This window comes from Periophthalmus magnuspinnatus, chromosome 1 (genome assembly GCF_009829125.3).
Source record: "Periophthalmus magnuspinnatus isolate fPerMag1 chromosome 1, fPerMag1.2.pri, whole genome shotgun sequence".
Lineage (NCBI taxonomy): Eukaryota > Metazoa > Chordata > Actinopteri > Gobiiformes > Gobiidae > Periophthalmus > Periophthalmus magnuspinnatus.
In genome coordinates, this window is record NC_047126.1 from 26,670,866 (window position 1) to 26,792,761 (window position 121,896).

At 40.5% G+C, this 121,896-nt stretch overlaps 7 protein-coding genes across 8 annotated transcripts; 5 read left to right on the forward strand and 2 right to left on the reverse strand.

The window, feature by feature from the left end:
- Positions 1–18,310: 18,310 nt before the first annotated feature.
- On the forward strand, positions 18,311–20,118 carry LOC129456235 (persephin). Its single transcript, XM_055221665.1, has 2 exons — positions 18,311–18,416; positions 19,643–20,118. The coding sequence occupies exons 1-2, from the start codon at positions 18,311–18,313 to the stop codon at positions 20,116–20,118; spliced, it is 582 nt and encodes a 193-aa protein (XP_055077640.1).
- A 968-nt stretch (positions 20,119–21,086) lies between these two features.
- LOC117370056 (cytosolic phospholipase A2 beta-like) lies at positions 21,087–43,256 on the forward strand. The gene is made up of 19 exons (XM_055221668.1): positions 21,087–21,156; positions 30,792–30,928; positions 31,345–31,476; positions 31,704–31,744; positions 32,388–32,430; positions 32,509–32,563; positions 33,096–33,220; positions 33,696–33,788; positions 33,923–33,957; positions 34,068–34,206; positions 34,955–35,091; positions 35,619–35,838; positions 36,046–36,163; positions 36,595–36,732; positions 37,936–38,040; positions 39,257–39,436; positions 39,629–39,801; positions 40,803–40,989; positions 43,060–43,256. The coding sequence occupies exons 1-19, from the start codon at positions 21,087–21,089 to the stop codon at positions 43,254–43,256; spliced, it is 2,325 nt and encodes a 774-aa protein (XP_055077643.1).
- Positions 43,257–57,620: 14,364 nt separating this feature from the next.
- Positions 57,621–66,574, reverse strand: wdr83 (WD repeat domain containing 83). Its single transcript, XM_033970020.2, has 10 exons — positions 66,453–66,574; positions 65,311–65,424; positions 64,763–64,883; positions 64,029–64,134; positions 63,904–63,952; positions 62,738–62,864; positions 61,829–61,896; positions 61,249–61,357; positions 61,006–61,120; positions 57,621–58,069 (listed from the first exon to the last, which is right to left on the reverse strand). Exons 2-10 carry the CDS (start codon positions 65,411–65,413, stop codon positions 57,911–57,913), a joined length of 957 nt encoding a protein of 318 aa, XP_033825911.1. The 5' UTR covers positions 65,414–65,424; positions 66,453–66,574; the 3' UTR covers positions 57,621–57,910.
- Positions 66,575–66,681: 107 nt separating this feature from the next.
- wdr83os (WD repeat domain 83 opposite strand) lies at positions 66,682–70,191 on the forward strand. Its single transcript, XM_033970381.2, has 4 exons — positions 66,682–66,828; positions 68,301–68,406; positions 69,090–69,187; positions 69,924–70,191. Exons 1-4 carry the CDS (start codon positions 66,779–66,781, stop codon positions 69,988–69,990), a joined length of 321 nt encoding a protein of 106 aa, XP_033826272.1. The 5' UTR covers positions 66,682–66,778; the 3' UTR covers positions 69,991–70,191.
- A 1,760-nt stretch (positions 70,192–71,951) lies between these two features.
- Positions 71,952–89,493, forward strand: LOC117370067 (E3 ubiquitin/ISG15 ligase TRIM25-like). Of its 2 annotated transcripts, XM_033965428.2 has the most exons (12): positions 71,952–72,828; positions 73,810–73,878; positions 74,875–75,174; positions 75,399–75,494; positions 76,458–76,538; positions 79,049–79,201; positions 80,427–80,586; positions 81,964–81,999; positions 82,768–82,836; positions 82,946–83,023; positions 84,700–84,930; positions 85,877–89,493. In XM_033965428.2, exons 1-12 carry the CDS (start codon positions 72,610–72,612, stop codon positions 86,188–86,190), a joined length of 1,806 nt encoding a protein of 601 aa, XP_033821319.1. In that variant the 5' UTR covers positions 71,952–72,609; the 3' UTR covers positions 86,191–89,493. The 2 variants fall into 2 exon arrangements, with proteins under 2 accessions (XP_033821319.1, XP_055080231.1); XM_055224256.1 differs by lacking the exon at positions 81,964–81,999 and having other exon boundaries at positions 71,963–72,828; positions 85,877–86,356.
- Positions 89,494–90,250: 757 nt separating this feature from the next.
- man2b1 (mannosidase, alpha, class 2B, member 1) lies at positions 90,251–108,278 on the forward strand. Its single transcript, XM_033965439.2, has 23 exons — positions 90,251–90,396; positions 91,366–91,468; positions 92,358–92,531; positions 92,755–92,948; positions 93,936–94,068; positions 94,499–94,644; positions 95,864–96,063; positions 96,875–96,995; positions 97,083–97,161; positions 97,246–97,355; positions 97,525–97,632; positions 98,011–98,127; positions 98,773–98,979; positions 99,267–99,364; positions 100,028–100,148; positions 101,473–101,591; positions 102,163–102,264; positions 102,341–102,428; positions 103,397–103,477; positions 103,621–103,845; positions 104,467–104,616; positions 106,334–106,436; positions 106,926–108,278. The coding sequence occupies exons 1-23, from the start codon at positions 90,271–90,273 to the stop codon at positions 107,024–107,026; spliced, it is 3,006 nt and encodes a 1,001-aa protein (XP_033821330.1). The 5' UTR covers positions 90,251–90,270; the 3' UTR covers positions 107,027–108,278.
- A 2,532-nt stretch (positions 108,279–110,810) lies between these two features.
- On the reverse strand, positions 110,811–121,556 carry trmt1 (tRNA methyltransferase 1). The gene is made up of 16 exons (XM_033967838.2): positions 121,383–121,556; positions 120,267–120,582; positions 118,191–118,443; positions 117,708–117,895; positions 117,508–117,623; positions 117,063–117,175; positions 116,317–116,465; positions 116,028–116,111; positions 115,878–115,947; positions 114,592–114,726; positions 113,614–113,699; positions 113,200–113,308; positions 112,870–112,946; positions 112,027–112,146; positions 111,648–111,756; positions 110,811–111,128 (listed from the first exon to the last, which is right to left on the reverse strand). Exons 2-16 carry the CDS (start codon positions 120,569–120,571, stop codon positions 111,054–111,056), a joined length of 1,989 nt encoding a protein of 662 aa, XP_033823729.1. The 5' UTR covers positions 120,572–120,582; positions 121,383–121,556; the 3' UTR covers positions 110,811–111,053.
- Positions 121,557–121,896: the final 340 nt, after the last annotated feature.

A 121,896-nucleotide genomic window follows, 5' to 3' on the forward strand; every position in this document is an offset into this window, starting at 1 on the left:
TGCAGCTTCAAAGGCGGTGACTGTAACAGCAGAGTGTCCCGAGTGCCACCGCGACTAAGCCAGTCCAACACAGGAGTCACAGATGGACCGTGTGCCATCTGAGTGAGGTGCACGTTTGTCGCGCTGATATATTGTTCCACCGATGATTGGCCATTGCACAGTGTTATTTAAAATGTGTTTAACCATCACAAGTCTAATTTTTCAATGGTGTTTTTGTGTGTCACTATATGAGGATGGCAGGGCACAGCAGGTCCCTCCTGATGTTACAAGGAAGGCAAAGTGAACCAGGAAACATTTGCTCTGCATTTGCTCAAAGGCACCTCAGCAACTTCAAATCTTCAACAGTCTGCTATATTACAGGGTAGTGTTGCTAGGCCCTGTACTACTATTTTTACTATTACTACTGCTACTACCAAATCTCTTCCTGGGTTATGGACACTACTGTTTGTGTAATTTAATGACTAAAGCTAAAACATCTGAGCAAAAATAAAGTTTTTACATAAATATGACAAACAGATGAACTGCTTTAATTTAATGCTTCTCCCGTCTTCAGATTGTATTCATAAGATTATCTTTTTGTATGTAAGTTTAGATGGAAATTATTGTAAGATTAGTGCATTTTTATTATTGAATTATTGTTGATTACAAAGAAAAATGTCACATTTAGATTAATGTAAAGACTGCAGTTATTCAAGCAAGTAACCTCTGCAAACTACACAGTATAAAGTCACATTACATAATAATGTAACCCACTAACCCTGTAGTTTAGACCTCTACAGACATGTCCTGAAATGCCCTTGTGTCAGATGCCCTCCCTGTGTCACCATGGGGTCTTATTCTGTGTAAACGCTGCTAACCCTATAGTTTACATTGTTATAGTTGTGATAGTTTTAGACATGTTAGACAAACATGTTCTGAAATTACTTTAGCAGTTCATATCTTATATCTTCTCTCAAACATTTATGCCATGTTTAAAATGTGAATTTTGGACAAAATCCTATTATTAAAACATACAGTGGGGCAAAAAAAAGTATTTAGTCAGCCACCAATTGTGCAAGTTCTTCCACTTAAAAAGAGAAAAGAGGTGAGTAATTTTCATCATAGGTGCACTTCAACTATGGGAGACAAAATGAGAGAAAAAAAAAATCCAGAAAATCACATTGTCTGATTTATAAATTAAATTTTATTTGGTCAATAACAAAAGTTAATCTCAATACTTTCTTATATCCCTTTTGTTGGCAATGACAAAAAGGTCAAAAGTTTTCTGTAAGTCTCCACAAGGTTTTCACACAATGTTACTGGTAGTTTGGCCCATTCCTCCTGATCTCCTCTACAGCAGTGATGTTTTGGGGCTGTCGCTGGCCAACACTAGTGATGGTTCCAGCAGCACTGACGCGCTGGCGCATGTGTCGTATCGATGCGCGTATCGCTTTAAGATAGTCACATGACCGATACAGCCGCTGTTTCGCTCGACTCTGATGCACCAAACTGTTAAAAAGGTCCCGCTTCTGCATCTGTCAACGGGATGAATCACTGCGTGAAGAAGAAAATTACCCGTCAAAAGATTAAACAACACTTTCTCTTCTACATCAAGAAAATGGAGCCGGAGAGAAAAAGAAAACATTCCGCTGTGTGGGATCATTTTGATCTTTTAACACCAACTAAGGTAACTGTATTTCCTTTTTTCCTCTTGATCTAAAACCCACACAGCAATGTGACTCCCGGTATAAATTATTTATTTCATTTTATGCAGGTTAAATGCCGCATCTGCTCGACAGAGCTGTCAATGAAAATGAGGAGGTGCCAAATACACACAGAATGACCTCAGGTATACAGACATTGAACAGCTTCCCCATGGTTGCTATATTAATATATGTTTTATTATTTTTGAACATCAAGCATCTAGGAAGACTGCTTTAGACCAGGCAGTCCTGAATTTTATTTTAAAGGACTGTCATCCCTCAGCAGTGTGGAGAGTGAGGGGTTCAGGGAGCTGATTCACCTCCTTGACCCATCATACGTTTTGCCAACCAGAAAGGTTTGTCTAGAATATGTAGTTGATGTTATTCATCATGTAATATTTGATTGAAGTACAGTACTTAGCAAACGTATTAGACCATCACCTGATTCAAGGTTTATGCCACAGCAACCATAGGTAAACAGTACTTGTGATCACATAAATAGTTTTTGTTTCTGAAATGGTTAATCCATTAGTATGTGCATATTACTGAACTTTTTCTTTCTTTTTTTTTTTAATAGAAAATACAGTTATTAACTTCCTTAATAGAAAAAAAATGTTTCAATTTTCAAATGAATAATTTCTGTCCAGTGTGTCAGCTCACATTTGGTTATAAAAACTGTGAATTTCAAAATGGTAAAATGCAGAGAACTTCATAATGCTGGATGTTTTCTTGCTTTAATGACAGGTGGTCTATTCAATTTGTTAAGCCCTGTATATTAATTTAATTTTGTTTCATTTTCAGACTGTCAAAGAAATGTTGAGCAAAAAACATGCAGAGGAACTCAAACGAGTGAAAATGGAAGTACAGAAAGCTGTGGCAGTGAGTAGAACAGCTGACATGTGGACCTCTTTGAACATGGAGTCTAACTCGGCTCTTACCTGTCACTACATTAATGCCAATATGCAGGTGTGTACATCTGTGTTGGGAGTGAAACACTTTCCACAAAGTCACACTGCTGACAATTTGGCCCAATTCAAAAGGGGTATAATGGATGACTGGGCCATAACAAGTAAAGTAAGGTGTCTTGTGGCCGACGCAGCTCCAAATATGATTGCAGCAACTAAATTTAATAGTTAAGAAATCCTGTGATCAAATCCCTGAACTTTCATCCATCAGACACAAATCTAGACAAATAGTATCATTTTTCAGATTCAGCTCTACAGCCAAAGAAAGGCTTGCTCAAGTGCAACAACAGATGGGACAGCCTGCCCTGAAACCTATCAACGAGGTACCAACACATTGGAACAGCACATATCAGTTGCTGTCACGGCTACATGATGAGAAAGAACCAGTGTGGGTATCTCTTGCCTCTCTTCAAACAGACTTAACTCCACTTACAGCTGATGAGTTTAACATCTTAAGGGAAGCACTTGTGCTGGCCTTTTTCCATCAGGCCACAGTGGAGTTGTCTGAGGAGAGGAGAATTTCAGGATCAAAGGTCATCCCTATGATGAAAATACTATATTGTGCACTTGAGCGCAACTCTTCACATTTACACACACAAGCAGCCACACATCTCCATGACCAACTTAGGCGTTGTGTCACAGACACTGCTTCTAATCTGGAGACATTAAGTGTGTTCACCCTATCAACACTTCTAGACCCAGATTTAAAGCACTCAGCTTTCGTAGTTCCTCCAAGTGTAGTGAAGCAGTTAAGAGACTGAAAATGGAGTGTGCTGCAATAATTTCCCGCATAACTTCTGAGCCACAGCCTGGACCTTCATCAGAGCAGTCACCCACTTCAGGCCTGTTGTTCAGTGTTATCAGCTTATTTGTGCATTTATTTTGTTGCTAATATATACTAATTTGGAGTAGATGACAAAAACTAAAATTCCAATGAATTTTTTATTATTTCAGATAACCTGGAGCAGCAGTTAGACGATGAGGTTGGCAGACAATCTACCAACGCAACTGCTGACTCCATCATTGAGGTCCAGCGCTACTTAGGAGAGGGAAACCTCGCTAGATCTGAGGATCCATTAGAATATTGGGGAAACCAAAGACAAACATATCCACACCTTTTTGAACCATCATTGGAATTTTTATGTACCCCAGCTTCATCAGTGCCTTGCGAGTGTATTTTTTCAAAAGCTGAGGAAATAACCTCAAAAAACGCAATACTGACTGACTTAACTGATAACTTTTTTTTAAATAAAAATCTTTAATAAAAAAAACTCCCAGAGTGAATGACATTTCAATTGGTAAATTACATTCACAACATTTTCACATAAGATATAAAATAATACAGGAAATACAATAACTTAAATATTCTGTATACAAGTATGGGTAGGTCATTGAATCAGTGTGTCTTACGGGTCTCAACTAAGTTGTCTGCAATGATGTACAACTTAAGATCCAACAGGTGTCAGTATAGTGCAACACTGCAACACTGTACCGGCACAGTATCAATACAGTTTGGGGAATGTGCCGAAGCGCTTCACAAGGCCTCATCTACCCATCACTAGCCAACACGGACTTTCAACTCCCTCCAAAGATTTTATGGGGTTAAGACCTGGAGACTGGCTAGGCCACTCTAGGACCTTACAATGCTTTGCAAGCCACTCCTTCATTGCCCGGGTGGCGTGTTTGGGATCATTGTCATGCTGAAAGACCCAGCAACGTTTCATCAGTGCCCTTGGTGATGGAAGGAGGTTTTCACTCAAAATCTCCAAATGCCCTCTAGCAAACTTCAGACGGGCCTGGACATGTACTGGGTTAAGCAGGGGGACACGTTTGACACTGCAGGATTTGAGTCCCTGGTGGCGTAGTGTGTTACTGATGTTAGCCTTTGTTACTTTGGTTCTAGCTCTCTGCAGGTCACTCACTAGGTCCCCCCGTGTGGTTCTGGGATTTTTGCTCACTGTTCTTGTGATTATTTTGACCCCACCGGGTGAGATCTTGTGTGGAACCCCAGATCAAGGGAGATTATCAGTAGTCTTGTATGTCTTCCATTTTCTAATAGTTGATTTCTTCACACCAAGCTGCTTACCTAGTGCAGATTCAGTCTTCCCAGCTCTTTGGTCTTGGCCATAGTGGAGTTTGGAGTGTGACTGTTTGAGGTTGTGGACAGGTGTCTTTTATACTGATAATGAGTTCAAACAGGTGCCATTAGTACAGGTAATGGGTGGAGGACAGAGGGGCCTTTTAAAGAAGTTACAGATCTGTGAGAGCCAGAAAGCTTGCTTGTTTGTAGGTGACCAAATACTTATTTTACCCAGGAATTTACCAGTTAATTCACAAAAAATCGTACAATGTGATTTTCTGGATTCTTTCCCCACCATTCTGTTTCTCATAGTTGAAATGAACCATCCATCCATTTTCTTCCACTTATCCAGGGCCGGGTCACGAGGGCAGCAGTCTAAGCAGGGACTCCCAGACTTCCTTCACCCCGGACACGTCCTCCAGCTCCTCCGGTGGGACCCCAAGGTGTTTCCAGGCCAGCCGAGAGACATAGTCCCTCCAGCGTGTCCTGGGTCTTTCCCGGGGTCTCCTCCTGGTGGGACATGTCCGGAACACCTCCCTAAGGAGGCGTCCAGGATGAAGTGAATCTTTGATGAAAAGTACAGGCCATTTTCATCTTTTTTAAGTGGGAGAACTTGCAAAATTGGTTAGTGACTAAATACTTTTTTGCCCCACTGTAATTAACAACTCTAATCTCAATGTTTGTCCCATAGATCTGATTTTGTCATGACGCCCGTTTGTCCCTGTCCTCCCGTGCTCTCTACCCCTCCCCGACCTGTCTGCCCGGAGCTGGGCGGAGTTTGAGACTTCTCCGCACGCACCTGGAGCGCATCAGCGTAATCACCGCCACCTGCTGCTGAGTACTTGAGGGCTCGGCAGACTACACTCGGCGCCAGATCGTCCGCGTGTAAACATGAATGTTTCCAGCTCAGTTCTTGCATTGCTGTTACCTGTTTGCTAGCTCTCATTTTGGATTTTGTCTCCCCTTCCAGACTCCTACCTTCGCCCATTTCTGCACCTGCCTCTACGTTCCGACTCCTGCCTCCGCCCGCTCCTGCACCCGCCTCTACGCTCCGGTACTGTCATCTCCCTCCGCTCTGCCTGTCCTGGTCTCTGGTGTTCCGCCTGCCTCTGACTCTGGGTCCCGCTTCTTGGACTACGCTGGCCCTGTTTGTCCTGGTCTCGTCTCCGCCTCCCTCTTCACTCCGGCCCCGGCTTCCCGTTCCCGACCCGCTCTCCGTCCGTCTCGTCTGCCTCCTGCTTCCCGGCTCCTCGTGTTTGTTATCAGACTGTTTAAGACTGTGTTTTTCACTAAAGACTTGTATAATAAACACTGTAACCTTGCCCCGAGTCTGCACCTCTTGGTCCTTCCCGCACCTGTTACGACAGAACGATCTGGCCACGATGGACCAAGCGGACTCGGGTCCGGATCAGGCGCTCCGGCAAGCGCGCTCTCACCATGAGGCGGTGTTGGGGCAGCACGAACAGTCTATCCAGACTCTGCTAGACCTGAATCAGACCTTGACCCAACAAGTGGCGCAGCTTCACCACCAAGTGGCCGCGCTCCGTGTTGCCCCGCCTGCGGCCGCGGGGGGGGGCGCCGCGTCCTCCGGAACCGAGGTGCACGGATCCGGAGCCATATTCGGGCCAGCCTCATCTCTGTCGGGGATTCCTATTCCAGTGCGAATATATTTTCCAACAGTGTCCTACGCGCTTTCACTCGGGGGCCACGAAGATACGCTTTATCTGTGGATTACTTCGAGGAAGGGCTCTCCAGTGGGCTGAGGCACGGCTAACCTGCACCCCGTTGGAAAATTTGGACTATAACGAGTTTATCACTAACTTTAAATTGGTGTTTGACCACCCGCACTACCGGGACAATGCGGCGTCCCGCCTACTGACTCTTAGCCAGGGCTCCAAGACAGTGGCGGACTATACAAATAAAAAACACAAATAACAACCCAGCACCCACCTAGACACTTAGAGCTGACTCACTTTACACCTGTAACTGATAAAACTGTCCAAGAGATTGTCACCAGTCTGAGTTCATCTACATGCTGCCTCGATGTGCTACCCACTAAATTTTTAAAGTCTGTGCTCAACAGTTTGCTGTCACCACTCACTCACATAGTTAATATGTCACTTCAATCTGGAACATTCCCAAGTGCTTTGAAAACTGCGGTTATCAAGCCTCTCCTAAAGAAGAGCAGTCTTGATGCCACAATATTGAACAATTATCGACCAATCTCAAATCTGCCATTTTTAGGCAAAGTCCTTGAAAAAGTTGTTTACCAACAGCTTATTAACTTCCTTGAAATGAACAACTCCTTTGATGATTTCCAGTCAGGTTTTAGACCCCACCACAGCACTGAGACTGCTCTTATCAAGGTGACAAATGACATCCGCCTGAACACTGATGCAGGCAAAGTCTCAGTCTTGATCCTGTTAGATCTGAGTGCTGCTTTTGACACTGTTGATCATGGGATCCTCTTACAGAGACTGGAGGACTGGGTGGGCATCTCTGGTACGGCACTAAACTGGTTCAAGTCCTATTTAGAAAACAGGGAGTACTTTGTTGAAATTGGAAAATGTATATCAGATAAAATGTCCCTGACCTGTGGGGTGCCCCAGGGTTCAATCCTGGGACCCCTGCTGTTCAATCTCTACATGCTGCCATTAGGCCAGTTAATACGCAGCAATAATGTGTCTTACCACAACTATGCAGATGACACTCAGATCTATGTCTCACTAGCAGCAGGTGAATATGGACCAGTGGATTCACTCTGCCACTGCATCCAACAGATCAGTGTGTGGATGCAAAACAACTTTCTTCTGCTAAACTCAGACAAGACTGAAGTTATCATCTTTGGCCCACAGAAACATAGAGAAAGTGTCAGCAGTCACCTCCAGTCTCTCTCTCTAAAACCTTCAAATCAGGCTAGAAATCTAGGGGTAATAATGGACTCAGACTTGAACTTTAACAGCCACATCAAATCAATAACATCTGCAGCTTTTTACCATCTAAAAAACATTGCAAAAATCAAAGGTATACTGTCAAAGCCAGACTTAGAGAGACTTATCCATGCATTTGTCTCCAGTAGGTTAGACTACTGTAACGGCCTGCTCACTGGCCTCTCCAAACGAGCCTTAACACAGCTGCAGTACATCCAGAATGCTGCTGCTCGGGTCCTGACTAGAACCAGGAAGTATGAGCACATAAGTCCTGTGCTCAGGTCTCTGCACTGGCTTCCTGTAGCTCAAAGAATAGACTTTAAAGCAGCTCTGCTTGTGTATAAGTCTCTCCATGGCCTAAGTCCAAAGTATATCTCCGACATGTTAGTGCCATATGAACCATCTCGCAATTTGAGGACTTCAGGGATCGGCCTCCTGCTGGTGCCCAGAGTCAGGACTAAACATGGGGAATCAGCGTTTAAATTTTATGCAGCTAAAACTTGGAACAGTCTTCCTGAAGATGTGAGACAGGCCTCTACTTTGACAATGTTTAAATCCAGACTCAAAACAGTTCTGTTTAGCTGTGCATATGACTGACAGGTTTTTATTCTGCACTCTTCTCTTTTAATGTTGATTTTATGATGATTATTTGTGATTATTTATGTTTGATTTGTGTGATTTTAATGTCTTTCTTATTCTGTAAAGCACTTTGAATTACCTTGTGTACGAATTGTGCTATACAAATAAACTTGCCTTGCCTTGCCTATACCATAGACTTCTGGACGCACGCGGCGGAGGTGGATTGGACTGAGAGCACACTACAAGCCGTTTTCGTGCGGGGGCTGAATGAGCACCTAAAGGATGAGCTGGTGTCTCGGGATGAACCCTCCGATCTACGGTCACTCATCACCCTCACCAACCGAATCGACAACCGGCTCCGGGAACGTCGGAGAGCGAGACGACGCTCACCAGCCCCGCCGGAGCTACGCGCCGCTCCTCTGCCCCCGGAGGAGCCCATGCAGGTTGACCGGACCCTCGTTTCGGCCGAGGAGCGTCAGCAGAGGCGTCGCCTGGCCGGAGCCTGCCTCTACTGCGGCGAGCGCGGGCACTTTATAGCCACTTGCCCGGCTCGGCCAAAAGGGGGCGCCCACCAGTAGCGCTGGGAGTACTGGTAGGTGAGTCACATATCCCGGATACTAATGATAGACTGCGGCTTAGTGCCAACCTGTGCGTACGCTCTGAGACTCTTCCTGTTTCCGCCCTCATTGATTCCGCGTCTGAGAAGGATTTTATCGACGCCCAAGTCGCGGAACAGCTCGGCGTACACCTGGAACCCCTTGAACGCCCCCTACACGCCCAGGGACTTAATGGACGTTTTTTAGGTTGCGTGACCCACGTCACAGAACCCGTCACTGTGGTTTTGTCCGGCAACCACCGTGAGACCTGGCAGTTTCACGTCCTGTCTTCCTCCACCTCCCCGCTGGTTTTAGGCTACCCCTGGCTTCGAACTCATAACCCCATCTTTGATTGGGCCTGGGGTGGGGTTTCTGGGTGGAGCCCCGAGTGCCATGCTCAGTGTCTCCAGTCGGCCCTACCTCCCGCCGGGGGGTCCGGTCCCGCCGTCAGCCCGTCCCAGGATGTTCCTAGCCTGTCCTCGGTTCCGGCGGAGTATCACGATCTCAAGGAGGTCTTTAGCAAGAGTCGGGCGCTCTCCTTACCTCCGCACCGCCCCTACGATTGTGCCATAGACCTCCTCCCGGGTGCTCCGTTACCTTCCAGCCGGCTGTATAACCTCTCAAGGAGAGTCTATGGAGGAATATATCCGGGGTTCCCTGGCCGCTGGAATTATTCGACCTTCTACCTCCCCCGTGGGTGCGGGTTTCTTCTTCATGGCCAAAAAGGACAAGTCACTGCGCCCCTGCATTGACTACCGGGGGTTGAACAGTATCACCGTTAAAAACAAGTACCCGCTCCCCCTTGTGGACTCTGCGTTCACGCCACTCCACGGAGCCACAGTTTTTTCTAAACTGGACTTGCGAAATGCCTACCACCTTGTGCGCATAAGGGAGGGGGACGAGTGGAAGACGGCGTTTAAGACCCCCCTTGGCCACTTCGAATATCTGGTCATGCCCTTTGGCCTTACCAATGTCCCTGCAGTGTTCCAAGCCCTGATTAACGACGTTCTTCGTGACTTTTTGAACCGGTTCGTCTTCGTCTATCTGGACGATATCCTGATCTTTTCCCAGTCCCTCCAGGAGCATCGCCGTCATGTCCACCTGGTTCTGCAGCGTCTCCTAGAGAACAAACTGTTTGTTAAGGCAGAAAAATGCGAGTTCCATGCGGAGGAGGTCGATTTTTTGGGCTTCATTGTGGGGCGGGGCCAAGTGAAAGCCAACCCCGAGAAGATCCAGGCTGTCGCGGATTGGCCCGTTCCGACCAACCGCAAGCAGCTCCAGCGGTTCATCGGCTTCACCAACTTTTATCGACGCTTTATAAGAGACTTCAGTAGGGTTATCTCACCCCTAACTAAACTTACCTCTCCTTCGTTGCAGTTTTCCTGGACCCCCGAGGCGCAATCAGCCTTCGAGAGACTCAAGAAGCTCTTCACCTCTGCTCCCATCCTACATCAGCCCGACCCCCGGCGCCAGTTCATCGTGGAAGTAGACGCCTCCGACTCGGGAGTGGGGGCCGTGCTGTCGCAGAGGTTTGAACCCCACAATCGCCTCTGTCCCTGCGCCTTCTTCTCCCGCCGGTTGTCCTCGGCTGAGGCCAACTACGACGTGGGGGATCGGGAGCTTCTGGCGTCAAACTCGCCCAGGAGGAGTGGCGCCACTGGCTGGAGGGGGCGGAGCAGCCATTCGTGGTCTGGACAGACCACAAGAATTTGGAATATATCCAGTCTGCCAAGCGACTCAACTCTCGTCAGGCTCGTTGGTCCCTGTTTTTCAGTCGCTTTAACTTTCTCCTGACCTACCGTCCCGGGTCCCGGAACATCAAGCCAGACGCACTTTCTCGCCAGTTCACCCTGGAGGACAGCCCGGGTCCCGCGGAAATGATCATTCCCCCTTCATGCATTGTCGCCGCGGTCCATTGGGAGATCGAGGACACCGTTCGTGAGGCCCAGATCAACGACCCTGACCCAGGTAACGGCCCACCTGGTAAACTGTTTGTCCCAGACTCTGTCCGCTCCCAGGTGCTCCAGTGGGTCCACGCCTCCAGGTTCGCCTGCCATCCCGGTGCGAGTCGCTCTCTCTCTCTGCTCAAGAGGCACTTCTGGTGGCCCACCATGGACACGGATACCCGGGCCTTTGTCTCAGCGTGCCAGGTATGTGCTCGGGCCAAGGCCTCCCATTCACCCCCTTCTGGACTCTTGTACCCCCTTACAGTTCCTCGGCGGCCGTGGTCCCACATCACAGTGGACTTTGTGACTGGACTACCTACCTCCCAGGGGAACACGGTCATCCTCACGGTGGTGGACCGGTTCTCCAAGGCCGCCCACTTCATAGCCCTGCCCAAGCTCCCAACGGCCAAGGAGACCGCCGATCAGCTCACCAACCAGGTCTTCCGCCTCCATGGCATCCCGGTGGACATCGTTTCAGACAGGGGGACCCAGTTCACATCCCAGGTGTGGCGAGCCTTTTGCAGCGGTTTGGGGGCGACGGTGAGTCTCACGTCCGGCTTTCACCCGCAATCAAATGGGCAGACGGAGCGGGCTAACCAGGACCTAGAGTCTGCAATGCGATGCACCGTCTCCGCCAACCCCGCAACCTGGAGTTCTTACCTGCCCTGGATAGAGTACGCCCACAACTCTCTCGTGAGCTCGGCCACCGGGATGTCCCCGTTCCAGGCGTCCTTAGGATACCAGCCTCCGCTTTTCCCCGCGGAGGAAAAGGACCTTGCCATTCCGTCAGTCCAGCATCACCTCCGACGCTGCCATCGGGTCTGGAAAAAGACCAGGGCAGCCCTCCTTCGGTCCGGGGCGCGCACCAAGGCCGCGGCCGATCGCCACCGCATCCCGGCGCTCACATACCTGCCCGGTCAAATGGTGTGGCTCTCGTCCAAAACCATCCCGCTGAAGACCGACTCCCGCAAACTTTCTCCCCGTTTCCTAGGACCATTTAAGATCGCCACAATCATCAACCCGTCTGTTGTGCGACTCCAGTTGCCCCCGTCTCTTCGGATCCACCCCACCTTCCACGTTTCGCAAATCAAGCCAGTCCGGACCAGCGACCAGGAGGTGGCCCTTGGGGGGGGGTACTGTCATGACGCCCGTTTGTCCCTGTCCTCCCGTGCTCTCTACCCCTCCCCGACCTGTCTGCCCGGAGCTGGGCGGAGTTCGAGACTTCTCCGCACGCACCTGGAGCGCATCAGCGTAATCACCGCCACCTGCTGCTGAGTACTTGAGGGCTCGGCAGACTACACTCGGCGCCAGATCGTCCGTGTGTAAACGTGAATGTTTCCAGCTCAGTTCTTGCATTGCTGTTACCCGTTTGCTAGCTCTCATTTTGGATTTTGTCTCCCCTTCCAGACTCCTGCCTTCGCCTGCTTCTGCACCTGCCTCTACGTTCCGACTTCTGCCTCCGCCCGCTCCTGCACCCGCCTCTACGCTCCGGTACTGTCATCTCCCTCCGCTCTGCCTGTCCTGGTCTCTGGCGTTCCGCCTGCCTCTGACTCTGGGTCCCGCTTCTTGGACTACGCTGGCCCTGTTCGTCCTGGTCTCGTCTCCGCCTCTGCCTCCCTCTTCACTCCGGCCCCAGCTTCCCGACCCGCTCTCCGTCCGTCTCGTCTGCCTCCTGCTTCCCAGATCCTCGTGTTTGTTATCAGACTGTTTAAGACTGTGTTTTTCACTAAAGACTTGTATAATAAACACTGTAACCTTGCCCCGAGTCTGCACCTCTTGGTCCTTCCCGCACCTGTTACGACAGATTTGATTATTTTCCCAAATCATTCAGCTCTGTACACTTCATTTGCTGTATCCTGAATTAGAATAGAGTTATCAAAACTCTTACCCAGTCAAATATTGGATCTCCGCACATGGAGACTGGCTCTGGGGTCACCTCAATGGGGGGAAGGAGCCTGATCTTTTGCAGGAGGTTGAACATTACCGACCTCACCTCCATGCACAAATTGGGCTCTGGAACCCATCTCCTCGAAAGAGGTTGGACTCCTCATTTCTCTGACGTCCGCGGGGATTGGAGGTGGGCTGATGTGGGCTTATTGCCCCACAGCTCAGTGACCATGTGCTGGAGTTCATCCCAGGGAACATGGGGGTCACATCCCTGTGCCTTCAGGTCAGGGACAGGTCTCTCACTGTCATGTCGTCCTACGGGACAAACAGCAGTGCAGAGTACCCAGCCTTCTTGGAGCCCCTGGGAGGGGTAGACAGTTCACCGACAGGGACTTTGTTGTTCAGTCTCTCTCAGGAGTTTAAATTGTTTAACAATGGTGAGTTCAGGAGAGTGCAGCAGTGCGCAGTGGAGGTGACTCTGGACCCAGACACTGCAGCTCCATGGCTTGTTCCATTTGAAGATCTTCAACAGCTTCATCACACTGATGGGACGAAGCAGCTTCCAGACTCTCCTGAGGTTTGATTATTGTGGTAATGTTTTAGAAAAACATAGGTTTACTATTGAGATTCAGCTCAAAGGGAAAACAAAGTGGAATTTAGGAGTGGCCCAAGAGTCCATCAGCATCAAGGGACAGATCACTGCATATACTTAAGATGGACAATGAAGCACCGCCTTAAGAAACAAAGATCAGTACAGCGCTTGCGTAGGCTCTCCTGGCCCCTCAGAGTGCTCCTCTGAAGGTGGAGGTGTTTGTGAGCTATGGAAAGGGTCTCCTTTTATAATGCAGATATCCTCTACTCCTTCACTGACTGTTGCTTGGACTGAAAAGCACCAAGATCATCTTATAGTTTGGAGTTATTTTAAGGAAAAGAGAAATTCACAGTGTTCTGGTAATGCTGAATCTCTACTAATGCAAATAAACACTTTTATGGCAACTCTGTCTTGCTATATCCCTGCGTGAGATGCCCTCCCATTTTCATATATCCCTGTGTGTCAGATGCCCTCCCATCCTCCCAGTGTGTGTATGTACATTTAGGACACTTCACCTGTACATGTGTGTATGGACATTTTTGGTGTGCATTGTCTCACATTGATTATGTAATCAGATTCCTAGGTAGATGTTTTAAATATTCCTCCACATTCATGGGTCCAATTGAGCCCATATAAGGACTCACTCTGATCCATCATCTACTCTGACCCATATTTTTAGTTCCATCGTTAGTTTAAACTCAGCTGGAGGACAGGTCAGAATTCTGTGGTGCAATTTGCTGTTTAACTGTCAAATTGCAAATTTGTTGACCTGTTTTATGGTTAATATCTCTGTAATTTCTGGGCTTTCAACATTTCCTCCAAGAGGAGCTTGTATAGCTGCTGCTTCTGTTAGGTATTACTGGGAACACCTCAGGATTTCACTGGATGAAGTGTTTGGGGAGCGGGAGGTCTCAAGACCCAGAAGAGTCCAAAATCGTGAATGAACAAATTTTTTCTCCTTGGATTAAAAACAAAGCTTATGAGTTGTCTTCAGTCTCATCTTCCTGAGATGATGAATGTTCTCTGGGAGCAGACGAGGAAATCCCAAATAAACTGGGGGATAAATTCCTGACAGTAAATTTGCAGATTTCGAGCTGATTCCTTTGAACAGTGAATCAGAGTCACTCCCCTCAAACCATACATCTAAATCTACCACTCACGTGAGCACCATCCTGCAGGGGGAGCAGTGACTCAGGCTCACCAGAAGTGAGTATGTCAAATAATGTTTAATGCTCGTGTCTTCTGAGGTGTGATGTGTGAAAATTTGTGTGTGGTGAGGGACCATTTCAAACAGTGGCCAATAAATTATTGGCCACTGTAGCTCAAGGCCAACGAATACTTTGAAAATATATATAGTTACAGAATACTTGAGTACTTGACTTTAGTACTTTACACTGAGTTGCTTTTTATTATGGTGTAAAAAACAAATTCATTACAAAGAGCTTTATTTATGTTTTGTTTGTTATGCATTCATTTATGTTCAATTAGAGATAATACATCACTCATGCCCACACGGCAAAAGCTGTGTCGATTATTTTTCTTACTAACACCGTGCAGTTCAATACCAAAATTGCACTGCCATGTATTTCTTTTAATTTGGAAAACTACTTACTCAAAATTACTATTCATAATACATATTTTCTGTACATATATTCAGTTACTTCCCAACATTGCTTACAGCTGCACCATCAGACACCTTTATAAATAAAGCTGCTTCTTTATTTCTCAAAGGTGTTCTCCCTGACATCTTCATACATCAGTGAAACAGAGTCATCTGTGACTGAGGCAAGTCTCCATGAAAGTCTGAGGTGTTAAGGAACAGCAGTTAAAAAGCTAAACAGTGAAGGGTTAATGGAGTTTAATAGTTAACGTGTTATGTAGAAGTGTAAGTGAGAGACACTTTGACTCCATCCTGTGGTTATAAGTTTATACTGTCGAAGTGTCAAGTAAGGTATCCAGTGGGGGGAGCACTTTACAATTGAAGTCAATGGAAAATCCAATCATTCTATTTAAATAAATTCAAATAATTATCTTATTGTTCAGAAACTATAAGAGTAACATATGTGAAAAGTAATAGGAAAGAGAAAAATCTGATGATTTTGATGATTGTATCAAGTGTAATTTTTGATCAAAGTGTTAAGGAGATGAAATGTGCCAATAAACGTGAAGAAAGGGGACAATAAAAGAACAAATAATGTCATTACACTGTCAGTCAATCATGTAAAAGCTGGACTGGAACCGCTGTTCCTTCACCCAGTGCAGCCGGGCCAGTTCACTGATCAGACCTCTGTTTACTCTGTTCAGCCTCAGTAAACCCCTTTTTGCATAGAGTTTGCACGTTCTCCTTATACTTCTGTCCTTTTAAAGGAGCCTCTGGGGCTAGAAGCTGCACACACAGAAGACAACTACAGTTCTTCTGTTACCTCACACACTTTCCATCTGACCCTTCCCTCGCTCTGGAATACTGGAATACAGTAGTTTCCTCATAAACATAGAACATAGTCCACATATTTGAGATATTCTACATTTTCTACAGCACAGACAAAATCCCTGAATTTATGAATGTTCTGAGTTTAGCCTTTTCAAACTGGGAGGAATGTCTGCTCCTGCGCCGCTGCACTAAATCCACCTGACACAGCCCCTGAGCTGCTCCTCTGGTACAGACCAATGTGGAGTCATCAGACACGTTTAAAGGGCTTATATTATGCTATTTTCTGATCTATGTTATGTTTCCTCATCACAAACAGTTGTGTTTTGTTTCAGTCACACAAATCCTGCATATTTAGGCTGATTTCTTCTCTCAAACGGAAAAGACTCCTTGTCATATTAAGTGTTAATACATGAAGTGCTCCACTGTGTTTTTAAACTCCATACACCTTCATTAGAATCATTTGGATGATTTCAGCCCTAGAATTTCCCATCTCTGCTAAGCAAAAGGTACAAGGAGCTGTTAACTTGAAAACTACTGCTCCATGACATCACAAGGTGGAATAGAGCATGAGCTATAATAATAATAATAATAATGCCTTACACTTGTAATGCGCTTTACAGCCTCTCAAAGCGCTACACTATAGTCATTGTTCATTCATTTCCACACTTGGTGATGGTAAGCTACTATTGTAGCCACAGCTGCCCTGGGGAGACTGACGGAAGCGAGGCTGCCAATCTGCGCCATCGGCCCCTCCGACCACCACCTATCATTCGCGCACACACCACTTTCATACTAGGCAATGTGGGTGAAGTGTCTTGCCTAAGGACACAACGACAGAACTTGGTCCGAGCAGGACTCGATCCTCCAACCTTCGGGTTGGGGGACCAGGAGCTCTGGAGATATAGACAGACTAATAATAAAGGATTACTCAAACATGTGTGAGTGAAACAAAACACAACTCCAGGTCTGTTTTTGTGGCGGTAACAACATTCTAATATGATTTAAACCTCACAACAGTCCATTTTGTGTAATATAGGAACTTTAATTAATAATGTTTTGATGAATTTACTATGATAAGATTTATTCCCAGATTTTCAGACCTCACTGTTACACGTTTACTGACTGGTGCTTATGCAGAGTGATCCTCTGTTTTTTTAAAGTTAAATGTTCTTCACTATGATGAAAGCAGCCCTTTATCGCTAGTTCAGGTTCCCATGCATTTTTATGTAGTTATACAATGTCCTATACCAAAGCGCCTACTGTAGTTTGACACACATATGTAATAATAAATAATTCAATTATTCATAAAATAATAATTCCTGATATAAGAACTTTAAAGGTGTACTATGTAACTTTTCTGGTGTAGGTTGCCTTCATGAAGATGTTTTTGCTTTGCCTGGAGTGTTCCACAGTATGGCATTAAACTTATCTATCATGCATTTATTCAATTTGGGTGTTTTAAATGCACCAAAATGCATGGAAAAACATTCATTCTAGTGGCTTCTCCACAGATCTGACATGTAACATGGCCTGGTGGTGTCACCTGCTTGTGTCCATGGGGATGGGGAAGTTTTAGGCAAAGCACTTACATCTCCATGGAGACAATCAGATGACAGACCTGCCATCTGAAGAGTTACATTTAAGTAATAAAGTTTTAGAGTTTTTAAAAAAATATTTTATAATACATTGCATTTGTCTCTTACAGGACTTTTTAAAGAAGACCTATTAAGCTCGTGCCTGTTATAATCTACCACACCCATGGAATATTATGCTATAATTTGCATATTTTAAATCACAATATTCATCTCAAACGACTTAATAAAAGATACAAGTCCACTGAAAACTGTCATGTACAATGGAAGGTGAAGACACTGTAGATGACATCACAACAAATAGTCGGCACATCTGATGCAGAGCTGTACATCATGCTTGAGTGCAATGGATTTTTTAAAGTACAGAGCAGTGGGCAGGAATGGTAAAAACTGGAAAAAATAAGTGATTAAAGATTGCTCAAATATGCACACATCACTCGAAATATAACTTAGAGAGGGTAAAGGAGAAGGGGAGACAACTATAACATGGTTAAAGGCTCTAAAAAGTTGATTTTGCTTAAAAGATCTGCTTTAAAAACAATTAGAGCCATTAGTAATTTGCTTCAGTCACAGCTGCCCTGGGGCAAAGACATCGCTGCCAATCTGTGGCACTGACTTCACCAACCACTCACTCACACACAACATCCATTTCCATAGTGGATTAAGCATCTTACCCAACGACACAATGACACTGAGTCATTGCAGTTTATTTGTCTAATCACCTCTGAGCCGTTTGCTGCTGGTAACTATTTCTCAGTATTTCCCATCCACGTTTGGCCCGAGTCTGGCTCTGCTCCTGATTCACTGTCGGCTCAGGTCTTCAGAGGAACCATCCAATGAAAAACATCTGCTCCTCTATCTCCTCCGTGATTTACTTGGATAATCCAGGGCCCGCCGGAGTCTGAGCCCGATCTGGAGCTGTAGTGAAGGGGGTAGACGGCCGGGTAGCTCCCCCTCTTGCCCTGGAGGTGAGGGTATAAAACAGGTCCAGATGAAGCAGAGACGAGGAGTGAAATTTGGGAGAAGTACCATGAGGAGGTGCACCACCATGATGAAGGCCCAGCTCGGAGCCCTGTGTGTGCTGCTGTGTGTGGGGATGGGACAGGGACACACTCTCTGGACTCTAATCAGCACAGGTCAGTTATGTTTAAAGTGCATTTGACAGATTCATGTATTTTATAATTGGTGGGATAGTACCTGTGGTAAATATTTATCATAGTTTTACATCAGTTAAATGGCAGTTTGTGAAGAAAACCAGAAAACAAAAAGATAGAAAATACAGGAAGTAGCCATGAGTTCTCAAACAGAAGACCTCTTCCTCTGTCACTGTCATCAATCCCATACAAAATGCAGAGGCAATTTATGGAAGGTATTTTTTTATGTTTAAACATTGATTTAACAAAATAAAGCTGTTTTTTTAAATTGTCAAATCATAACTATTGGCTCATTTAGACAAGTTTTGGCCCTTGTTAACATTATGGTTGCTAGGTAACACCTCTATGTGTGCCATATCTGCTGCCCATGTCCAACTAGGAAGTAAAATGATAACCTTCACCAAAATTATAAAACTAGAAAAGTCTAGGCAAGATTTTTAGCCAAATCTGAAATATAATAATGTTAACTATGTATTAGAGGAATACTTAACGTCTTATTCTTCCCACTCTGAGTCTGTGAGTGACAGAGTAAAGCTTTAGTTTAACATGATCTATTGCATCCTAGCATCCTATTTTCAGATATGGTTCAGTTTTAAAACCTTTTTTTATGAATAGTATTTAATTTGTGAATTAATTAATAGTTTGACATTTTATATGAATTATGGTTTTATGGTATAATGGGGTGGCAGTAGCTCAGTTGGTTGACTACTTGGCAGCTCCCACAGATAAATACTGTTGTTGCGTCCTTGGGCAAGACATTTAACCCACCTCGCCCCCAGTGTCTGTGTACACTGGTGTATGAATGTGTGTGAATGGGTGAGTGGTTCCTTAGACTTTGAGTGCCTTGAAGATGGAAAAGCCCTATATAAATGTGATCATTTAGCATTTTATTTTAATACATGTACAATTGTTTTTCTCTGGTGCCAGGACGGCCCAGGAAGATTCAGAATCTTGTCTGGTTTAATAAATATAAAGAACATTCAACACAATTACTGAAAATGTAATGGTTAAATTCTGTGTATAAATGTTACTGTATTAAGAGAGTCACACTTGACTTTTCTGATGAAATAGTTCATAATGTAACCTGGCAAAGCCCCACTATAGGTTTCTTATTCCCCTGTATTAGGTGGTCTGTGGCTCAGCCTAATTATAAATATAATCATGTTTTTGTTCTTTATAAATGTTAAAATCTGTTGTTGCTGTTTCAGATCAGAGGAGACCTGCCTCTCCACAGCCGGAGCTCCAGAGCCGAGGGGCAGCAGCTGCAGGTGAAGCCCAGTCAGAGAGCTCTGTCCCTGTGGTGCCTGTCCTCGGTTACCCCTCTGTTAACCCTGGACCTTCTGGTCCCCGGTCTCGCCGCTCCCCTCTGGACCCCCCATGTGCTCTGAGGTCTGTTTTGGTCCAGGTCCGGGACTTGGGTTTGGGGTACGATTCCGATGAGACGCTGCTTTTTAAATATTGCAGCGGAGCTTGTCCTCAGCTCAGGTCAAACCACGACCTGGCCCTGAGCTCTCTGCTGCAGAGCACACTGCTGCCTGAGGGAGGTGCTGCTCTGAGCGGGTCCCGGCATTACGCCCCCTGCTGTCGCCCCACACACCATGAGGATATGGCTTTCCTGGACAACAAACATCGTTGGCACAAAGTGGAGGCACTGTCTGCAGCGGGCTGTCACTGTGTGGGATAGGCTTTGGGAGGGACGAAAGACAGAACAGAAACATAAGGGACAGAAACAAAGATTTATTTTTATTTTAATAATTTTGCATATGACAAGAAATAGTACTACTACTACTAGGAATATCCATTTTTGCACACTACTTTTGAATATTATAAAAGTTACAGTACTCTCACTTAAGCTTTGGTGACCAGTGTGAGAGAGAAAAAATGACAAAAGGTAAATTAAAACATGAGGTGTTATAAGTGTTTCCAATACATTAATTACACATTATTTAAACATTTCCTGCTACTTATATGGTCTTTCCTTTTCTTTCACATCGGCTCACATTTCCTGATGTAGACTGGGTTTGGTCCTGTTCCAGACTTAGTTTAGGTCTGGATTAGTCCTGGTCTAGTCCAGGTTTAACTCTAGGTTTGGAGTTATTATTTTCAATTATTTTCTCTTATTTTATGCCTACTTTTTATTTATACTTGACAGTATTGTTACTCAAGTAACTTTTCAGACTTCTCCAACACCTCTGTACTTTTGTACTTCACATTTGAGCAGTAGCCGGTGATCTCATTAGAAGGAGGCTGTGCTTTAGTTAACTCTAAAAATGGTTTGTTGAAATACTATGTAAAAATATATTTTTAAAAAAATTAATATGTAACATGGGAGCCGCATGTGGTCTCAAAAAACTAAACAAAAATGTGACAATGTGCAAAGCGATTTGTTTTATACCTAAAGCTGCAAACTTGATCTGAACATGTACAAGTCCTGTATAAACTGTATTTATCTATTTATTTAACTTATTGAGATATCGCAAATAAACACGAATCAAAAAACATTTACATTGTTTTAATATTCAAAAATACTTACAATGCACCTTTTTTCAAGACTTTTTTTCAAAACAAGATGCAGCCAACAGCCTCTCAGACCTTTGACCAGTGTCTTACCCAAGGACACAACAGTAATATGTAAATGTAGCCGCAAACGCAATGACCGGCCCTCAAGTTCCCATTGCCAACTGTGATCATGCCTTTTCTGCTTCTTTGCTACACAGTGGGGGTATTTTTGCTTAATTTCTAAATTTTGGGCACATTTTGTGGCTGTTGTGCACAAAAATCACAGAGATTAGACACAAGAGATTTGGGTAACTTTTAATGTCCCAGACCTCTAGATCAGCCATTTCCGAAGTCTGCTGTGCCGTGGCCCCCTATATCGATGTGAAGATAACACAGAGCTGCTCTAATGATATTTTTACACTACATGTAAAAGAATATGTAATGTTTTCTTCTTAAATTTATGTTAAAATAATTTATTTCTGTGAGTTTAATACTAATATAAAGATATATAAACAAATATTTTATGCAAAGTTGAACGTTGAAAACTCTGTCATTTACTTGAGCAGGATGTATAAACAGAATTTTGTGCAAAATTTCAGAGATTTTTTGAAAACATTTTTCTCATTATATGAAAGTCTGGAATTGGGTGTTCCCTGTTATTCCACACCCAATTCCATTCGTTCACATGCCAGTGAACTTACAATTTGAGGAAAAACTGTGAATCATCATCCTCCGTCACAGCTTATGTGTGTGAACGGGACGTGCAGAACTTGATCTGTGTCTTGGTTGAGTGTTTGTACCAACCAGGACTAAACTCAGATTAAACCAGAACTGAACCAGGACTAAACCAGGACTAAAGCAGAACTGAACCAGGACTAAATCCAGACTAAACAAGGACTAAACCAGGACTAAACCAGGACTAAACTAAGACTAAACCAGAACTGAACAAGTACTGAACCACAACTAAACCCAGAGTAAAGGAAAACTGAACCAGGGTTAAACTAAGACTAAACCAGGACTGAACCAGGACTACACGGAGCAGTAAAATACAATGATGATAGAAAGCTCAAACAAAAGTCTCAGTGCAGCTCAAAGGGGTAGGGTTATTAGACCTGTGCTGGGGCAGTTTGAGGAATATAGCAGTCCTCAGGACAAAAGTGTCCCTCATTTCTGTCCTGAAACCCAGGGATCACAGAAGTGTGTGAGGGAGCCAGGAGAACTCAGGAAACACAACAGCAAAGCTTCTCCTAAGCCTCACTCTCCACTCTGTGTTTCCTCTTCTTTTGTAGCCTTTTAGAGCTAGATGGCTAGCATAGCTAGCTGCATGCAGGGTTGCCATGACATACAGGAAAAATCACTACAATCAATACAATAGTCCTTAATGTCTGTCCTATGAACTGCAAAAGCTTCACATCGTAGTTGGTCAAAATCCCAAAATGTTAAGTTAATATTTAACATAAACATTTTAAAAGTTTTATACAGCAATATAGTAGTGTATGTTTGGGATGTCCCCAGCCTTGGTATCGGCTTCAAAAGTGTCTGTCCAAACTGTTCTGTAGTTACTTGAAGAATAAATTGCTGTTACCTATGTTTTGGTAAATGCTAGTCTCTCTAGTCGTATCTGGTAATATTGATTATTTGCAAAAATACAAAAATAAAATTATCCTGCCAAATCCATAAATTAAAAATATTTAAATCGTATTGGACGTAAAAATGTTGAATTGGTTCATCCCTAGTATTTACTAGAAGTAGTAGCAGCAGTAGCAGTGGAGTGAGAGTTTCTGGTAGTGACTAATCTTTCCTGCTTCTCCGCTTTAAATGTTAAAGGATGTGAGACTGAGACTGTAGCTTAGGTCTGCTGCATCTCTAAATGTGATCAAAATCACAATCATAAATAAATCTATTGTTTATAGAAGTATTATAGTATTAGTTTTCAGACAGAATGTAGCATTGTCTTTGATGGGGGTAAGAGTTAGCACAGAGACTTGTTTGATGAGAGCGTGCTAATCATCAATAGAGATGCTTTAGCTACAACAATGTAAAAAAGTAAAGAAAAGACCTCTAACAACTTGATAAGATGCTGTGTCACTACTGAAAAATACTTAAGTTTAAGGCCCCATATTACACTTTTTTCTAATCTATGTTATAATGTTATTTCCTCATCATAAACATACATGTGTTTTGTTTCATTCAAACATTTTTAACACACAATTCATGCATATTTAGGAATTCTCTCAAACGGAAAAATACTCCATTATTTGGATGATTTCAGCCCTGGAATTGCCTATGTCTACTGAACAAAAGGTGAACAGTAGCCGTTAACTTGAAAACTACTGCTTCATAAGGTGAAACAGAGTAAGAGGCAATTTTGTGTAATATAGGACCTTTAAGTATTTATCATCTTAAAATCTCCACTGGCTTACTATTGGGCTAAATGAAAACTATGAGGTATGACAACACAACCCCTAGCTCTGGTCTATAATGTATCTCACATGAAAATCCTGCCTTACAGGTTACATGTGTATGGGTGGATTCTCCTCTCCATATGAATCCTCCAGCTAAGTAGTCCTGAGCAGGACCAGGCTCAGATCTGGAGTACGGTCCAGGAGCACTGAGACCCAGTTATGATCAAGTTCTTTGAGTATCCTGGTTTTGTAAGTGTCCAAGTAAACGCAGTATCCTGGTTTCACTATCCAGCAGTAAAAGCAGTATCCAGGTTATGAGAAAACAGGACACTCTCACTGGGACATTTTGATAGTTTTCAGGATACTGTGGCATGTAGATGCAGTATTATGATTTATCATCACTAGTACAGTACTAAGCATGTGCAAAGTGAAGTACCAAATACAGTAGGAGCAGCAGCTTTCCCAAAAGACTTAAACTTATACCGGGACTTTTTAAGTAATAATATTTTATACCTATAAACAAAATAAAGTAATGTACTGTTTAATACAATCATGTTTTAACAACAGGCTAAAATATGTGACTATTTCTGTTGGTCTTGAACTAAACTGATGTGGGTATTTTTAACTGTGAATAATGCCGTTTACTGAAGCTGTGGCAACACTTCACAGCCTTATGTTCTTTTATAAATGCATATCTTCTTTCTTTGTTGTTGTTGAAAACATGCAGAAAAGCCTTACATTAGCAAAGCTGCTAACATGTTATGGTCATTGCTATATCTGTGCCATAGCTGCCGTAGTTACCATTCTAAATATCCATCCTCATGTACAACAGGGATATGAGTATCCTGGAGTGCATGTCAATTTCATATCCAGAATACTGCCATGACTGGGATAAGGCTCATAACCAGGATGTTTTTGCACACGTAAACACACTTGTGGAAGCACATAGACACAGCACAGAGCATATAGACTCAGGAGGTTGACCTTTGACGTCCGGCTGCTCTGGGTGTGTCCAAGAAGTGAGGTCAGTTGAGTGAGTGTTCTCTGCATTTGACCCATCCTTCAGTGTCTCTGGATTGTACCTGTGTTTGACCCATTCTTCAGTGTCTCTGGGTTAAACCTGCATTTGGCCCATCCTTCAGTGTCTGTCAGTTAAACCCCGGGGTCAGGGGATCATTTCCACTACTCCACTGCTTGGAATGGGACAACAAGACACAGCTTCCACAAAACGAGACAATATATGAGTGTGCCTTTTATTGCAGATGGGTTTTGGGCAAGTTTTAGGTGTTTTTGATGAAAACTCTTCAAGGAGATTATGATGAGTGATTTTGATTTTTTTTTCTTTACCTTTACATAATTCCATATATCTTGCGGCATATATTTGGTGTTTTCTGTGTGTATAAAGTGTAGAAAGTAGTACATAAAGAAAAAAACATTGAATGAGAGGGGTATGTCCAAATTGTTAATTAGTCTGTTGTTAGGTGTGTTCTATCAAAATGACGACTGGATTCGATCAGTTCAAATTTCAAAAGTTTATTTCCCTGACAGTTACAATCTAATACAGGACCCGGGGTCAAAATGATCTATCCCTCGAATGTGCAGCAGGCGGTCTGTCTGCCTTTCCCTGGCCCCAAAGACAAAAATGTAACATGCAACATGAATATGCAAATATTATGTTGAGAAGGTAGACACCTTGATCCCTCCTTCCGGCCTCGTTCACTCAAACAACACCGGCCTGTTTTTCCGGCCTTGAGTCTACTCCGGCAGCCTTATCTCTGTAAGGGAGTCTGTGGAAAGCACCCACTGTCTCCCACAATTCACATCTCACAATGTTGCCTTTAAAGTAGGACTGTTATAATGAGTGAATAGTTTCAGTGTTAGAATATAGTGCTTGTTGGGCATACCTCAAAAGGATACAACTTTAAAGAATAGTTTCAGTGTTAGTATATCAAACCCGTGCTCAAACTTTAATATAAAATAGTGCTTGTTAAACAGCCTTCAAAAGGATACAACATTCAAACAATATATGCATTCAGTATAAAAATGGTGGTTACATGACAATATTTAAAGGATATATGAATTATTATGTTTTGATATGGTATATGAATTATATAATGCATCTAAAAAGCTTTATTACTTGACATCCCCTTCACTGTAAACCCACTAGACCTGAAAACTTCTTGTTGTGTTGTTACATCCTCCTCCTTCATTTGTCCTTAAATAGAAGAGGATCAGACAAGACCTCATCTAGATCACACCAGGCTTAGACCAGTTTCAGTCCAGGTTTAGACCAGGTTTACTCCAGGTTTAGACCAGGTTTACTCCAGGTTTAGACCAGGTTTAGTCCAGGTTTTAGACCAGTTTTCATTCCAGATTTTTAAATCTTTCAGCAACATGGAATTTGATCTTATTTCCTGGTAAGTACAAATGTAGCAGTCTCGAGTTCATCTGCAGATTTTGTGCTGTGGTTGGATAAATGCAGAGGGAGAATGGATCTTGTCACTGATAGAAATGATCACGGGGGAAAAAAAAAACATTTGTGGATTTGACTTTTTGGAAATAAAACCAAATTGTTAAAGTATGTTCTTCTATTTTAGGTTAAAAAGGAAGTTGTGGCCTGATTCTTCACAGGTGAGTCTATTTATTGAACTATTTAACCAGAGTAAATAATTTAGAACGTCACCTGTGTCAGTGCATATCACAGGTTTTCATGTTTTACTAATTCTTGGTTGGGTCTCAGTTTAGACCTGGATCATTCCTGGTTTAGTTCCAGTTAGGTTGTTAGTTCAGAAAATGGGGGACGTGTGCTTCTCAGGTGGTTTTGTCTTGTGTTTTTGTGTGAGGAAAGACAAGTTCCGAATCTTAAATAAAAATGAGTGCCTCTGTCACAACTACCAGCAAGAGACTTTAATCCTGCTTTAGTCCTATATTTAATCCACCTTCATTCCCTAGTTCAATCCAGGTTTAGTCCTCTATTAATCCTGGTTTTGTCCTGGTTTAGTCTTACATTAGTCCTGTTTTTAGTCTACTGTCAGTCCCTGGTTCAATCCTGGTTCAGCCCTGGTTCAAACTTGGTTTAGTTCTGGTCCAGTACTGGTTCAGTCTTGGTTTAGTCCTAGTTCAGTCCTGGTTCAGTCCTTGTTCAGTCCTGGTTTAGTCCTGGTTCAGTCCTGGTTTAATCCTGGTTTAGTCCTGGTTTAGTCCTGGTTCAGTCCTGGTTAAGTCTTGGTTTAGTTCTGGTCCAGTACTGGTTCAGTCTTGGTTCAGTTCTGGTTTAGTCCTGGTTTAGTCCTGGTTCAGTCCTGGTTAAGTCTTGGTTTAGTTCTGGTCCAGTACTGGTTCAGTCTTGGTTCAGTTCTGGTTTAGTCCTGGTTCAGTCCTGGTTCAGTCCTGGTTCAGTCCTGGTTCAGTCCTGCTTCAGTTCCGGTTTAGTCCTAGTTCAGTCTTGGTTTAGTCCTGGTTCAGTTCTGGTTTACTCCTGTTTTAATCCTGGTTTAGTCCTGGTTCAGTCTTTGTTTAGTTCTGGTCCAGTACTGGTTCAGTCTTGGTTTAGTCCTAGTTCAGTCCTGGTTCAGTCCTTGTTCAGTCCTGGTTTAGTCCTGGTTCAGTCCTGGTTTAATCCTGGTTCAGTCCTGGTTAAGTCTTGGTTTAGTTCTGGTCCAGTACTGGTTCAGTTCTGGTTCAGTCCTGGTTTAGTCCTGGTTTAGTCCTGGTTCAGTTCTGGTTTACTCCTGTTTTAATCCTGGTTTAGTCCTGGTTCAGTCTTTGTTTAGTTCTGGTTTAGTCCTGGTTCAGTTCTGGTTTAGTCCTAGTTTAGTCCTGGTTCAGTCCTGGTTCAGTCTTGGTTTAGTCCTAGTTTAGTCCTGCTTCAGTCCTGGTTCAGTTCTGGTTTAGTCCTAGTTTAGTCCTGGTTCAGTCCTGGTTCAGTCTTGGTTTAGTCCTAGTTTAGTCCTGGTTCAGTCCTGGTTAAGTCTTGGTTTAGTTCTGGTTCAGTCCTGGTTCAGTCCTGGTTTAATCCTGTTTTAGTCCCAGTTTAATCCTGGTTCAGTCCTGGTTAAGTCTTGGTTTAGTTCTGGTCCAGTACTGGTTCAGTCTTGGTTCAGTCCTGGTTTAGTCCTGGTTTAGTCCTGGTTCAGTCCTGGTTAAGTCTTGGTTTAGTTCTGGTTCAGTCCTGGTTCAGTCCTGGTTAAGTCTTGGTTTAGTCCTGGTTCAGTCCTGGTTCAGTCTTGGTTTAGTTCTGGTTCAGTCCTAGTTCAGTCCTGGTTCAGTCTTGGTTAGTCCTAGTTTAGTCCTGGTTCAGTTCTGGTTTAGTCCTAGTTTAGTCCTGGTTCAGTCCTGGTTCAGTCTTGGTTTAGTCCTAGTTTAGTCCTGGTTCAGTTCTGGTTTAGTTCTAGTTTAGTCCTGGTTCAGTCCTGGTTCAGTTCCGGTTTAGTCCTGGTTTAGTCCTGGTTCAGTCCTGGTTCAGTTCCGGTTTAGTCCTGGTTCAGTCTTGGTTTAGTCCTGGTTCAGTCCTACTTCTGTCCTGGTTCAGTTCCGGTTTAGTCCTAGTTCAGTCTTGGTTTAGTCCTGGTTCAGTTCTGGTTTACTCCTGTTTTAATCCTGGTTTAGTCCTGGTTCAGTCTTTGTTTAGTTCTGGTCCACTACTGGTTCAGTCTTGGTTTAGTCCTAGTTCAGTCCTGGTTTAATCCTGGTTTAGTCCTGGTTTAGTCCTGGTTCAGTCCTGGTTAAGTCTTGGTTTAGTTCTGGTCCAGTACTGGTTCAGTCTTGGTTCAGTTCTGGTTTAGTCCTGGTTTAGTCCTGGTTCAGTTCTGGTTCAGTCCTGGTTCAGTCTTGCTTTAGTCCTGGTTCAGTCCTGGTTCAGTCTTGGTTTAGTCCTAGTTTAGTCCTGCTTCAGTCCTGGTTCAGTTCCGGTTTAGTTCTGGTTCAGTCTTGGTTTGGTTATGGTTCAGTCCTGGTTCAGTCTTGGTTTCTTTCCTGGTTCAGTAGTTGTTCAGTCCTGGTTCAGTTCTGGTTTAGTCCTGGTTCAGTCCTGGTTCAGTTCTGGTTTAGTCCTGGTTCAGTCCTGGTTCAGTTCTGGTTCAGTTCTGGTTTAGTCCTGGTTCAGTCCTATTTGTTTTGTAGGTGGAACATGTCACATTCTGGACTCTGGAGGTCTCTGTGCTGCGAGCAACGACCACAACAAGCCAGGACTTCTGTGAGTGTGGGTCCGGGTCCAGCTCCGGTCTGGTTCTGAATATGTAAAGATTATAAAAGTCAACGTGGCTCATTTCCATCTTCAGTCTAGTGTTGCAGAATTCATCAAAATCACAATCTGAATTGAAACAATTGCCAAGTCATAAAGGTTGCAGTTTTTGAAGTACCGTAAGTACCGTAACCACAAACAACACAATCTTATTCATAAAAAAACGAACCTGCTAACCCTGTGTTTTAGATCTGCATGTTCTGAAATGTAATTCTTTTGTCAGTGTTAGTTTATCAGTTTACATTTTAGTCTTTTTGTCAGTTCTGTAGAGTAGGGCTGGGTAAATTAACACATTTCAACGCATAAAAAATAATCATAATTCATTATTTTGACATATCAATCAAAAAACCTGCATGTTGAGAGAGCACGACATCGAGTCCACCCTCTGTCTGAGTTTTTACACTATCCAAAAAGAGTCAGTGATCACAGAGAAACAGCTCACCAGACTCTTCAAATGGAGAGTGACACAGAATACATGATTAAATACGCGCGCATCACTGCAATTGCAATTAGATTTGTGATTTATGCTTTAATAATAGGATTATTTTCTTTCTTTCTTTCTTTCTTTATTCTTGATTTGATAGGGACCATGTACAAACTCATTAATCTTACAAAAGAAAGGATGATTTGTACCAGATTTAGCTACTGCTACTTTCCATGTGCAGCCCCTGAGCAGGTGAACACACATGAAAATACACATTTCATTACAATTAAATTATAGACAATAAACTATAGACAGCTCATTATTAACATTAGCAGATAAATACAATTAAATGTCCCCATGTCCAATACAGTTTGTTTCCCAACAGTCCAAACCAATATAAAAATATTATTGCAATTATTACATTATGTGCAAGTTTTTATGGTGAATACAGAACAGTACAAATTAACTAGGCTAATGTCAGTACATTTGATTATCTAAAATGTACTTTTTCAAATTTCTAGTAAAATTATTCAAATCCACAGACAATTTCAGACTGTCTAAAAGCCGATCTCACTGTCTGATGGCCTGATGGTCATGTGTGGAATAATCATGGCACTGAAATATGTGAAAGATGCCTCTACTGTCAAGCTGCTCCTCATGTGTCTTAGGGAAGAGATGTATCGGACTGAGTTGTGTACTTTTTTATAGGCTTTTTAAAAGGCAAAGTCTCCAAATGAACCTCTAGGTTTGTCTCTTTTACAATATTTATTTTTACTCCATTAACAAAGATATTGGGCATGTCTTTAATTTTGTTAGTTTTGATAAAATACATACCAACTGTTTTATTAATATTTAGTGTAAGACATTATGTCACAAGATTGGAGCCAATTACCAATTTTGTCCATAGCTGAAGATAATCTAGTGGCCATTGCTGTGCATCCCTCCCATCTGCATAGACAGCATCATCATGTCTACATCTTTGCACATGTTTAGGAGGTCACTGTTATAAATGCTGGACAACTGGGGCCCCATAATTGATCCTTGTGGAACCCCTGTTGTGCAGGGCTCCAAAGAGGACATTGAATTGTTTATTATTACAAACTGAACCCGATTGGAGAGATACGATTTTACCCAATACAATGCATCAATGGAAAGATAGTACTGAGAGAGCTTGGACAGGAGGACAGAGTTGTTTACATACATCTGGAGTTATGTTTCTTTTCACTGACATGTTTAACACACAAATCCTATAAATTTAGTTCTTCTCTCAAACTGAAAACACTCTGTTCCACGCTGATAATACATTTTTATAAAGAATAAGATGGAGGTTTAGTTGTTTGTGGAAAAAGTTATGCTTAAAAAATTCTAGCTTTTGTTATTTGCTGTGTCTATTCAAATTGTGATTTTGATTTGATTCTGAATAATCTTGTAGCCCTTTTTGTTGATGACCATTTGAGCCTTCAGTTTTAGAGCTGTAGAAAATGCTGTCAGTGTTGAGTTTGCCTGAAATGCTCCACAATATGGCATTAATCTCATCTCCATTGAAACAAGGAGGTTTTTCTTAGCAATAAAAAATAACTGAAGCAAGATAAGATACGTTTAATGCCATATTGTGGAACTTTCCAGGCAAAGCAAAGTCTATCAGATGCACTCCCATCCTTCTGTATCCCTGTATGTGAATGGCCAAACCACAAAGCCCATAAACAGCCCTCTCTTTAGTCCTGTTTGGCCCTGGTTTAGTCCTGGTTTAGTTCTGCGTCTAAGTTCTGTTTCTGGGTCTTTCTTAGTGTCCCAGTCGGACCTGTACGTGACTCTGACGTTACCAACAGCAACAGCTGCTACGCGAAGAACCAAAACCATCAACAACAACAACAATCCTGACTGGAATGAGAAATTCAGATTCAGAGTCCCCGTCCAGACCAAAGTGAGTGCAAACCAGACCAGACCAGAGTCAAGACAAAAAAACGAAACAGAGAGCGGACCAGACCAGAGAACGTACCAGTTCAAAGACCAGATCAGAGACCAGAGACTAGACCAGACCCCAGACCAAAGACCAGAGAGCGGACCAGACCAAAGACCAAACCAGAGACCAGACATGATAGGGACCAGAGAGTAGACCAGAGACACCAGACCAGAGACCACACAAGACTAGAGATCAGACCAGAGAACAGATCATAGACCAGACCAGGGACCAGAGACTGGACCAGAGACTGGGCCAGAGACTGGACCAGAGACCAGACCAGAGACCAGACCAAAGACCAGACACAATAGAAACCAAAATATTTGAGTCCTGATTTAGTCCTAGTTTAATCCTGGTTCAAACCTGTGTCTCTCCTGTAGAACGTGTTGGAGATCTGTCTATATGATGAAGACCTGATCACCAAAGATGACCTTGTATCCACAGTCCTGTTGGACCTGGAGACCCTGGAGCTAGACTCGAAGGTCCAAAAATTCTTCAGTCTGGGATCAGAGGTCAGAGGTTACTCACACTTTATCATTGTCTGGATTGTCTGGATTTAAACAGTTTATTTTACACGACACGTTTCCAAGTATTTGTGACTAGTATTGATTAATTTTTTTGTTTTTTTTTATCTGAATTAACTATTTTCTTAATCTATGATCATTTTAAAATATAAATCAAATTAGTAAACCGGGTTAGTGGCATTTTGTGTAAAAATTTGGCCGTGTTTGTGTAACAGACAAAGGATGTGCTGGAGATGGAGTTTGAGCTGTTGAACAGGTGAGATCACTGCATAATGTCTGTGCTGCTCAGTGCCTTTAAAGTCTAGCCCCCCTCATCACTTATTCCATCGCCTCAGAGCTCCAATCAATTCCAATTCTCAAGCTAATTTAAAGATGGGGTATTTTACTTCTATGGGGTATTAACTTCTAACACATAACATATTTAGATCAACATGTTACCTTTTTTAGTGCTTTGAAAATGTTATATTCACCGAAAACAACGTATTAACATGTTTAATAAATTTTACTTTCGTTTATGACACTGAGTCTTCCCTCCCTTTTCTCAGTATGTTAAGTCACTCCCTCTTCAGAGCCCTATCTCAACACAATCAGTGTGCATCCCGCTAATGAAACTAATGCACATCGTATCAGAATTGTCGTGTGTGAGCATGGACGACATAGGCTTGTGTGCTGAGCATTGCACAGAATCTTACAGCTAACTATAAGGAGAGTACGAATAGGCTCCGAGAGAAATCACTAAAATACTCAAACAATACTCAAACATGAATGAGATCTAAAACCTCTTTGTGCTTGTTTTTGATGAGGGAACAACAATACAACACAATAAAAAGCTCAAAAAAACTGTTTTACATAATACTACATCTTTAAAGTTTTCTGAAAATATTGTTTCCTTGTTGCAGCAAAGAAAAGCCTCAAGAGTACATCACCAATGGGATCCTGATGGTGAGCTTCTAACACACAGTTCATATTTCGACCTTGAGTAAAGGTTAAATAAAATAAAATGTTATTATTGTTTTACAGGCACCTCCCCTGACTGTCATGAACGTCAAAGCTAAAAACCTTGCAGACAATAACAGTGAGTACACAGAAGGAGAGCTAGAGAAACAGACAGAGCAGAGCTAGAGGAGCAGATGGGAGCAGAGCCAGAGGAGCAGACGGGAGCAGAGCCAGAGGAGCAGACGGGAGCAGAGCTAGAGGAGCAGACAGGAGCAGAGCTAGAGGAGCAGACAGGATCGGTGCTAGAGGAGCAGACAGGATCGGTGCTAGAGGAGCAGACAGGAACAGAGTCAGAGGAGCAAATGGGAGCAGAGCCAGAGCAGCAACCAGGAGCAGAGTCAGAGGAGCAGACAAGAGCAAAGCCAGATGAGCAGGGCTAGAGGAGCACAGCCAGAGAATCAGACAGGAGCAGTTAGAGGAGCAGAGCCAGAAGAGCAGAGCTGCAGAGCCATAGGAGCAGAGCTAGAGGAGCACAGCCAGAGGAGCCATGGAACAGAAGGACTAGGGGAATGTTGTGAAAGATGACGTCACTTGTTGTGCAGAGCAGAGGATTCATAGGAGAAGCTCAGATGCTTTTATGCATCTCTGAGCTCCTCCTGGTCTCCACACAGGACCTCTGAGCAAAGCCCCAAAGCTAAAGCTGCATGGAGCCTATGAGGGAATCCATACTTTGAAGGAGGAGGAATGGCTCCAGTTCCACGTGAATCGAGAGTTGGAGACAGAGCTGGGCCTCACTGTGAGTATCCTCTAACTAGGTACTCCTGACCAGGATCTGAACCATGGACTGTATAAAGAAGTAGACTGAAGGAGGGTGACATCACTTTCGGCTCCAGCCAAATGAAGCCCATCAAAGTTAGCATTTAGTTATAGAGACGAATATGGAGTTAAGTTCTATATTCGGAAATGTGACTGCGAGTATCATAGCAATGAAAGAGTTAATCTGGAGCAAGGCTGTTGAAGGTAATGCCCCCCGGGGAAAGAAGGCACCTGGCGTGTCTGTTATTAAGGTTCATATCTTGATTTACAAACAAAATAGCAAAAAAACAAATGACAGCAGCAGTTACAAAAAGAGGGGCGTTTTTCAATAGAAAGTGTATTGGAGCCAGATTTGATGAAGCCAAAGCACGCCCATGGTCACTTCCTATTTTGAATGCGCTAGCAGGTTAATTATGTCCATTTAGTCTATGATCTGAAGAGGGTACTTGTTGCAGGAGGAGGACAAACGAGAAGTAGTTCCATCATCTATTCCTCTGAAGTCCCTCCCCTCTCAGCAGTCTGCAAACATCTCTCTCTCTCTGGAGAAGGTATTAATACTACTACTATTACTACAATACTGCTACCACTGCTACTAGTGCCTCTCTACTACTATTACAATGCAATGGACAAAACTGAACTGCAAAAGCAGAAAATAACTTTGCAAATGTATCTGTGTTTTCAGGCCAAAGTGGATCTGCAAGTGAAGACATGGGAGAGGTATGTGGCAGAATGGTTATTCTGTCTCCTCAGTAAGACGGTTGTGGGTTATAGTCTTGCTCTTTCTGAGTGGAAGTTGTGGGTTAGACCGTTGCTTTCTCTTGTCTCAGGAATAAGGAGGATCTGGGAGTGCGTCTCTCTCTGGATGTCCCCTCTCAGGAGAAGGAGTTCCTGCAGAAGAGGAGGAGGACTGTGGCTCTTGCTCTTCAGGCTCTGTTGGGTCTGGATGCTCCGCCCTCAGACAAACGGGTATGTGCACTTAAAACACCAACAGAAAATGCTGTAGAATCACATGGTTTCCTGTATGGACTCCATGTGCAGATGAAATTGCTTAATAGAGGCATTTGATTACTATAATAATACAACATAAATATAATAGTGGAATAGAAGCTACTGATGCTAAAGTTGGATTGCTGAGTAGTGAAGGAAATTTGAGTGTCAAGTCAGAATGAGTCTGGTGAAGGTGAATCAAAAAAACATGGAGAAGTGCTATAGGATTAGTACTGATGATGTCATGAGGTAAACTTGCTCTGATATGTGTGATTTCACAAATATCATGAGCACACCAGTGGTCCAGACCAATCACAGCACAGTATTGTGGTGGAGTGAAAGTGAAGCATCCAAACAAACAGACATACTTCAGCCTACTTTCATATAAACACTGATTATTTATTTTGTGAGAAACATTTGGAGGCTAGAGCTTTGTGCATTTGAGGGGGGAAAGTCTGTGTGTGTTTTTCTCTCAACTGGATATAGCTTTGACCAATCATATTGAATTATTAGTCGTGGCGTCTTGCCTTTCCCAATCACTTTTCGCAAGGGCCATTCCAGATAAATGTGCAGAACTCAAGTAAGAATACAGGGGAGGAAGATCTCTTCATTACAATTCTATTTTGTCATTCTAGATAATAACTAAAACTCAGGTACCCGTACTGAAACCAGGTCAAATATAACATACATTGGTTCTGTTAGTTGCCTTGTTCTTCTGCTCCTCCAGGTGCCGACCGTTGCCTTGGTAGCGTCAGGGGGTGGGTCCAGAGCCTGCACTGGGTTCCTGGGCTCTCTGAAGGGTCTGAAGGAGATCGGAGTCCTGGATGCCGTCACTTATATAACCGCACTGTCTGGGTCCACATGGTCAGAGAGAATTCACATAATACACCATGTCCACTGACCTCCTGTCTGCTCCTGTTTGCTCCTCTGGCTCTCCTTCTCTGGCTCTTCTCCACTGGCCCTGCTCCTCTGGCTCTGCTCCTGTTTGCTCCTGTGGCTCTCCTCCTCTGGCTCTGTTCCTCTGACTCTGTTCCTGTTTGCTCCTGTGGCTCTCCTCCTCTGGCTCTGCTCCTCTGACTCTGCTCCTCTGGCTCTGCTCCTGTTTGCTCCTGTGGCTCTCCTCCTCTGGCTCTGTTCCTCTGACTCTGCTCCTGTTTGCTCCTGTGGCTCTCCTCCTCTGGCTCTGCTTCTCTGGCTCTGTTCCTCTGACTCTGTTCCTGTTTGCTCCTGTGGCTCTCCTCCTCTGGCTCTGCTCCTCTGACTCTGCTCCTGTTTGCTTCTGTGGCTCTCCTCCTCTGGCTCTGCTTCTCTGGCTCTGTTCCTCTGGCTCTGCTCCTGTGTCTCTGCTCCTCTGACTTTGCTTCTGTCTAAATGCCTCCATCTTTCTTTAGGGCGATGTCCACACTCTGCCAGGAGGAGAACTGGTCCCATAACCTGGAGAACATCATCTCCAAAAACAGAAAAGAGTTAACCAAGAAAGCCAACAGTAGCTTCACCCTAGAGATGATGCATTACTACTATGCAGAGATGGAGGAGAAGGAGAAACAGGGTCACCTCGTGTCCTACATTGACATGGCAGGACTCATGCTGGAGCACCTTTTGTTTGGACAGGTCTCACACTCCCCAGACATCTCCTTCAAAATGTTACCACTGCATCTTCTGCTACTCTGACACTCTCCTCTGCTCCCCTAACTCTCACCTCTGCTCCTCTGAGTGTCTCCTCTGACACTCTCCTCTCCTCGATCTGATCCTTTCCTCTGCATCTCCTGACCCTCTTCTCCACACCCTCTGATCCTCTCCACTCTATTCATCTTTCAGAAAAACACCAGTACTCTGTCTGATCAGCGGAAGACAATAAAGAATGGTCAGAACCCTTTCCCCATTTACACTGCGGTCAATGCGAAGGAGGTCTCCCACGGACAACAGCCTGAAAATGGCATGTGTTTTATTTTCTTCTCAGATGTTTCTCCTCAGGTTCTTTATGCTCATTAGGCTGCAACAGTTAAACATGATAACTGCAACCAGTCGACCATTCAATTAATTGTAATAATATTTTCATAATTCTAATCGTTAACTGGACTATTGATACTAGATGTCATGCTCACCTGTTGTAGCTCCAACTAAGTCAATTCTTTTGGGTCAGATTGCGTAAAAATAAAGCTCAGATTAAAGTCTAACAAAACTTCAGACAGAGCATGCCAACAGTTAGCATCACACTACCAGGGAATGTTGATGATACCAGCTGCGAAGTATCAATGTAGTATCAATACAGATGTTTTAAAGTGGTCCTTCATGTCAGATGTTTCAGAGTGATCTTTTATGGCATGCTTAAGAGTGGTCCTTTATGTCAATGTTTCTCCTCCTCAGAGTGGGTGGAGTTCACTCCGTTCGAGGTGGGTATGCAGAAATACGGAGCCTTTGTCAAAACTGAAAACTTTGACTCAGAGTTTTTCCTCGGACATTTGATCAAGAAGCTCCCGGAGATCAGACTGTCTTATCTCCTCGGTAAGAACATGAATTGCAAGAGTAATCACACTCAAATAGAAATTCAGATGGACATTATTAGCAAACCACAAAAGCTGCAATAAAGTATCATAATTTCCTCCACAAAAATATTATTATCTTTTTATTCTGCATAAAATCTACTAACCCTGTACTTTAGATCTCTTCGAACAAGTTCATATTTCAGTCTTTTGACAATTTTGTTAGAAGCGTTTAAAATGTGAACTTTGAACACAATCCTTTTATTACAACATTAATGGCAAATTTATTAGCAAGTACAATGTTTATCAGAAAATTTCCAATCAGCTATTTTTTCCCAAATCATTTCAGCCCTTGTAAAAACTTATGCTGCTGATATACACTTTTGGTTCACCTTTTAAAATAGCTACTTCATCAAGTCATCAAATGGCCGTCGTTTATATGTTTTTTATTTTTACCCAGAGTTTTAAGAGGCAGTATCCAGCTTCCAGCTCCATTCTCTCAAGTTTACTAGTTAATGTAGGACTTGAGGTTCTTGATGAAACAAAACTATAATTTCATTGTCAGACTCATGTCCCACACCGTTATTGGTGCGTACACTTTCTATTCTTTTTAACTCTAGTTAAAGAAGACCTATTGTGCTTGTGTCTGTTATATAGCTATAATCTATGACATCCGTGGATCATTATGTTATAATTTTCACATTTTAAATTTGCAATATTCATCTAAAATTACTTAACAAATGAAACAAGTCCACTGACCTCAGCATTAGAAAACAATTGGAGCTGACGTCACCATAAACATCATCACAACAAAGAGCCGTGAAGTGACCATGTGACGCAGCCAAATCTTAAGCCTATCAAAATTATAGAAAATAAAATTGGAGTGGAAAAGAAGTACAGACCGATGGACATGTAGTGTTGGCGGTGAAAATGAGGGTAGTCCAATCTAAGATATCTTGAAAAAAAGTGATTAAAGATTGCTCAAACATGCACAAATCAGTCCAAATAGAACTTTGGGTGGTTAGCTCTGAAAAGCCGATTTTGCGTAATAGACCCGCTTTAACTCAACTGAATGGCAAACAAAGTCTACAACTGACAGCACTTAACACTTAACTGTTTTTGGTCAGGCTAACAAACTAGCATTATTGACAAAATTTGGCAGATGGCTCAAATTATGGAATGACACCCCTGACTTCTCTCTGATCCCTGACCTCTGTCTCTGCAGGGATCTGGAGCAGTGCTTTCTCGGCATCTCTGCGCGATCTCTGGAAGGCTCTAATTGGAGTGGACCCTGTGAGCTCCAATATGGAGCCAGAAGTGGACGTCATCGGTAACACACTCTCACTGCTACAGCTGCTGCTTTTATTTTTAAATGCATTGGATTATTTTCCATCCATCCATTGTGTCCGCTTATCTGAAAAAACATCATCGAGGAAAACATCATCTGCAAACAGCAGAGATGAGATTCTGTGACCCCAAACCAGACCCCCTCCACCTCTTGACTATGTCTACTAACTATATCCATAAAAACAATGAACAAAACAGGTGACAAAGGGCAGCGCTGCTCCAACATGCCGTGAAGCACTCCTTTCCCCTCTTGAGGTACTGGACAGTGACAGAATGTATTTAAGGCCAACTGACGGTCCTTTATGGCCTCCCCGAACTCCTTCCAACCCTGGGGTTTTGCCTCTGTGGCGGTACGAAATGTGGCACACTTGGCCTGCCAATACATGTCACTGTCTCAGGAGTCCTACAGGGCAACAAGGCTCCATAAGGTTCCTTTTTCAGTCTGACTACATCCGTCACTTTCAATTCAATTTATTTTTGTAAAGCCTAAGATCACAACAGCAGTTGCCTCTTTGGGCAAACATGAGAATCACTTCCGCTGTTCACCACCACATTCGGGTAATGCCACTGTGGCAGCCACAGACCACTACTATCACAACTACGAGCGGTCACATCGATAATGGAGGAGAAGACCACGATCCACTCGGTTTTAGTGTCCAAAGCCTCCCCCTGGATCTTGGAGAAGCTCTGGAGGTGTGAGCTGAAGACCTGCTGACTATGGCTCCATCAGGTGGTGTTCATTAGACCCCAAGTTGTGAGTGGAGGTGAGGCTGACTATCAAAATTGCACCTCTAGTTGAACGCCTTTGCATTTGAGAGCAGGTGCTTAAAACTCATTAACACACGGTGAATTTCGCCAAAAGTTTACTTTTTTTACTCTGTTGTCTGCCGCCTGTGGCATGTGTATGCTTGAAACACACCGTGGCAACATTGAGTTAGCCTAGACTCCCATAAGCTTTGCATGTAAACCAAACACCCCTGACGCTATGGTCTAAATGCAACATTAATCAGCTGAGAAAACACTTCACAGCAATATCACAGGACCCCTATGAGGAAGACTGCGAGTGAATGGTCCAAACTGTATCAAAACAACTAAACTTTGGTCTGAAAAAAATATTCTATTAGAATTAATTATCAGAGACCTAATTAGACCAAACCTTGAGTGAACGAGCTCTAACCTAAGTGTCTCTTGTGTCTCAGAGAAGAACAACCAGGACTCCACTTTGGACACCCTCCGCCTCGGCCCATTTTCCGGCCTTGCTGAGAAAATCACCGGATTCTTCAAAAAACGACCAATCGTCAACAAGACCTTCAACTTCACCAGAGGACTGACTCTGCACCATAACTACAACAAGAACAGCAACTTCCTATCATGGAAAGGTACTATCCATACTCTTATACAGGTGAAGTGTCTCTGTCCACACACACACTCACAGAAACATACACACGTACGGGTGAAGTGTCTCTATCCGCACATGTGCACACACACACACACTCTGTCCACATACACATGTGTAAACGTGAAGTGTCTCTGTCCACACACAAGTTCAGATGAAGTGTCTGTTGTTGCAGAGTCTCACCCGGATGCCTTCCCAAACGAGTTGACCCCGTCTGACTCAGTCCTTCATCTCATTGACTCGGGACATGCCATAAATATTGGCTGTCCCCCAGTGCTTCGTCCTGAGAGACACGCCGATGTCATCATTGTCCTCAGTTACTCCTGGGACCCTGGCAACATTTTTGAGGTGAGCTGCTTTTTCAACTCTGTGACTAATGCTTCTGTCCTTACTCCTCAATCAAACTGCCCAGAGAAGTTGGAAGAATTCAGAATAATTAAAAGTACATTAAACGTACTACACTTAATGTGCATTGCTTCACCATGGGAACTCTTCATAATTCCGCCATATACCACCAGCGTGATGTCAGTGCAAAGTATCAATAGGAAGTGAGCATGGGCACAATTCAGCACAATCAAATCTGGCTCCAATTCACTTTCTACTGAAAAACCTTCACCCCTCTCTCTATAACTACTGCTGTCAGGCTCACCATTCTGACCTTAAAATGTTTGTATTAACATGCTCTACATGATCCTGGTGGTTTATTTCCCTTTTTTTTCATAGACTGTATAAAGAAGTGGACTAATGGAGTGTGATGTCGCTCATAGCATTTGTCTCCAGCCAAATGAAGCTCATCAAAGCTAGCAGTTATAAAGGCGAATTTGCCAAGTTTCATATTCGGAATTCCGACTGCAAATATCATAGTAACCAAAGAGCCAACCAGGAGCCAGGTGGTTGAAGGTAACTTCCCTTCCCGCCTATATCACTGGTTTAGCTGCGAGCGGGTGCTTATCAACGCTGTCAATCAAACCTGTTCCTAACGCTAGTGGGAGTAACCTCAGCAAAAGAGGGCAGCTCATTGGTCTGTTGTAAATGCTCATACCTTGCTTCTCATCTTATGGACAAAAAAGCAAAATAAAACCCCAGGATCATGTAGAGTGGTTGAATATGATCATTGTAAGACCAAAATGATGAGCCTGACAGTAGCAGTTATGACGAGAGGGACGACGATTTTCAATAGAGAGTGACTTAAAACCAGAATTCTTAGTTTCTTCACAACCTCAAATCAAACCAGTGGTGGCAGGAAGGAGCTTTACTTTCTTTGTTCCAACACGGCAGTCGCAGTAGCTCCCCCTGCAGTCTGAGTGCGCCGTTACATTACCCTCACACAGTTCCTCTGCTCTGTCCAGGTGCTACAGAAGACGAGCAAGTTCTGTGAGGAGCACCAAGTGGCCTTCCCCTCTGTAGACTATGCAAAGCTCCAGCAGCAACCAGAGAGAGAAGCGTATGTGTTTGAGGACCCAGAGATGCCTACCACTCCCATCCTAGTGCACCTGCCCCTGGTCAACGCCTCCTATAGGGAGCACAAGGCCCCAGGTGAGACCAGCACCCAGGTGAGAGGGGGTTATCCAATCAGAGAAACACATTGTTCAGGTCAAAATAGACTTGGCACTAAACTCTCATTTATTTCAAGTAAAAGAATTTATATATTTTGTGCTGAATGATACGAGAATTTTCGAGAGGAGAGGTCTGCATTTAAGAGACATGTGATTCAAATTAGCGGCTGCTCACACTCAGATTTCAGACCATTCTGGATTCAAACAGAATATAGAAGGACTGCCTGACTGTCAGGCAACAGGTGAGAGTGGGGCCCAGGTGAGAGCCGATCCATGTCTAAACTCTGCTCTGGCTTCTCCTCCTTTGATCAGCTCACAGCCGTCCTCTACCTCTGCACTTACACAACACAGGATTAAACAGTTTTCAGATTTGGCTCTGCTCTAAAGTATTGCTCCCCTTTTTTTGCCTGAATAGCCAGTCCCTTCTACATTCTGTTTGAATACAGAAGGTCCTAAAACCAGACCATAGAGCATGACATATCTCCATCCTGACTTGGGACAGTGCAGCCACAGCTGCAAATTTTTATCATGTGTGTCTCCTCTCCAGAAGTTTGCATATACTATATAAAAATACATGTACAGTATGCTTTTTTCTCTGTCTGACATGAAATCAGACTTAAGTTTTCCTGTTTTAGGTCAATTAGGATCACCAAAATTATTTCTATTTGCTTTTTAGACAGTTTTTCATCAAAGTCAGTCAGTCACAAGATTAATATGCATTTATACTATTTGGGAAAACCCAGATGATGATGTCATGTCTTTGGAAGTTTCTGATTGGTTTATTGACAACATTTGACTTAATTACATGGCATGTCTCAAGAAATAAATGTCTTTGTCTCTGTGTGCATTTGCTAACTATAATCTGGCTCTTGAAAGTTTCTTTTGGAGTAACGTCATCTCTAAGGCTAAGTGGCCTTTAGTCCATGTTGGTTTCACTGTGAATAATGACACACTGTTACCAGCTTCAGTCAGCATCTTTACAAGGTCTTTGACTTTTGTTCTTGGGTTGATGTGCACATTTTGGTCCAAAGCACATCCATCTCTGGGACACAGAACTCGTCTCCTTCCTGAGCGGTATGATGGCTGGACTTTTCCATGGTGTTTATTCTTGTGTATAATTGTTTCAATAGATGAACATGTCGCCTTCAGGCATCTGGAAATTGCACCCAAGGATGACTCAGACTTGTGCACAATATAGCTTATATCGCAACAATGTCTTGACAGACTTCTTTTGACTTTCCCAGGATATTACACAAAGAAGCAGGCTTTCAGGTGTGGCTTCAAATACATCTGCAGGGGTGTCTCTAATTAAGTCAAATGTTGTCAATAAACCAATCAGAAACTTCCAAAGACATGACATCATCATCTGGGTTTTCCCAAATAGTATACATGCATCTTGTAAACATACCACTTTGAAGAAAGTAAAAAATGTCTTTAAAAAATCTTTCTCTCAATATTCTGGCATTTAGCAAATACAAATAATTTTGGTAATCCTACAAAACAGGAAACGTTTCTCTGATTTCATGTCAGACAGTGAGGGAAAAAAGGTGTATGTGACTTTTCATATAGTGTACTTCTGGTTTCAACTTTAAGTAACAGTTTAGTGCTTTGATTGTTGATGCTGCAGAAATCTGTGCCGGTTTCTTTTTTAATGTAAGTTGAAATGTTTGTTTTTACTGGGCCATGCGTTTCTCTGATTGGCTAATCCACCTGTTAATCTCTGCTTTCTCTTTCCTCTGTCGGGGTCTAAACGCCAAAGTCGTGTCATCATCTTCCCTACGAATTAATTTGCCTCAAGTTTCAAGATTTATTTATTTTTATTGTCATTGTTATAGGAAGCAACGGAATTATGTTTAGTTTTGATGTAACACGCAACATAAAATCAAACAGCTAAAGATGACCATGAATGCTCCTCAAAATCTGTTCTTTAAATCAATTTTGTATTTCTTCATGAGTTTTGGACTATCTTAAAACCTTTTTGACAATATTTCTTTCTTCTGAGTGTGCCCAGATCTAAAGAAGCCGTTTACCTGTGTCTTCTCTGTCTCAGGTGTGAAGCGTGAGACGGAGGAGGAGCTTGCAGCAGGTCAGGTGGATGTGAACTCTCCAGCCTCCCCTTACACCACCTCAAACTTCACATACTCTGAGAAAGACTACGACGCTCTGATTGACCTCACCCACTACAACATCCTCCACAGCAGAGATGCCATTTTGTCTGCCCTCTCCAAAGCTATTAGCCGCAAGTGAAAAACTGAGCCTCACTTTTTCAACGGTTCAGAAATTTCATCACAATTTAAATGGCCCATGTTATGCTATTTTCTGATCTGTTATAATGTTTCCACATCAAAAACATATACAAATTTAACACACAGATCTTGCAAATTTAGGCTGAGTTCACTCTGTTCCACCTTGTGTTCCTACCATGTAGTAGTACAGGAAGTGCTCCACTCTGTTTTTAAAATCCATACACCTACACTAGAATCATATGGATAATTCCAGCCCTGGAATTTCCAATCTCTATGAAACGAAAGGTAAAAGTTAGTTGTTAATTGAAAACTACCACATCATGACATCAAAGGTGAAACTGAGCATTTTGAGCTTTGGAGATATAGACAGAGGGAGTGTGACGTCACCCACAGCGTTCGGCTTCAGTCAAATGAAGCTCATCGAGGCTAGAGCAGTTATTGGAGGGAATTTGGAGCCAAGTTCCATATTTGGGATTCCGACCGCGAGCATTATAGCAACCAAAGTCTAGTAACTCTAGTAAGTTATTAATGTAAGTTATTAATGTATAAATAAAATGACAAGTCTGACGGCAGCAGTTATGGAGAGGGTTGACAGTTTTTCAATAGAAAGTGAACTGGAGCCAATGGAGGAATATTTGCAATATGGCGGCTAGCAGGTTAGCTATGTCCATTTATGTATACAGTCTATGATGTAGACAATACATTCTAATAATAAACACTCAAACATGTATAAATGAAACTAAACACAACTCCAGGTATGTTTTTGATGAAGTTACAAGATTATAACATGTATTAAAGCTCAAAAGAGTCAATTTAGCATAATATAGGACTTTTAAGTTATGCTCATATCTCACAAGAACCACTCTACTAAACTGTGTATATGGTGTTATAGTAGCATTATCTACTGTTCCTAGTCATTTTTTTGGCAATTTAAGTAAAAACTAGGCCAATTTGAAACTTTCTGCTCAAAAAAGTGAGTGTGCTGCTTTCAGTGGCCACTTGTATGTACTTGTGAGATCACACAGGACTTATCTGATTGCAGCCAGTTGTTTCTGATTACAAACAAATAACTGCAGGGGTGGAGTTTGAAGTGTGGATACCTGTTAGACCAGGGTTCGGCAACCCAAAATGTTGAAAGAGCCATATTGGACCAAAAAAACAAAAAACAAATATGTCTGGAGCCGCAAAAAATTAAAAGCCTTATATAAGCCTTATAATGAAGGCAACACATGCTGTATGTATCTATATTAGCTTACTATCAAAATGACTAAGTTGGCTACAAATACATAATGAGCATTCATGATTAAATGTTTATTTTCCCTGCAGCGCATCCTGTAGAGAATGACGCACCACGTGACTACTCTGTTGTACGATGCCGCCTCAAGTTTAACTTCATTACAATATTAATCGTAGCCAATGAAATCAGGTGGTTGGTGTTTATTCCATTGTCATTTAAACACTTCAGCACAGCCTCACATATGTCCCCCCCCCGTGTTTGGCCTTTCAGTGGTATTAACTGGATAATTTCTTCTTGCGGCCCATCGGAGTTCACATACCTGCATAAAAGCGCAGTCTGTTCAATATCGATCACATCACACGACTCATCACAGGCAATTGAGTATGCTGGTGCTGAATTAATGTCCTTGATTTGCTGATCGGTGATGTTGCCTGCCATTTTAATGGCCCTTTCCTTCACTGTCTTAGCGGAGAGAGGCATGTCTTAGATTTTCTGTATTATCTCGGTTTTGTTTTTGAAGACTGCAAATAGGTGTTCTGATATGTTGATGAACGACTCCTTCATGTAGTCACCATCTGTGAACGGTTTTCCACGCTTTATTATTTCCCGGGTTGCAACAAAACTTGCAGCAGTAGTGGAGTTTGGAGATGCAATCCACTTCTTAAATCTATTTTTGCGCTCCTCTAATTTCTCCAGAAGTAATGCAATCGCACTTTTTCTCTCACTCCCAACTGGATACTCGGCTGCAAATGTAGCATGCCTTCCCTGGAAATGTCTTTCCACATTACTCTTTTTGTTATTTGACAACTTCTCGTTACAGAGCAAACATTCAGGCAATCCTTCCGCATTGGCAATGAATGCAAATGATTCGGTCCAAGAAACGTTGAATCCTCTGTTCTCCTCAGTTATTTTTCTCTTTTTCCCTTTGGGATCCATGGCCCATCACACAGCCGCCGGTTTGTTTACAACAGCCACCTGCCTGGCATCCCGCCCTGTGGTACAAACGTGTGTCGCAGGCTATGACCCAAATCTTCGTTGACAGAAATGTTGAAATTTAATATTTATTCTACACATTTTTACAGCATTGGAAAACGTTAAGAATGTTCGTGTCATGTTTGTCCTCCTACAGAAACTATATTAAAACAAAAAATATATTTCCCTCCCCCATCTTTTTCCATTTTCAAACATTTTTGAAAAAGCTCCAGGGAGCCACTAGGCAGCGCTAAAGAGCCGCATGCGGCTCTAGAGCCGCGGGTTGCCGACCCCCGTGTTAGACCAATAACTCTGTTCTCCATACGTCTAGACCCCACCCCTCCTCCCCCCTCACTCTCTCCTTTAGTCCTCCAGGTACTGGCCAGTTTAACAGCTCTATTTGAAATGATAGAACGTGTATTTAAGCCAATTAGTGAAAAATGGTGAGAGCCTTGTGAGTGGAGGAGCATCTTGGTGGAGGTCTGTGGGGTACGGTCCTTTGGGTGGAGCAGAACACAATTATGACAAAATACAATTCATGGCACTCCCTATTTAATTATCTACAAAGCAGAAACCTTAAATGTCTGTGGAGAGTCGTCATTAGTGAGTCCATTCCTTTCATTAGACTAGTCCCAAGACAGCGACCTAAACTAAAAAAGCCCAAGAGACGGGCGGGGATGCGTAATGTGCTTTAAATGCATAAACTATGACCATAAAAATTACAAATTAATCGCCATGAGCATACAACACATATTGCCTGTGTGCTAAGTGCCACCTCCTATGTTCAAGAATTGGTTTCTAGGTTTTATTTCCTTTTTCCTAATTACCATTATTTCTATTACTTTGTATTTGAATCTGTAGCTGATGTTAAACTAAAACTTTCAGCATCTGGCTGTTTGCTTAAATGTTGGAAGTTAATGTTTATTATTATTATCTTTATTGTTTTTACTTATTTCACTTTCAAGTCTGAATTGAATTAAATGGAAATGGTTTCACGATGGTTTATGTTACACTGGTGCCTACATGAACAGGAGTGACCTGTCGGGATGGGGCAGAAGGAAACGCTGGATGAGGTGAAGCTCTACGAAGTCAAGCAAGAAGATGTAAACAGCCAGCCAGAGCAAGTGCACAACCTCATTCACTTTCTCCTTCTCTCTACTGCTCTATGGACGCACACAGGATTATTTTCTAGGTGTTTAAGTCCTGAGTAGTTTTTCTAATTTTCTTCGTGTAGTGTTCAATGTTTGCTCTAAAAGATTTTGCTGTAGATCCACACTGACTCCTTACCTGAAATACCCATTTGATTTATGGTGTTGATTGTTGGTCTTAAAGAAGAGACATTTAGGTCCGATCCTAATACTAATCTTTAACTGTAACTATATTTGTATTGTTTGTATTTACTTTTTGTATCGTACCTCTGTTTTCTTAGTGTACTGACTCATGTAAAATAAAGTTTGACTAAAAATCTTCTAGTGCAGCTTCCTCTAGTTCCCATGCAGCCTTTGCCTTTACTTGGAGACAGAACGAGAAGAGTTTGTAAGAACCTACAGTGAGACAACAGAGGAAGACATGGTGAGTCAAATAATGCCAATAGGAGTCTTAAGGGTTAGGCATGCTGCATTATTGTTGGGCGATATCGCTGAAATAGACTTTTCATATGTGTCATATTCAAAAGTAGTAGTAAACCCAGCCAATGTGTGGCATAGTCATGGGAAAGGAGTAGCTAGGCCACTACAGGATAGGTTCCTAGCAGAGACTGACAGAGGACCTAAGACATAGGAATGAACTAATATGAAATAAGATGATCCCATTGGAGATGTTTCAAGTTACAATGCAACTTGTGGAGTCAGAGCCCGATGGTTGCCATAAGTTATGTTGTACATGTCGCTTGTGCACCAAATAACAAAGATCTGGGTTCCCAGGCATCTGAGCAACTGCAAGTAGAACACCTTAAGAGGGCGTATTTGTGGGGAGCCAGAGCAGCTCCTACCAAAGAGATAGTTAAAAGAGAGATGGTTATTCATTACATGCAGTCTGGGTAAAAGTCTGGTTATAGTGGTATTCACAGTTGAAAGAGCAGGTGATAAAGGCCCTGATTGAGGCATCTAGCCCCAGTGGCCTATTAACCCCTACATCTGCTCCTCAACCTTTGACGCTATAGGTGTAGACAATTGAGTGATTACCACCCTGAAAACAGAACCTATCCTTTGTTAATAAATCGGGTCGGTTCATGCTCAGTGACCTCACCTACAGCAAGAGGAGGAAGCTGAAGAACTTGTGGAAGTCCCTCTGAAGAAAGACAAGGTTGTGGAGCTGCCGGAGCAGTTCCAGGCTCACAATGGCAAAACAGACTCAGAGGAAGAGGAGGAAGAGGAGGAAGAGGAGGAAGAGGAGGAAGAGGAGGAAGACGCTCCCCGGGCTCTCAATGGCAACACAGACTCAAAGGAAGAGCAGGAAGAGGAGGAAGACGCTCCTAAGGTGATAAACACAGGCTATGGCCATGTCCCAATTCGCCAAATTTAAGAGCTTACATAACTTCCAGCGGGACAAGTGCTGTCCCATTTTCATGGGCCTGACCAATGTGGCCAAAAATGTGCCCTGCATTTCCATGGAGATCAACCAGAGCGTGCATCTGTGCACACTTTGTGCACTGCTATATCCCACCATGCACTGCGCCTACGCAAAAAAAGATGAAATTGGAGTAGGCTACGCAATACACATTCAAATGTAAATACTGGTTTATGTAACCTGCAACAGTGCTACATGAAACTGGTAAAATTTGAATAAAGATATGTATGAGGCGACTCAACCTTAGTGAAGTCCTGTTAATTTGGATTTACAGTAATTGATGTGTGTCCGGTTAGCGGAATTATCCCTTACACTTTTATATTAGTGTAGCTATCATTAGCCCTCACCAATCACAAAGTGATGGCGAGGGGTATTGTTCTTCCATGGTTTCTTTTTAGGCCCGAGCCCCTACAGGGCGTAGGGCCTATTGCTTCCGCAACGATGAGTGCACCGCACCTTGCACAGACTCCTGTGGGTTTTCATATTTGTTGTTGCTAGCATGTCAGCGTCAACATCGACTCATTGGCAGGGGCAATGGGGGTGGGCATGTAAGTCTTCAAATGTATTGATTTTGATTAATAAAGATTTGTGCTGAATTTTGTTCAATAAGAACGACTCCATCTAGTTGTTTTTATTTGTATATTTTTGTTTGCTCAAATTATGAACGTGTTAAAAATAAACCCTCAACCTTTTCAGCAGGGCTCAAACAATAGTAAGCATACTTTTACTTTTCAGCTCAGTTCAAAAATGTAGTAGAGTAGAAAGTACAGATACCTGCTCTCAAAGTGAAGTACAGGTAAAAAGTATCTACTTTAAACTTTACTTACTTATTTTCCACCAGTGTATATAACCCAAAGCCTGTTAAATATGATCAATAGCTCCTATTACATGGCATCATAGGCCGACCTGTCTCGATGTCGGGACAGCAGACTCTCTTTGACAATTTGCTGAATGTCCCTCTCTGTTCAAAGTCCACTAGCTTTAAATATCCAGGCTGAAATTAATAAATGTGTCAGATTTCTAATGTGGCCTGTTCATCTTTGTTTCCCAAACTAAAATTATCCAAGTTCCCTGTTAATACTACTGACGGATTGTACTTTGCTCCAGTAGAGGTGACAGCTGTGCAGATACCTGCTCTGATGTCCTCTGTGCTGTGGACACCTGTGCAGATGAACATGTGGACAAAGTTGTTGGTTCCCTTCGATAAGGAAGGTTGTCCAGACTTCTTATATACGTTTATTTTTTAAAATAGTTCTGTTGAAGCATGGCTGAAAAGTAATGTCTGACTTTCATTGCTTAAATTTCATAGAATTTTTATTTATTATTACTTTTGTCAGATTCAAGTTATTTTTGTGACCATTGTGAGTTTTTCCTTCATTAACTGCACCTTTCATTAACTTTCATTTTCATTAGAAAATGACAAAAGACCATTTTAGAAAACAAATACATTTCATTTAAATTTGAGAAAATACACAAAGAAACCATGTACAATCTAGATAGTAGTAGATTTTTATTTTATTTTTTGTTTGTATCAAAATTACTATGTGTATCACTGATTAAGAAAATAAAGGTTGAAGTAAGTACAGAGCAGTGGGTGTAAGCCAGTAGCGGTGAAAATGAGAGTTGATTGGCAAGATGGTGACAATAAATAATGAAAGTAAGAGATTAAAGACATGCACAAACCACTTCAAAAACAAATTTGAGAGGGGAAATGAGAAGGAGAAACAACTATAACATGATTAGAAGCTCTGAAAAAACTATTTTGCAGAATAGGTCTACTTTAAAGAACACTTTATTGTCCCCATAGAGCAATTTGTCCTCTACCTCTAACCCATCCATCTACACCTCTTATGCAAGCTTCCAGGAGCAGTGGGCGCACAGTGCAGCACTTGGTGAGCCATTTCCAGATCTCCAGAGTTAGTTTTCGTCAGGGCCTTAGCTGTGCATGTGTGTGCTCTGTGTTGATAGTGGAAACCAGAATCAAACCCATAACCTTCTTGTTGTGAGGCATGAGTGCGAGCCACTCAGCCACCATGACACTACAGTTTGTCAGGCCGTGCTGTCAGAAACAGTCTATCTACAACAAGGGAATGTTCTGTCACTGGTGCAGATGTTAAAGAGGGGGTATTTTACTTCTGGAGAGTATTAACTGCTAACAGACGACATATTTAGATCACAATGTTACCTTTTATTGTTTTGAAAATGCTATATTCACAGAAAACAATGTATTAACATGTTAAATAAGTTTCAGTTTTGTTTGTGACGCTCAGAGTCTCCCCTCTCTTTGCTCTCTGCGTCAAGTCACTCCCCCTTCAGAGCACTATCACAGCACAATCAGTGTGCACCCCGCTATGAAACTACACATCACATCAGGTTTGTCAAGTTATTGTGTACTGTTTGGTATCATGTTTTTGTATATTTGTGGACGGAGCATTGGACAGAATCGTTCAGCTAACTGTAAGGAGGGTTTGAACGGACTCAAACATGCATGGATGACATTTAAAACCATTTGAGGCATGTTTTTGATGAGGGAACAACATTATAACAAGAAAGCTCCAAAAAAGTCGATTTTGTATAATACCTCTCTTTAAGTAAATACATAATTACACACATAGACATAGATATTCTGATTATTTCAGTGAAATTCTATCATTGAAGAAACAAGGCCTGTTAGTTGTGTAGTTTTGAATCACCATACATTTTACCGTTCCACCATTCACCTGCATTAGTGAAATGAATTCACAAACTAGGAGATTGCTTTGGTGAGGTGCAACATCAACACTATCTGACACTTTTCTAATGATACAGGCTCACAGACCTAAAGGCTGAATGTCACTGATTTTTACTGTCTTAAAAATGTGAAAAAACAAACTAGTTCATTTTAAATGATTTGCAGCAGTCCAAAGTTATTCCTCACTGACTTTAAGCAGAGCATCCTAACTACTCACCACAATGAGTAATGTATGAAGTTTTGCAGTGATGGCAAAGCTAACAACTAGCATTTTTTCTGATTCTCTGACAATAAAACACTATTATTAGAGCTTTTTGACCTCAAAGCCTGCTAAATAAACTTGCTTTTTTCTACTAAATTGTATATAAGGTGTTCTAATAGCATGGTCTACTGTTCTGACTCCTTTTTTCTATCTGACATCATACATCACTGCCCTGATTACAGCCAACAAAGTTTGAAGTGTGGAAGCCTGTTTGATGAATCATAGGCAGTGTCCCAATTCGCCAAATGCACCATTCGAAGTAATCCCCTAAGTACCGATCGAAGTACCCGGCCGAAAATGTGTACTCCTCAGTGTAACCGCCATCTTGTCAAAATGGGACATGCCTACACCACAGACCGTACTTCCACCGGTGTCTTTGCGCGTACGTTACATACATTATGTACATTATTTTTTATTATTTCGTCGCACCCGTTTATTTCTGTTTAGATTGAATATCAATGGGCAAATATAACGTTCAAGGTGATTTTTTCTCAATTGTAGCTACTTCATAACTTTAACAAAATAAAGAAAAACATAATAACAGAGATCATTTTTACATTCATAGTCTATAAACCAGAGAACACTGATTAGTTGTACATAAAGTTGGGACATTAAAGTTTAACGATTCGGTATTTGCGCAGGTTTCATTTGATCTGTGGCTAAACCACTTTAATACCAGTAGGGGGCGCTGTTTACCTTCTATGCCGTGCCAGTTCATTAGGCCCGAGCCTGGGACAACGTCCCGGCGAGGAACTCATTAAAACCGCGTCTGGAGCGTGGAAAATGGCAAAAATCAAGTAGTAAACACGCCCCGACATGGCAGTGAGTGGTGTCAGAAATTAGAACTCGACGAGCTCTAATTGTCACAAAAGACCCCGAGAAAAAATAACGAAACACGACTCGGTAGCGCCACCTCAAACTTTGATTTTCATGGGGCCGATGGGAGCCCGACTCGGAAAAAAGTCAAAGTAAAAATCTGAAACTCACATCAAAGAGAAGGGAACGACAAAAGTGCACACCCTCGCATTCAGGACATTTTCTCACACAGTTTTCATCACAAACACGTCAAATTTGGTCAAATCCCACTAAATCCATGTGTGATTAAAGATTATCAATTATATTTTGATTATGACTTTGGGTGTGGTCAGGGTGAATTTTCAACAAAATCGCAATTTTTGGAATAATTCAAAAAAATATTTCTCTTTCACACATTTTTTGTTGGGAAAACGCTAATACAGCGTTTATGCACATTTGTGAGCTGAACGCAATGATATGCAAATCAAGGCACTCTCTCACAAAATGGCTCTCTAGCGCCCTCTTCAAGTTTCATTTTCAAAAATTCATTGAAGACAATCGATTTGTCGTGCACTTGTAAAAAAAATTCACAGGGGCCTTATTTGTGATGGGGCACAATGTGAGAAAGTCACATGACTGTAGCTGTTATGGTTTAGGAGAAAAATAATGGGTGGAAAAAAAATTTCCATTATTATTATTATTATACGTGCCGGATTGAACTCATTTTTGACCCCCTGAATGTTAACGAAAACTCAATTTTATTGGATCCAAAATTCAAGATTGGCGAAAAATTTAGTTTTTTTAAATTCCTACTGAAAAATATTGAAAAATGACTCTGTAGCGCCCCCTAACAACCCCAATTCATTTGATTTTACAAAGTTTCTCATAGACAATTGAAATTTGGCACATATATCCTTCTTCTCATGTTGATCAAAAAAGCCAATGAGAACATACCTCTATTTTCAACTATGTTACCGTGGTAACATAATAAATGTGTCATTGAAATCAATGGGGTTCAGAGTACTGCACTTTGTTGTAGACTAAATAGATGCTCTACACTCATCAGACTATGGCCTAAAATTCAAGATCAGCAAAAAGTGTTGTATTTTGATGTTCAAAAAAATTAACGTATCAAAATGACTCAATAGCGCCACCTCAAAAATTGAAATACATTACGGCAATGAGAGACCTTTTTCATCGTAGACAAATTAAATTTGGTATAAACATAGAACATGTCAAGACAAGTAAAAAATTATATTATGACCCCACCCTAAACCCTACAGGAAGTCGGCCATTGTGGGCAGAACCCCATTTTTTCAAAATTTTACCTCTCACATTTGGATTTTTTGCGCCGTGGAATTTCATTCAAGAAACTTGCAAAATGGTCACAATTTACTAGACCCATGTGAGATTATAAACTACTCCCTTGGATTTTTTTAAGTTATAAAATGTGGGTGTGGCCAGCCTGCAAATAAAAAAGACGTTTTTTGAAGTATTAAATAGCCTGTAACTCAAACATGCAGTTGCCTATTTCCTGGCATTAATATACGTTTTGTTCAAAATCTTAATCTGAGTGCATAGATATGCAATTCACCTATGTCAAATATTACATTGCTCCACAGCGCCCTGATGGATTCAAAATATATATTCAAGTATATTATGTTATCTCACTGTTCATTTTAAAGGTAATGTTCGCTCTTTATTTAGTCATTATATTCAACTATGTAAACTATGTAATCTGCACTAATGTTTGTTCTTGAGTCTTGCAGAAAATGTCTTTTGAAAGTGCAGGATCCCACGGGAAGAAGGTCACTGTGAAACTGAAACAGAAACATCATGGGATGTTTTGTGCGAAGGGAAAGAGTGACCTTGTGGAAATGCAAAAACAGAATATATTTCTCTCTGAATTTCCTCATATGTTTTTACACTGCTTGCAAAGTATATGCCCCCCCCCCCCCCCCTTCAGATGTGTATGTAACTAGGGTTTCCTAACTTTAATAAAAGAGGTGAAAGACGGTCTGGGCCCCAGAGAGGGTGGTGGTTTGTAACTGGGGGTTTTTGCCTCTCCGCTCTTTCTCCTCAATATTGAGACAAAATAATCTCTCTTGTCTTCTCTTCTCTTTTGAACTGTAATATAGGTTGTGAACCTATCAGCCCCCTTTGACTCTGACTCCAATTTTTATTCAGTTAGAAACGTTGAAATTTAACGAATTGGTGGAATATGGCATCCTTAAAACCATGTACAAAGCTCATCAAAAAGTGTTACCAGAGAAGTTGCAAAATAGATTTCGAAAGAGAGAAAATAGATATCAATTAAGAGGAACTGATGTATTTTCTAAACCAGTGTTCAGAACAAAACCAAAGGAAAGATGTATTTCAATCAAGGGAGTCAGTCTTTGGAACAGCCTAGAAAGTAATATTAAAGAATCCAAATCCATTTATATGTTTAAGAAAAGTTTGAAATTATCATTATTAAGAAGATATATAACTGATATGTGACAGGATGATTTTGTGTTTTTTTTGTTTGTTTTTTGTTGTTGGTTTTTTTTTTCGTAAAGTAGCTGTACATTTATGTTTGACTTTGTATAATGTAGTGAATAAGAGTCAGAGTTGATGAGGGGCAGATATTATAAGCTTTTGCTTCCTTCTGTGCCCTTTCATTCACTTAACAAAAATTGTACAAAAGCCGTAATACTGTATGCAGTTATGCGGATTGTTTTGTTTTAATGAATGAAATAAAATATTAAATTGAAAAATTGAAATTGAAAATTTGAAATACGCAAAAAAATTACTTTGTCACAAACATTTCAAATTTGACATGGACATCCCTATTCCTATACTGAACAAAAAAGTCAATGACACCATACCTCTATTTTCAAAGGCGTTGCCATGGCAACGTCTGACATTTCTAATTGAAATACATGGTTTTGGTTAACTGGGATGAAAAATAATTACTTTGTCATAGACCATTGAAATTTGGTACACATATTCCTCTCATCATACTGAACAAAAAAGCCAATGAAGACATGTCTCTATTTCCAACCGTTCAGGCGTGACAATGTCATAAATGGTCTCATTGGAATGAATAGAGTAGTATTACTGAGACGCTGATTTTGGGGGGAGGGGCGATGTAAGCGGGAACGAAAGGCAGGATCTCGCAAGGGGTGGCGAGGGCCTTTATCACTGCTTGCAGTTTTAATTATGTTTAATATTCGTCCTTATTTAAGAATATTCTTTTGTCTTTAGGTATTAACGAGCAGACAGCGGAATTTATCTGCCTGAGGGGGAGCATGGGCACTGACTCACTGGTGCCAAATTCTCCTCAAGCGCACAGACAGTGGTTGTCCCATTTCTGCACGGAGGTGGCTACATGGAAGAGTACCCTTCGTTGGGCGGGTACTTCAAACGGTACATTGAAGGGTACTGCATTTGCCAAATTGGGACATGGCCTGTGGTGATGTCTTATTCCTGTTCCTATGGTTCCCATAGGAACAGGAATAAGACAGTTAGAGCCTACTGCAGGGGTGTTGATCTTTTGAACACGAAAGTGTGTGAATTACTCAAGGACGGATGTTTGGATCAAGAAAGTGGCATAAGGCCCCACATCAGAAAAAACCCTGTGCAAAGTGGTATAGAGCAGCAGTGTACTTATGTGGTAAAAATTCCCAATCATCAGTACAACCAATTAGCTGCGGCAGAACAACGCCTGCCCCTTCTTCCCTTTTGTCATGCAGGCACAACAGAGGAATGCCGCAATGGTTGCACAAGACAGGGGTATGGAGCTAACTACTGAGCTTTCTCACTGAAAAAGACTGCAGGGTGTGTCTCACACACAGTTAATACAGCTGCAGCACGTCCAACTGACCTACTGGGACCAGGGTGAATGATAGTTGCCTTCCCTATGGAGGTGTTGGCTGAGTTAGCCACTCTGGAAATAATAGAGGCTCTGAAGAAAAAACAAAGCCTGCCAGGTCCCATGCTGGTGACCAGTTTTCAGTACCAGACTATGCTCCTGCACAAAGGTTGCCCAAACCAAAACACAAGAACGTAAAATCAGCTCCCAATGCCGCACTATGATGGCCACCACCTTGAATAGGCCTCACGCAACCTTGCAGGGCAAGCACTCTCCAATGTTCAATGTACTCTCTTGGAGAGTGAAGAAGAGTGCATAGACTGCTATGATCCAGACCTGCTGGAAAAAAGAGCAGTGGAGAACAACGCCTAGGACATACAAGCAGGCTAATGTTGCCCAAGGGTTTGAATTTTTTCTGGAAAGACTGCATAAGAAGAGATAGGTCCATGGAAAGAGAGTTTGCCCAGATACTGGAAGAGACTGAAATAAAAGGAAGCAAAACAAAAGGAGTTAACAGAGCGAGGCAGTGACGGCCTGTAGCAGCCTACATTTGTGTCTTGGGTGCCACTGGCAGTCTATTCAGAGTAGCTGAGAAAGACCAACTCTAAAAGGAACCACATGTAGCTTGGGATCTTCCAGTAAAAAAAAAAGCACAACAGTCACGACTGAACCTGGGTTGCCAGTGCCTTAATTTTTTGTCACAATAAAAAAGTCATATAGAATGTAGAATAGAATGTTTTTAACATTAAGTAACAGTATCTGGGAGAATATCTAGTTTCAATACTTTTGACAACCCTAATTCATAGTGGTAATGTATTAAAATAAATGTATTTATTACATAATGGGCAAAGAATCAAAACTAGAGCCCACTTTGTTTTCTATTTACATTTTTCACCATTAAAGAGGAGATATTTTACTTCTATATAGTATTAACTGCTAACACATAATATATTTTGATCAACATGTTACCTATTATTGTTTTGAAAATGCTATATTTGTCAAAAACAATATATTTAAAAGTTTAGTTTCAATTTTGTTTTTGACGTCCTATATAGGGAAAGCCGAAATGATCGAAAAATGATTCGGCACATAAAAAAACATTCTTTTAATCCCTGGATCTGAGCATAAAACTCACTTGTCGCATTTGAATGCAGGTAATAGACGCTTTTCACTATTTTCAGTTCTGTGCAGAGCCGCTCTTCCTGGCTTATGGAAGGTGGGAATAGTGAGATTTATTACCATGGATCAATGTTTATTAACATTATATTAACCCTGCGGTCTTACATGTCAGCGTGTTGCAAAAGGGAATGGGTGGGGACGCTTTTTAACACGCATTCAAAGATGCAGGGGAAAGAGACGTGGAGAGAACAGAGATGGGACTTTTGGCTCAAATCCGTTCCTTTCAAAGAGCCGTTGAAAAGACTGGCTCTTTTACTATTTATTTACATGACAGAAGCCATATCTCATTTTATCTACAAACTAATTACAAAGAGAAGTGACCAAAACTCAGATCTGTTTAAAATGGTTCAAATTGAGAGTGGGAGAGTGTTTACCCATAATTAAAAAAAATTGTTAACTGTTATTATGATGACAAATCTGTTTTGTGCAGAAAGCTCTCACTCGTGTTGCCAACTCTGCTTCTGAGCTAATATTTGTGTTGGTTCAGGGTTAATCACTATAAAAATGCATAAAAATTAAACAGAAAAACATTTGGTGCTTTAAAAAATTATATCCGGTTCCAACTGTTCAAAATAGCCGACTTGTTCTCGAACATCACATCACTAAGGCTGAGCAGGGAGGTGCCATATAGTGGAAGCATAGGGAGCGCTGCAGAGAGCTTCCTGGTTACGTAGGCTTGTGGGTGGAGCCTTAGACGAGAGGCGTAGTCTTGCACCATAAGAAAATATATATATATGCAGAAAAAAAGTACTAGGAAACAATGAATTTCTATAAAGACAACTCATGAGTTTAATCTGTGTTTTTGCATATAAATACCAAAAAATACCAAATCTTCAGCTAAGTCATATACTTCTCCTTTCTGCTGTTGTCCCATACAGATCTTTATAGACTAAATAAAATGATTAGTCGACTAATACAAATTTTGATCGACTAAAACGCCATCAACCAATTAATCGACTAAATGACTAAATGCCTACAGTTTAGCATAATACCCCCTCTTTAAACATTTCAGAAGGAATCCATGTTGCTTTTGTTGTATCGGAGGTTTGGGATGTGTCCTATGTGTCAGTGTTCATGCTTTCCTCAGTGGATTCTGATTCATTGGCCCAGAGCTGGACATGCCTCTCCATCGCTGTGAGAAGGCGACACTGCGATGGGTGGAATGACATGGACTGCACCACAGCTTTACCCACAGGCAGCTTTAAGGCCAACGAGCCCTGAAAACACAACAGATCAAGATATTATGTCATTTTCTCATCTATGTTATTATGTTGTTTTCTCATCAAAAACAGACCTGGAGTTGTGTTTTGTTTCATTCAAGCATGTTTAATACACAAACACTGGATATTTAGGCTGAGTTCTTCCCTCAAACTGAAAACATTCCTTGTGATGTCATGTGATAATACAGGAGGTGCTCCACTGTGTTTTTAAACTTCATACACTTTCACTAGAATGGATAATTTCAGCTCTGGAATTTCCACTAACTACTGAAGAAAAATTAAAAGGCAGCTGTTGAAAACTACCACTTCATGACATCAGGAACAGAGCGGTTTCAGCGTTGGAGATGTAGACAACCCTAGATATATTTTTAATAAGGAAACAGCCAAATCTTGGGCCTAGTCCAGTAGGATAAAATAAAAGTTCCATAAATTGCTGTGCTATTTTATGCTTCAGTCCTCCTACTCAGAGGTGGCAAACTACTCCTGTAGCCACAGCTGCCCTGACATAGACTGACTGTGGAGTGACAACTGGCCCATAGTTTAGCTCAGGGCCAGCCTAGCCTAAAAGCAGACTAAGCAACTTCTTACTGCCCCAGAGCCACCAGAGGGCCCCCAAGAGCCCATACGTTTATACTGAAAATAATGATTGGAACATTATTTTGGAAACTTAACAGCGCTCAGGTGTTTATTGTGGTCTAATATCCATCTAAAGCGATTAGATGTGTTTTATTTTTAGTGTCTAAACATGTGCTACACTGCTGTCTACATGTGTTTTTGAGTCAGGTATTGGTGTGGAGATACATGTTTACACTGGTTTGAAGACCCCCCCTGTCCTCAAGGCACGCTCTGGGTGGCTGAGGCACTGGAGGTACATTTGACTGGGTGTTGTACAAGCTGGACCAAAAGTTAGTAAAGTTAAGTTTATCTAAAGTACGGCACAATGCATGAAGATCCCCAGAGGAAGATCATTTTGAGGAAAGAGTGACTTTTCAAAGAAGACTTGAAATGTGTCCCCCACTTTACACCATTGAACATGTAGGATAAAACAGTGAAGCTGGAGGATTATAGTTACGCATACAAGATATATATCAGAGCGACACGGAGACAGTAGGTGAGTCCATTTATTACATTGGCTGTTTTTGGTTGTTACCACCTCTGTTGTTAGGTTAACAATGTGGATTATGGCAGAAACCTGTCTTTAATACATCTGCTGGATGAATGACCAACCTATGAAAGACTCTTGAATGTGTTCTATTTGCTCATTAATATGAGCATTTACGAGAAATCTCCGCTTCGTATATAAGTTTCTGTCACGTAACGCAACTCTGCATTCAAAACTTGACAATAGACACTCTTTTTGTGGTCTGTCCTTTGAAGTTACCGGATGTTGTGCATTATTTAATGTTTAGTCCTTCCAATTACACCAACTTCACATCTGATGATTATACATCTGATGTTATTAGAGATTGACCAATGTTTTTTTTCAAGGCTGATGCAGATACAGATTGTTTAGAATCCAGAGAAACTGTTGGCCAATAAGCTCTGCTGACATTTTTGGATGATTTTGTAGTGAATTTAAATTACACAATTTGAGGAAAAGAATCAAACTCACCCACAACCCCTTTTTACCACAGACCTTTAAAAGAGCAGTGTCTCACATTTAGTGCAGTTATCTCTTCGAATTAAAGTGTTGAATTAAAGCTTTGTACATATTTTAGGCAACAAATCGACCAAAACAAAATCTCAGCCTATGCTGGACATTTAAGGCCAGTACACTAAATATCAGCCCGATATATTGGCCAACCGAGTTATTTTTTTTATACATATATATATTTTTTTTACTTTAAGCAAAGGCGTGCTCCAAGACTCAACTTTGGGCCTGCTACTTTTTACTGTATTTATTAATTTGATTGGTTGCAATTTAAGAAAAAGCCTCATACATTTATATGTAGATGATCAGGCACTAAAACTCCAGCAAGATTTTAATGAAATCTAAAATTCCCTCAAAAATCTTAAGTTAGTATTGAATGCAAATAAAACAAGGTATATGATTAAAGTACGTAAGTAAGTAAGTAATGTGCAACCTACAAATGTTGATACACTAAATGGTACATTGACTGAAAAAGTCACCACCAAAAAATATCTTGAGTTTTGGCTTGACAGAAATGTTTCCTTTAAAAAACATATCTCAGAATTATGTAACAGTTCAAAATCAAAATTATCATTTATCATCACACTAAAACAAGTATTATATCCCATCAAATTATAGAAAATAAATTGTTCAAGCGACCTTTCTTTCTGTACTGGAGCATGCAGACTTCAGCCTCTACTTAAAAATATTATCTTATATCTTAGCACGTTGTTTCACAGGTGCTGAATTTATAACCCATCACTGTCAGAAGAGAACAACACTGTATACAATGCATTTATAAGGACTACTTGGTAGACTACTTGAATATCTTGCTTGCTTGTTGAACATTAATACTGGAACTTTTAATACAAGGTTTCATTACTGTATAAATCTAAAAACTGGCCGCACAAAAAACTGAAATGGGGAAAAATCCGTTGGTTATTTTGCTTCTCAAAAAGTGAATATATTTCAAAGGCATGCAAAACTGGATACATTGGTGCCACAAATACAATTTAATAATGTGCTGAGAAAAATGTATAATGACATCTACAATGCCCTGTTTTCAATGTTTTAAATGGACTTATGCACTTATTTGTTTTGTTTGTTTTTTTGTTTGTATTTTTTTGGTATTTAAACAAGACGCCCATGAAAAGGAGAGTCTGAGTGTTCTCTCTTACTGTATAAATAAAGATAAAGACAAAAGAAAAAGTATGTCAAGAAATGAAATCACAAATCTGGTGATAATCTATTTTACTGTGTGAGGTCACTTTTCAGATGGTGAGTGACGTGAACAAAGTCTAACCTCGACCAGATCCCAGCAGTACACATGTCCGTCCTCGGAGCAGCTCAGGACGTGAGTGTCTTTACTGGACAGACAACAGTCCAGCTTATAGCCCTTCATCTGGTGCCCTTTGTATCTGAGGGAAACACAGAGATATAACTTAATTTTAATATATATTGTACAAATGTACCGGTACATTTTGTTGGATTGTTCTTCATTATTTTGCTAAGGCCATCAGAATAAATAATGTAAACGTATCCTCACTCTCCAAGCAGCTCTCCTGTGCTCTTGTCTAACAGCCTCAGAGTGGAGTCCAGACTGGAGCTGAGCGTACACTGACCGTCTGCAGAGAAGCAGACGCACGTAATCGGACCTGGAAAAACAAGAAGAAACAATATGCATATAAATACATGTTTAGAAATAGTGGTGGAAGAAGTACTACACTTTGTAACTTGAAGTGGAACTAAACACTAAATTAATGTTTTTTTGCTACTTAACTGTGAATATGGTGTTTTAATAGTATTGTCTACTGTTCCTAGTCCTTTTTTTTGTGGCAATTTTAGAACTTTCACCCCTAGAATTGCCACTCTCTACTGAACAAAAGGTAAAAGGTAGCCATTAACATGAAAACTACCGCTTCATGGCATCACAAGGTGGAACAGAGAATTTTGAGCTTTGGAGATGTAGACAGACTAATTATAAAGTGTTACTCAAACATGTGTGAATGAAACAAAACACAACTCTAGGTATGTTTTTGATGAGGTAATAACATTTTAAGATGGCTTGAAGCTCACAACAGTCAATTTTGCGTAATATAAGACCTAGAGTTAAAAAATAAACATACTGCTGATAAAGTCCACGTGCAGCTGTCCCATGCGGAGGTCATAGCGCCGCAGTCTCCCATCCACACACCTGCATAAAGGGAGAGGCCTCAGTGCTGTAAGGTCTAAATAAAACTAGAGGAATAATCACCATGGTAACCTATGTGCAAAATATAAACTTAGTTAATTTGACTTTTCTTGTATTTGAGCTATATCTAATGTCCACGTTCTACCACACTGTGAACAATCTTGTTTGTTTTGTTGTAATTTTATTACTAAATTATCAACGGACATACCTAAATAATCTACTGTCATGCAAACTTACTGTAATTCTGTATTAAAGGTGCTATTGATATGTTACAGCTGATGTCATCAACATTCCCTGGGCATGTGAGGCTAATTGTAGGTACTGCTCTGTCTATAGCTGTTACTCAAGTTAGACTTGAGTTAGACTTCTTTCTGACCAGAAAGATCAAGAGTTAGTTAGAACTACAGCAGGTGAGCTGAATTGTGCTGTTAAGAAAGTCTCTCACACATAAAATTACAATCACAAGCTACCTAGAATTAGCCAACTGTTTTTCAGTTAGGTACTCTCACCTTTTTGTTGAAAATCAAACACTTAAACAGGACTGTGAACGGTTATATTGATCACAGGCTCCTGAAAATGTGTAGTTTAAATCCATTTGGTATATTTTGAGTTTTGAGATCTTAATAACTACCATGACCTTAAAACTTTTTTGGCAGTGTTTGCTAACGTGTCCATGGAAACTGCTGAACCTTCCACCACAAACCTACATGTAGAACACCGCTATCGTGATGTCACGGCAATGTATCAATAATCATTGGTATTGGTAGTGCGATGGCCTGTGATCTCTTTGTCTTGCTCTCCACACAGGGTGTTGTGTCTAATGTGTAATACTTGTGTGCATTACCCTGTGAGCAGCTCATGTTGGGCCACCTTTAGGCTGCTGATACTATCACGGGCGTCGTCCAGGATCTGGATGGGCTCCTGTCTGCGTGAGCGGGTGTCCCAACAGCGCACAGAGCCATCGATGGAGCCTATGGGAACAGATGAGTGAGTATCTGACAAAAACAATACTTTATTTGTAATATGTAAGGTTGTCAGAAGTATCACTACTAAAGAGAGTACTGAAACTGGATACTCATTTGAGCAGGTATTAATACTAAAAGAAGTCACATTCACGGGGCAAAAATGAACCTTTCCAGAACAGCTTTAGAATGATCTTGAGCTGTATCAGAACAACTATAAGACACATAGACTAATATATGCCCATGGACCACTATGGAACCTACTTGGACCACTGAGGGATTACACAACTTTAAGACTATGTGGTAATATAAAAGTGCTAAACTGTCTAAAGAAAGAACGTTTTTTATCATCATCATGGTATCAGCGTGCTTTACATTGTTCCATATGGTGGTAAGCTATTTCTCTAGCCACAACTGCCTTGAGATTAACGGAAAGAACAGTGGCTGGCAGCCTGTGCCAATGGCCAATTTGAATCACAGTGTTTTGCCCAAAGGCACAAAGGTAGAATACACTGGTTAGAGCAGGATTTGAACCAGCATAAACCTTCTGATTACCAACCTTTACCCAATGTCATACCTTGTGTTGTTACAATACTACTAAAATTTCTGTCCACAACTGTGTTTCAAATAGAGCTGCTAGACTGGGCTATGCCTGGAGGACTAAAGAGGAGAATGAGGGGGGAGGAGGGGTGGAGTCTGGAAGAATAACGAACAGTGAGATTTGTCTAGCAGGTATCCACACTTTAAACTCCACCCCTGCAGCCAGGTGTTTTTAATCAGAAACACCTGGCTATAATCAAGGCAGCCCTGTGTGATGTCACCAACTACTGCAAACTGCAGAGGTCGTTGAAGAAAGCACAAACTTAGAGGCATTTTTGACAAGAAAGCTGCAAATTTACCAAGTTTGCATTAAAGTTGCCACAAATGACACCATATAGGCAGTTTAGTAACGAAAAAAGTTGATTTAGTGTTTAATCCCACTTTAGGGACTAAAAATTAATTTAATAGTACTTAGTATTTGACCATGATCAAAATGAAAGTATCTCACCTGACAACACGACTGTAGCCTCTTCATTAAACTGGACACAATTCACTTTCTGCAAAAAAAACAACGTTAATTTTACCACAAAATCAAACCTTTAACGTGAGTATTAAAAGTGTGTAGAGACTGACCCCTGCATGACCCCTGAGTTTACGAGTGACCTGTCCAGAGGCAACATCCCACAGAATCACACTTTTATCAGAGCTACAGGAGCAGAGCTGGCTGTTGTCAAATGAACTGCAGACACAAAGATGGAAAAAATAATATAAATAATCCATCTATTCCTCTGCAAAAAGAATTCAGCGAACATTATTTTCAAATAGTCAATGATCAGAGTCTTTTTAATGGTCTACAGCAGGCTTATTCAACTTACAGCCCAGGAGCCAAATGAGGCCCTCAAAACGATCTAATCTTTCCTCTTGTTTAGTGGTTTAGACCTGGTTTTATTCTGGGTTAGTACTAGTTAAGTCCTAGTTTAGTGTTTATTTAAATGTGCTTTAGACAAGGCTTAGTCCTGGTGGCATTCTGGGTTAGTCCTGGTTCAGACCCAGTTGGCACTAGTCTAGTCCTAATTTAATACTGGACTGGCAGTTTCACAGAGCAATGTTGGAAAATCCAGATTACACAGTTAAATGATAGGTGACCAATGAGCTCCTTTGTTTCACATGCATCACTGAAAAAACCAGACTGACCAGACTGATATCACTGTGTATTGGTTTCAAGCACTCTTCAGAGCAGGGAAAAAACACAATTTTTGTGTTAAATGGCACTCATTAAATGTTTTCTTACTCATCTCTATCTTATTGTTTGTGAAATTAAAAATGTAGATGAAAGGTCGGTCATGTTTAGTTTCACTTTGACTAACCTGTCTGCGTCCAGCACCTCGTATCCATGCCCACTGTATGTCTTCAGTAAAGTCCCTCTGTTCACACTCCACAGTTTCAGAGATTTGTCCGCGCCACACGACAAAAAGTAGTTCCCATCCACTGTAGAAAAACACAGACATATAACATTGAAGGTGCACTATGTAACTTTCCCTTTTGTTTGAATGTTCTACAGTATGGCATTAACACTATCTACTGTCTCATGGTCAGCTTTTCTACCTTCAAGGCGCTCGCAGCGTTTTTCATCAAGGAACCACTCACCCATTCACACATATTCATACCAGTGTATGCAGACATTGGGGGCCCTTGTGTCTTGCCCAATGATACAACAGCATCTGTAAGAGTGGGGTTTGAACTGCCAACCTTCAGAACAGAGGATGACTACCAACTGAACTACTACCACCCCTGGTGACACCAACCAGTGACACCAACAAAGTTACAGGTCAAAGCTATGGTGAGGCAACCCCACCCACAGTAAGAATGCATGGTTTTCCTCAGATTTTGTTGGAGGGCTTGATTATTTATTTACCATTGAATCGCACTGCTCTTACTGGCCCCTGGAGACAATCTACAGTCCGAAGCAGGACCTGAGGCAGCTGAGGACCCTCGGGTCTGGGGGCAGGGAAGGCCATGGAACTATTCCCTGGGAAGAGAGGAGGAAGTACAGGGTTATTATCCTATATCCTATATTATCCTATATATATGATCCTATATTTTTTCAGGGGAAACAGTGTTTTCCATAGATTTTGGTGAAATTATGGTCAGTATATTTATTTATTTTATTAAAATAATATAATGAGCAACACAGTGTGATCGACCGATATGGATTAAAATCCAGACAACCCAATGGCTGATATGTAGGGCCGATTTAGACAATTTTCCCCAAATTTTGTATTCTAAATTTGCTACAACCGCACCCACACCTCTTTTTAAAATCACAAACCTTTAAAAGAGCTGTGTAGTTATGTTTTGTACAGTTATTGTTTCGTGTTAAAATGGAGCTTTATGTGTATTCTTGCAGCAGAAGTTTAGCCAAAACAAAATATTGGCCTTTGCTGGAGAGTTAAGGCTGATGGCTGATATAGTGCAAAGAGCAAATATCAGCCTGATATATCGGGCAACCAATATCAGTCTATCTCTACTTGCGCATACTCCAGGTGATTTTCAGATTATTGATGGAAACCACTGTCACACGAAATAATTATAATATGATTTTACAATATAAGACAAGAAATCTCTTCTGGATAGTGAGTACCAGTTAAACTAATACACACATAATTAAAACAAAAAAAACAATATTTAAGTTAAGATTGTAAATATTTAACACACCTCTAAAAGAAAATAAAAGTCACCTTCCTATATATATATAATCTTATAACTCCAGAAATGAAATTATAAGATTGTCAGATAATTATATTGTGTGCATGCATAGGAAACATCTTAGTTTTGCCTGAGATTTTAATTAATTTGTGGTTTCAAAATTAATAGCAGTAGCAGTAGTCGCTGTAAAAGTAGTAGTAGTAGTAGTAGTAGTAGTAGTAGTAGTAGCAGTAGCAGCAGCAGTAGTAGTAGTAGTAGCAATAGCAATAGCAGTAGCAGTAGCAGCAGAAGCAGCAGCAGCAGTAGTAGTAGTAAAACTGTAATAATAATAGCAGTAATTGTAGTAGTTACCTTATAATAAATAGACGGGGTGATTTAGTAATTTATGATCTAACCACTTTTTCTGTTCATAAAAAGCATCTCTCCTTCAAAAAACACAACAACATTTAGCACGCTTTAGCTACACGCTGCACAGGGAACAGGTGGGGGTTTCAAAATAAAAGCACTTCTGCGTTTTCTCTGCTTTAATCTCCGCTTACTTAGACAAGAATGTCTTTATTGTGAAATGCAGTACCCGGAAGCACCGCTCCCTTCTCCATTCATCCTCGGAGTGATCAGCTGTGGTCGCCCACTTTTGCGAATTAAACTCCCTAAAAGAGGACGTTTTTAAACGTATTATGTCCTCGAACAACATGTCGGACCCGCGCAGGCAGAACAAAATTTTGAGGTAAGTTATTTTATCCAGAAATGTATGAATTTAATGGTGAGATTTGTGGATGCTAACAAACAAGCTAATGACTAGTACTTACCCTTTTAAAGACTGAGGAGATTATCACTGAGATGATTAAGTGGTTCATTCATAAAATAGTTGAATTATTAGGATTTATTAGGGTTTTTGGATATTTTAAATGTATAGTGTGGTAACGCGATTGGTAAGATTTTTATTTTTTTAATAGGTGAAAATGACATATAAAGTAGTTGTAGAAGTTCTAATAAAAGAGATCTGAAAAGACTTTCATCTCTTTACTTGAACTTTTAACAAGATAATCAAGTAAGCAGAATTCATAACATAACAACCGCCACATTGTTACAGAATAGACATGTGTCCTGCATGAAGTCCTAGAGGGGTAAGAAAGGTCACGACCCCCGTCACTTGGACTGGCCCAGTTAAAGATTGTTATAAGCATGTCACTGATAAATAATGTTCTATCAAAATGGTACTGTACTATATAATTTAACTGTTAGAACCTAAATTAAATTCAAAACAATAATGACAATAATGACCTAAGTTAAGGGTTATCAAACTTTTCAGAGAGGATTTCCCATAATAACAATGCCACATGTCCAGACCCCCTCTGTGAAATAAAGTGACTAATATAAAGTGACAAGTAATAATATAAAAAGTTTAATAATAGTCATCTGTGTTATTTAATTGAGCTATCTTGCAAAACAAATGTTTAAAAAGTAAAGGCATAATTAACTTGTTGGTTGAAATCAAATTATGCCCTAAACTAAATCATAACTACTTGCTTCATGTTCAATCACAATGGACCAATGAGTATCACGAGATCTTTGAAAATATTTGATATACTCCTGAGTGCTATTTTAAAGTGGAACTATTCTTCAAAATTGACTTGTCAGAGCATTTAACCATTTAATAGTTGTTTCCCTTCTCATTCACCCTCTGAAGCTGTATTTAGAGTGATTCGTGCATGTTTGAGTAATATTTATTCCCCTGTATTTAAGATGTCATTGTTCCGATTTACTCCTGTTTTCACTGCCACCAGTACATGCCAACTGCTCTAAACTTACTTATTTCTCCAATATTATTAATTGGTGAGACACGTAGGATTCGGCAGCATTACGTACCCATTTTGGTACAAATGAAAAAAATGCAACTCGCTTGTGTGGTCTCCAGCTATCCATAGGAGCGGCCGACAGCATGCAGTGCTTTGTTGTGATGAGGTTTACAGTGACATCAGCTCCCATTGGTTTCTGCACATGGGAGTCCTCATACTTTTTTTTTTTTATTATGTTGTTTTAGATTAATATTGTGATTTAAAATATCCAGATTATGACATAATGATCCAAGGGCGTTATTTGACTATAACTATAGTAGACACAAGCACAACATATCTTTAAAACAATACCTGTTTTTGTTGTGTTTTTAGACGTAATGTAGTTTTGAATACTCCCCAGGTACAAACCTCCGAGCACTGAAACCAACCCGACGCTGGAGGACCCCACCCCAGACTACATGAACTTGCTGGGGATGATCTTTAGCATGTGTGGCCTCATGCTCAAGGTGACGCATTATAATGCCGGTATACATAAATCAAATTTAGGGTTGGGCTCCATTCTATTTATTTTATTTTATTTAATCTTTATTTTACCAGGCAAAACATTAAGAACAAATTCTTATTTACAATGTTGGCCTGGGCATACCTTATATTAACCCAGCATTCAGAGGGAGATTACACTGTTGTTTTTATTCAAACAGTAAAAGATAAAATCAACACACCAAACAGAAACAATGGTAAGATTTGTATCAACCACAGTCACAGTTTAGGTCCATTTACAGTGGTGATATCATCACTTTGTGCTTTGTGAAGGAGGAATGTGACATGTGTGAGTAAACATACTGATCTGGTTAAATAATATATTTTATACCATTTACTACTATAATCAGTGGTCTCCTCACAATATCGGTATGTTATAAAAATAATATTAAGATGATGATGCATTTGTTTTATTCAGGGCTCTTCCAAATTGTTAAAGTTACATTACAATTTTTGTGCATTATCCAGTCAATCCACTCTCCTCTGTAGCTACCACGTTCATACTCCGCAATGTAGGTAAAGTCAAGAGTCGGAGACTGTAATATGTGGTTAATGCTTAGATGGAATGATAAATCGAGTAGAAGCTTTTGTCCAGCTCTGCTTCAGTAGCTGTTGTCTTCTGCATTAACCATGTCTCCTCTGTGTTCAGTTAAAGTGGTGTGCCTGGATCGCCGTCTACTGCTCCTTCATCAGCTTTGCAAACTCCAGAAGCTCCGAGGACACCAAGCAGATGATGAGCAGCTTCATGTGAGTTTAACCTAGTATCCATGTGACATCACAACATCCTAGAATCCCTATTGATATTTGCAGTGATGACATGCTGGGAGTGTTCTACATGTATGTCTATAGTGGAATGTTCAGCAGTTACTATGGTAACACATTAGCAAACGCTGTCAAAAATAATTCTAAGATAAGAAAACTCAAGAAAAAATACAAAACTGATTACTAATTTTCAGGAGTCTGTGATCAGATCAAGCAGCGATGGTCCTGTTTAGATGTTAGAGTGATTAATGGAAACAAATGTTGACTTATGCAGGTCGTGGTCTTGTTTAACAGCACAAATCATCTCACCTGTTGTAGTTCAAGATAAGGCAACTCTATCTGGTAAGGTTGTGTTAAAATAAAGCTCAGGTTAAAGTCTAACAAAGCTTCAGAGAGAGCAGAGCCTATAGTTAGCTTCACACTTCCAGGGAATGTTGATTGCATCAGCAGCAGTATAAATAAACACACATAATTGTTTCAAAAAGTGGTGCCATTATCCAACCCCAAAAACATATTTTAAAGTCAACTGACAACAATCACAAAATGAATATGCCCAAACAAGCAGTTATAAGGTTCAGCATTTGTGGATAATACATTTGGTTATTTCTTTCAAAAACAGTGAATCCCCCATACAGTTATATAGGCCCCTGCCATCTGTAATTATGACATCATCAAATCCAGAGATTCAGAAATGTATAATATTTTTGTGTTTGTTTTTCAGGTTGTCCATCTCCGCAGTTGTCATGTCTTACCTCCAAAACCCACAGCCAATGTCTCCACCTTGGTAACACGCGTGGATCAATCGGAACGTCACAGATCAACTGAACAGCCAAGCAGCAAGTGAACAGGACTATGCCAGAAGAATGAGGAATTATTCAAATGGACTCTTAAGTTAAAAGTGATCTTTTTAAATGCTTTTATTGTTGAAGAAACTTTATACAGTTTAACGATTTACAGTGAGATCTTACAAATAAAGTTTTCAAATAAAATTAGGGCTTTTTTGTTTCTGTCCTTTTTAGATAAATCATCGCTGTAATAACTTAACCAATAAGTCTATATTTAGCATCTTGGTTTAATATTATGCTAACTGAAAATATTATGTGGTGTGACGTATGGTTGTCAAAGGTATCAAAAATGGATATTAATTGATACCAGTGGCAGGCCATCAGGGCCAGCAAGACCTTCTGTGCTAGCCTTAACATGCTCAGAAAAGTGAATTCATTTTATTTTCATAAATATGTAAACAAAAATATTCTCTGTTCTCTTTGTCATACTATATCCACTTAGTTGAGTGACTTCCAATGTTGTGGTAGAGTTTTTATCCAATTATATTTCAGATAGCTTGTGTTATCAGGCAGATTACATTTTCCTGGGGCCTTCAGAATGAACAGAGCAGACCCCGTCCACTGTAAGTAGACACAGTCAGTTTCAATAGCCAATCAGTTCTCGATTCTGCATATTAGGCCCAGCTAGAAGGTTTTACGCTGAACTGGACATGGATCAATACTAAACATAATATCTAAACAAGATACTAATTTTTAGCAGGTATCAATATTTTAAAAGTCACATTCACGGGACAATGAGCCTTTCCTGAATAGCTTCAGAATGATATGGACAGGACAGGGCCCAGACCAGCCCAGACTGGCAGCCTTCAGGCATCCCAAGCAAGTCTCTCCTAGTCTCCCCCTGAGAGAATTACAATTACCAGAATTACATACTACATACATTACAAAAGCAAGGTCACATCTGTACAGTCATGTGATAATGAACTTTTACACCTGAGGACAAGACTGCAAAGGTTACAGAGCCTTCACACGTGTTAATGTTGGGTCTGGGTCTCTAACAGACTGACAGATCAAATGCATTTGCACAAAGGCATATAATATTTTCTTTATAATATGAATACACATACATTTTCATCACAGGACCTACCTGGACCACTGAGGGATTACACAGATATAAGGCCACGTGGTAATATAAAAGAAGGTAGCACGGTTTAATGTTGAAAATCACATTCTACTGTCTAAAGAACTTTCTTAGTATCTTAGTACTTTTCAGAATACTTTTCTAGCATACTATTACTCCTACTTGAGTAACATCTTCATTGAAATAACACTACTTGAGTAAATGTTTTGGTTACTCTTCATACTGAGAAGCTTTATGTTGACAATACCAGTTATTCAGATATGATTTAGTTTGTCTCTTTTTTTGTGTGTCCTTTGAAAATACCAAATTTTGCGCATTATTTAATATTTTCCCTTCCAGTTACATTAACTCTTATTATAAATATTATAGGTAAGTTATTCTTGAGTAGTTTTCCCAAATACTTTTTTATTTTAATTTATTGTAAGTTTACTGTAATTTCTTAGACCACTGCTTTGTTCTTCTACTTGACTAAAATTATTTTTGAAGTGACGTTACTCTTACTTGAGTACAATTTTGGGCTACTCTCTGATGGTGCCAAGCTTCTTTTGGACCACAGCTGTCTTGGGGCTGATTGACAAGTGTGGCTATCATTCTCTGCCAAAGGCCTCTCTGCCCACTCCCCCTCTCAATATTTAATCACAAATACAAATATGTAATATAAAAATTAAAGTAATCCATGTGCTGATTCTGACAGTTTTTAGTAAGTCGATGCACTGATCCAGTCCAGTGGTTGTTGCGGTACACAGCTGTTGGAAACCGGCCCGCGCATGCGCACAGCTCTTGTGCTGCAAATCGGGCAGTGACCGCCCCTCCTGTTCTAAACAACAACACCGGGCACCGGAGTCACCGGAGCGAGCAGGAAAAGCTGCTTCATCTTCTTTCCGGAAGATGAAAAGCGAGCGCAGGTCACTGCGTTCAAAACGGGGCTTAGCCGGGAAACAGATTTAAACAAAAAACTGGACCAGGAGCAAATCAGGGAAGCAGGAAAGGTCGGAGGAGACTCAACACCGGTTACGGCTTTTTACACACTATTACCGGGGCCAAGGCGCACGGGAACGTCGTTTCCGAGAATCAGGGGCTAAATCAGGACTGAACCAGGACTAACTCGGGATTAAACAAAGGTTAAACTAAACTCGGCAAAACTAGACTAATTAAAGCAAGTTTGATCTCGGAACCAGTAAAGAACTAAGACTAAACCAGGGCTAAATCAAGAAAGAAAGAGACTAAACTAAACCAGGGCTGAAATTGGACTAAAGTAGGGTCAAACCACGTCTAATCTAGAGCTAAATCAGGGCTAAACCAGAACTAAACCAGGTCTGATCTTGGAATAAACCAGGCAATAACTAGGATTGAAATAGAAATAAACTAAGAAAGGGCTAAAATTGAACTAGGCCAGGTCAAACCAAGTCTAATCTGGGTCTAAAACAGGGCTAAATCAGGACTAAACCAGAACAAACCCTGATCTGATCTTGGACTAAACCATGGCGCAGGCGAACATCTCCGTTACCGAGCGGCAGTTCCGGTGTCCTATCTGCTTGGACGTGCTGAAGGACCCGGTGTCGATCCCGTGCGGTCACACTTACTGCATGAGCTGTATCTCTGTCTACTGGGACCAGGCGGAGTCCGGCTTCTGCTGTCCCCAGTGCCGCGAGGAGTTTAACCCGAGGCCCGTGCTGCGGAGGAACACGGTCCTGGCGGAGGTACCATCTGAAATCTTGTAAAATATGTCCATGTTTGTAGGGTCGTTTAGTCGTTTAAATCAGTCGATGATGTCTTAGTGGATCAAACTTTTAATTAGTTGACAAATCAAAGGAGAAGGAAGTGAGTGAGTTAGCTGAAGATTTGGTATGTTTTGGTATTTGTTTTTTATATTTTCATACATTGTTTCCTAATACTTATTTTCTGCATAAATAGTTGCTTTTGCATGAAGTCCTGTGCAGATGTAGTTTTTATGAGTGCAGTTTGGGTCAGATAAGTAGAAAGAGGTAAGATTTTTCAGAGCTTTTGCCAACCTCTCTTTTTAGTCGACTAATTGATAGGCAGGACATGTTTTTAGTCGACCAAGAACTAACCTAATTCTGTAAACTGTAAAAGTGAGGACTAAATGCTAATAAAGGACTTGAACTTTTCAGCTCAACTTCCAAAAGCCATAACAAGCAAAACCTGATCACCCACCTTAAAATAATAAATTCACCCATTATAAATATTACACAGATATATGGACACATGGTAATATAGAAGAAAGCACTACAAAGTTTGGTAATCAGAAGGTTGATGGTGGTTCAAATCCTGCTCTAATAAGTGTATTCTGCCATTGTGTTTTTGAGCAAACACTTAATTTACCTTGTGTAAGTGTGATTTGAATAGTCCGTTGGCACAGATTGCCGGCCACTGTCAGTCTCAGGGCAGTTGTGGCTGGAGAAATGGCTTACCACAGCATGGAACAATGTAAAGCACTTGAACACTCTAGTAGTTATTCTGATATCGAGATGAAAATAAAAACAGACTTTCTTTTCTTTTCTATTCCCATGTGGCCTTATATCTGTGTAATCCCTCAGTCATCCAGTTGATAGTGGTCCATGGGCATGTACTAGTCTGTTTCTTATACTTCTTAAAGCTATTCAGGAAATGTAAAAAAAAAAAAAAGTAAAATAATAAAGATAATTTGTTTTTCCGTGGAGGTTGTGGACAAACTGCGGCTGAGTGAGACCTTGTCAGAGCCAGAGCTCTTCCTGGGAGGAGTTGGAGAGGTAACACTTTATTTATTATTTTATTAAAGAAAATGAATTACTTAAAGTTTGACTGTATGTGTAACTTTTCCATTGGGAGGTCTATTAGCTGCTTGCTCCTCTGTACATGATATTGCTTCACCTGCAGTGCACCACAGTATAATATTCAGTTTATTTGTTGCATGTGTTAATTAATTATGTTTTTATTTCTCAAAAATACATTAAAAACACGCACTCTTTCTGTGAGCGAGGTCGCCTCTCCACAGCTCTGATATGTGATGCCGTTGCCTGCTTGTCTCCACAGAAATGTATAACTTAAATGCAGAGGAAGTAACTAATTACAAAAGTTACTGCAATTTAGTAGATTTGTTTGGGGGTAATTTTATTATTTGAGTAGATTTCTAAACTTGTACTTGAGTATAATTCTAATCATGTAATTGAAATAATATGAGTATAGCACATAAACTGTGTATTAATGGACATAGCTAATGTGCTTGCCGACTTGTTCCAAATAGGAAATAATCATGGGCATGCTTCTGCTTCCATTGACTCTGGCTCCAATTCACTTTACACTGAAAAACTGTCATCCCTCTACACCGCTCTACGTGATCCTGGTGTTTTTATTTTGCTATTTTGTCCATAAATCAAGATATGACCATTAATAACAGACAAACCAGGTACCTTTTTTTTCTTGTGGTTGCTCCTGCTAGCATTAGCAACAGGACAGTGTTGCTAAGCACCCGCTCCCTGCTAAACCAGCGGATGTTACCTTTAACAGTCTCGCTCTGGATTGGCTCTTTGGTTGATATGATACTCTTGGTCGGAATTCCAAATATGGAGCTCCGCTCCAAATTTGTTATTATAACTGCTTGCGTCAATGAGCTTTATTTGATTGGAGCCAAATGGCATGTTTATCGTCACATTCACTTATTCCAATTCTTTATACAGTCTATGGAACAAGGCCCAATTGTCCTAATCCATCCTTTAACTTCTCATTACCTCTCTTTCCTCCTGTAGGTGCCTTGTGACTTCTGTCCCACCGAGAGTCGTCTGAGGGCAGTGAAGTCATGTTTGGTGTGCTTGGCCTCTTTTTGTGAGCTTCATGGCCTCCCCCACCGTGACGTGGGCACCCTACGGCGACATAAGCTCGTGGAAGCCGTGGAGAGCCTATTCGAGCGCCTCTGCGCCCAGCACCGACTGGGGCTGGAGCCTGGAGCAGCTGAGGGGCCAGAACAACCAGGATGGAGCGGGGATTGTCTGCTCTGTGAAGCCGACCAAGAGGAGGGCAGTGCGGAGAGCCAGAGAGCCAGGAGACGGGTAAGGAACCAGGACTGGACCGGGACTGGACCGGGACTGGACCTGGGACTGGACCGGGACTGGACCTGGGACTGGACCGGGACTGGACCGGGACTGGACCGGGACTGGACCGGGACTGGACCTGGGACTGGACCGGGACTGGACCGGGCTGAACTGGGGGTTTTTGATTATGCACTTCTGATTTTACTTTATTAACTAATTATTTCATGCTATGTACACACCAGGTGCAGTTGCAGGAGAGCCAGAGGACAGTCCAGAGCAGGATCCAGGCTGCAGAGGGGGACTTGGACGAGTTCCAACATAATGTTGAGTCTCTCAAGGTGACAAAGCACTCACCTCATATCAGAAGATGTCACAATGTCAAATTTTGGTATTACAATGATTGTGAGAAAAAAACACAACGATTTAATGAGTATTTGTGATTATTAACCCCATGACCAAACAGAGAAATCCCGGATTTTCTTTCATTTATGTAACATTACAGTACATGAACTGGTTTATGAAATCAAACTGAAGGATAAAGTACATTTGAAGTGACATAAACAGTCAAGATAAATAAAATACCGTTTACATGAATTGTAAACTGTATTTCGTGCTCCCACATGGGAATTCTCCATAAACATACAAAAATATAATACCAAACTATACACCACGACTTCAAAAACCTAATGCCATGTACAGTAGTTTCATCAGCGTGATCTGCGCTAATTATGTTGATATAGCTGACTGTGACTAGGCACAGAGAGCAAAGGGAGGGAGAACTCAAAGCATCAAAAGTGAAAATGAAACTCATTATACCTTTTAATACTTTCTTCGGTTAATATAGCATTTTCAAAACAATAAAAGGTAACATGGTGATCTAAATCTGTTATGTGTTAGCAGTTAATGCCCCATAGAAGTAAAATACAAGTTGAAAGTTTATTTGTATAGCACAGTTCATGCACAAAGTATTAAGAGGCTAGGGGTATGGGTTAGCAGATACTAAAAAGCCTTTCCTGAATGTCTTTAGAATGATTTTGAGCTGTATCTTTCACAAGTATAAGACACATAGACTAGTGTACACCCATGGACCACTATGGAACCACTATGGATGACTGAGGGATTACACAGATATAAGGGAATATAAAAGAAAGAACTACGATTTAATGTTGAAAATCACATTCTATTGTCTAAAGAGAGTTTTGAGTTTTGTGGGGTAGAAGTGGTAGTACTGTGACAACACGACTGCGTTGCTGAGTTGATAACTGCAGTTTTATTTGAGGTTCTTTTTGTGTTTGTGGCAGGTTTCGGCGTCTGCTGTGCTGGAGGACAGTGAGGCTGTGTTTGCAGATATGGCTCAGAGACTGGACAAGACCAAAGCAGAGGTCAGGCTAAAATAAGCTAATGATGTACCTAGGTCTGTAGTCCTTTAGGTGGATTAAACAGTCGACTGAATCTTAGTCTGAGTCGACCAAAATGTGTATTAATCGACTAATCAGTCAGTTTAGTTTTATATGGGACAACAGCAGAAAGGAGAAGATGTAAAGTGAGTTTCCTAAAAAAGTGGGAGCAAATCCTAATAATAATCGACCTTTTTACATATAAATCCATTGTTTCCTAGTACATTTTTTGGTATAAATAGTTTGTGTATCTGACCCAAACTGCACTCACAAGACAGATATAAGATATTGATGTATTGATGAAAAACAAAGCTGTGAAGTTTCTGATTGGACCTAGAAATGGCATCATCACTTAACTGCTCTATAGTTTGGAGCACTTTTGCCTTATTAATCGACTAATTGTTTCAGCGAGACCAAGAAATTCTTTAGTGGACTACAGCCCTAGTTGCAGCTAATAATATAGGCTATTACAAACAAATAAATCACCAAGACAGTCAAGGAATTTTATCAGAATACAAAAAAACAGCTAGGAACGCACCGATCCAGTACTGGTGTCGAATATTGGTGCTGATACTGAAGATTTAACTGGATGGGATATCGCCCTCAAAATATTGGCCAGCCATTATCTTGGTTTGATATATAAATTGATGTAATAAGACTATTTTACTGGTCATACTTGGCCCAGAAAGTCTCAAGTTTGAAGTTTTATTTACACAAAGTGGTTCTGTCATTACTTGAGATATAAATAACATCTACACACATTTGGAATGGTTTAGTCTTTTTTAGTTTAAAGGGGGAAAAAAGCATGGTCACAACTTGGCTACTGGAACTGGAGTTCAATTAGGTTATGTTATTCCACCTCTAAAATAAGGTATTCTAATGTACTTAACACCATTAACAGTTACCGAGGTTTGATTTATATCAGTGCATTTCTAACCACAAAATGCACAAAGTACCTTAACTCCAGACTAGAGCGAAGGAGATATCACCCTTTAATGGAGTTTTAATGTGTTTCTCTGGGTTATTATAACCACATCAGCGCATCAGCTTTTTAAAGGGTGAGTATTTTATGGCTATTTTATGGTCACTCCCCTTTCAGAACGCTGTCACAACACAGTCAGCGTGCATCCCACTATTGAAACAACACATTGCATTATGTTTGTCAGGTTGCTGTGTACACTTTTGTATATATATTTTTGTATATTTATGGAAAATTGTCATGTGGGAGCATGGATGATATAGGCTTGTAGACTGACCATTGAACAGAATCTTACAGCTAACTGTAAGGAGGGTTTGAATAGGGGCCGGGAGAGATTGCTAAAATACTCAATTATGCATGAATGTCATCTAAAACCTCTTCAGGCATGTTTTTGATGAGGGAACAACGTTATAGCATAGTTGAAAGCTCAAAAAAACTATTTTGCATAATACCCCCACTTAAATAGAACAGAATGGAGACATAACATTGTCTTATTTTTATTGATACTATTGCAATATGTTAAATGCCTGGCAAATCCAGACTTATGACTTATGCAATGGAGGACTTATGTCCTCCGTTGCGTCTCGAGTCCAACCAACCGTCATCATCCAGTGAGATTTGTTTATTTCAGTGATGCATGTGAAATGAAGGAGCTCATCAGTCACCCATTATTTACAAACAAAATCACAATTTTCTCACCTCAGATTAACTTTTAGTGTTTAGAGTTTAGAACCTACTGGTACTTGGACAATGGAGGGATTACACAGATATAAGGCCACATGGTAATATTAAAGAAAGTACTATGATTTAATGTTGAAAATTACATTGTCTAAAGAAAGCATGTTTTTTTTTTATCATCGTGGTATTGGAATCAGCATTGAGTTTATTCCTTAGTATCAAAATCAAGTTTGAAATGTTAGTATCGTGACAACACTACACCTGACATTACAGTTATCCATGCAGACACCTCCAGGCTAAGTTCACATCTGTGGAGACACCAATTTAGTTTTGTCTTCCAAAATCTGTTCTGAACAAAATACTTTTACTGCCACAAGATTCTCACTGGAGATTAAAGCAGACCTATTCTACAAAATAGACTTTTTAGAGCTTTTAACTATGTTATATTTGTATTTATTTACCATCTGAGGTTGTACCTTGAGTGATTTATGCATGTTTGTGTAATCTTTATTTTCCTGTATTTAAGTCATCATTGCTCTGATCTACTTTCGTTTTCACTGCCACCAATATACGCCCACTGATCTGTACTCGGTTCTCCAATTTTATTTTCTTAACCGGTGATACATGTAGAACTTGTAGCGTAGTCATTTTGATACAAATGAAACAAATTCGAGTATGGTCTGCAGCTACTGTAACATAATAATCCACGGGTGTCATAGATTATAACTAAAGCAGACACAAGCACAAAATGTCTTCTTTAAAAAAAATAATAACGTAGATCTATATTAGTGTTTTTGTTTTTTTTGTTTTTTTTACCATCATGCCCGTTGTGTTGTAGGTGCGCTCCCGTCTTGAGGCCAAGGAGCGGTCAGTGGTGACCAGAGCTGAGAGAGAACTTGAGTTGATGGAGAAAAATCTAGAAGAACTCAGAAAAAGAGACAAAGAAATCACCCAACTCCTGCAGACAGAAGACAGCGATCATTTTATACAGGTACTGTGGCAGAGTGGTTATTCTCTCTCCTCTCATTAAGGGGGTTGTGGGTTGGACTCCGGATCCCTCTGAGTGCTTCTTGGAAATCATTTCCTGTCTTCCCTGAGGGAAGCGTTAGAGCCCAGGGGAAAACCACTGTAGTAAAAACTGTAAATGATGTGTTCTAGGAATTTGAGGTGATGTGTTGTTAATATGAATTTTCCATAGCTGCATTATATCTAAGGCTTCTCCACTAGGCCAGACTAAGATAGGCCTGGTTTAGTCCTAGTTAAGTATTGTTTCAACAGGATAAAAATTAGATGCCAATTTAATTTGGTTTAGCCTTTTCTAGTACAGGTTTAGTCTCTGTTTAGTCCTGCCTGGTTTAGTTCTTGTTTAGTCCTGCCTGGTTTAGTTCTTGTTTAGTCCTGGTTTAGTCCAGGTTTAGTCCAGGTTTAGTCCAGGTTTAGTCCAGGTTTAGTCCAGGTTTAGTCCAGGTTTAGTCCAGGTTTAGTCCTGGTTTAGTCCTGGTTTAGTCCTGGTTTAGTCCTGGTTTAGTCCTGGTTTAGTCCTGGTTTAGTCCTGGTTCGGTTCTGGTCTAGTCGTGCTGGTGATAAGGATTTGCAGGGATAATTGACGCTTGGAAATTTAAATAAAGGAGATTTTCCTTTATTATGTCTTCTTTCCACTGACGACCTAGTCCGGATCTAGTCCTATTGTAGTCCTGGTTTAGGGAGGGTACGTAGAATTTGTATTTTACATTTCATAAACTTGACCAATCTGTGTCTCCAGATACAAGAGTTATTCTTAGTTACAAAAACATCGGACATGATGGCCAAGTTATTTATGTTGTAATTTGGTGTGTTGGTTCTCAAGACGATTATCCAATCAGAAAGCAGAATGAGCCTCACATGAGTTTCACATTTGGGCTGCCAGCTTCAATGCTGAAATCCAGTTGGTTTAAACCTAAAAAGGACTCTCTCTGATCTGAATCCTCACTGCCTAAACCCCAGCACCTGCAGCCAATCATTAATCACTGCTAGTGCAGCCTCTGCAGCTCAGAGTAAATTCTGAGCTTTCACATGAGGCCTGTCCATATACTGAGAATGAGAAAATTTGTATGTGTCTTCTGTCAGCAGGTTACGGCACTGGCAACCCAGGTTCAGTTGTGAATACCTTTTTTAAACAGTAAGAGCACAGGATACCTATACTTCTTTTAAGTGAATTTTTTAATGTTTTCTCACAGGCGGCCCCACTGCTGCTGCTGCCTGTCTCCACTAGTGCTCCCCCTCGTTCCCCCTCCCTCTCTGCAGACGTGTTCAGTGCTGCACGGCGTTCTTTGTGTCACCTGCGCAGTCGAATGGAGGAGCTGTGCCGAGAGGAGGTGGACGTCATCAACAAGACAGGTGCAGACGGATGCAGAGACTGGGGTTTAGACGGGTGCAGAGACCTGGGGTTTTGATTCAGTTTGATTTTGTTGTATTAGAAACTAGTGTTAAGTGTGATGTCACTTCCGGGTCCATCAGCTGAAATATGCTGAATATAATCAACATCATTACAATTTTCTCTTTTTTAGTGACCACACATTGCAATCGTTTAAAGCTAAAGTTAGAAGCATGACTCTATGGTTATAACTATGACAAAAAGTGTACAAGGGAAGTTGAGGTAAGAAGCTGGTAATCCTATGCTATGTTTGCTCTAAACCACATGCTTTTACTGACAGAGGATTGGCTGTAGACCTCTCCATTCAAAAGACCCAACCTAATCACTGACCATTAGAGATGACTCTAAATGTCTCCAAAAAATGTCTAAGGACGGCATCTCAGAGTCCCCAGTGGAAAACATTGGTTGTTTGAATTCCTGATGCCTGGTGGACAGGAGGGATAAAATGGAGCCATTAGTTTAGAAAAGCTTTGATTACAGAGGCTTTAATTAATTAATTAAGAAGAAACATTAGTTTTGTACAGTGGTTTTCCAGATTCTCAAATTTCTCAACTTTATACTTTCATGTAGTATTCATTTGCTCCACACTCAGTGGTGGTAAACTACTATTGTAGCCACAACTGCACCAAAACCATTATCTCTAAATGTCTTCTCAGAAAACTGTGTAAGGAGGGAATTGTCAGAATTCCCCTTGGAAAACGAGAGTTGCGTCTGTAAATACGGTTCTCTGAATCTCTGACGCCTGGAGGTCTGGAGTGATGAAATAGAGCCATCAAAGCTTTTCTAAACAAATTGCTCCAAGAATTCGTTCATTCATTAAGAAATAAATATTAGTCTTATATAGAGCTTTTCCAGATGCTCAAAATCACTTTACAGTTTTATGCATTATTCTTTTGCCCCACACTTGGTGGTGGCAAACTACTATTGTAGCCACAGCTGCACTGGGACAGACTGACAGAAGCGAGGCTGCCAACCTGCACCAGTGGCTCCTCTGACCACACTCACACGCCACATTCATACTAGGCATTGTGTGTGAAGTGTTTTGCTTAAGGACACAACGACTGCCCCTCTGTGGCACCTGATATTCCCAGCGTTTTCTCATCCACTGCTAACCAGACCCAGCCCTGCTTTGCTTCTGAGAACAGTTAATTAGTTGTGGTTAACGCTAATGCCCAGAGCAACTTGAACAGTAACTACGGAGACTCTGCAGAGGCTTAAAACTCTTAAGTATGAAACAGAGAAGACGTGAGGAGTGGAAGCTCAGTTTATAGATATAACTTGAATTGCCCAAACCTAAGTACAAATAAATGATCGTGATGATGGTGTTGTTGTCGTTTTAGTGAATGAGAATCATGCGGCGGCTGAGAGCACTAAAGGTGAGAACATTTTATGCAAATAATTCAATGAGAGAGAGGGAGGGACAGCGAGAAAGAGAGAGGGGGAGGGAGGAAAAGGGGAGAGAAAAAGAGATAGAGGAGTGATGTAGGGAGAGAAGGGAAGGAGAGAGACGGAGAGAGAAAAGAGAGATAAAGAGGAAGCTGTGTGAAAGGGGGAGAAAGAAGAGAAAAGAAAAGGGGAGAGTGAAAGAAAGGCAGAGAGAGAGGAGAAGTGAGAGTAACTGGCTTCAGTCTAGCTAAAGCGTTGTGATCACCAGTCTGCTGAGCTGAGGAGAAGAGTCTGATACATGACTTTATTTACCATTAGGACAAATCATGCATTTAACACGACAGAGCATCTAGGATAAGGCATTTTAAGTCTGCATCATAATACAATGTTTGTTATTGAGGTTATTACGATAGAATGACTTACATTTGTTTGTTTTTATTATGGACAATTATCTTTTTAGAGGTTAAGAGGTAGGGTTGGGGGTGGAAGGGTTTAGGGTCAGGTAGTGGACAGGGAGCTGCAGATGAATGTCACTGACAACATGTTAAACACTTTACAAATGAGGAGAAAACTTCACAAGAGGACACTTAGATGTAACTTTTTTCAGTCTGTGGCTTTATTTAAGTATTAAGCACAGAAATTAGCATTAGCACTGACACATAAAGACTTTAACCACAGTGTCCTCCAGTGAAGTTTTTATTCTCTAATGTACGCTGTGTCACAGATCTCTAAATGCTAAATAAATATATTTTTTGCAGTTGGCAGAAATTTCAGTCCAGTGAACTGTAAACCTCGACAAACTCTGTCGGCTTCCCTATATTCAAGAGGTGAGTCAAATACTGCACTCAGGGAGTAATAAATACATACATGTGTTTAATAATAACAGTAAAGTACACATATGTATTATAATAACAATAAAAGTACATGTGTTTGCAGTGGTTCCAGTGTCCTTCCCCCTGTCCTGTCTGTCTCTGGCACCAGCCGACCACAGGATGAGAGCAGCTTTTCTCAGATGTGAGTTTTTTATTATTGAATACTACTACTGCTACTGTTACTACTGCTGCTACTACTCCTGCTACTACTCCTGCTACTACTATTACTACTACAGTCCGTCCAAACTGACCCACTCCACAGCTGTGACCCAGTGCCCTCCCTGTTCCTCCTGAATCTTTAATATGTGGTTCTTGGTGCTTCCTGTTTACTATAGTTCACACTGCAGGTCTGTGTTATAAACGCGCCTCAAATGTCTATAATAATGAACTCAAACACAGCTCAGGTTACAGGAGGTGGCTTTAGTGCTGAGTGAAGAGGAGGAACAGATCAGGGCAGTCAAGAGTGAACCAGGTAGGACAAAAACGGAGATTAGCTCTTAAAGAAGACATTGTGCTTGAGTTTGCTGTATAGTGATAATCTATGACCACCGTGGATCATGATGTTTTAATTTGTGCATTTTAAATAATATTCATCTAAAATGACTGAATAAATGAAACAAGTCCACTGACTTCTGCGTTACAAGACTGGTTACCAATGGGAGCTGATGTCGACATAAACATCATCTTAACAAAGCGCCACCTGCTGTCGGCCGCTCCTATGGATAGCGGCACATCACACTAGCAAGTAGATTTTTAAAAACATTTTTACCAAAAAAGGGGGAATTTTTGAGAGAAGAAGTCCTAAATATGCAGGATTTGTGTGTTAAACATGTGTGAATGAAACAAAACATCAATGACTTTTATGAGCAAACAACTTTATAACATAGATCAGAAAATAGCATAATATTTACCGTTTAAGGTGTTCCTTTTTAACAGAATATCCTTCCATTGCTATGCTCATGATACTCGGCTCTGTGTCAGGTTGGACTCCACCTCCTTTACATTCTCCATCAATACTCTGGCTGCCTGCCTGGAGGAGACAAGGGCATGGGCACTGAACAGCTCAAAAACTGAAGCCCTTCTAATTGGTACCCCACACCAACGCAAATCCTCCCCCTTTACAGTCTTTTATTTTGCACGCTACAATGTTTCCATCTCATCCTCTGTCACAAACCTGGAAATCTGCAGCTTCTGATAGTACAATGTGCAACAAAGTCAATTATTTATTTTTTAAATTTGTATAGGCCAGATTGATTTTAAACCAACTGTCACTGAGATTTGTTTTCAAATCTAAAGTGCAATATAAATAAAATCTATTATTATTAATATTATTATTATTATTATCAGCTGGAGGGTTTGACCGTGCATGTTTGAGTAATCTGGCGATCTCTCCTGGGCCCTATTCAACCCCTCCTTCCGGTTAACTCTGAGATTTTGTCCAATGCTCATCCTACAAGCCTATGACTCCCCTGGTTCCACATGACAATTCTCCATAAATATATAAAATCATAATACAAAACTTTACACTACAACTTCACAAACCTGATGTGACATGCAGTAGTTTCATTAGTGAGATGCACAGTGGTTGTGTTGTAATGTCACTCTGAAGGGGGTGTGACGGTGCAGAGAGCAAAGGGAGGAGAGACTCAGAGCGTCAAAAATAAAAGCGAAACTTCTAAAACATGTTAATTGTAAACTGCTTTCTGTGAATATAACATTTTCAAGACAATAAGGTCAATAAAAGGCGATATAAATATGTTATGTGTTAACAGAAGTATAATACCCCCACTTTAAGTCCCTTCTATCTCTCTTCCCCAGTCTCATGCAGCCTGACCCTGGATGCGGACACGGCTCACTCGACATTGGTTCTGCTGGACGGCCTGCAGGGGGCACACTGTGGGGAGGAGCCTCAGCCTTACCCACCCCACCCACTGCGCTTCGACTCAGTGGCTCAGGTGCTGTGTCGAGAGGGTCAGTTCGGAGGAGCCTCGTACTGGGAGGTGGAGTGGAGAGGAGGGGGCTGGGTGGACATCGGGGTCACATACAGAGGTAATGCAGTGGGAATTTCATCAACTAAAATATTATTGTCATAGTGTTCATTAGAGGTGATACAGTAGCCAAAATTGTACTCACGTAAGAGCAAAATTACTTCAAAATAATATTACTCAAAGTACAAAATAGTGGTCCAAGAAGTTACTCAAGTAAGAGTAAAACAATATTTGGGAAAGCCACTACTCAAGTAAGAGTAACTTAAAGAGTAACTGTCGGGAAGTATCTGATTTATAATTTGAAGTAAAAGTAATTTCAAAGACATAACATTAAATAATGCACAAAATATAGCATTATATAGAGTATATTTCAAGGGCACAAAAATGAGACAAACTAAATGATATCTGAAGGAGCGCTGCAAGAAACACAAATGTTCAAATCTTTTCATATTGTCAACTTAAAGCTTTTGTCACTTGTAGAAGTACTCACACTGGGAAGAGTAACAACCTTTACTCAAATAAGAGTAATTTTACTTCAATAAAATATTATTCAAGGAGTAAAAGTATGCTGCTAGAAAAGTACTATGAAAAGTACAATTTCTTTTAAAAGTTACTCAAGTAAATGTAACTGAGTATCACCTACCTCTGCCAAAGTGCTGTGCATAATAGCAATATAAAACAACTAAAAGTCAACAGAATCAAGTTCTGGACAAATGGAACTAATGACTGAAAGAAAAGTTACACAGTACACCAGTAAAGGGCCCATATTACATTTTTTTCTGATGTTTCCTCGTCAAAAATGTAACTGGAGTTATATTTTGTTTCATTCACACATGTTTAACACACAAACCCTGCATATTTATGGTGACTTCTTCTCTTAAACACTAAACGCACTGTTTCACCTTGTGATGTCATGTGATAAAGAAGTAATGAACACCTTTTAAATTACAGCGTATTCAAAGTAACTCTGTCTGTTCCTCACTGCTGCACCCTGCTGTCTGTCTCAGGTATTGGCCGCAAAGGTGGAGGAAAGCCGTGTCTGCTCGGGCGTAATGAGAACTCGTGGCGTCTCCGCTGTACTCATGCTGGATATGCCGCCTGGCATGACAATCGGAAAACCACTGTTGCCGCACCGCCCTGCCCTCGCATTGGTGTGTTCCTGGAGAGACAGAAGGGAGCGCTCTCCTTCTACAGTGTGTCGGACTCTGTGGTGCTACTGCATACGTTCAGATGCCCATTCGCTCAGCCTCTTTACCCCGCATTTCGGCTTGATCTGGACTCAACTCTGAGAATATGTCCTCCTGAGATGCCTGGGACATAGTAGTACAAGTCCTTGGCCTCACGTACCCAGATATTTTTTTATAAACTGATATATTCTTCATGTGATTTTAAAAATGTCTCAGCGTTAATTCTGTTCAGTGATGACAGAATCATTATATTTTTCGCCGTGTTACCAGTATTCATTCATTGATTATTTTAGCCTATTTAATCAGTAATAACTACATTTAACAGGAAGAGGAGAAATTGTAAAGGACTGTAGACTGCATGCATAGCATAAAGATTTCTGGCAATAGCCTAAACTAAAGTGAGTTTCTGAAGTCATGACACTGCCTCTTATCAATTCCCTGGGGACAGCGCTGGTTTTATCATTTATAACTAACAGAACTGAGACTGAGTGTACATGGAAACCAGACAGCAGATGGCAACAAGACAAAGTTGAACTATATCAGCGGACACAGGATGTCTGCGCTAAAACACCAAACGTCAAGTGTAATGGCACACAGCCTGTGTCTGCGCACTCTGCGAGCTCTAACATTATATATATGTGTCCAAAACAACTCTTGGAGGTATCCTGCGGTTTTAAAAATCTTCACTTTAGAGACCATTTATAAAACACTTTTTATAAAGGTAACATTTTTTGAAGTAAAAATCTGTATGTGTGGACAGACGATTTTAAGAAGACTCCGGCACACTGACTCTTGATTCACTTTTATTAGTACATAGAGCGTATGTAGTAGAATGTTTCAGTCCCTCTGACCTGAAGGTCAGTATGCAGGAGTTTTCTTAAAACCTTAAAACCTTTCAGCCAACTGCCTCTTCTCCAACATACCTGTTGCTTAGTCAGGTGTGCAGGTCTACACAGAAACGATGTGTGGACAGAAGGCTGAAACACAGGAAAACATGGAGGAGTTTATGAAAATATCTGGGTACGTGTAGCCAGGGCCTAAGACTATTTGAATGTTTAGAAGTTATCCTGGTGACACCATTGTGACTTTACCTCATTGAACTACTGCTATATTATATACCACTACTATCACTTCTGTTACTGCTACGGCTGCTGCTACCACCACAGGCCTTTATAACCACCTAGCTGTTTAAAGTGCGCTTATCCCAAAGCTTAGCAATAGTTTTATACCCACTCCTCATTATTGATACTGTGCTTCCTCAAATTTGTTTTGGTTTGATGATATAAAAGCCACTAACCTCTTAAACATGCCCTGTAGCCTGGTACTCCTGTCATTGCCCGATTTGGCACCGTTTTTCAAACTGAGCATGTCCAGATAAAGTGATGCAAACGCTGAAGTTGCTATAGTAACTTGCACGCCAAATCTAATTTGAGATTTTGATTGACTTGAGATTTGTTCTATCATATTTACTCTTGGAATATAAACAGTTTTACTGATAAATACTTGCTCAAAGTCCAAGAAAATTATGAACTTAAATTATTAATAAATGTTAGAAAACAGCAGAGCTGAGTAAAGTCTGACTTTAGTAAAACAGAGAACTTTGAGAATTCTGATAAAATACGATTGTTTTGTTTCTATTTGTGCAAATAACCTCTGTGGAATAATCAAACATTGATATGAATACAGTTAAAATGATCCATATGTGTGTCTACAGCAGACTGAATACATAATAAACAGAGTTAAAAGAGTTAAATGACTTAAATTACAAAGGTGCCAAATCTGGGAATAACAACTACGCCCACCACTGCCAACCCATGGGTTTCAGGCAAATCTTTCCTTCCTGATTTGAAGGATTTTGTGAGGATGTTTCCCCTTAAAAAAAATAATATTTTTATCTGAATTGTTTTATTGCTATAACAACAGAGGGTCGTTGCCATGCCAGATCTTTTAAATCAGGAGGGAATCCTCATGCCTCAAACCCATGAATACCACAAATACAGGGAGCACTGTGGATGAAGTGTTCTGCCCAAAGACACAATGGCACATGGTCTGTTAGTGCTGTCTACTATTAGTAAACCTCAGTGATTAACCTGCTCTTACTGTTGCCTGCTCTTCACTTATAAAATCTGTGTTTTTATTTATCCAGGGGTGTGGTTGCTCAGTACCACCAAAGAAAAGATTTGGCGTTGCGAATATGACCAGGTCCATAGCACGACTCTCTAGGGACTATCTTTTGACCTCCTTTGGACATTATCCAAAGGAGGCCAAAAGTGGGCCAATGATTTCTAAATTAGTCAAACCCACAAACTGAAGATCTGTCCAAGTACTACCTGAAGGAGCTTGTTTACCACCACACAGCACAGTTTGAGAAACAATGGTTTAAACTACACTGTGCCACTTCAGCCTTGGTCAGGCTGTATAGTTTTATATTTTTTCTTATGGATAATGACTAAAGACCATACTGCCTTGGTTTTTGTTTTATGTGGTTTCACATCCAACTGTCAAGATACAGTTAAATAATGTAATAACTTGTTTTTAATGTCTGCGCACCAGTCTCTCTGTCTCTCTGTCTCTCTGTCTCTCTATCCATCCATACAGTATAGAGTTGTCAAAAAAAATTGAGACTTTATGCAGAATTAAATGACCAAGTACTGTGGGTTGCCTTACTATTATACCCAAATAATAGGTGCATTTAATACTCACCACTGCCTTATAAAGCATGCTATAAAATACATATTTAAATAACTAAACTTTATCACATCAAATCTGTAACAACTGTATAAAACCACATAATACATTACTAATATAAAGGGTTACTGTCTTTCGTTACTGTCTTTCACTACATCCATACATGTCATCTTTGGTCTTCCTCTAGGCTTCCTCTACCTCTGTACCATATATTCACTCTTCCTCCTCTGTACCATATATTCATTGACTTTTGCCAAATTCACCATAGCTCAACTCGAAGACACTGCTTTGCCATTAAGTGCTTTATTCACAACTTTTTGCACTAAAACTAAGCAGATTTATAGAATCTGTTGTAATTATCTGTAAACTACATGTGTTTTGTCTGAAATATGAAAATTGTAGAAAAGATATACATTTTTATGCAGCTTAATTCTAAAAGCAATTCCACAATAATCAGATTTGTAACTTTTCTGGGGGTTTCTATGTCTACGCTTTGACTGGAATGTTCCACACAATGGCATTAAACTTATTTATCATGCCTCTATTCAATTCCAGTTGTTTTGTTCCTAAGAAATACCTGGAAAAGCATGCATTTTTACTGTGAGTGTGGTCGCCTCTTCACAGATCTGACCTGTAATTTGCCTGAGCAGTCACCTACTTGTCTCCATGGAGACAGATAAGCCCAATGCCATACTGTGAAACATTCTAGACAAAACGGTAACATCTCCATGGAGACAAGCAAGTGGCAGCCTTTCCAATTACATAGTGCAATTTTAAGTTTGTAAATGTGTTTGGGTTTTTTTATTTTTCAATGCACTGTTTTGACTTTGACAATAAACTTCACAGAAAAAAATGTTTATAGTGGTTTTCATCTTGGTTCTTTTGATTGAAACCCATCCTTGAACTGAGACAAGCTTAATTCTGGTTTAGACCTGAGTTAGACCTGGGTTAGACCTGGTTTAGAACTGGTTTAAATTTGTTTTAGACCTGGTTTAGACCTGGATTAGTTCTGGTTTAGACTTGTCCTTCTCTCCAGCACTCATTGGTTCTGAATTAGAATTGAAACCTGTCTCAAGCAGGTGCACAAGCAGGTGGCACCACAAGGCCAAATTATAAGTCAAATAATAATAATAATAATAATAATAATAATAAAACTAAAAGACAATGCTGAATTCTGCATGTGTCACTGATTAAGAAAAAAAAAAAGGAGTATATAAGTACAGAGCAGTGGGCCTATATCGGTGGAGGTGAAAACGGGGGTGGATCGGAGCAATGGTGTCTTCAAATCAGGAGACTAAAGACTACTCAAACATGCACGAATTACTCTAAGTACTTCAGCGAAGTAAATGCTCAGGAGAAACAACTATAACATGGTTAAAGCTTTACAAAACAAAACATTTGCAGAATAGGTCCGCTTTAAAAATGTAAAACCCTGACAGTCAAAACTGAGGGCTGTGACCCTGTTCTTGTCGCACGTGCCCAGTGAAACATAAGCAGTGGTCATGTGATTCATGTGAAGATCCAACATGGCGGCCAGAAGCGAACATCTGCACACTGCCGCTGCTTTCTGCGCCTTTTCACTTTTATTCTGCGCAGTTTCCAGTTTTCCTCTGGCTCCCGAAGGAAAACGACAGACTAAATGTGGATACGAGGTGAGATACGAGGAGTTTTATTAAATTTGAGCTATTTTTTGATCGCATTTTAAGATAAAGTGAAAGAGATCGTATCATTTTCGAGCTTTCACTTTATGACAGTCGTGATGCCGTTGTCATTTTGTCACATTCATTTGTTAAATTATTTCATATACTGTTGTTAAAATAAATAATGGAAAATAGACACTGTAGTCTCATTAGGAGGATGGAAACTAACTAACAGAGGTAGGTAGTACTCAGTTACATTTACTTGAGTAAGAGATTATAATTTTCAGAGTACTTTTCTAGCTGCATACTTTCACTTCTGAGTAACAGGTTCGTTTACTCTACACACTGTGAGTCTATAAGTGACAAAAGTGTTATGTTGACAATATGACATGACTTGAGTAAATGTATCCAGTTTCTGTATAGGGTGATATAAACTGTGCTTGAATATTGTAATATACACGACCTCTTGTCTGTGTCCCTCCTCTTATCTCCCTGTAGTGTTAGACTGAGATGGGACAGGTCAAATGTCCCCAGTTAATCTGCAGATGTTTTGGTGTGGTTGGATAAATGTAGCGGGAGAATGGACCATGTCACTTGGATTGAATATTGGTGTTGGTACTAACTTGGCAATAATTGTATATGGCACAGCACTTCACCCGTCTTACCTAATATGAAAAGTGGTGTGTGTGAGTGATGGTGGTGGGTCGATGACCGAGATTGGCAGCCTCACTTCCGTCAGTCTGTCCCAGGGCATCTGTGGCTACAATAGTAACTTTCCACCACCGTATGGAGTGAATGAGAAATACACTGTATAGTGTCTTTGAGTGTCCGAAAAGAGCTACATAAATCTGATGGAAATCTGATATTATACCAGGAGAGAGACATTACCACATCGTGCAGTCAGTCTGTTAGACCATATTAGTTGTTCTCCTGCGCTTATGACTATATTGTTGTATTGATAGTTCTTCTTCCTATTTCCAGTCATGTCCTGTGACCAAACCAGGCCTGTTGAACGTGCACCTGGTTCCTCACACTCATGACGATGTGGGCTGGCTCAAGACCGTAGACCAATACTTCTACGGAGGTAAAACTTTAATATATTATTATATTTAATGAGATAATGACATACTGCTTTTATACATTTTTAGGTAACTGCAGTTTGTAGTGCTCAGTTTTGTCATTCACAGATCACATGTCTTTTATGAGGGTTTTGACCTTTTACACTTTGCATGTCCCTGACTACAACTGAAAAATAAAATCTTTCAAACAGTTACTTGTATGACGGCTGTTACTGCTTATAGCTGCAGCTTATGGTGAATTTGGACATGAACTTGTATCTTTACCATGAAATGAGAGGTAAATGAGATGTTATTTATAAAATGTCTAGATAAGATAAACTATAATAAATACCTCAAGCTGATCATTTGATTATTTGCATAGCATAACTAAACATAGTTACAAAGTTGTGCTCCATAATAATTACTACATAAGTGTGCCAAAATCCCTATGTACTCTTGCAAGATTGATATGCATATAGCCCTCTAAACTGAGTTCTACACATTTACTTGGAACGGCTCTCGCTGAAAGATCGGAACCAGTAATCTGAACATTCAAATGAATACTCCAAACTGATTAATCACAACAGCGGAACAAGATAAGAAATCTAACTTAACAATGTAATTGAGAGAAAAGCACAGACATCTTTCCCTCCACAAATGCATAAAGTACTTCCCTCTGCACATTTGTCACATACTAAATAGTCTGTATTTCTGATCAAGTCTTTGACGTCTGTCAGCGTTGCCATGTTTATTTTGGTTCGTTTGGCTCTGGCTACCGCCCAAGCCACAATACCACTCTGTGATTGGTCAGACTCCAACACAAATGAACGATTCAGCCATCGTACGATTCAACCATCCTGGCAAGGTTGTATGTAAACAACCTTTTTCCCTCCTTATCATCCCCTGTGTCTTCAGACCGCAATGACATTCAGCACGCGGGGGTCCAGTACATCCTGGACTCTGTGGTGGATCAGCTCCTGAAGAACCCAGACCGCAGGTTCATCTATGTGGAGACGTCATTCTTCTTCAGATGGTGGAAACAACAAGGAGAAGAAATGAGGAATACAGTCAGAATGCTTGTGAACCAAGGTGAGGTTTAGTCCAGGCGTGGTCCAGGCGTGGTCCAGGCGTGGTCCAGGCGTGGTCCAGGCGTGGTCCAGGCGTGGTCCAGGCGTGGTCCAGGCGTGGTCCAGGCGTGGTCCAGGCGTGGTCCAGGCGTGGTCCAGGCGTGGTCCAGGCGTGGTCCAGGCGTGGTCCAGGCCTAGTCCAGACCTGGTTCAGTCCTGACATAGTCCTGGTTTCTCTCTTGCAGGTCGTCTGGAGTTTGTGAATGGGGGCTGGTGTATGAGTGATGAAGCTGCCACACACTACAGTTCAGTGATCGACCAGATGACTTTGGGGCTGCGTTTTTTGAATGAGACGTTTGGGGAGTGTGGAAGACCGCGCGTGGCCTGGCACATCGACCCCTTCGGACATGCCCGAGAGCACGCCTCTATGTTCGCACAGGTCTGGACATTTAAGGAGATGTAAATTCATTCAGAAATTTCGATATATTCAGCAAAATTGACATTTATGAGCTTTTAATCATATTTTTCTAAAGGAATGTAGGCCTTTTGTCGCTTGTTTGAATTTGTTGCTTGAGTGCTCAGATTTCTTATTTTCTTATTTTATTTATTTGTAAAGGGATAGCACATATTAATGAACATTTCAAAAAGGAAATATGTAAAGATTATAGCCAATGCGGCTAATTTCCTTCTTCAGTCCCATGGCAGATTGATGTAAAACAGTTTACAGGACAGAGAAAAGCAACAATCACACAAAAGCAAATATAATACATAAGAAAACTCACTATACACACAACACACTCATTATACACACAACAGAGGGTGCAAACTCAACGTCCAAAATTGTAAATGTATAAATAAACTCTTTCATTAGTTATAGCATTTTTATTTTTTACTTAAAGCTGATCTATTCTGCAAAATTGACTTTATGGAGCTTTATCCATGTTATAGTGGTTTCCCCTCAGCATTTACCCTCTCGTATTTGTAGTTGTATTTAGAGTGATTGGTGCATGTTTGAGCAATTTTTAATAACTCATTTCCAAGATGCCATATTGTGGATCAAACCCCCTTTTCAATGCCACAGGCATACACCCGCTGCTCTGTACTTACTTCATTCTCCAATTTTATTTTCTTTATTGGTGATACATGTAGGATTTGGCAGCTTTGTGTAGTCATTTTGGTACAAATGAAAAAAATCTGCAGCTCACTAGTGAGATCTGCCTGCTGCTATCCATTGGAGCCACTTTGTTGCGATGACATTTACGGCGACATCCACTCCCATTGGGCACCGCAGTTTTCTAACATGGAAGTCATCTTTTCTTTTGTTAAATAGTTTTTGATAAATATTGCGATTTAAATGTCCAAAATTATATAGATTACACACCATAACAATAAATTTGGTAAAAAGGGCTGATTTGTTTGTCTTCAGATGGGATATGACGGGCTTTTCTTCGGGCGTGTGGATTATCAGGACCGAGACCAGAGACAGAAGAGCCTGGACCAGGAGCTGCTCTGGAGGGCATCAGACAGCCTCACGCCCCCTATGGCCGATCTGTTCACTGGTACTGTGTACTACTAATACTACTGCTACTGCTACTAATAATGCTACTATTGCTGCTGCTGCTACTGCTGCTGATACTGTTACTACTACTACTAGTTCTACAACTGCTACAACTGCTACAATTATTGCTGCTACTACTGATACAGTCACTACTACTGCTGCTACTTCTACTGCTGCTACCTCTGCTGCTACTGCTACAACTACTCTTACTACTGCTACTGCTACTACGGCTACATCTACTGCTGCTTCTACTACTGCTCACGCTACCCCTGTGGCTGATCTATTTACTTGTATTACTAATCGTGCTATTGCTACCACTACTACAAACTTCACGCTCACCAGTACTACATATTACTAATGCTACTTATACATTTCAGTGAGAGTGATCAGGAGTCTAACCCACAACTTCCTTTCTTTCTCTCTGTCCTTAGGGATCCTCCCAAATGGTTATAACCCTCCTGAGGGCTTCTGTTGGGATCAGTCGTGTGACGATGCTCCCATCAGAGATGACCCTGATTTGGAGGACTACAACGTGGACGATGTGGTGCAGCGTTTCCTCGCCATCGCACATGCTCAGGTACAAACAGATGTGCAGATAATCTAGTATTGCACTTTTGTTTATTTACGCACTCAAACCAACCCACCTCTGAACATAGTCCATCTGTAGATGCAATAGTACATCTTTACTTATTAAACCGCAGCAGCTGAAATTTGTTTTCAGTGTGCGATATGAGTACTGAAAAAAAAATCTAAAATCTATTCCCAATGGTAATGGGTTTTTTTCAATGAGAAGGACCAATATATGGGTTGGACTGATAAACAGGTTGGGTCCAGTATTTGCACTTTTTTCATATCGTCTTTGAGCCTCGTCTGGAACCATTAAGAATAATTTCTATTAGTGACTAGACCTCACTGTGTTGCAAAAAAATCTGTATTTTAACAATATTCATTTTACCTGCTCCCATCTGTATTAAATAATATTGGTCTATAGATGTCATCTGAAACACACCAATTATATCTTTCTGAAGCTTAAAGAGTCATTCATCAAATTGTCACTTATAAACAGGAACCTGAAAGCCAGGAATAGATGGTTACTTTGTTAATATTAATTTCAAATCATGTAATGTAGTTATATAGCAGGGGTGTCAAACACATTTTCACTGAGGGCCAGATCAGCAAAATGGTTGCTCTCAAACGGCCTGATGTAAAATAAATCTAACTACTTTTTAAAATTGTTAATTAACTATTTCTGTATTTATTACTTATTCAAGTTGCAAATATTGTATATGCATTTTCCTAGATGTAAAAATATTGCTGTGTAACTGTGCATCTCCTGATAAAATGACATTTTAAGACCATACCTTTTAATTTACTCTGTCGAGGGCCACATAAAATGATGTGGAGGGCCACATTTGGCCCGCGGGCCTTGAGTTTGACACATGTGTTATATAGGATAAAAAATCCTCAAAATTGGGGATGCACAGATACAGATACTGTATTATATTGATCTGATAACAGCGCTGATACTGAAAAATATGCTGGATCGGATATTGGCTGAACTGATATTTGGAAACCTGGTGGGACTTATTTCCTGGTCATAGTTGGCCCAGGAAATCCCATAATGTTTAAATGTTTAAACTTTTATTTATACAAAGCTGTTCTGTTGTCACTTGAGAGATAAACAACAGCTACATAACAATACAACCAACATCGAATACATTTGGAGCAGTTTTATCTTATTTTAGTTGTCAGTCTCTGCACTAGTATCGGTTGATATTGGGTATGTTTCTCTTCAGGCGAATGTGTACAAGACGAACCACATCATCATGACCATGGGCTCAGACTTCCAGTACGAAAACGCAAATCTATGGTACAAAAACTTGGACAAACTGATCCTTTATGTGAACCGGAGACAGAGCAACGGGAGCAACGTGAACCTGCTGTACTCCACACCCTCCTGTTACCTACAGGAACTGCACCGGGCCAACCAAACCTGGTGAGGACGAGGGTTATCAAAAGAACTGAAAATCTTATACTGTCTGATAATACTAAACAAGACTAAAACTAGTATTGAAACTAGATACTTATTTGAATAGGTATTGATACAAAAAAAGTCACTTTCACAGGACAGAAATGAACCTTTCCTGAATAGCTTTAGATTGATCTTGAGCTGTATCAGAAGAAGTATAGGACACACAGACTAGTATACACCCATGGACCACTATGAACCTACTGGACGACTGAGGGATTACACAGATATAAGGCGCCAATATTAACAAGGGCACATGGACAAGGACACATTCAGCCATGTTGGTTTTGACTTAGTACAAAAGTAAAAGTACTTTTGTAAAATTTTAAGACATCTATACTTTACTTTTTTGAGCTTTTAACCATGGTACATCCCCTCTTCAAAGACATTCCTGGAGTTGTATTGTTGCTGCATTCACACTTTCATTAATCCGTTCATTCAAAGTCATCTTTTCAGAAATGCATTTTACCCAGGTTGTTGTGTCACAGTAAAACTCCAGACTTCTACTATGCAGTTTTTAAGCTCATAAACCATCACTGGACTCATTCTGCTGTAAAAATGTTTTGACAACAAATCCATGGCTCTGTTAGAGCATTCACAGTGCCTAATCTTCACTTGTTATTTATGTTTACTTTTTAATGGCATTTTAGCATGTCAAAGGTGTTGAGCAAACAAAGATGTAGTCCCATTAATAAAAATGGCTACTAAAGTTATCAATTCAAGCTCAATTCTTTATGGAGATTACAGCATTTTGAACCCCTCCCCTCTCTGTTTTCAGGGCATTAAAGACTGACGACTTCTTCCCATACGCCGATGACGCTCACGACTTCTGGACAGGATACTTCACCAGTCGCCCCGCGCTCAAACGCTACGAGAGGTTCAGCAATGCACTGCTCCAGGTCAGATACAGCACTATCATGTGTGTGTATACATATATATGTGTATATGTTACATATTACACATTACACATGCTGTTGGTGTTACAGACGTGTAACCAGCTGGAGGTTCTGGGGGGACCTGTCTCCAGGAACGGTCCATTTGGGAAAGGAGACACTCTCACTATGAGTATGTTTTGTCTTTACTGCAGAGAAACTAAATATATTTTTGTTTAGTTTAAATTTCTTATTTAAAATGAGTTTTTTTGTTTAGGGAAATCTATGGCTGTGGCTCAGCACCACGACGCAGTGTCAGGGACCTCCAAACAACATGTGGCCAATGACTATGCTCGAAGACTGGCTACCGGCTGGAACACCTGCCAGGTAAGAGACCTGAACACATGCCAGGTCAGAGAGAGACCTGAACACCTGTCAGGTCAGAGTTGGTACAGAAAACTTAAGACAGTAGACTGTAATGATCCTCACCAAAGCAATGGAAACACAGCTTTAATGCCTCTCTCTCTTTCTCTTTCTTTCTTTGTCTTTCTTTCAGGTGGTGGTGAGCAACAGTCTCTCAGCTCTGAGTGGATCCGCTGCTCCCAGAGTTTACTGTGACCTCCTGAACATCAGCGTGTGCAGCTTCACTGAGGCCAGCCCTGAGGTACAGACCAAGGCTTATGTTTGTTTATGTCGGTCTAAATCTCACGTTTATATGTGGTCCTTCTCATGTTTTACATTGATAATAATGGGCGGCAGTAGCTCAGTTGGTATAGCGCTCATCCTCTGACTCTTCGCTCCAGTGTCACGTACACCGGTGTGTGAATGTGTGTGGGGTTTCTTGATGTAAAGCGATTTGAGTGCCCTGAAGGTAGAAAAGTACTACATGAATGTGACATTTTATATGACTATTTAATAATAATAGTGTTACGTTTTTCACTGAGCTCAGTCCCGAGGTACAGACCGGGGCCTTGTTTGTGTCAGTCTGATCCTCCTCAGGTTTTACACTGGTAATATCAGTTTTACATTTGTGCTCCTTTAGTTCACAGTGACGATCTTTAACCCTCTGGGCCGCCCCGTGCTGTGGCCAGTCCGACTTCCTGTGAATGGCACCCAATATTCAGTCTCTGGTCCAGATGGGAACCATGTGGACAGCCAGGTCAGAGATCAACTTTTACACTTTTTTTTAAATATTTATTTATTTATTTATTTATTTATTTTTTCTTCTTTGTATATGCCCATCAAAAGGGGATCTTTAGGAAAACAGGTATAAGGTGTGGGGTTTAAAAAGGGGAAAAAATGTAAGGAAACTAACTTGTATACCTGCAGATGACATAACACTTGATTAAAAAAAATTATCACAAAAAACTTTTACACTGAAAACATATTGCAGATTTTCATGTTGTAATATTGTATACAAAAATACAGGTAACAGCGAGTTCTAAAACGCAAAACACTAAAACACTGCTTTAACAAAATAAAGATGTTGTAATTGACTTTTATTAGTCAAGTCATAACTATTGTGTAATTTTTTGTTTTTTTGCAAGTTTTGGTCCTTGTTTAGATTATGGTTTCTAGGTAAGTTATGGAATTACCTCTTTGTATGTCATATCTGCTGCCCATGTCCAACCAGCAAGTAAGATTAGAAACTTCACCAAAATTTAAAAAAAGCAAATTATTAAATTATTCATTAGTGGGATGCACGCTGATTGTGTGGTGATAGCGCTCTGAAGGAGGAGTGACTTGGAGTATTAGGGCATTGACTGTGTTACTGACCTCTTTACGTTATGCTCCTGTCCTCTAGGTGGTGCCAGTTTCCGGCTCCACGCACGATGTGAGGAGGGGGCGTGGCTTCGCTGTGAACGAGCTCGTGTTTGAGGTCCAGGCTCCGCCCCTCGGGTTCAGCTCCTACTATGTGTCCCAGAGCCAGGAACGGACTGGGACCAAGACCGGACCAGAGAGCAGACCAAAGACCGGACTGACCCAAGGATCATTGCAGATAGAGAACAAGGTACGCAGAGTGTCTATGTGATCCCTCAGTCGTCCAGGTAGGTTCCATCGCAAAAGAAAATCTAATTTATTTAACTGGACAAAAGTTTAAGAGTGAGCGGCAATGAGCAGCGATATGTATTCACTCCTAAAAACTCCTGTCCAGTTGTTGTTAGTTTGACTATGAAGGTATTCCATCAAAGTGTCTAAACCCAGTCTAAACCCGGTCTGAACCATGTCTTAACCTGATATTAACCCAGTCTAAACTCCACCTAAACCCGGTCTAAACCCTGTTCTTTTCTGTTATAGTTTCTCAGAGCCACGTTTGACCCGGACACTGGTCTGTTGACTGGACTCATGAACCTGGAGACCAAACAGAAAATTGACTTGACTCAGAACTTCTACTGGTGAGTGTTTTGGTTCATCATTCGCCAACTCACTGGAACGTTCACAGTTCAATAACCCCTCTTCCACTCCACCCCTTTGTCATCTCTTTGGGCAAGGCAATCCTTCAAGTACCCTTCTTGTGTATGAATATTTGTAAATGATTAAAATACATAGGACAGTTATGATTATGAGTTATGATTAGATGAATTGTTTTTGGTAAATATATGTATAAACTATCCCTTCATTTTGGATGGAGTTTTCCTTACCTGTCCAGCAAGAATCTCATCTTTTACAAAACTTTACAAGTGGGTCTGTAGCCTTATCCTGTCTCAGATATTGAAGCACCAAACTCTTATTTATCTCAGGCAAAAAAGTTATATATTTTGTTCTGAATGACACAAGAAATTTTGGGAGGATTCAAACAGAATGTAGAATGGACTGGCTTCTGTTTCAGGACTCACTGCTACTTCCTGTTTTTTTGTGCTTCTTTGCAATTATTTACCACAAACTGACACTTAACTGATGTAAAACTATGATAAACATTTACCACAGGCACTACCCACCAAACCAAGCCAGAATTACAAAAAAACATGAAAACCTGTCATATGCCGTTAAAGCGAGTTTTGTGATTATTTGACCTTTTTTTTTTTTGAGGTATTATTATTTAAAGACTTTTATTGTAGGTACAATGCGAGTGACGGAAACAGCAGTGACAGTAACCAACCATCAGGAGCCTACATCTTCAGGCCAAACTCCTCCACTCCCTTTGTCATCAGTAAAACCGCCAAGACTCAACTTATACAGGCAAGACTATTACTGTCAAATAAATATGACAATAAAAGCTCCTAGGGTTGTCAAAAAAATTAAAACCAGATATTAATCAATACAAAAAAAATCAACACTAGATTCTTATTCGTACTGAAAAAAAAATATTAATAGGACAAAGTTGGATCTTTCCTGAGTAGTTTTAGAATGGTCTTCATCCAAACTAGTTTAAGACCACTTGGTAATACTTATGGTCTTATATTGCGTAAAATTGATTCTTGTCAGCTTTTAGCCATGTTAGAATGTTGTTACCTTACCAAAAACAGACCTGGAGTTGTGTTTCATTTCGTTTACACATGTCTGAGTGACCCTTTATAATGTCTGTCTACATCTCCAAAGCTCAAAATGCTGTGTTCCACCTTGTGATGTCATGTATTAGTAGTAGTTTTAAGGTTACAGAGCTACTTTTACCTTTAGTTCAGTAGAGATGGGCAATTTTTCTGAGGTAAAATTGCCCAAATGATTCTAGTGAAGTTGTATGGAGTTTAAACACAAAGTGGAGTAATTCTTATATTACCACATGACATAACAAAGTGTTAATTTTGCATTTGAAAGAAGAGCTCAGCTTAAATATGCAGGGTTTGTGTGTTAAACATGTGTGATTGAAACAAAACACAACTCTGGGTATGTTTTTGATGAGGATATAATATAACATAGATCAGAAACCGCGTAATATGGGCTCTGTAAAGAAACTTGTATCTCATTGTATTGTGTTGTAAATGCCATTGTGTTGGTATAAAATCAGAATTAGATTTCTTTTAGTATAGAGTTTTAAATCAAAAAGCTCCCTTAAGCTACTTCTTTAGCAGTCATGTTGTATTGTTCACTTAGAAATGCAAGATTAATCACTATCAAATTTAAATTACACTTTGAATGGTCACAATTATCACATCACAAAGACTGCAATTATTCAAGTCCTCTGCATTATTGCTTACTATCTAACAAAAGCAGCTTACCCTGTAGTTTAGACCTCTTTAAACATGTTCTGAAATGTTCCTGTGTGTGTCAGGTGCCCTCCCTGGGGTCCATGGGGTCTTATTCTGTGTAAAATCTGCTCACCCTGTAGTTTAGATCTCTACAAACGTGTTCTGAAAGGCATGGGATTCTGGCATTAGTTTATTTAGCCCTATTTCATATCCTCGTCACAAAAACATCTTGAATTGTGTTTAATTTTGTTTGAATGATTTTAGGTATTACAATTTTTTTGGTCTATGTAGTAGGGATTTCCAGTTATCAGGATTATTCAGTGGTTTGTTTAAAATTCTCCCTCTTACTTACCTGTCTCTTTCTCTCTTGCTCTCAGACCTCTGTGATGCAGGAGCTGCGTCAGGTCTTCTCTCCCTGGGTCTCTCAGGTGGTGCGGCTGTACTCTGGTAGCCGAGCTTTGGAGCTGGAGTGGACCATTGGACCTGTGCCCATAGAGTGAGTGCATGAATATCTACTCACCTGACATCAGTATATCCCTATAGTTCACACAGAGCTGGAGGACAGGTCAGAATACTATGACAGCATATACTGTTTAACTGTCAGATTGCAGATTTGCTGACCTGGTTTATGGCTACTGGGCCTATCCACAGGAAACTAAAACTGGCACAACGTTCAACTTCTCTATCAATTTTTTTTTTTTTTTTTACAATAGTTTCAGAAAGTGGTGCCATTATTAAAAAAAACACAGCATATAGCACCAGGGAAGTGAGTGTGTGTGCGCGTATTCACGGGGTTCTGTTCACGTGACACTCATTATCATGGAAATAAGTTTGGCGACCAGCAGATCCCTCTCACCTGGCTCCTGGTGTTTGAGGTGAATGATGTGTGGTGTATGTGAAGACCAACCCAAAAGTAAAATAAATTAAACTAAACCTAGTGCACACTGGGGTCGGTCCACAGAGCACAGTGACATGTGTGAAAACAACCTAAGTCATAAGATTAATATGGCTTGTAGTTAATTCAGTGCTGTGGTTTCCTCTGACAGTGCTGTCTTGTGTGTTTTCAGTGATGATTTGGGTAAAGAGGTGATCACTCGACTCGATACCAACATCAAATCCGGAGGGGTTTTCTACACAGACTCCAACGGACGCGAGCTGCTCAGGAGGAGGTCACCACAGGGTCCACACACAGGGTCCGGACGTCTTTCAGTTTAAATATTTGTGTTTATTTATTTTCTACTTTAGGAAAGATTTCCGTCCGACATGGGATCTGAAGCAGTCTGAGCCAATCGCTGGAAACTACTACCCCATAAACTCCAGAGCCTTCATCATGGTGAGAGTGTGGGCAGAGAACAGTTAAAGGGCCCATATGAAGCCATATTATAAGATCTATGTTATGTTTCTTCATCAAAAACATACCTGGAGTTGTTTTGTTTCATTCACACATTTAACACACAAATCCTGCTTATTGAGTTCTTCTCTCAAACAGAATACACTTTGCTCCACCTTGTGATGTCATGGGGCAATACAGGAAGTGCTCCACTGAGTTTTTAAACTCCATACACCTTCACTAGAATCATTTGAACAATTTCAGCCATGGAATTGCCAATCTCAGCTGAACAAAAGGTAAAAGGAGCTGTTAACTTGAAAACTACTGCTTCACGACATCATAAGGTGCACAGAGAATTTTAAGCTTTGGAGATGTAGATGAAATATTAATAAAGGATTACTCAAACATGTGCGAATGAAACAAAACACAGCTCCAGGTCTGTTTTTTGAGGAGGTAACAACATACTATCATGGCTTAAAGCTCACAAACCAATTTTGCATAACATAGGACCTGCAGAGAGCCTGTATCTGATTTAAAACCATTAGTTTTTGTTTGAAAATGAAGCCCCACCCATTTAGTCCTTTCTGCCTCTGTGATATTGCACCGTGACACAAACAACTGTCTGGAATAGTGTCAGGCAGATGTTTCCCACGATTATTAGTAACAATGATTAGATGATAGCCTGATTAGATGAAAAGACCCTGTTAGAAACTTTTGTACTTGTTATTACCTGAAAAATTGCAATGTAAAATTAATAGATTACATTTTACCTTTTTTTTAATTTAGCTGCTTTTACCAAACAGTGATGTAAAGAGCATTTATTTTGACAAGTAAGTTAAAATCCCTTTAAAACCTGTTTTAATCTAGATTTGCACTTTTATAGAAACGCCCTTTAGTCCATTGCAGGGCAGCTGTGGCTATCTGAATGGACGTAATCACAAATAATGCATTTTTATTTTTATTTTGTCCAGGATGAGGAGAACCAGCTGACTGTGGTGACTGACCGTTCTCAGGGAGGGAGCAGCATCCAAAATGGCTCCCTGGAAATCATGGTGAGATTAGCATTTTCAAATTATAATCTAAATATGTTACGTGTTAGCGGTTAATACCCCATAGAAGTAAAATACCCCCTCCTTTAATCATTTCTTATTACAGACCATATATTCAGCATTCTGTTTTCTGCCCTCTCTCTCAGCTGCACAGGCGTCTCTTGTACGATGATGTTCGTGGAGTAGCCGAGCCTCTAAATGAAACCTCAGTGCTGTTTCCCGATGGTTTGGTCGTCCGAGGGAGTCTGCTCCTGTCTCTGGACCCCCCCAAGAGCGCTGCAGACAAACACCGCCCTCTAGGACAGGAGACTGTACTGCAGCCACTGCTCTCATTCACCAAAGGGAAACCTGAGGCCAGCGCTGAGCTCACAGTAAGTGTGAACTGTACATCAACAACTAATGTGAAGTCTTAGCAGAGTGGTTAACCCTGTCTACTCACAGCAATCAGGTCCTGGGTTTATGAGTTTTTATGTAGTCACTCTGTCCATTTAAAGGGCCTAAATTATGCGAAATTGACTCTTTTGAGCTTTCAGCCATGTTATTATGCTGTTACCTCATTTTGTTTTGTTTCATTCACACATGCTTAAATAACCCTGCATTATTAGTCTACAACTCAAAAGCTCAAAATTGTTTTCAAGTGAACAGCTTTTTGTTCAGTACAGATTGGCAATTCCAGGACTGCAATTATCCAAAGTTTAAAAACACAGTGGAGCACTTCCTGTATTACAACTTGATGACATCACAAGGTGGAACAGAGTGTTTTCTGTTTGAGAGAAGAACTAAACCTAAATATGTTAAACATATGTGAATGAAACAAAACACCCACCTCTGCCCATCAGTGATAGGAGGAATAGAAAACAGACATTTCTCTCAAGCCTCAAATACAGGACAATACAGGATTACTCAAACATGCATGAATCAAACTAAATATGCCTTTGAGGAAGATACTACCGACATATGTCCCCTTTAACTTTATTTGTTCCTGTGTGTAGTTCTCCGGTCTCCAGGCTGCGCTGCCCCCTGCTGTTCACCTGCTCACTCTGTCTCAGTGGGACTCGGACTCAGTGCTGCTCAGGCTGGAGCATCAGTTCCAAAGCTGGGAGAGTCAAAGCAACTCACAACCTGTGACAATCAACCTACAGGTACAATATCCTCACATCCAGTCACTGTAAATGTGCAGACAGGATATGCCTCTTTTCCACTGGTTCACTTTGGAGCGGATCCGTACGGGCCACAATTGTCTGCTCAGTCTAAAGTGAACCATATTGCCCTGTTTGAAAGGTCTGAAGTGTGCACTGGAGAGTACTAGCTCCCAGAGTGGTCTGGGGCCGGTACGGCTCCAGGTGTGGTTATGAACCAAACAAGATGATTGGACAAAAAAGAACGCAGAGTCAGGCAAAAACAAGATGGCAAAAAGCAGATATAAACATAAAATAATTTCTTACCAAACGCTAATTTGATCTTGTGATAAACCGCTGTATTTCCAGTTATGGCAATGAGCCAACATGTTTATGGATGCACATCACTCGCATATTAAGACTGAACATATAATATTTCCAGTGCATAATGAATCTAACCCGACCAAACCCAATGAAGTACATAAAGAGAGGTTAAAATGTGGGACCAAGGCACAGAGAAGTGAAATAAATGCAGAAAAAGCTGATGATAAACTGGAAGTTTTGTGTTTACGCTAGTTTTAGTGCCGTCTCACGGCGCCACAGACTTGAAATTATAAGGCCAATTTACAAGACGAGTATAAATTCAAATACAATTTTGATTTTATTTATTTAAAGATTTGTAATGTGTGAGTGACGTCAGTGTCTCATGGAGCAGAGTCCTGCCTGTGGACTCATAGCTGTAGGAAACACAACTGGAGCTGCACCATACAGACCCACTCCAAGGCCCCAAGCGAACCATGCCAGTGGAAAAGAGACTTTAGAGACTGAATTGATACTTTGCAGCTGATGTCATCAAAATTCCTTTAGAGTGTGAGGCCAACTGTAAGCCTCTATGTGAGGCTTTGTTAGACTTTAATCTGAGCTTCAGTTTAACAGCAGTTTAACAGCTTTAACAGCTAACCAGAAAGAGCTGACATACCTCAAATCAGCTCACCCACTGTAGTTCCAGCTGTTAAAGTCCCATCTCAAATAACATTACAGTCACAAACTACCATTATCCAAAGGTTTTTCAGTTAGTGTCACCTTTCTTGATGGAAATGAAACACCTAAACAAGATCATGAACTCTCATCCTGAACACAGGCTCCTGAAAGTGTTGTTTAAATTCATTTTGTATTTTTTCTTGAGTTTTCATACAGTCTTAAAACTTATTTGTTAGTGTTTACTAATGTGTGCATTTTATCACCATGGTAACTGCTGAGCATACTGCCATAGACATACATGTGGAACACCCCTCTATGTGAATCTATGGGAAATTCACTGTATTTGAAAGAAATATAAAAGCTTGCGATCCACAAATGTTGAACCTTATCATTATTTGTCTGCGAGTGTTTCTTATGGCTCACAGTCCTTCTGACAACAATCACATCTGTGGGGTTGAATAATGGCACCACATTCTAGCTATTTTCCAAAAATAATTTCACTATTTTTTTGATATATATATTGACAGAGGACATTGAAATTTGTGTCAGTCTTAGTCTCATGTGGATAGGTCCAGTAATTACAGAGATATTAACCATGAACCAGGTTGACAAATCTGCTATTTGACAGCAAATTCCACCATAGAATTCTGACCTGTCTTTCAGCTCAGTTTACACTAGAGAGATTCTTAAATGTGCTGATGTCCTGTGAACGCAGCCATAACATGTGTCCACTCCTCATGTTATATTTTTGTATTTGCAGAAGTTGTTTTCCACTCTGACGGTGCTGGGATTCTCTGAGCTGAATCTCTCAGCCAATCAGTGGAAAGAGGACATGAAGCGATTTGATTGGACGCCCAAGACAGGTTCTGAACACAACCCACAGAACTGTCAGTCTGTCCCAGGGCAACTGTGACTATATAAGCTGCAGAGGAGAGGGTCAGACAGATCAGAGGATGCAGAGGAGACAGATGAGAGGGTCAGAGGATGCAGAGGAGACAGATGAGAGGGTCAGAGGATGCAGAGGAGACAGAGGAGACAGATGAGAGGGTCAGAGGATGCAGAGGAGACAGATGAGAGGGTCAGAGGATGCAAAGGAGACAGATGAGAGGGTCAGAGGATGCAGAGGAGACAGATGAGAGGGTCAGAGGAGACAGATGAGAGGGTCAGAGGATGCAGAGGAGACAGATGAGAGGGTCAGAGGAGACAGATGAGAGGGTCAGAGGATGCAGAGGAGACAGATGAGAGGGTCAGAGGAGACAGATGAGAGGGTCAGAGGATGCAGAGGAGACAGATGAGAGGGTCAGAGGATGCAGAGGATGGAGTATATTAATGTATTTTTCTGTTTTTTCCAGAAGAGAAGCCCGTGCAGAAGACGTTTGTGGATCCTTCATTTTGGGAGGTGACATTGAGGCCGATGGAGATCCGAACATTCCTCCTCCGAGTCAGACTCTGAATTTCTGTCACTGGGGGAATATTCTGCACCAGATTATTTTAAAGACCCTGTAAACTGCTAAACTATTTCAGCTCTTAAAACTCTGTACTGTACTATAGGACTTTTAAGTCATGTCATGATGTTACTTCATCAGAAACATACCTGTAGTTTTTTCTTTCATTCACACATGTTTGAGTGACCTCTTTTCTATTAGTCTGTCTACATCTTAAAAGCTCAAATTGCTCTGTTCCACCTTGTGATGTCATGAAGAAGCTACCTTTTACGTTTTGTTTTGTGGAGTTTGGCAAATCCAGATCTGAAATTATCCAAGTGATTCTAGTGAAGGTGTATGAAGTTTAAAACACAGTGGAGCACTTCCTGTATTCCTGAACAAAACACATGATGAGGAACATTAGAACATAGATCAGAGAATAGCGTAATGAGGGCCCTTTAAAGACTTAAGTGGGTTTCAGAGACTTTAAGTATGGCTGCTCAATAAGAGAAAAAACATCCATGTTTGATAACTGTGTTTAGTATGGAAATATAGACAACGACTTTAAAGGGTATTGCACTGTTAATGTTTCCTCATCAAATATATATGTGGCGTTATGTTTTGTTTTGTTTCGTTCACACATTTACCACACAAATCCTGCATATTTAGGCTGAGTTCTTCTGTCAAACTAAACACAGGAAGTGCTTCACTGTGTTTTTAAACCTCATACACATTCACTAGAGTCATTTGGAGGATTTCAGCCATGGATTTGCCCAACTTTGAAGTTACAGCTCTTCTTTTAGCCACCTTGAAATAGCTTTGCTCCTCTAAAAAAAAAAAAAAGCAACAACTTGCAGATTAAAGCAGTTCAAATGAGGCTAGAAATAGCTGTTAGCATTAAAACTTGATGACATCACAAGGTGGAGCAGAGCATTTTGAGCTGTGGGGATGCATACGGCCTAATAATCCTTCCTCAAACATGTGTGAATGAAACAAAACACAAATCCAGGTATGTTTTTGATGAGTTAATAGCATAACATAAAAGCTCACAGGAGTCACAGGAGTGTATTAACTGACTAAACTCATGAAAAGATCAAAAAGTTAATAAAAAAGATGTAATATATTGTGCAGTGAGGTCTAGTCAGGAAATAATTCTCTTCTGAACAGACAAATGTGCCACACTTGCTGTCAATTCTGTGCAATATGTGCCGTCTTGTTTTTCTAACAATTTTTGTAAATATTGAAATGATTTTATACTTTTGAATAAATTCTTAAGCTCTTTACTAGTGTTTTGTGTATTTCAACAGATATTTTGGATTCAAATTGTGTTCATCTTAATAAATTACTAAAGTCTGTAGACTGGTTTAAATTAAGTGCCTATGACAGGTCACACTATTCACTTTACTTAAATATAATAATCTTGGCTGTATTTAAGGTTTTGCTAAAACAAAAACTAAAAAAATCAGTTTGGCGTTTTTTTTAGGTTTCAGATTTTACTTCTTGGTTGGAAATTATGACATCACACTAGGGAATTCCTCAGCTGTTAACTAGCAACCATGTGGTACACTGTCATTTTCAACATATTTTTCAACTTTTCTCTACAAACTTTTTGATCTGTGAAACACTGTAATTTATATTTACAACAGGTGTTATCCCATCAAATTAAGTCAAAATTAGAGAATCATAAAAACCTGTCACACTCACTTTAAGGAGGATAGTGTTTCTCAAACTGTGGTACATGCTCTCTTTTGGGTTAATCATAGTTTGAGATGGGTATAAAAGGAGCATCCCCGAAGGGCTCAGACATCCACAAACAAGGATGGGGCGAGGTTCACCACTTTGTGAACAACTGTGTAAGCAAATAGTGCAACAGTCTAAAAACAACGTTTCTCAACATACAATTGCAAGGGATTTAAGGATTTCATCATCTACGGTCCATAATATAATTTTCATTTTTATCAGATTTAGATAATCTGGAGAAATCTCTGTACCATCAAATTGTTTTTGGAAATCATGGACATCGTGTCCTGTGGGCCAAAGAGGAGAAGGACCATCCAGATTGTCATCAGCACAAAGTACAAAAGCCTCTGTGATGGTCTGGGGGTGTGTTAGTGCCTATATGCAACTTGCACATCTGTGAAGGCTCCATTAATGCTGAAAGGTACTTACATGTTTTGGAGTAACATCTGCTGCCATCCAAGCAACGTCTTTTTAAGGGACATCCCTGCTTATTTCTGCAAGACAATGCCAAGCCATTTTCTGCACGTGTTACAACAGCATGACTTCGTAGTAAAAGAGTCCGGGTACTAGACTGTCCTACCTGCAGTCCAGTCCAGTCTCCCATTGAAAATGTGTGGCACGAAATACAACAACAGAGACCTTGGACTGCTGAGCAACTGAAGATTTACATTCAGCAAGAATGGGAAAGGATTCCTCCTGCAAAGCTTCAACAATTAGTGTCCTCAGTTCCCCAACGCTTATTGTTGATTGGAAAAGTGATGTACCACAGTGGTAAACATGCCCCTGTCCCAGGTTTATTGCAGGCATCAAACTGAAAATGAGTGAATATTTGCATAAAAACAATAAAGTTTATCAGTTTGAACATTAAATATCATGCCTTTGTAGTTTATTCAGTTCAGTGTAGGTTGAAAAGGATTTGCAAATTATTGTATTCTGTCATTTTTTTAAGTTTTACACAGCGTCCCACCTTCATTGGTATTGGGGTTGTAGTTAGTGATTTCTTAATTTTACTTCCTGGGTGAACTCAGGCAGCAGGTGTGACAACCATAATGTTAACAAGGGCCAAAACCTGTAGCTTGCAAAACAGTTATAATTATACTTAATAACTGTGTATAAATTGTCAATGAATTATAGTTTTTAGTTTTGATGACATGGGTAAAGAAATTCTGTTTAGGAACTCAGCACTAAATACTTTTTATACTTTTCTTAACTCCTTTTCCACAAGCTGCTCAATTATGTAAACCAATAATATTTACCACAGATGCTATCCCACCAAATCATAATTAGAAAAAGATGAAAACCTGCCATATGTACTTTAAAGTCTTATTATGCAAAATTGACTATTTGTGAGCTTTTAGCCAACGTTGTACTAATATATAATATATATATATATATATATATATATATATATATAATATATATATATAATATATATATATAATATATATATATAATATATATATAATATATATATATAATATATATATATATAATATATATATATAATATATATATATATAATATATATATATATATAATATATATATATATAATATATATATATAATATATATATATAATATATATATATAATATATATATATAATATATATATATATATATAATATATATATATAATATATATATATAATATATATATATATATATATATATATATAATATATATATATATAATATATATATATATATATATATATATATATATATATATATATAGTTATAGTTATAGTTATAATTATATATGTATATCTACATCACCAAAATGCTGTTCCACCTTGTGATGTCATGAAGCCGTAGTTTTCAAGTTAACAATTACCTTTTAGCTTTAGCTCAGTAGAAATTGTCCACTTCCGCATTGACATCATCCAAATGATTTTAGTAAAGGTCTATAGAGTTTAAAAACACAGTGGAGCACTTCCTGTATTACCACATGACACCAAAAGGTGTAACAGAGTGTTTTCAGTTTGAGAGAAGAACTCTCTCAAGTCTAAATATGCAGGATTTGTTTGTAAAATGTGTGAGTGAAACAAAACACAACTCTAGGTCTGTTTTTGATGAGGAAACAACATTATAACATAAATCAGAAAATAGTGTAATATGAGCCCTTTAGCAATTACACTTACAATTTAAACATAACAAAGCCATCAGGACCAATGGTCAAATAAAAAACATGTCTCTTTCTCCAAACATCACATGTGCAAGAGACAGTCCACCTTTGTCCAGAAACCACAGCATAAAAATTTTAATTAAAATATAGTTCTTTAAAAGTGAAATAAAGTCTGAGGATCTGAGAGGTTTATTGTGGTTTGATCTGGTCCAGGAGCTGCGGGTCGTGGGAGTAACAGCACTGGTCTCCATACTGACATGTGCCCTGAAATAAAGACATACAGTTAGCTTCAGAAAGTCTAGAGGAGGTGGAATAATATGGACTCTTTCAAAGAAGTTACCATTTTCTGATCTGCATTACAATTTTGTTTTCTCGTCAGAAAAATACCTGAAGTGTTTCGTTTCATCCACACATTTAACACACAACTCCTGCATATTCAGGGAGTCCTTTTCACTCTGTTCCACCTTGTGATGTCATGTGGTGATACAAGAAGTGCTCCACTTTGTGTTTAAACTCCAGACAACTTCAGTAAAATATATAAATAGTTTCAGCCCTGTAATCGGGGCGATCTACTGAACAAAAGGTAAAAAGGTAACTTAACTTGAAATCTACCACTATGTGACATCACAAGGTGGAACAGAGCATTTGGAGGTTTGGAGATGTAGACAGACTAATAAAAATGTTTCTCAAACAAAATTTCAAACTCAATTTCAATACTAAGGAACAGACTCAATACTCCAAACTGATTTTGAAACTGATATTGTGACACTGACATAGACTCACCTGTTTAAACTTTTTACAGGGGAGTTTTTTGAGCTCCGAAGAATCTGTCATTTTCCTTTTATTCTGGAACTTTTTGCTTTTGTCCTGAAGATTCGTCGAGATTCCTCCTCTGAACAGAAAAGCTCAGGATCAGATTTGCTCCTGACAACTGAATTCTTTGTACAAAATACAGAGTTATATATGGGTAGTACCCATTTACTCAGTTACATTTACTAATTACTTTTCAGAGTACTTTTCTAGCAGTATACTTTTACTTCTATTTGAGTAATACTTTTATTGAAGTAACAGTACTCTTACTCGAGTAACACATACATATATACATGTATAAACGTGTCTACATGTACATACATACCTATATTTCTACATGCATATTACATACCCGGCTTTAGCGCGAGCCTTGGGACCCCAGAACGCCTGAGGATTCTCCTGAAACCGAGTCAAATGTTTTTTTCTGGACTGAGGGTTGGCGTCCTCTCTCACAGTGAAGCACGCCTCCAAACTGCAACACAACAAAAAAAACATCAAACATACAAAATATGAATTAATGTTAATTAATAATTGTTAAATTCATAATTAAAATTAAATCTCCAACAGTTCATGATATTAGACTTTCCAATATCTGGAATACTGTTGCTTCTCCAACTTTAAAGGTCCTATATTACACAGAATGGATTATTGTGAGTTTTAAGCCATGTTAGAATGTCGTTACCACCTCCAAAACAGACCAGGAGCTGTGTTTTGTTTCATTCACACATGTTTGAGTAACCATTTATTATTAAGATAAGATATGCCTTTATTAGTCCCACAGTGGGGAAATTCCAAATGTATTACTCTCTGTGAATGAAACAAAACACAACTCCAGGTATGTTTTTGATGAGGAAACAGCATTATAACATAGATCAGTAAATATTGTAATATAGGTGCTTTAAGATACAAGAAACACATGGTCCTTCATGATAAAAAAAAAACATAAAAAGTTGTGGTGGTAAAGCAGTAAACTCTCTAGATATTATGATTAAATTTTCTTTTACCTCAAATTTAGAGATATCTTATGCATTTAAGAAGGCGCTAAGTCACTCCCCCTTCAGAGCACAAAACCATCAGCGTGCAATACGCGAATTAAACTACTGCACATCACATCAGGTTTGTCAAGTTGCTGTGCACAGTTTTGTATCATGTTTTTGTGTATTTATGGAGGTCTCTTTAAGACTGCAGTTCTGACCTGGGTTCAGTGGAGAGGATCTTAAAAGCCGGACTGGTCACAGACAGTTTCTCCCTCTTCACTGGGTTTGACTTCTCCTGTGGGAAAAAAATCAAATTCAACCAGATGTCCTCCCATCCTCCTACATGCCTATGTGTCAGATGCCCTCCCATCCTCCTGTTTCCCCTATGTGTCAGATGCCCTCCCATCCTCTTGCAGTATATCCCTGTGTGTCAGATGCCCTCCCATCCTCCTGTTTCCCCTATGTGTCAGATGCCCTCCCGTCCTCTTGCTGTATATCCCAGTGCATCAGATGCCCTCCCAGCATGTCAGATGTCCTCCTGTCCTTACCCAGCATCGCATGATGTCCCAGATGACTTTCGGAGGAGCGTCTGTTTTTATGCCATTTTTACAGGCATGAGACAGCGACACCCGGTGGCCGGCGTGGAGCAGTGCAGACCTGAACAAAAAGGGGAAAAAGAAATGTTTTATGGATTAGGACATTATAATGCAGTAGTAGTAGAAGCAGTAGTAGTATAGAAAACCTGAAGGGCCTAGAAAGAGCGTTTTACAGTGAATGTAGTAGTATTTGTGGTGATAGCGGTAGTAGTAGTAGCAGCAGCTGTATTTGTAGGGAAGTAGTAGTAATAGTGGTAGTACTAGTAGTAATAGTAGTAGCATCTCATCTAAACTGCAGTAGACAGGGAGTGTGTTACAGTGGCTGTACTAGCAGTAGCAGTAGTAGTAATAGTACTAGTATCTTACCTAAACTGTAGTAGCGGGGGCGTGTTACAGTGGATGGTGCTGCTCAGATTGTACACAGTGTAATACAGAGGCACGTCCTCCAGCTCCTGAAACGTTCCAAGGAAGAAGCGTTCAGAGCATTTTATATTGTGATTAAAATGTTAGGCAATTTTACCCTTCCTTACTTGTGACCACATTTATATTTTAAAAGTTAAAAAATATAACGCTAATCACATGATCTAATTTCTGCCACACAGACCTCCTGATGAATGGTACAAAAACGTGAAACACAGAACTAGTTCATTTTAAACGGTTTACAGTGGTCCAAAGTCATTCCTCACTTAACCTTATGCATTCTGATTATCCTAATTATTCAGTGCAATGAGTTTATCAGCACTTTTTACAACTTTCAGACTATGGGTTTTGCTGTCACGGTAAAGCTAACAAGTAGCATGCTAACAACGTACCCGTGTTACTTCTTGGTTTGCCAACATTTTTAAAACATTGACTTCAAGATCTGCTTTTACAATATATCTGTTCTGGGGAAAGGCACATTTTACTTAATTACATGAGCCTTTTTCTGATTCTGAAAATTAGATGCATCTCATTTAAGACATATTCACTTGTAGTTAGTGCCTATGACATTAAGATACACTTCAGCATATTTAAGATTTAGCTAAACATTGTATAATTCTTTTCTAGGTTTGGCAATTTTTTAAGTTTATATTTTTACTTCCTGGTTGGAAATCATGACATCACTCTGGGAAATTCTAAAACATGATGTACATTGGGCTAAGCTCCTCTAATGTGCATAAATTATTATTTGCTAAATAAAAATATACGAAAACACCTTTATTTTGTTAGAAAAATGTCTTTCTTGTGTAAACATTATTTCAACACTTTGTGCCAAACTTTTGGATAGAACTCTCTCTAGTGTAATGTCATCAATATAGCTCATTGACATATTTCCACATTATTAAGACATCTGCAGTGTCATACCTCGGTGATCATGCTGAGCATCCCCTGGATGCGTCTGGATGTCCCAAACCTAGTGGGTGTCACAGACACAGAGGACAGGACCCTCTGCACAAAGCTCGGCTCATGGATCGGCTCAGCCCATACAGGACCCCCCAGCTACACACGGGAGAGACAAGAGGGGGATATACACAGGGCAGGTTTATTAGGTTTAGTTATCACTGATTACTTTTATTTAAATCAAATAGCTAAATCTGACATCGACAAAAACTATAAAATAGATAAGAGAAAAACCTTGATTTGTCCAGTACAACAACAGCATTCATAGATAAATATAACAAAAAATGCCGTCTAATTTACACTTATCTGGGGTATTAATTGCTAACACATAATATATTTAAATCAGCATGTTACATTTTCTTGTTATGAAAATATATTGGCCAAAAACAATTAACATGTAAGTTTCAGTTTCATTTTAAGGCTCTGAGCCTTTGCCCTCTGTCACTCCCCCTTCAGAGTCACATCACAACATAATCACTAATGAAAAGACTGCACACAAGTTTGTGAAGTTGTAGGGCATTCTTTTCCAATAAATAAGTAGATATATAATACTTATAATAAATATGTAGATATAGTTAATAATATAGAATATTTAAAAAGGTACAAAAACATTGACTAAACTATAAGCATGTTTTGTTGTTTTTTTCAAAGGAGACGTATTGTGCTTGTGTCTGTTATATAGCTGTAATCGATCGTGGATCATTATGTATAATTGGACATTTTAAATCGCAATATTTATTAAAGCTACTTATTAAAAGAAATAGTTGTCCAATGGGAGCCGACATCGCTGTAAACATAATAATGGATACTATGGATCTTATGGACCACATGGTAATATTAAGTGAGTACTATGTTCCTAAATCCTATGGATTTTTTTTCCCCATTTGTATCAAATTGACTATGCGACACTGCCAAATCCTACATGTATCACTGATTAAGAAAATAAAATAGAAGAACGAAGTAAGTACAGGGCCATGGGCATGTATCGTGGCAGTGAAAATTTTAATTTATCTGTGATATGGCATCTTGAAAATGAGCGATTAAAGGTTGCTCAAATAAAAAATAAAAAAAGAGCACAAATGAGAAGCAGAAAGATCTATAACATGGTTAAAAGCTCTGAAAAGTTGATTTTGCTGTATACGTCTGCTTTAAAATGTTACATATTGTGATTTTAAGTCGCTAAAATGAACACTGTAGTTATTTATCATTTTTTTATGTGACTTTATATAATTAAACAGGTAGTGTCTAACCTGGTGCCTGTGTCCGCAGTGTTCGCACTCGGGTCCCACCGGAGGCCCTGTGGCGGCCGAGTACTTCATACTGAAAATATATTTATATGAACACATAAACATAACAATGAAATGTCTGTGTAACACATGCTCCAGAGGTGTGGTTCTTACTGCTTCCCATTACTGGTTCTTCGGCCCATTCTCTGAAAATGGAAGGAGCCACAGCCCACACAGTTATAGACCAGAGCCTGTTTACTGCAAAAGAAAAAGACAAACAAACCAAACATGAGGAAGATTGTAAGACATGTATTATTTTCAGTCATTGGTCAATAAAAGACAAGAAGATTAAGTGACATTCACTGGAAACAAGAAGTCACTGTTACCTAATGGAGTTCTTCACCTTGGCTCAGTTCTTGTTTTACCTGGTTTAGTCTCTGTTTTTTCCTGTCTTAGTTTTTACCTGGCTGAGTTCTTGACCTTGGCCTGCCCGGTGAAGACCCTCACAAACACTCGGATATAGAAGTCCACACTGACGGAGAGCAGGGGGACGATGTAGCGCTGGTACACTCCTGCTCTCTGGTCCAGACTGTGCAGGATGATACGCAGAGCCTGAGAAGGAGGTGTTAGTGACAGGAAGAAGGTCCAATTGAATGCGTAATTACACTACACGTCGCTCAAATGAGGTTGAAGTTCAAACTTTTCACAATGACCAGATCGTCTCCTGGATTTTAGCAGAAAGGCAGGAAACAGGCATGTGGTGTCAAGATAAACTTCTGATGCCCTTTCAAAATAAGTTCTCTAAAAACACTATAGTTGCGTAAACAACGTGCATCACATCCAAGAGCTCGGGGAATGACTCATGATGGACTACAAAAGGTTTATAACTGTGAGGGCTAAATATAAAGCACTTTACAATGTTAAACAGCAACTTCACAAGGACAACTTGTAAAGGAAAAGGCACATGGTTTGTAGAAAGTGAAGCTGGTATGATGGTACGTAGCCTTGTTGATGTGAGCACTGCAGTCACGACTTTATATTGTTATGCAAAATAAAACCATTTAGTGTTTAAACATGAGAATATACAGTGGCTAGCACTGCAGGAGGAGCACTGATCCCTCTGGTGTCATTTTTGAAAATGCTGCTTTGCCTATGTTGCATGTTGCTGGTGTAAATTTCGGGTTAGCGTGGTCTTATTTGCAGCCTCACCATCTCGTGGCAGAACTTGGACTTGATGGACACTGATCCATATTTACTGTAGCATGTCTCTCCACTGTTCCCCGCCATCACAGCCATATCAGTGCAGGTGATACACAGCAGCCCTGATGAGACAAGTGCATTTCAGTGCTTTATGTTAAGCGTGAGGTCACTCAGCCCTGCAAATCCAGAATATATTATTATTATTGGAAAAGTGTTTAAAATGTACAGTGTACACATGAACAAGGTCTGGGTCCACGTTCTGTCCATCCAGTGTTTCGAGAGCATGTCCGCAGGCTTGCGCTGGGTCACACTACTTATAAGTAAGTAGGTAATAAGTAGGTTTCAGGGTGAAGAAAAAACTCACCCTAATGTCATAGCAATTAACAACTCAAAACAAAATTAGTCTCCAAAATTGCGCTTATAAACAGGAAGTTCAAACTGAGTCGGCTCTCACCTCCTTCACTAACGGCCTGTACAGCAGCGTCAATAAAAGGGGAGGGGCTTCCATAAGGGTCCAGGTCGATGACATCATAGCGATCTTTCCTCCCACGTTTCTCGTACATCAACAAACTGTGAAAGCATAACAGAATAAAACCCCATACATGCGCACAGGAGTCTAACCCCACAACCTCCTTACTGAGAGGACACCGGTACCTAGCATCCTTGCAGCTGGCCTCCACTAAATGGCTCACATTGTTGTATTGTGCGTTTCTTGCGATGAGAGCAGCGGCTTTGGCTGAGAAATCGTTTGCTGTGACGCTGCAGAGACCCGGAACTTCAAGAGCGAAACGAACCGAACGTAAACCAGAGGCAGCCAGACCTTCCAGAACCCGCAGACCACTCTAAAGAGAGAGAGAGAGGAGAAGGTTAGAGGAGCAGAGCCAGAGGAGCAGAGCCAGAGGAGCAGAGCCAGAGGAGCAGAGCCAGAGGAGCAGAGCCAGAGGAGCAGAGCCAGAGGAGCAGAGCCAGAGGAGCAGAGCCAGAGGAGCAGAGCCAGAGGAGCACAGCGGATATATGGTATAGAGGAGGGACAGTGGATATTGAAAATTTAAATTGAAAATGTATTTGTCATCTCAAACATTAAGAACAAGTCACACAATATGTTTGCATATATGGTATGTTGATATGGTTGATTACCTCACATCTTTCTCCCGCTCTTGCTATCTCCACTGGCTTCTCTCCTCCATTCGTCTCCTCTGTTTCTTCAGTTTGTTCATCTGCTCCCGTGTGCTCCTCTGGCTCTGCACCTGACTGCTCTGCACCTGACTGCTCTGCACCTGTCTGCTCCTCTGACAGGGACACCACCACGGGCTCCCTCTCCCCAGACACCTCCACCTTCACTCCGCGCTGAGCCAGGACCTCTCTGGCAAACTCTGTGATCACTGCACATCTGAGAAAACAACAGCAGAAAGCACCACTCAAACGGCTGAAAGAATAAGCACTATTTTAAAGGAGCACTGTCAGGCTGTTTTAGTGGTGAGTCAGCTATCCGTTTATCTCCATAGACATTATTGCTGTGCCAGGAATGTTCCATAGTATAGCATTAAACATATCTATCTCCATGAAGATAAGTAAGTAAAACAGTATTAGTTTAGCAATAAAAACCTCCACCTATCGATAGCTGCAGTTCATGTTAGCAAGCAGTATTTTTTTTTACATTTGTGCCAAAGTGGCTGTGTGATACTGCTGAATCCTACATGTGTCACAATTTAAGAAAATAAAAAATAAACTGAGCAAAAACAGCAGTGAGTGGGTCTGGAGGGTAGGAGAATACACACATTTTCTGAGCAAAGACATCTTGAGAACAGGAGAGTAAAGATTATTCAAGCACATATTACTCTAAAAACAACTTAAAAAGTGTAAATGCAGGAAACTATACCACGGATAAAGTATCTGAAATGTCAGTTTTGCAGTATAGGTCCACTTTTCTTTTTCATTTTGCTCTTTTCTCAAACAGAACACTCTGTTCCACTTTGTGATGTCAAGTGGTAATACAGGAAGTGCTCCACTGTGTTTGTGAACTCCATACACCTTCAATAAAATCACTTGGATAACTTTAACCCTGTACAAGTTAAAGCTATTGTTTTAGCTTCATTGAAACTGCTTCACTCTTCAGTGCACCAGCAGATATTAGAAGTGTTCTATTGACTCAGTCTCAACTGTACATAAGGCAAAACAGAAATATTCAAAAAAATAACATAACTTGAAGAGTAAAGCCACTCAAACGAGGCTTAAAAATAGCTGTTAATGTTAAAATGACTACTAAATGATGTCACCAGGTGGAACAGAGTATTTTGAGCTTTGAAGATGCAGACAACTACAGGTGTATTTTTGATGAGGTAACAGCACTCTGACATGAGTAAAAGCTCACAGGAGAAATATATGATCTCTAAAAGATACCACAATGATATAATGACCTGCTCTGTAGGCAACTTCACTTTGAGTCAAACTTTGGCAGTTTTTGTTTCATGTGAATAAATCCAGTAATTATGAAGATATTAACCATAAACCAGGTTGGAATAAATTCCAAACTGCACAGTGTCACCTCTCCACAGACCTGACCAGATACTTGGCCTGGTGACAACACTCATCCAGCTCCAAGAACCTAGAGAAGTTTAAAGGGTCCATATTTTCCCATTTTCTATGTGCTATTTTCTATGTTCTAGTTTCTACAAATCTATGTTGCAATGTTGTTTCCTCAACAAAAACACACTCGGAGTTATGTTTTGCAAATTTAGTTCTTCTCTTTAGTTCTTCTCTCAAACATAAAACACTTTGTTCCACCTTGTGATGTCATGTGGTGATAGAGGAAGTGCTCCACTGTGTTTTTAAACTCCAGACACCTTCACGAGAATCATCTGGATAATATCAGCCCCATATCTGCCTATCTCTACTGAACTAGGTAAAAGGTAACTGTTAACTCAAAAACTACCACTTCATGACATCACAAAGTGGAACAGAGCATTTTGAGCTTAGGAGATGTATACAGCCAAATAATAAAAGGATACTCAATCATGTGTGAACAGAATACAACTCTGGGTATGTTTCTGAGGAAGTAACATCGTTCTAACATGGTTTAAAGCTCAATTTGACCTTTAATACAATACAGCAGATCATTCCAGACACAGCTATAACATCTCCATGGGGACAAGCAGATTACTGACCTTACACCAGAAAAGTTACACAGGACGTCTTTATTTTCCAAACACTCACGTTAAGTCACGGTTGAATTCCTGGACTGGATTATAGAAGACTTCATTGGCACTGGGGAACAAAATGGCCGCCTTCCCTTCCCGCACCACAGTCTCTCCGGGGAGCAGTCCAGGATCAGACCCCTTTCCTGGGGAGGAAGGGGCGGCCTGGGGGGGTCCTGTGGAGGTTGACTCTGGAGGAGGAAGGTCCATGGTTTTTAAAGTCCGATGAAAAATCCAAGGAGAGCTGGAAATCGACCGCAGAAGGGAGACGGAGAGAGAGATGGAGGAGAGGAGAGGGAGGAGAGGTGCAGTCCTCAACAGCATACAGACACAAGCTGAGGAAAGATTAAAAGGATTCTGATTAGATGAAGAGTAGAACTTTGTAGTGATTAGGGTGGCAATCAACTAAAGATATTCTTGGCCGACTAAAGGCATGTCCTGCCAATCAATTAGCTGACTGAAAAGGGTACATGCCAAAGCTCTCAGAATTATTACATGTCTATATATCTGACCCAAACTGCACTTACAAGACACAAGACTATGGGAGTTCATGCAAAGTACTAGGGAACAATGCAATAAAGACAAATTAAACTTGTGAATCATGTGTTTAATCTGCCTGTTTCTATTTTAAAAAATACCAAAATTACTAACTCACTAAATTGTCCTTTCTGCTTTTGTTCCATATATAAATCCTTATAATCTAAATACAATGATTAGTCGTTGAATAAAAATTTTAGTTAATTAAGACTAAAGGCCTACAGCACTACAGGTGATGTGGGTAATTTGGGTTTTAGTTGGGACTTTTGGACCCCAAGACCTCGACCAATACTAACTTGTGCAGCTCTACAACAATAACGACTAAAGCAGGTTCTAATACCAAGTGAAACCAAGACCGAAACCAGGACTAAAGCAGGACTAAAACCAGGACTAATGCAGGACTAATCAGTGTAAACATTAGCCCAATAATGACACGCGCTGAACATATGCAATACAAACTTAACAGTTTCCTTGTCGTGATTAGGAGTGGGCCGATAAACCAACAGAGTCAGAACACCAGGCCTGCTCACATTTGTAATTCAAATGCATAAAGTTACACAAACATGAGCTCCTCTGCAGTTTAACCTCCCGTTTTTACCTCTGCTGGTCCGGTACGATCCGCTTGTCAGGACCCGGGTTCGGTTTGGGTCCGTGTCGTGTCTCTGGGATTGTCTTGGCTCAGTTTTCCTCAGTTTTGGTCATGTTTTTGTCGCGTTATATCCATGCTCACGTTAGCTCCTGTGGGTCGCCATGTTTGCACCGCTGCTTTCTGGGGTGGGTTTTACCTGCGCGTGCTGTCGCCCCCTGCTGCACTGGCGGAGGTAACTGCACCACTTTCCTCTTCTTCTACGTTTTAATGGCGGATGGCACTCATAAAAGGTGCATTTACCCTATTGAATGTCTTTGAACGGTTATTTAAGAATAGAAAAAAATAAAACAACAAAAACAATCCTATTTCATAAAAGTGACTTTTCATTCTGTCCCAAGTGATAGTCTCGTTTGGTTCAGTGTTTTGAACAAACCCTCCCTAGTGATATTTTCTCCAATGCCCAAAAACTCTTCGCTGCATTTTAAATCATATAAATTCTCTCATGATCTGTGTTCAATTCTAC

Bases quoted from the DNA above. Each gene is read 5' to 3' on its own strand.
- LOC129456235 (XM_055221665.1), top strand. From the start codon at position 18,311: ATGAGGAGGTGCACCACCATGATGAAGGCCCAGCTCGGAGCCCTGTGT. The intron at 18,417-19,642 runs GTCAGTTATGTT...TTGCTGTTTCAG, and splicing joins CTGGACTCTAATCAGCACAG to ATCAGAGGAGACCTGCCTCT.
- LOC117370067 (XM_033965428.2), top strand. From the start codon at position 72,610: ATGGCGCAGGCGAACATCTCCGTTACCGAGCGGCAGTTCCGGTGTCCT. The intron at 76,539-79,048 runs GTCAGGCTAAAA...GTTGTGTTGTAG, and splicing joins TGGACAAGACCAAAGCAGAG to GTGCGCTCCCGTCTTGAGGC. The intron at 79,202-80,426 runs GTACTGTGGCAG...GTTTTCTCACAG, and splicing joins ACAGCGATCATTTTATACAG to GCGGCCCCACTGCTGCTGCT.
- trmt1 (XM_033967838.2), bottom strand. From the start codon at position 120,571: ATGCTGTTGAGGACTGCACCTCTCCTCCCTCTCCTCTCCTCCATCTCT. The intron at 114,727-115,877 runs GTTAGACACTAC...TCCCGTGTGTAG, and splicing joins ACTGCGGACACAGGCACCAG to CTGGGGGGTCCTGTATGGGC. The intron at 113,309-113,613 runs GTAAGATACTAG...CTTTTTGTTCAG, and splicing joins CCCCCGCTACTACAGTTTAG to GTCTGCACTGCTCCACGCCG.
- LOC117370056 (XM_055221668.1), top strand. From the start codon at position 21,087: ATGACCGGCCCTCAAGTTCCCATTGCCAACTGTGATCATGCCTTTTCT. The intron at 34,207-34,954 runs GTATGTGCACTT...CTGCTCCTCCAG, and splicing joins CTCCGCCCTCAGACAAACGG to GTGCCGACCGTTGCCTTGGT. The intron at 39,437-39,628 runs GTACTATCCATA...CTGTTGTTGCAG, and splicing joins CAACTTCCTATCATGGAAAG to AGTCTCACCCGGATGCCTTC.
- wdr83os (XM_033970381.2), top strand. From the start codon at position 66,779: ATGTCCTCGAACAACATGTCGGACCCGCGCAGGCAGAACAAAATTTTG. The intron at 66,829-68,300 runs GTAAGTTATTTT...AATACTCCCCAG, and splicing joins AGGCAGAACAAAATTTTGAG to GTACAAACCTCCGAGCACTG. The intron at 68,407-69,089 runs GTGACGCATTAT...CTCTGTGTTCAG, and splicing joins TGTGTGGCCTCATGCTCAAG to TTAAAGTGGTGTGCCTGGAT.
- man2b1 (XM_033965439.2), top strand. From the start codon at position 90,271: ATGGCGGCCAGAAGCGAACATCTGCACACTGCCGCTGCTTTCTGCGCC. The intron at 97,633-98,010 runs GTACAGACCAAG...GTGCTCCTTTAG, and splicing joins TCACTGAGGCCAGCCCTGAG to TTCACAGTGACGATCTTTAA. The intron at 101,592-102,162 runs GTGAGTGCATGA...GTGTGTTTTCAG, and splicing joins ATTGGACCTGTGCCCATAGA to TGATGATTTGGGTAAAGAGG.
- wdr83 (XM_033970020.2), bottom strand. From the start codon at position 65,413: ATGGCCTTCCCTGCCCCCAGACCCGAGGGTCCTCAGCTGCCTCAGGTC. The intron at 63,953-64,028 runs GTCAGTCTCTAC...TTTTTTTTGCAG, and splicing joins AACTCAGGGGTCATGCAGGG to AAAGTGAATTGTGTCCAGTT. The intron at 62,865-63,903 runs GTGAGATACTTT...CTGTTCCCATAG, and splicing joins GGCTACAGTCGTGTTGTCAG to GCTCCATCGATGGCTCTGTG.